Source organism: Erythrolamprus reginae, chromosome 5 (assembly GCF_031021105.1).
Source record: "Erythrolamprus reginae isolate rEryReg1 chromosome 5, rEryReg1.hap1, whole genome shotgun sequence".
Classification (NCBI taxonomy): domain Eukaryota; kingdom Metazoa; phylum Chordata; class Lepidosauria; order Squamata; family Dipsadidae; genus Erythrolamprus; species Erythrolamprus reginae.
Window position 1 is genome coordinate 11485007 of NC_091954.1, and position 130000 is coordinate 11615006.

Here is a 130000-nt window from a genome sequence, read left to right on the forward strand (position 1 = left end):
GGTGGAAAGGAATCCAGAGACAGTACAAACGACAGAGTTGCACCCTCCCTTTCGCCCACCTCTGCAAACAGGGGGAGCGTGGATCAGCTGCAGCCGAAGCGTTTTGACGAGAGCTCGGATGGTGGCCTTGCAAACTGTTTTTGACAGAGGCCCCAGCTATTTCTCCCATCTTGCAGAACTGATGTTTTGTGGCATTCGAGCGCCCTCTGCTGGAAAACTCTCGAAGGAGCATCACGGAAACTGGACGAACACTGAAACAAACTCCCAGGAAAGAACCTCAGTTCCTGCGCTTCTCCTTAGCTTTACAGATTGACAGGGTTGGAAGAGGCCTTGTAGGGCATCCATTCCGACCCCTTGCCCAGGTAGGAGACCCTATACCAGGGATGGCGAACCTTTTTTCCCTCGGGTGCTGAAAGGGCCTGTGTGAGTGCCCACACCCAGGGGTTTGCAGCAGGCAGGACAGTGTGGAATACAGTTCCACTGGCGGAAATAGAAACATAGAAAATTGACGGCAGAAAAAGACCTCATGATTCAAGTTTTTATTGAGCAGCCTGAGAGAGAATAAATACTAAATAATAATAATAATAATAATTGAAGGCTTTTGACTCATAGAAACATAGAAACATAGAAGACTGACGGCAGAAAAAGACCTCATGGTCCATCTAGTCTGCCCTTATACTATTTCCTGTATTTCATCTTAGGATGGATATATGTTTATCCCAGGCATGTTTAAATTCGGAAGTTTGTTCAAAGGATCTACTACTCTTTCATCAAAATAATATTTTCTCACGTTGCTTTTGATCTTTCCCCCAACTAACTTCAGATTGTGTCCCCTTGTTCTTGTGTTCACTTTCCTGTTAAAAACACTTCCCTCCTGGACCTTATTTAACCCTTTAACATATTTAAATGTTTCGATCATGTCCCCCCTTTTCCTTCTGTCCTCCAGACTATACAGATGGAGTTCATTAAGTCTTTCCTGATAGGTTTTATGCTTAAGACCTTCCACCATTCTTGTAACCTTGTTCAGTTTCCATCCATTATTCCTTATCTGGCCTTCAGGTGCTTTGGAAAATAGCTTGACCCCTTCCTCTTTCTCTGGGTGCCGCCTCAAGGTCCCTCTTTTTTTAAAAAAGCCTTAAAGTTTTGGATTTTTTTAAATTCCCCTCACCTTCTTCCTTCAGCAGTGATTGAACTCTTCCTCTTCTTCTTCCTCCTCCTCCCTCCCAAATTCTGAACTTTTATTTCTTTCCTAATGGGTTTGCACCCATTATTTGCTTTTACATTGATTCCTATGGGAAAAATTGCTCCTACTTACAAACTTTTCTACTTAAGAACTTGTTCACGGAACGAATTCAGTTCTTAAGTAGAGGTACCACTGTGTTATAAATCATGTGTAAGACCAGATTCGCCCTGAATTAAGAGGTTCAAGATTCAAATAGTGGAGGTCCTTGGCGCTCTCTGAGCTTGGTGATATTCTTGCCGACATTTCTTCACCCAACTAGGCAAACTGAAAACTCCAGGCCCTTCTAATTCTGATGATGTTGCAACAATGAGCCGAGGTGCGCAGTGGGTAGAGTACAGTGCTGCAGGCCACTAAAGCTGACTGCTAGATCTGCAAGTCAGCAGTTCAAATCTCACCACCGGCTCAAGGTTGACTCAGCCTTCCATCCTTCCGAGGTGGGTAAAATGAGGACCCAGATTTTATTTTATTTATTTATTTATTTATTTTGTCCAATACCCAATGAGGGTTTTAGTGGGTATATATCTATATACACATAGTAAAACACATGATGAAGGTTATAGAGGAGATACTCATAGTAAAATATATCTAAGAAATAATAGAAAAGAAGATATAGGAATAGAACATATCAATGAAAGAATAGAAGAAGAGATATAGGAATAGAAGAAAGGTATAGGAGATATAGGAGAGCAATAGGACAGGGGACGGAAGGCACGCTAGTGCACTTGTACTCGCCCCTTACTGACCTCTTAGGAATCTGGATAGGTCAACCATAGATAATCTAAGGGTAAAGTGTTGGGGGTTTGGGGATGACACTATGGAGTCCGGTAATGAGTTCCACACTTCAACAACTCGGTTACTGAAGTCATATTTTTACAGTCAAGTTTGGAGCGGTTAATATTAAGTTTAAATCTGTTGTGTGCTCTTGTGTTGTTGTGGTTGAAGCTGAAGTAGTCGCTGACAGGCAGGACGTTGCAGCATATGATCTTGTGGGCAGTACTTAGATCTTGTTTAAGGCGTCTTAGTTCTAAACTTTCTAGGCCCAGGATTGAAAGTCTAGTCTCGTAGGGTATTCTGTTTCGAGTGGAGGAGTGAAGGGCTCTTCTGGTGAAGTATCTTTGGACATTTTCAAGGGTGTTAATGTCTGAGATGCGACATGGGTTCCAAACAGATGAGCTGTATTCAAGGATGGGTCTGGCAAAAGTTTTGTAAGCTCTGGTAAGTAGTGTGAGATTGCCAGAGCAGAAGCTACGTAGGATTAGGTTTACAACTCTTGAAGCCTTCTTGGCTATATTGTTGCAGTGGGCTTTGGCACTTAAATCTTTTGTCATTAGTATACCGAGGTCTTTAACGGAGTGGGGATTATCTGTGATAATTTGATTATTTAGTTCGTATTTAGAGTATGCTGGCTCTGTTAGAAAGTGCTATTGCTAACATGTTGTAAGCCGCCCTGAGTCTAAGGAGAAGGGTGGCAAAAATAAACATTGAATAAATAAATGAATTCAGACAATATGGAAAGGAATGTGTTGGGAAGCGTCTTCTTGGCTAACTTTGCAGGGTTATCATAGCTAACTGCATGAAGAACAGTGGTTCTCCAACCTTGGCAACTTTTAAGACCTGTGGACTTCGACTACCAGAATTCTGGGATTCGAACTCCACAAGCATTAACGTCGCCAAGGTTGGAGACCCTTGGTATATAGAAGATGGAATCAATCCGATTTCTTGAGAATAAACCGAATTCCCCTGGACTCTCATTTTACAGTGCAGTTTCCCACTGATCACACTAGGTGGCAGCAGATCCATTCGAAACACAGGACTCATTTCAAGTTTCTCTTAAAGTTTGCCCAGCGAAAACACACAGAAAAGCACTTGGAATTAGGAAGTTTATTCACTAAAGCAACACTGAGGAAAGTCTTTACATACAAGCTTTTAAAATTATCTTTACAAGCAGGTTCCAATATACAGTATTTCTCTCTTTTTCTTCTTCTTTAGGCAAAAGGCTACTTCGTTTATTTTTTTTGCAGCTAGTACTGAGTTAGCACAAAGACTAACACCGTGGTTAATCGCGATTAATCATGGTGCTATTGAGAATCACACAGGCAGTGAGCAGCTTTACCACAGCAGTGATCAAAGACCCAACTAGCCCTCTTCTAACCGTGATCGCGTTGCAACAAGGCACTACTCACTGACACGATCACCCAATATCCCCAGCGGCTGAACCAGAGAAAGAAAGGGCAGTCCAAATGGAATTGTCAGTCTGGTGCAAGGATACTTCTGGTGGTAGCAGGCGGGTCTACCAAAAGCAAAAATACAGTGGTACCTCATCATACGAACTTAATTGGTTCCAGGAGGAGGTTCGTAAGGTGAAAAGTTCGTAAGACGAAACAATGTTTCCCATAGGAATCAATGTAAAAGCAAATAATGCGTGCAAATCCTTCAGGAAAATCCCAAACTTTAGAAGGGAGGCGAAGAGAGGGCAGGGAGGAGCAGCTAAAGGGGTGGGTGGGTGGAAGAAGCAAGGCTAGGCTAAAGGGTGAGTGGGAAGGAAGAAAGGCAAGGGGGGCGCCCCTCCCTTTTCTTTCTTAAAAAGACACCCTTTCAGTTCCTTTGCAAGCACGCTGTTCTCTGCAAAAATTTTCCTCCCCCAAGCTGCCCCTCCCTCCTCCCTTTTCTTTCTTAAAAAGACACCCTTTCAGTTCCTTTGCAAGCACGTTGTTCTCTGCAAAAAATTTCCTCCCCCAAGCTGCCCCTCCCTCCTCCCTTTTCTTTCTTAAAAAGACACCCTTTCAGTTCCTTTGCAAGCACCTTGTTCTCTGCAAAATGTTTCCTACTCCAAGCAGCCCCTCCCTTTTCTTTCTTCAAAAAAAAGGGGGGGAAAGAAACCCCTTCATCCCAGCAGCAGCTGCTTGGGTTTGTAAGGTGAAAATAGTTCGGAAGAAGAGGCAAAAAAATCTTAAACACCGGGTTCGTATCTTGAAAAGTTCGTTAGAAGAGGCGCTCGTAAGATGAGGTACCACTGTAATGCCAAACGAAGAGATGGAGAAAAAAAAAACCCCAACCCTAGGCTGCTTAATGCAGTGTCACACAAAAAGCATCATGCACACAAACAGTGTTGTGGCAAGGAAACCCCAGTGGCCTCCAAGCACAGCATTTGAGAACGAGAACTCACTTAGACGGTTTGCGAGTTCCCTATAACCGGATTCCAAACTCTTGAAATATTTAATGCCCCTCGTTTGCACAAGGCAGGTGGTATTTATTCCAGAGTAATTTTTTTTTAAAAAAAATCAACCAATTAAATCAAGCAATTCTAAAGGCAAGCCTTAGCGTTGGCAAATGTCTTAGGAATTTTCTCGTTAGGGTGTGAAGGACGTGAAAAGTTCAGAAAGGAGATGCTTAACAAGGCAAAAAGGTTTGCCAGGCCAGATTGAGTAGGCATGCAAGCCACCGAATATTTTGGGATAATGAAGAGGCGGAGATACGTTTTATGGGCTGAATCCTCCATGGGAAGCTTATGTTTACAAATCCTGAAATACGAACATCAATATACGCTCTGAAAAACTATTTCGCTGCTTCAGCCATGGATCTTTAAATTTAGGCACAACTCCAAGCTCATCAAGGGCAAATCTGTTTTGTTCCATTTCCACTTCATTGTACACACTGGAGTGGGTTTAATACCTTAGGAATTATTGCACAATGCAGTAGAATCCAAGGGACACGATGCATGTTAACAAAAAGTAAAAGTTAATAAAATCCCAGACTTTTTTTCCCTTCTTCTTCTTTTCACTTTAAAAGAACTCATTAAAGCCAATGGGAATCTGGCTGCCTCTCTGGGACTCCTCTCAAATTGAATGAGCCTTCCAAGTCATGATGTACGCTGGCTTTGAAAATACAGTGGTACCTCTAGCTAAAAACGCCTCTACTTACGAACTTTTCTAGATAAGAAATGGGTGTTCAAGATTTTTTTTTGCCTCTTCTCAAGAACCTTTTTCCACTTACAAACCCGAGCCTCCGAAACTAATTGGAAAAGGCGGAGGGAAGCCTCTGTGGGGCTTCTCTAGTAATCTCCTGGGAGGAAACAGGGCCGGAAAAGGCGGGGAGAAGGCTCTGAGGGGCTTCTCTAGGAATCTCCTGGGAGGAAACAGGGCCGGAAAAGGTGGGGAGAAGCCTCCGTGGGGCCTCTCTAGTAATCTCCTGGGAGGAAACAGGGCCGGAAAAGGCAGGGAGAAGCCTCTGTGGGGCCTCTCTAGGAATCTCCTGGGAGGAAACAGGGCCAGAAAAGGGGGGGAAGCCTCCCTGGGGCCTCTCTAGGAATCTCCTAGGAGAAAACAGGGCCTCCACCCTCCCTCTGGTTTCCCCAATCACACGCATTATTTGCTTTTACATTGATTCCTATGGGAAAAATCGCTTCTTCTTACAAACTTTTCTACTTAAGAACCTGGTCACGGAACGAATTAGGTTCGTAAGTAGAGGTACCACTGTAAGAAATGCCTTCCATCCGCTGGACAGCCTAAACATACGTGAGTTCTCCATCACAACTGCATTCAAAAAGGTTGTCCCTCTCAGTTGTGTACAGGGAGACTCACAATGGTTAAAAACCCACCTTTGCTTTGCCCAATCAGTGCCCAAAATGACGACTCAGGGCAGCTCAGTCAAACCCCTTCTGGACGAGGGATTTCCAAGTTGTCTCAAGACACAGATTAGATGTTGAACGTCAGCCTGACATGCTGCTTATCTGCCACCATCAGCTTGTTTTCACTGGTCAGTCTGACAGTGGAATTGGGAGCAAAAGGCTACTGGAATTGGGAGCAAAAGGCTGTTATCTTCCTGAAGCAAACAGGCCAACTCCAAGGGTTACTTCCCATTAAGTGCTTAAACAAATGCCGGAAACATGAATTTTAAAATGCTAGAAGGCCTCCTAATGCAGAGGTCTTCAAACTTGGCAACTTTTAAGACTTGTGGACAGGGGCAGATTCACATTAGCACCGCTAACAGTGCACTGTGCATGCAGCAAATTCTTGCAAGGGGATATATGCACATGAGATTTCAGCTCTCTCTTTTTTTTTGCTTTGGCACATGAGCCAAAGCAAACACAAACCGCAAAAATCTCGCACATGCGCATGTCCCCTCACAAGATTTTGTTTCTGGGCAGGCGCACAGAGCAAAAACACAGTGGGACAGGCGCACATGCAAGAGAACCAAAGCTGTGCGCATGATGCACTGTTCATTTGTGGTGCGCTGTCCTCTCCCATACCGATAGCAACCCACTACTGCGTGTGGACTTTAACACAAAGCTGGCTAGAGAATTCTGGGAGTTGAAGTCCACAAGTCTTAAATTTGCCAAGTCTGCACTAACGTATACCAAAATACTGATACCAATGTAGAAGTTCAACCCGGTGCAAATCAACCCTTTGATAAGCCGGATTGCGGTTTATCAGTTGCCCCTGAGAAACTCTCTCCAATGTTTTTCATCTGTCTAAACTCTACAGGTACCCGTTGGTGGTTTTGGCATCTTCTGTTGACGTGGTACATTCACATCCTGATAGGGACAAGAAGATGGCGTGAAATATTGGGGAAAGGACAGCTCGAGTCTGTTCAAGGTGTCAAAAACAGCAAGATAGTGCTTGTAGATGTTGTTGTTGTTTTTTAAATCCCCTCTGCACTGCCGAGGCTTGTGCGACTACCTAGCATCCCGTTGTATTTTTAGTGCCAAAAGTAGGGAGACCCTTGGGTCCCCACTGGATCAGTCAGTTTGCTTGGAGAACTGCTCACTTGACAGGCTTCATCTGTTCCCGACACGGGGCCAGACTGATTAGCCAGGGGTTCAGCTGCAACCTGGGCTGATGTGCTTGTCGACCAAGATGCGATCTACGTTGAGGTTCGTGGGGCTAACTAACAACAGAAAATCCCTGTCCATTTTAAACACAATCCTCTTTCAAATACTATCCCGTCATCAAGAACATTTCACCACACACCTTCAAGGTTGACAAGTGACACAAACACAGCTAACGGGGTCTTGGTCAGTCTTTTGTTGATCAATTTAAGTTGGCTGCATATATTTCTTGCTTATCCTTCTTAAGAAAACCAAAGCTACTTTCTCCTGGCTTAATTAAGCCTATCTGGCGCCCTCCAAATAGACCAGGGTTTCTGGCTAACATATTCACAAGCTCAGGTTATTTGAGGACGATGAAGGTTTATTGAGTCTTACATAGTTGGAGGGTGACAAAATTGAAAAGGTTATTTTGATTATTATTACTATTTTTATTAAAGGATGTGGGGTTTTTTTCTAGAAGATACATTCGATAAGTCATATTTAGCAGAGCTCAAAATCAATGCTGTGGTATGTTTTTCAAGTTTTGTTTAACACTTTTAGGTGTTTTTTTAAAAAAATGCCATTTCACACAAGTGTTCTCAGATTGATACTGGAATAAGATTTCAAGACAATGTTTACAAGTTTTGTTTCTCTGGCTCTGGTTAAAGTTTTCCTCCACTGATGGCCTATCTGACAGAATTTCTCTGTCTCCAGTGACTGTCTATCACTTTCCCCAAAGTTTAAAACTTTTTGTTCTTTTATGACTTCCCAAGATTTCCCCCAAGTGTGTAGGTGTAGATAAATGCATTTGGCATTTTAAAAATAGGGTTTAAAAAACATAAGCTTTATTATGAAAAATAATTTTTGAATTCTTCCATATATGGCAAAAATTCTGTGCAACATTCCAAATTGGCTCCTTGAGATTTTTAGTTGTAACAGAACTCAATAAATAATGTTACCATTAAGCAAGCCTTGAAATGAAAATTTACAAGCTGGCGGTCATGGACTCATTATTTCCCAGAGTCACTTCACATGCCATTTGAAAACCGTCAGTATAAATCGAAGCCTGGGATATATATTAAATACTGTTTTTCAGTTACGGCATGATGATTGATTAACTCTTACATTATTCTACAGCTTATCTACAAGGAACAGGTACGACTTTAAATATAAATATATCTATTTCACCCTGTGAAATTTTGTGGCCACTTGTGAACCATGACTACGGACCCCAAAAACACAAGAAAACAATTTGGGATCTTCCTTGCAGCCTCCGTTAAATATTAAATATACATCTTTTACAAAGTTTGGGGCTATAAATAGAGACAATTTGCATAGGCCTCTTGACATACAGAGACAGACTTATGGCTGAAGAGTAACGTGAAAAGAAGAAGACAATAACAAGAACCAAGGAGATCCAACAGTATCATTTTGTCCATCGCTTGTAATTATTTCCCAGAACCAGAAGATAGCCTCGGTGATCTATTCTTCAGGGAACCATTTAAAGCAGGGTTCTCCAACCTTGGCAACTTTAAGACTTGTGGACTTCAACTCCTGATGAACACTGGAATTGAAGTCCACAAGTCTTAAAGTTGCCAAGGTTGGAGATCCCTAATCTAAAGGATACAATTTCCGTCAGCAATTTTTCCAGACAGAGGAGACTAAAGGCGCCATCAAGAGAGGTCACAGGCTCATGCAGATCAAGGCTTGAAGAAGCAACACCCTTTTTTTTAAAGAGGGTAAAACTGAGAATAGAAGCAGCAGTAGCGGAAGATGTACCGCATTTGGTGCCTCCAGGCTCTCGCCAGGGCCTCCTGGCCAGGAAGAGAGCGGGAAAGCAGCGTCATGGGACCGGAACCACGGCAACGGCATGGGAGAATCCCACTCGGGCTATGTTTTTGGTTTAGGGAGTCGGGAGTGATGACACGGAGTCAGGGCCTCCCCGGGGCGAAGGGTTGGATCTCGGTTCTGCGCGGCATTTTTTGCTGGCATCAGGAGCTTTGAGGGGCCGGCCTGAAATCTCTGCTGGTCAGGAGCTAGCATGGTTTGGGGGGCTGTCCTCTGTTTGGGATGGAAGGAAATGGCCGGAGGGCGAAGTTTGGAGGCCCTCTGGGTCCTGCTGCCCGGAATGGAGAAGTTGGACGCTGACTGGGGTTGCGCCTGGCCGCTCGGTGGAGGCACGAGGGGGTCTCTCAAAGAAGTTGCTGACAAGATCTGCTTTGGGGCTCGGAGACCTCTGGATATCTTTGGTGGTAAAGCCTGGTTTGGCCTGGAGCTGTGGCTTTTTAGAGCTGTCCTGGCCTGTCCATCCTGCGCATTCATCTGGGCCAAGGGGGCAAGGGGCTGCGGGGTATTCAATTTCCGAACAGTGATGTCTTTTGCTTTTTCTCGGGCTGTTTCGTTCTTGGTGGAATGTGCGTTCACCAGGGAGCTGTCATCGTTCCGCTGTGTGTTTAAAGTGCTTGGTTCACGCCTGCTGTTAGTGCCGGAGCCGAAGGCAGCGTTGTCATCTTTGTGGCCAACACGTTCCGGTTGGTCCTGAGGAGGGGGTTCACTGCGAGCCACGGTGGGTGATGCCTTTGCTAGTTTTCCCTGGCTGAGGTCTGCGGAACAGGGAAGGTGGCTGGAAGGCTGTAGTACTTGAGGCTACGGAGGAAACATGGCATACCAATGGATTAGGAAAAGGAAGAATGGAAGTCTTACTTAATTAACTTCTGTGCTTAAGGCTAATGAGCAAGGGGCAAAGGAACCAACATTTTCCATGCCTGTGAAAGGACACCAAAGGAATAAGCTGTTGGGAGTTAAAATTCATCGTTATATTTAGGTAATCTATACAATGCCAACACCTAACTAAACTATTATTGTTGTTCCTTATTCACCTGCATTTTTTGCCTTCTAGCCCAGAGGTCACTCAAAGGGACTAATACTAAGACATGAAACTATATCAGTTAAAAACAGTTAAAGTCAACTAGTTTTCAAACTGGAAAAGGCATGGTGGTGAAAAGGAGGAGCTGGGCTCTTTTCCTAAATGCAGTTAAAGGTAATAGTTGAAGGCAACTCCCAAACTAATTATCACCCATAGTTGGGGAGCAATGCAACAACTCTATTAGTAAACAAATAAACAAATGTCCTCGGAAAATGAGGCCATTATCTTCATTTGACAGGGTCTTGACTGGTATAGAGGAATTGGGCAACTTCTCCAAATATTTCATCCATTATTGCAGGGATCTCCAACCTTGACAACTTTAAAGACTTGTGGACTTCAACCCCCAGAATTCCCTAGGTTGGAGATCCCTACATTAGAGCAGAAAACCTGGCCTATTCCTATTGTTTTGTCGCAATAGTAGATGTAACTGTGCTACAATTAAATACAGTGATACCTCGTCTTACAAACGCCTCGTCATACAAACTTTTCGAGATACAAACCTGGGGTTTAAGATTTTTTCCCCCTCTTCTTACAAACTATTTTCACCTTACAAACCAATCGCCGACGCTGGGAAACCCCACCTTCGGACTTCTGTGTTTTTGTGATGCTGCAGAGGAATCCCAGCAGGGAAATCCCAGCAGCACAAAAATGGGCACTTCGCTGGCAACGGAAGTCCAAAGGTGGGGTTTCCCAGTGAGGGGAGCCTCAGTGAAATCGCAGCATCGCAAAATCACAGAGGTCGGGAGGTGGGGTTTCGAGGACTTCGGTGTTTTTGCGATGCTGCGATTTCACTGATGCTCCCTTCGCTGAGAAACCCCACCACCGGACTTCCGTTGCCAGCGAAGCATTTGTTTTTGCGATGCTGGGATTCCCCTGCTGGGATTCCCCTGCAGCATCGCAAAAACACAGAAGTCCGGAGGTGGGGTTTCCCATGGAGGGGAGCCTCAGGAGAATCCCAGCTGTGCAAAAATGGGCGCTTCGGCTGGCAAAAGGGGTGAATTTTGGGCTTGCACGCATTAATCACTTTTCCATTGATTCCTATGGGAAACATTGTTTTATCTTACAAACTTTTCACATTAAGAACCTTGTCCCGGAACCAATTATTTTGTAAGACAAGGTATCACTGTACTGTATAAGCAAATTTAGTCACATGAGCACTGTCTTTCCAAGATCCGTTGGCTAAAGCTTATTACTTGCAAGAGTATGTTGATTTATTAGATTAATTGGACTTTCAACTCTCCATAATGTAGGATAAAATAGAATAAGAATTAGAAATAGAATAATAATGGAATGGGATGGAATAGAACTCTTTATTGACCAAATGTGATTGGACACAAAGGAAATGTGTCTTGGGTGTCCATGCTCTCAGTGTACATAAGGAGAATAAAATACCTTCATCAAGAATAGAAAGATACTATACTTAGTAATAAGATACTGTACTTAGTGATACTATACAGTAGTACCTCTAGATATGAGTTTAATTCGTTCCAGAACGGAGCTCATATGTCGATCAACTCGTATCTGGAACAAATGGCTTTAGACTTTGTTTTTCCTTGCCGAGATAACCAGAAGCAAGGATTCTTGCGCCACCTAGTGGAAGCTCAGCTCGTATCCCGAATTTGAGCTCGGGTGTCGAACAGAAATTTCGCTCCCGTCGTGACTCGTATCTAGAGGTGCTACTGTATTTAGTGGGTTCTTCAGTTGTTAATAAATGGAAGGCTTATTAGAAGGTTATGTAGGCTGGATTAATGAGCTATGTTTTAATGCGCAGTTTGCAACCTGGCATTACTACAGTAGTTCTGTTGCATGGTCATTCTCTCTCAGAAACAATAATAAATGTTTCCATAATGTTGTGGTTAGCTCTGGCCCAGCTCCTGCCCCAAGGAATGTGCAGGTGGATGTGGTGGAAACATCCACATGCCGAAGGCCTGTTTTGCTCCCGATGGAATCTGCCAACGAAGCCTCCTCTGACCAAGGAAGCGTGAGGGACAGGGAAGAGGGGAGTTTGGCAGACAGCCCAGGAGGAGATCAATCATCTGTATCATCCCTGGATTCCGAACAAGAATTAATGACACATCCACGCATGCGTAGAGTGATGCATAGGAGACAACAACTGAAGGACTATTACAAGAGAAAATGAGGCCACCTGTGGTTGGGTGGGGCTGCTGTAATTAGTGCTACAGATAAAAGTGCAGCTTGGTGTTTTAGCCTCATGGCAGTTTATTTGATTGATTGTTTCATCAAGATCGTAGTTTTTGTGCTGTTCAAGATTGTGTGGGGACTCTCTGGACTTTAGAATTGGACTCAATTTCCCAGTTATTGGGTGAGCAATTGGATTGCATTTAACCTGTGCCTTGTGTGTACCAGAAAATCCCTTTGACATTTAAAAAGGGAGCTGTTTCTGTTTTTCTGTTTATAAAAACTTTTGGGTTTTCCTTTTATCGTGTGGTGTGTGTCTTCCTGGACTAATTACCCTGTAATTACGGGCGGTTGAAACATGCCGGCAGAATACCTAACTTGATGGATGACTAAATAGGGTACAGCCAGAGAAAAATCTCTGAGAAAGATAAAACACAGCAAGATACACCATACGTTCCCTGTATTTTAATCTCATTTTAATTACTGTGGCCTTATTTTATCAGATATATTTTACCGTTTTTATACACTAAGTACCCACCTGAATAGTTATATTAGAAAACATGCAACTGTTGCAGATGGCAAATACAGACAAGAATAATTTGTAGACAGAAAACATACAACACATAAAACACAAACTGCCCTCAGCATACAATAATCCCGCACAATCCCCCTGTTTATATCAAAGCCTGAAGGCTTTGGGGGGATAGAGGATAATAAAATAGTTGTTCAACCCCTCTGCCTGATCATGGATGAGGAAGTGTCACACACAAATACAAAATGATTTATTTTCCTACAGAAAACCCTTTCTTACCATATATATTTACTGAAGGCTACTTTCCTCTTTATATAATAAAATATCAGCACCAAGGTATGACAAAATGGAATTTAATCAGTACAAGGAAGAAAATTATGTACAGTGATACCTCGTCTTACAAATGCCTTGTCATACGAACTTTTCGAGATACAAACCCGGGGTTTAAGATTTTTTTGCCTCTTCTTACAAACTATTTTCACCTTACAAACCCACTGCCGCCACTGAGATGCCCCACCTCCAGACCTCCGTTGCCAGTGAAGCACCCGTTTTTGCAATGCTGGGATTACCCTGAGGCTCCCCTCCATGGGAAACCCCACCTCTGGACTTCCGTGTTTTTGTGATGCTACAGGGGAATCCCAGCAGGGAAATCCCAGTAGTGCAAAAACAGGCGCTTCGCTGGCAGTCCGGAGGTGGGGTTTCCCAGCGAGAGGAGCCTCAGTGAAATCGCAGCATTGCAAAAACACAGAAGTCCGGAGGTGGGATTTCCCATGGAGGGGAGCCTCAGGGAAATCCCAGCAGCGTAAAAACGGGCGCTTTGTCTGGCAAAAGGGGTGAATTTTGGGCTTGCACGTATTAATCGCTTTTCCATTGATTTCTATGGGAAACATTGTTTCGTCTTACAAACTTTTCACCTTAAGAACCTCGTCCCAGAACCAATTAATTTTGTAAGACAAGGTATCACTGTACTTGCATTTGACAATAAATGGGACAGAATAAAACAATTATTAAAACTGAGGTTTGATTGCAGCAAACAGAATTTATCAAAAATTCCCCCCAAAAAGAGAACACATAAGAATGCATTAAAATTCTGCAAAGTAAATGCTATATGTTGAAAAACAAAATGAAATGTAACGTATGTCTCATGACTCATGGTATTAAAAAAAAATATGTGAGTTAGATCCACAGATACTGTTCTGTTCCTAAAGTTTCGCTTGTTTAGGAAAAAGTGTGCCTAACACAACTAAAATGAAACTAGTTATTAGTGCAAGGTGACTTCAGATCAAAAGGAATTCTAAGCCTCAACAAAGTTAGAACAAACTTTTGCATAGTGAAATCTAATTTTGGCAGACGAGGGAGGAGAGGTCAGATGCAAAATTTTGACCGACCCAACAGCCAGTGCAATAATTTAAATGCAAATTATTAAATTAAGCAGCCTTCATCTGTAAATAAAAATGGACAGGTTTACACTTAGTTTCACAGATTATTCAAATAAAAATCTATTTGGATTTTTCTCCTCTCTCTTCTACTTTATTTACAAAACATTTAGAAACATAGAAACATAGAAGACTGACGGCAGAAAAAGACCTCATGGTCCATCTAGTCTGCCCTTATACTATTTCCTGTATTTTATCTTACAATGGATATATGTTTATCCCAGGCATGTTTAAATTCGGTTACTGTGGATTTACCAACCACGTCTGCTGGAAGTTTGTTCCAAGGATCTACTACTCTTTCAGTAAAATAATATTTTCTCATGTTGCCTTTGATCATTCCCCCAACTAACTTCAGATTGTGTCCCCTTGTTCTTGTGTTCACTTTCCTATTTCTTCTTGAAAGAGAAAAAAGTTAGAGACAAAACTAGTTGACTCACATTTATGTTTGTTTATTTATTTAGATTTGTATGCCGCCCCTCTCCGCAGACTCGGCATACAAATCTAAATAAACAAACAAACATTTATAGAGTTTATCTTGGAGGGAGAATTAAATAAGGGGGGAAAAAACATAACCAGATCAATTTTCTCTTAATAGTGGGTTGGCGGCAGGACAGCAGATGAAAAGAAAGAAAGAAATAGATAAAATGGTGTATATAAAGAGGAGTAGCCCTAGCTATCTCCTACTCACCCAGTTCTGAAAGCAATGGGGTAGGGGTGGGACCAGAAAATATAGCCTCAATTTTTACAACTCCTCCTTTATTTAAATTACTGCTATGAGTTACTTTCTACTTCTCTAGAAATTCAAAGAAGTTACTGCAAGTTTATGTAGAGCAGATAATGAAACTGCTCACAGCCACTCATGCCCTCATCACCTCGAGGCTCAACTACTGTAATGCTCTCTACATGGGGCTACCTTTGAAGAGTGTTCGGAAACTTCAGATCGTGCAGAATGCAGCTGCGAGAGCTATCATGGGCTTCCCTAAATACGCCCATGTCACACCAACACTCCGCAGTCTGCATTGGTTGCCGATCAGTTTCCGGTCACAATTCAAAGTGTTGGTTATGACCTATAAAGCCCTTCATGGCACCGGACCAGGATATCTCCGGGACCGCCTTCAGCCGCACGAATCCCAGCGACCAGTTAGGTCCCACAGAGTTGCCCTTCTCCGAGTCCCGTCGACTAAACAATGTTGTTTGGCGGGATCCAGGGGAAGAGCCTTCTCTGTGGCGGCCCCGGCCCTTTGGAACCAACTCCCCCTGGATATCAGAGTTGCCCCCACCCTCCTAGCCTTTTGTAAGCTCCTTAAAACCCACCTCTGTCATCAGGCATGGGGGAATTGATACTTTCCCTCCCCCTAGGCTTATAACATTTATGCATGGTATGCTAGCATGTATGATTGGTTTTTAAATTGGGGTTTTAAATTAACTTAAACTTAAATATTAGATTTGTTTACATTGTACTATTACTGCTGTAAACCGCCCCGAGTCTGCGGAGAGGGGCGGCATACAAATCTGATTAATAAATAAATAAATAAGTAAATAAATAATAAAACTTGCTTTCTGAGTATGGTGGAAAATCTGTTTTTCACCTCCTGTCCGGTTAAAGCAGATCCTGTTTCATGCCAGGAAAGAACAGACACATCCTTTCAGCAAATCCTCGCTGTCCAGCTGGTCAAATTACTATCCCAAATGCAGAAATGTGCACCTTCTTCGTGTGACTGCAGAATCTGCAAACGCTATTTTTAATCCAGTGATTAAATTCACAACCCTGGTCAAAAATATCCAGGGAAAACTTAAGTCTCTCCTGGTGGGTTGAAGGCAAGAGCTGTCAATTCTGATGGCAGCAAGACAGTTGAATCAACACTTGCATCTCCGTATTCAAAGTCCCCGTCTTCTATTCTACCTCTCAACTGGGCATGGTTTGGTTGAGCGGGGAGAATAACCCCCCAGAATTCCACTGGCTAGGAAAATAAGATTTGTTCTAATGTGTTTCTTAGATCCTTTTATGTCTATTAGGTCCCACAGAGTTGGCCTTCTCCGGGTCCCATCGACCAAACAATGTCGGCTGGCGGGACCCAGGAGAAGAGCCTTCTCTGTGGTGGCGCCAGCCCTATGGAATCAACTCCCTCCATAGATTCGAATAGCCCCCACCCTCCTCGCCTTCCATAAAATGCTGAAGACCCACTTTTGTCGCCAGGCGTGGGGATAATTACCATCTTTCCTCCTTTTTATTATGTTTTTGGCCTTACAGTATGATAGATTAGGTTGAATGTGTATGACTGCATAGTTAGGGGTTTTATTATGTTATTAATGCCTTCTTAAATGGATTTAATTTTTTTTTACTATTAGATTTGTAATGTATTGTATTACTGTTATGCTGTGAGCCGCCCTGAGTCTTTGGAGAGGAACGCCATACAAATCTAATAAACTAAACTAAACTAAACTAAACTAAACTAATCGTGGTTGTCCTAAGGCCGCTTTATCCAAAAGGTATTTTGTAATTCCTTGGGGTTGCTATCACCCCCCCACCCCCCCGGAAACATTTTGCTTTTCATTCAAGAAGCCCCTTCAATTCTAATTTCACTTAAAGTAGACCTTCTTTTCATAGTCACGGTTCTCGACGGAAAGCCTTTGATTTAAACAATTAGCCAGTTAAGCTGCCTATCTAGCCCTTGTCCCAACTTGAAAACAGCAAACTGGTTTTGGTTGGGCCCAAATGTGGTAAAATGGTTGGAAGAGCTGAATGACAATTTAGCACACTAAGGGAATGTGTCCGTTTTTCCCCCTATCATATTTGTTCTTGCCTTTTGAAGCTAAGTAAACATTATATGAATAGGAATGAATCCAATTCAGGACAACACCTAAGAAACTAGGGAACAATCTTTATTGAGATCACTGTATATATGTGTATGTGTGTGTATATATATCTATAGATAGATAGATAGATAGATGGATGGATGGATGGATGGATGGATGGATGGATGTGTGTGAGAGAGAGAGAAAGAGAAAGAAAGAGAGAAAGAGAGAGGGAGAAAGAGAGAGAAAGAGAAAGAGAGAGAGAAAGAGAGAGAGAAAGAAAGAGAGAGAGAGAGAAAGAGAGAGAGAGAGACAAAGAGAGAGAGAGAGAGGTAGAAAGAGAGAAAGAAAGAGAGAAAGAGAGAGAGAGAGAGAGAAAGAGAAAGAGAGAGAGAAAGAAAGAAAGAGTGAGTCTAACGTATTTTTGCCGATGATGAAACTGAAGGGAGACTAGATTTATTTCAAGCTATTTAGCTCTCATCAACTAACCACACCCTTACTGGGATTTGAATCTGGGCGGCCTGCCTATAAGGCAGTAGCTTTAATCTCTAAGCCAGGCTCTCCTCCTGTATCAGCTTGTACCAGGGAAGAGTTATATATGTGGGTTTTTTAAAATAATCTGTTACACTCATAGAAAATAGTTTGTCGGCTATAAAATTAACTGCCTGGATGTCCCCTGGAAGGACTGAGAGGCAAAAAGGAAGCAGAATGTTTCATCCCATGTTTTGGTATACCAGGGTGATTTGAGAGGGGGAAAAAAACATATATAACTCTTTCCTGGTACAAGCTGATACAGGATACTGGTTCATACTTACGACGGTTGCTGTGCCCCAGGATTACGTGATCCCCTTCTGTAACCTTCTGACAAGCAAAGTCAACTGGGAAGCCAGATTCTGTTAACTAACTTATCAACTGCAGTGCTTCATTTCACAACTGGGGCAAGAAAAGTTGTAAAATGAGTCAAATCTCCCTTAACAAATGTCTCCCTTAACAACGGAAATGTTGGGCTCAATTGTGGTCGTAAGTTGATTATCTTCAGGACCGCCTTCTGCTGCACAAATCCCAGCGACCAGTTAGGTCCCACAGAGTGGGTCTTCTCCGGGTCCCGTCAACTAAACAATGCCGCTTGGTGGGACCCAGGAGAAGAGCCTTCTCTGTGGCGGCCCCGGCCCTCTGGAACCAACTGCCCCCAGAGATTAGAATTGCCCCCACCCTCCTTGCCTTTCGTAAGCTGCTTAAAACCCACCTCTGCCGCCAGGCATGGGGGAACTGAGACACTCTTTTCCCCTAGGCCGTTACAATTTTATGCATGGTATGTCTGTATGTTTGTTTGGTTTTTATTATAATGGGTCTTTAATTGTTTTTAGTATTGGATTATTATTATATGCTGTCTTATTATTGCTGTTAGCTGCCCCAAGTCTTCGGAGAGGGGCGGCATACAAATCCAATAAACAAATAAGTCAAGGAATTATGGTAGTTTTACTACGTAAAACTAGCAATTGATCCTTTGGATTGTTTGACTCTTTGGCCCACTGTTTTGACAATGTTAGTGAGCTTCGTGTAGATCTATTTAATACAAGTAGTCCTTGGATTATGGCCCCTTGTTCAGCATCCATACAAGTTTAAGACGGTGCTAAATGAGCGTTACTTTAACAGAGGTTTAACAGATTAACAGAGTTGGAGGGGACCTTGCAGATCATCTAGTCCAACTCCCTGCCCAAGCAGGAGATCCTACATCTGCCTCTACCTAGGATCAAACTCACAACCTCTGGATTAGGAGTCAAGAGCTCCACCTCTAGGCCACAGCATGAAGTTACTTACTTACTGACTTATTTATTTACTTATTTACTTACTTACTTATTTATTAAATTTTTATGCCGCCCTTCTCCTTAGACTCACGGCGGCTTACAACATGTTAGCAATAGCACTTTTTAACACAGCCAGCATATTGCCCCCACAATCCGGGTCCTCATTTTACCCACCTCGGAAGGATGGAAGGATAGTCAACCTTGAGCCGGTGGTAAGATCTGAACCGCTGACCTACAGATCTACAGTCAGCTTCAGTGACCTGCAGTACTGCACTCTACCTGCTGCGCCACCCCGGCTCTACTTAGGACTGGTCCTTGGAGTTCTGCCCATTGCAGCATGTCTCCGGTCACGTGACCACGGTTTCTGATATTCCCTGCCAGCTTTCCACAGTCCAAATCGACGGAGAGGCTGCAAGAAGTCAGAAGTGTGGTCCCTGCTTAATCATTATCACTGGAGTTGCCAGATCTGCTGTATTGATTGTGACGATGTCAAACTATGTCTTCAACATTAATACTCTGACAAAGTTAGTAGAGGACTAACAAAAACTAAGTAATTTTAGTAGTTTTAAATAAATTTTTAAACGTTCCGGAGATCGTGATGGCTGTTGCCTCTTCATTTGAATTCAGGAGATGCAAGAACTGATTAGTTAAGAGAATGAGAAAGAGCCAGGGTGGCGCAGCAGGTAGAGCGCTGTACTGCAGGCCACTGAAGCTGACTGTAGATCTGCAGGTCAGCGGTTCAAATCTCATCACCGGCTCAAGGTTGACTCAGCCATCCATCCTTCCAAAGTGGGTAAAATGAGGACCCGGATTGTGGGGGGCAATATTTGTATTTGTATTTATTAGATTTGTATGCCGCCCCTCTCCGAAGACTCGGGGCGGCTAACAACAATAAAAAAGACAATGTAAACAAATCTAATTTTAAAAATAATCTAAAAAAACCCCAATTTAAAGAACCAATCATACATACAAGCATACCATGTATAAATTCTATAAGCCTAGGGGGAAGGGAAAATTTCAATTCCCCCATGCCTGACAACAGAGGTGGGTTTTAAGGAGCTTGCGAAAGGCAAGGAGGGTGGGGGCAACTCTGATATCTGGGGGGAGCTGGTTCCAGAGGGCCGGGGCCGCCACAGAGAAGGCTCTTCTCCTGGGTCCCGCCAAACGACATTGTTTAGTCGACGGGACCCGGAGAAGGCCAACTCCCAGGGACCTAACCAGTCGCTGGGATTTGTGCAGCAGAAGGCGGTCCCGGAGATATGCTGGTTCTGTTAAAAAGTGCTATTGCTAACATGTTGTAAGCCACCCTGAGTCTAAGGAGAAGGGCGGCATAGAAATCAAATAAATAAATAATTTAAAAATGAGTCTCTTTCCCACCAAAATTGTATTTGCCGGAATTAAACAAGTAAGTCTAGGTTTTCTGCTTCCATAGCAGGGAGACAATCCCAGGCTTCCTTTAACGTAAGAAAACACAATGAAAGAAAACACAAGCGGCCTATTTGAAGCACTGGAATATTCCCGTGGAGTTACTGCAGATTAAAATTCAACTTAGGTGCAGCCAAAGAAGTCATACATCATTTGAAAAATAAACAGTACAGTGATAGCATCTTTGGGAACATTTGTTACTGACACTAGGGGAAAAACAGGAGGTTTTCTCAGAAAGCATCATACCCATTTCTCTCGAGATGAACTACTATTTTAAAAAAAAAACATACACAAAGAAACATGGTCGTATCCTGTGATGACTGGTTCCACATTAAGATGCTCCGTAACTAAACATTTATGAACAGATTCACCAGTTGAACACCTTAACCTGGGAACTACTTCAAAACTTGTGTAGGTTCACATAAAGTGGAGTGTATGTTTGTATATACAGTAGTACCTCTAGATACGAGCTGCTCCACATGCGAGTATTCCAAGTTACGAGCCACGACGGGAGCGAAATTTCTTTTCGACACCCGAGCTCAAATTCAGGACACGAGCCGAGCTTCCACTAGGTGGCGCAAGAATCCTTGCTTCTGGTTATCTCGGAGGGGAAAAACAAAGTCTAAAGCCATTTGTTCCAGATACGAGTAGTTCCACATACAAGCTCCGTTCTGGAACGAATTAAACTCATATCTAGAGGTACTACTGTAATATATTCAAAACACACGAGCTTAAAATGTGCACAACATATAAGCTTGTCAAGGATAAACTCACCAGGAATCTGGTGGCACTGTTTCTGGTTAATAAACAATTATTCAAAGACTTTTGAGTGAAATTGGTGAGCTGTATAACATGCCATTAGAATTCGTTTTGAGTCTGGCAATATGTGCATGGTAAAATACTAACAGCTCTCGACCTAAAATGTTTGTGTGTGTGTGTTTGTGTGAAAAACAAGACAAGAGCATGCACAATTATGGTCTGCATGCACCATGCAAAAAAGCAAGCACAACGGTGAAGACACAAAAGGAGAGGTCGGGGGAAAAAATCTAAAGTTGTACTGTACCACGCTGTATCACAGAAGTAATGGACTAACTCCTCAACTCCTTGTCAATAGCACAATAGGAAGCAGAGACAAAAAAAACACAAAAAAGACAAGGACAATGATATCAGAGGGCCAAGACAAATTAATGAGCCACAGCGGTGATTAAGAACATCCTTTTTACACATTACGATAGGCATAACGAAGATTTCTCCCCAATGTCAAAATAAGACAAACGGAGGGCATCTTTTCAATGCAACCATACCCACTCACCTTTATCCAGGTCTCACAATGCAACTATATCTGGTTATCACACCTTGCTCTCAGGGGCCATCACATAATTTTATTATGTCCACCAGGTCACAAAAGATCAATGTGTTATCCTACAAATCCATATCCCCCCCCCCCAAAAAAAATTGGCTTTTCCCACCGAAGACAGACTTATTTCTGTGTTTTTGTAATTTTCTAAACTGTAAGCATATCACTTGGTCTCAAAATTGACTTGGGATAACTTCCTCATTTTTTGAGCTCAACATCTGCTATGCTGGAAATATTCTTGAACTACAACCTCAGATAAAGTCAAAATGGGGGGTTGGTTTTTGTAATTCTCACGGAGTTACACTCTGCCTTTAAAGTTATGCAAGTTGAAAAGCAGCTTAAATGGATAAGCTCTCTCTGCAACTGTTACATAAAAGAGCTAAGAATCTCTAATTAAAAGAGCTAAGAATCTCTAATTAAAAGCTGTAAGTTCTCCTGATGTTCTATTTTATTGGAATCAATTTTGCATGGAAGCGTTGCTCTCCCTGGTAAATTTTAATAATATTCACAATAAATTACAGCGAATAAAATTAGGAGATAAGGGCATCAAAGCACCAATAGAAACATAGAAACATAGAAGACTGACGGCAGAAAAAGACCTCATGGTCCATCTAGTCTGCCCTTATACTATTTCCTGTATTTTATCTTACAATGGATTATATTTATCCCAGGCATGTTTAAATTCAGTTACTGTGGATTTACCAACCACGTCTGCTGGAAGTTTGTTCCAAGGATCTACTACTTTCAGTAAAATAATATTTTCTCATGTTGCTTTTGATCTTTCCCCCAACTAACTTCAGATTGTGTCCCCTTGTTCTTGTGTTCACTTTCCTATTAAAAACACTTCCCTCCTGGACCTTATTTAACCCTTTAACATATTTAAATGTTTCGATCATGTCCCCCCTTTTCCTTCTGTCCTCCAATAGATCCACAGAGGTCCTCTTTTCTAACTTTTGAAAAATGTTTTTAAAGATTCCCTTTTTAATGAAAATATTGGAAATTTTAGCTTACCGTTTTTAAGAAATAAAATTAAAATAGTGGGCAGCTCCTTCAAACAAGGAGACAGCGATCTGGAATTTTCCTGCCTTCCTTTTCTCTCTGTCACTATCTTGTCACTGGATATGTTTCTAATTGAGTAAACGTCAAGAATATTACTGTGTCGCCTGAAATGAAAATTGAGTGGGCTAAATATTAAGTGTACGGTTAGGTGGCAAATCCCAGCCAACCTTGTCTGTTTCCCTCAAATTTAAACAGGATCAGACCCGGCTGGGCATTTGATGAAGGTCTACCAGAAAATCTCAAGAGCTGCACATGAGTTTGGGATGTTGGAAAAACATATGAGAACAGCAGAGTCAGGCAATGAGAAATCTCTGTTGCCAACAAATTGTAGATATATTTTTTAAAAAAGAACAGCTTTATATTACTTTATTGTGGAAGGAGTATCATTCTAGCGACATTAATAGCAGTCTTTCTGTTTGTTTTTGCAGATGTCTTTGTAAGTCGATATCATATACAGTGATACCTCATCTTACAAACGCCTCGTCATACAAACTTTTCGAGATACAAACCCGGGGTTTAAGATTTTTTTGCCTCTTTTTACAAACTATTTTCACCTTACAAACCCACCGCTGCCACTGGGATGCCCCGCCTCCGGACTTCCGTTGCCAGCGAAGCACCCGTTTTTCCGCTGCTGGGATTCCCCTGAGGCTCCCCTCCATGGGAAACACCACCTCTGGACTCCTGTGTTTTTGTGATGCTGCAGGAGAATCGCAGCAGTGCAAAAACGGGCGCTTCGCTGGCAATGGAAGCCTGGAGGTGGGGTTTCCCAGCGAGGGGAGCCTCAGTGAAATTGCAGCATCGCAAAAACAAAGAGGTCCGGAGATGGGGTTTCGAGGACTTCGATGTTTTGCGATGCTGTGATTTCACTGATGCTCCCTTCGCTGGGAAACCCCACCCCCGGACTTCCGTTGCCAGCAAAGCACTCGTTTTTGCGATGCTGGGATTCTCCTGCTGGGATTCTCCTGCTGGGATTCCCCTGCAGCATCGCAAAAACACAGATGTCCAGAGGTGGGGTTTCCTATGGAGGGGAGCCTCAGGGGAATCCCAGCAGCGCAAAAACAGGCGCTTCGGCTGGCAAAAGGGGTGAATTGCACGCATTAATCGCTTTTCCATTGATTCATATGGAAAATACTGTTTCGTCTTACAAACTTTTCACCTTAAGAACCTCATCCCAGAACCAATTAAGTTTGTAAGACAAGGTATCACTGTATCATGTTTCTTTTGCTGTATGTATTTTTTTGTTCATTTGTTCCAGTGCAGAAGCACTGACAGTAAAATAAAGAACGATTATCAGGCTAATTGCTGATACAAAAGATTTCAAACTGTTGCTTTTAGTCCAATAAAACCTAATTAGAATCAGGATATGGCTTCAGCTAACCGGAACCCTTTGGAGACTCTCATATAGCTATTTAATCCTTCATATGGTCAGATCCAAATATAATCTAATGGCCACCTTGTCAGTTTTGTTCCCAGGTTTGGCTTTTACCGCAAGGCATCAAAGCTCAGGAACGAACTGTGAAAGGGTCACCACTACAATTATCACCCCTCTGTAGAACTTCAAAGATTTGTACTTCGGGCAGTTTTTGCCAATTCCCAGATTTTTAATCGTTAAGCCAGGCTAGCTACTTAGTTCATTCATTCATTCATTCATTCATTCATTCGATTTTTATGCCGTCCTTCTCCTTAAGACTCAGGGTGGCTTACAACATGTTAGCAATAGCACTTTCTAACAGAGCCCGCATGTTGCCCCCACAATCCGGGTCCTCATTTGACCCACCTCGGAAGGATGGAAGGCTGAGTCAATCTTGAGCCGGTGATGAGATTTGAACCGCTGACCTACAGATCTACAGTCAGCTTCAGTGGCCTGCAGTACAGCACTCTACCTGCTGCGCCACCCCGGTTCTTATTAGTTAATGCTTTCTTGGAAATATCTTAACCAAATTCTATCAGCTAGATCTGAAAACCCAACCATCAGGATTTGTAATGCATAGCTGTTTCTAGTTAGACTAAATCAGGGGTGTCAAATTCAAGACCCGAGGCTGGATTCGGACTGCGGGGTGCGTAGATCTGGACCACGGGCTGTCCTGGAAATAGGAAAGGAACTGCCGGCATTGCCACTGCAACTCCGTTTTTGCTGGCAGAGATCTGCAGGAGGCCATTGCAGCCAAAAATAGAGCTCAGGAGCCTGTTTTCATTGGTTCAGCAGTTGGCCAACCTCAGGCGCGCCCAACACCAGTGATGTTGAGTTGACCATGTCCACCCTAGGCATGCCCACCTCGGTTTCCCAAGATCAGACAAAGCACTGATGAGTCCGTCAATGAAATTGAGTTTGACACCCCTGGTCTAAATCCATCTGTAGGGTATCTACGAGACCGCCTTCTGCCGCACGAATCCCAGTGACCGGTTAGGTCCCAAAGAGTTGGTCTCCTCCGGGTCCCGTCAACTAAAACAATGTCGTTGGGCGGGACCCAGGGGAAGAGCCTTCTCTGTGGCGGCTCCGATCCTCTGGAATCAACTCCCTCCAGAGATTAGAACTGCCCCCACCCTCCTTGCCTTTCGTAAACTCCTTAAAACCCACCTCTGCCGTCAAGCGTGGGGGAACTGAAACATTTAGTTGTTTTTTATTATTGGATTGTACATGTTGTGTTTATTATTGTTCTTAGCCGCCCCGAGTCTGCGGAGAGGGGCGGCATACAAATCCAATAAATTATTATTAATTATTATTATTATCTCCCCCTGCCTATGTAGTTTTTTGTGTATGATGACTGTATGTATGTTTTTATATATTGGGGTTTCTTGTTCTTTTAGACTTTTTAAATGTATTATTGTTATTTTAGATTCTAACTATTAGATTTGTTATTATATATTGTTTTTATCATTGCTGTAAGCCGCCCCGAGTCTACGGAGAGGGGCGGCATACAAATCTAATTAATAATAGTAATAGTAATAATAATAATAATAGCAGATCAGGAAATGGATGACTCTCCATTTGAAACCATGGTAAGGCTGATCTGTAAGGCTTTGGCTTGCTTTTAATTAGAGAACAAACAGAATCTTGCCAATTGATAGAAATGAAGGCCAAGGGAAGCCAAAAATGCATTTTAAAAGCCTTTACAGACTTTGTTGATTCCACATTCTTCATGTTGATCTTCTGCTCCCTAAACTAGGTGGGGAAATTAACCTCCCAGATCCAATCCAAATCTATACTCTCTCAATCCTGCTTTCCAAAAGGGCAAACACATAAAACTTAGGCAAAAGCAAAACATTAATCCAGAAACAAAACACATCCCGCTGGAAATCTCAATTTCAACCTCTCTCTGTGTGTGTGTGCAAAACTCCACTTTGTTCAACAAATTGTGGTTAAAATAAACATTAGCTTAAGCATGACATATTAACTAATTTCTCCCCATTTTCTGTACAGTGGTACCTTGACATACGAGTTTAATTCGTTCCAGACCCGAGCTCGTAAGTCGATCAACTCGCATCTCGAACGAATGCCTTTAGACTTTGTTTTTCGCGCCGAGATAACCGGAAGCAAGGAGATTCTTGCGCCACCTAGCGGAAGCTCGGCTCGTATCCCGAATTTGAGCTCGGGTGTCGAACAGAACTTTCGCTCGCGTCGCAGCTTGTAACTTGGAATACTCGCATGTGGAGCAGTTCGTATCTAGAGGTACCACTGTATTTAATTATGACAAACAAGTTCCCCAACATTGCACACAATATTGCTGACAGTTGTCATGGGTGCCCCACAATACCATGGGTGCCCCGCAATGAGTTAACATGGTCCAATATAAAACCCTGAAATAATGAAGGGGTGACTCGAGGAATAGGAAGTTGTTAAACTACAAAAGGACAATTTTTCTTGGTTTTCACATTTTAAGCCTTCTGACTTTGTCATAAGTCTGTCATAAAGTTTTGGTTTTCAGGTTTTGCCCATCTGCTGTGTTGCTTTTAAATCTCCCCTTGTAATAATTCTAACAATCCACAAAAAATTATATTCTCTATATCAGAACACTACAAATCAGCAAAAATGTTGCTTCTATTGTGCATTAAGAGCAAGAATTCAATATATATACAGTGATACCTCTTCTTACAAACCCCTCGTCATACAAACTTTTCGAGATACAAACCCGGGGTTTAAGATTTTTTTGCCTCTCTTCTTCCAAACTATTTTCACCTTACAAACCCAAGCCGATGCGCCTCCGGACTCCTATTGCCAGTGAAGCGCCCGTTTTTGCGCTGCTGGGATTCCCCTGAGGCTCCCCTCCATGGGAAATACCACCTCCGGACTTCCGTGTTTTTGCGATGCTGCAGGGAAATCCCAGCAGGGGAATCCCAGCAGCTCAAAAATGGGCACTTCGGCTGGCAAAATGAGTGAGTTTTGGGCTTGCAGGCATTAATCGCTTTTCCATTGATTCCTATGGGAAACATTGTTTCATCTTACAAACTTTTCACCTTACAAACCTCGTCCCGGAACCAATTAAGTTCGTAAGATGAGGTATCACTGTACTGTATATACTGTGTGTATGTATGTGTGTGTATGTATGTATATGTGTATGTGTATGTATATGTATATATACCAGGGTGATTTGACACAAAAAAATGTAACCCTTCCCTGGTACAGAGCTGAAAGGATTGGATACTGTAGCCTAGAGGTTAATTCTCTGCCTTACAAGGCAAAGGTTGCAGGTTCAAGTCCCAGTGAGGGTATGGCTAGCTGAAGAGGCCAAAATAAGGCCGAAATAGATCTATCCTAGTCTCCCTTAATTTTCAAATTCAGCAAAAAAAACATGTGACACATACAGATAGAATTGTCGGCTATCAATAAAATTAACTGCCTTGGAAATGGCCCTGGGTTGGGCCGGGGGGGGGGGGGGCAAATAAGGAGCTGTGATGTTCCTTCAATACACCAGGGTGATTCGACACAAAAATATGTAACCCTTCCCTGGTGCAGAGCTGAAGGGATTGGATACTGTAGCCTAGAGGATAATTCTCTGCCTTACAAGGCAAAGGTTGCAGGTTCAAGTCCCAGTGGGTATGGCTAGCTGATGAGGCCAAAATAAGGCTGAAATAGATCTATCCTAGTCTCCATTAATTTTCAAATTCAGCAAAAAAAACCATGTGACATACATACATACACACACACACACACACACACACATATATATATATCCCATTTTAGTTCAAGCAGTTACAAGTTAATAAGTAATATTAATACAACATGCAGAATTGAAAAAGCTTCTTCTTAGCTTGTTACGTGCTCATTTTTTGAAGAAAGACCCCCATGGAGAAACATACACACGTAGCTAGAAGCAAAGTTGAATTCTCCAAAGAAAGCAACGCGTCACGTATTATTAAAATACGGCTTGCCATGAATGCATCTACAGAAATATTTTGCAAGGAAATCGGGGTGGGTCGGTGGGAGGGGTGTTACGCATGCCAAGAACGTGGACAAACACAGCCACACATTTCAAAAAGCCACGGGGAAGGGCAGGAGGGCAAGCAAATTAGAGTTTGCAGGAGAAAGAAAGAAAACTTCCAGACCGATTCAAGGCCCGTTACAAAAAAACGTTTTCCATCCGGTCATCGAAGGTGGTTTTATAGCAAGTGATGGAGGCAGAAGGGATTGTCCGGTTGTTCTTTCAAGGGAGAGCAGAGAGACAGAGAAAGACAGAGCTGAGCGACGGGGAGCGTGCAAGGGGGAAACTGCTACTGGGGCAAGGGGGGGGGAGGATGGGGAGGGGGTGAGTGAGGAGTACAGACTCACTCTGTCTGCGCTGCGGTGGAAGAATCCGAGGGATGCCCTGGAATGAGCTCTGCCAGGGAGAGAAGGTAGGAGCAGAAAACCCACTCTGTGCGGAGAAAGACGGAGGGGGGGGGGAATAAAATAAATAAATAAAACAAGAGAACCAGAGGGGGGAAGAAAACAGTACCAAAAGCTACATTGTTCCTCTTCTTTTCTCGAGAAATAGCTGCAATTCTAACCATCGCAAATGAGTCGTCGGCTTTGCCAAGCGTCCTTCGACTGCTCTCTGAATTCCAGACAGAGACCCGGTTCTATTAGCGCACGATAAGGAGAGTTCTGCGGTGGTGGTGGGGGAAATAAAAGTATTCACTGCCTTCCAGATTTCAATTTCTGCTTTATTTATTTGCTTCTGAACGTTATCGAGAGCCTCGCGAGGGTCCTACGAATGCATTAAAAGTTGAAAGGGAAGCAATGGAATTAAAATTTGGGTCCGGCTGCGTATATTTTATCAGCAAAGACATTCAACGGTAACAAGTGGCGCTCAGGTTAGGACCCGCAGAGACTGGAAAATTTGTCCTTTAAGAGGCGTAGTTGTTAAATGGGGCATCACGGGATTCGGACCTGATTTCCATAGAAACCTAGAAGACTGACGGCAGAAAAAGACCTCATGGTCCATCTAGTCTGCCTTTATACTATTTCCCGGATTTTATCTCAGGATGGATCTATGTTTATCCCAGGCATGTTTAAATTCAGTTGCTGTGGATTTACCAACCACAAGGAGGGTGGGGGCCGTTCTAATCTCCGGGGGGAGCTGATTCCAAAGGGCCGGGGCCGCCACAGAGAAGGCTCTTCCCCTGGAGCCTGCCAAACGACATTGTTTGGTCAACAGGACCCGGAGAAGGCCAACTCTGTGGGACCTTATCGGCCGCTTAACTTCCCAAATTCCCCAGCCAGCTGAATCTCGAGCAGAACAGAATTAATATTTTTTTTAATGTTAATAAATTAAAAATGCTTGTTATTCGAAGTGATGCTCTGGTTGCCAAACCCCCATCCACTGCAACATCCATCAATTCCCAGCATTTGGGATAAGACATTCCTCAGACATGATGACCTTTTTTTCAACCCTCCACCTTGCAGGAATGTAAATATTTACTATTACTACAACTATTAGAAGGGAGGGATGTTCAAAACTTTTCCAAGTTGAAATGCAAATTAAACTATTCAGGGCACAGGGATAGAAACATAGAAACATAGAAGACTGACGGCAGAAAAAGACCTCATGGTCCATCTAGTCTGCCCTTATACTATTTCCTGTATTTTATCTTACAATGGATATATGTTTATCCCAGGCATGTTTAAATTCAGTTACTGTGGATTTACCAACCACGTCTGCGTGGAAGTTTGTCCCAAGCATCTACTACTCTTTCAGTAAAATAATATTTTCTCACGTTGCTTTTGATCTTTCCCCCAACTAACTTCAGATTGTGCCCCCTTGTTCTTGGGTTCACTTTCCTATTAAAAACACTTCCCTCCTGAACCTTATTGAACCCTTTAACATATTTAAATGTTTCCCAACCGCTTTTGCTGGGTCGTTAAACAGAACTTTACCTGATCATGGCTTGTTGAAAGCTATGTTGGGAAGGTTGCAAATAGTGACTGGTGGCCACGAGGCACTGTGAGTGTCAAAAAAATGAATGAGGGTTGCTAAGGACCCAAACCACAATTGTGTGACTGTGAGGATTCTGCCAAGGTCTGTGTAACGGCCAGTTGCAAGTTACTTTTTACTGCAACTTCAAATAAGTCACTAACAATGGCTGTAAGTCAGGGATTAACCTTTGTATTTTAATATGTCACACAACCAACTTGTTAAAAATTTCTAGGACTTTTTTTTCAAATTATTTCCAAAAATTGTTAGCTCAATGCAGACACTAAAAATAGGGATTATTTTTTTTAAAAAATGGGCAAGGAATTGCAGAGATTTTAGTTATTTTGAACAAAACTAATAATTACATGGAGGAATAAATGGTTCACCCACTAGAAAGATCCCAAGGAAAAGTACAGTGGTACCTCGACATACGAGTCTAATTCGTTCCAGACCTGAGCTCGTATGTTGATCAACTCGCATCTCGAACGAATGCCTTTAGACTTTGTTTTTCGCGCAGAGATAACTTGAAGCAAGGAATTCTTGCGCCACCTAGTGGAAGCTCGGCTCGTATCTCGAATTTGAGCTCGGGTGTCGAACAGAAATTTTGCTCGCGTCTCGGCTCGTAACTTGCAATACTCGCATGTGGAGCAGCTCGTATCTAGAGGTACTACTGTATGTGAAATATTTCAGTAAATCATTTAATATACAAGATAAAAACAATGTATCCAAGCAAACTTTATAAGTTTCAGAAATCTGGAAAACCCAAACAAATAATTTTCGCAGATAAAAGTTCTATCAGCAAGGACCCAGGACTAAGAATGGACCCATCCTGGTCATCCCTCATTTCTGATAAGGGACCCAAAGTAGAGTAAAGGAGGCAGGACAAGTCCTCTTAATATAAATCAGAGGGTCAAATTCAAAAATTTGTCCCTACTGGTTCTGTGGGTGTGGCTTGATCGGTGTGGCAGGGGAAGGATACTGCAAAATTTCCATTCCCACCCCACTCCAGGGGAAGGATACTGCAACATCCCCATTCCTTCCCCACTCTGGGGCCAGCCAGAGGTGGTATTTGCCGGTTGTCCGAACTACTCAAAATGTCCGCTACAGTTCTCCAGAACCTGCTGAATTTTACCACTGATATAAACCCACAGAGTTGGCCTTCTCTGGGTCCCGTCGACTAAACAATGTCGTCTGGCGGGACCCAGGGGAAGAGCCTTCTCTGTGGCGGCTCCAACCCTCAGGAACCAGCTCCCCCCTGAGATTAGGATTGCCTCCACCCTCCTTGCCTTTCGCAAACTCCTTAAAACCCACCTCTGCCATCAGGCATGGGGGAACTGAAACATCTCCCCCTTGCCCATGTTGTTTTGGTGTTAGATTGATTGTGTGCTTGTTTTTTAATATTCTGGGGTTGTTTTTTTAGCTTAAAATTGTAATTGGATTGGTGGGTATTGGATTTGTTATTATGTACTGTTTTTTATTATTGTTGTGAGCCGCCCCGAGTTTGCGGAGAGGGGCGGCATATAAATCCAATAAATCTAATCTAAATCTAATCTTTCAAAGAAGGCCTTCACAGTAAGCAGTCCCTTTATTTGGATTATTAAAGCAGCTGTATCTTTGTCCAGGCCTGAATAGCTACTCTGTAAGCTGCTTCTAAGAGAGACTCAGAAGCGGTTATTTGTTTCTGCTTATTCTGGTTTCGGGTTATTCGTTTCTGCATCCAGGCTAACGTCCACCTGTCTCTCCTTGTAAGACTTAAATTCCTGGAGCTGACTCTCTGGGTTGCATCCCTTCCTGTTTATTTAAATTCTTCTTCCAGTGAACTGGATGCAGCACTTAAGAAGTCTGACTTGTACAGGAACTATTTTTTCCTACTTTAAAAAATATAATTTAGTAATTATATTGGGGAATATACCGGATTCTGCTGCACGAATCCCAGCGACCAGCTAGGTCCCACAGAGTGGGTCTTCTCCAGGTCCCGTCAACTAAACAATGTCACTTGGCGGGACCCAGGGGAAGAGCCTTCTCTGTGGCGGCCCCGGCCCTCTGGAACCAACTCCCCCCAGAGATTAGAATTGCCCCCACCCTCCTTGCCTTTCGTAAGCTACTTAAAACCCACCTCTGCCGCCAGGCATGGGGGAATTGAGATATAGTATTAATATAGTAATTTTTTTAAATTCCAGAACTGCAAAGAAAACTTAATACTAGAAGCAGTGTTTTCTAAATGATCAAGAAATTAATGTTGTCAAAGGAAATTATGTTAACAGGTTCTCAGAGTTGGAAGGGACCTTGTAGGTCATCTAGTCCAACCCCACCTGCCCAAGGAAGTTGGTAAACTGTTCCCATTACTTTAGAAAAAAGTGTGTTAAATCTGATTGGGTTATAAGCTATATTTGGAGATATTTTTTTTTCTGCTATTTGCCATATCTGCATTGGACCAGATTACCTCCGGAACCGCCTGCTACCGCACGAATCCCAGCGACCAATAAGGTCCCACAGAGTTGGCCTTCTCCGGGTCCCGTCGACTAAACAATGTCGTTTGGCGGGCCCCAGGGGAAGAGCCTTCTCTGTGGTGGCCCCAGCCCTCGGGAACCAACTCCCCCCAGAGATTAAAGCTGCCCCCACCCTCCCTGTCTTTCGCAAACTACTCAAGACTCACTTATGCCGCCAGGCATGGGGGAGTTAAGATATTCCTTCCCCCTAGGCCATTACAAGTTATGCATGATATGTTTGTGTGTATGTTTGGTTTTATAATAAGGGTTTTTAGTTGTTTTATTAATTGGATTGTTACATGCTGTTTTTATCATTGTTGTTAGCCACCCCGAGTCTACGGAGAGGGGCGGCATACAAATCCAATAAATAAGTAAGTAAGTAAGTAAGTAAGTAAGTAAGTAAGTAAACAAATAAATAAATAATGAACAAAATCCAGCAGTATTAATGAATCTAGGAGTTACAATACCCGCTTTTTGAATGCATACCTAAAATATGAATGTGGCAAGCCTAGAATTCTAAGCCTGGAAGACTATAATGTTTTTTTGAATGATTATATATATATGAAAGAAGTGATAGTGAAAATGTCGGTAGAAAATACAGTGTTCCCTCGCTTTTCGCGGGGGATGCGTTTCGAGACCACCCGCAAGTCGAATTTCCGCCAAGTCGAGATGCGGAAGTAAATACACTATTTTTGGCTATGAACAGTATCACAAGCCTAAATTGCAATTTTCCCATTCCCTTAGAAACCATTTAGATTATTACTCACAAAGTTTATTTATTAAAGTTTATTAAAAAACATATTCATTAAAAGCCGATGAAAGTTTGGCGATGACATATGACGTCATCGGGTGGGGAAAACCGTGGTCTAGGGGGGAAAACCCGCAAAGTATTTTTTAATTAATATTTTTGAAAAACCGTGGTATAGACTTTTCGCAAAGTTCGAACCCGCAAAAATCGAGGGGACACTGTATACACACTAGAGCAGGGGTATCAAATTTGTTCTTTAAGGGTCAGATCAGCATTGTGCAAAATGCAGCTGCGAGAGCAGTCATGGGCCTACCTAGGTATGCCCATGTTTCACCAACACTCCGCAGTCTGCATTGGTTGCTGATCAATTTCCGGTCACAATTCAAAGTGTTGGTTATGACCTTTAAAGCCCTTCATGGCACTGGACCAGAATATCTCCGAGACCGCCTGCTGCCGCACGAATCCCAGCGACCGATTAGGTCCCACAGAGTGGGCCTTCTCCGGGTCCCGTCAATTAAACAATGTCGGTTGGCGGGCCCCAGGGGAACAGCCTTCTCTGTGGCGGCCCCGGCTCTCTGGAACCAACTCCCCCCAGAGATTAGAACTGCCCCTACTCTCCTTGCCTTTCGTAAGCTCCTTAAGACCCACCTGTGTCATCAGGCATGGGGGAACTGAGGCATCTCCCCCGGGCATATACAATTTATGAATGGTATGTGTGTATGTATGTCAGTTTAGAAAATGGGATTTTTTAAAAATGTTTTTAGTAGAAATTTAGATTTGTTGTAAACTGTTTTTCACTTTGTTGTGAGCTGCCCCGAGTCTGCGGAGAGGGGCGGCATACAAATCTAAATAAACAAACATAAACATTGTAGGTGGAGTGGATACGGATGGTGGGAAGCAGGAGGGAGATGGGACGGACACCTCCTGCAGCACCCTGCTGGCGAAAACGTCCCCCTGCCGCACCTCGTTTTCGCCCTCCATGTCCTCCTGTAGCATTCTGCTGGGCCAAAAGGTGGCCCAAAAATGGGAACAGTCACTCATGCCCTCATCACCTCGAAGTTCGACTACTGTAATGCTCTCTACATGGGGCTACCTTTGAAAAGTGTTCGGAAACTTCAGATCATGCAGAATGCAGCTGCGAGAGCAATCATGGGCTTTCCAAGATATGCCCATGTCACACCAACACTCTGCAGTCTGCATTGGTTGCCGATCAATTTCCAGGCATAATTCAAAGTGTTGGTTATGACCTATAAAGCCCTTCATGGCATTGGACCAGAATACCTCCGGGACCGCCTTCTGCTGCACGAATCCCAGCGACCGGTTAGGTCCCGCAGAGTTGGCCTTCTCCAGGTCCTGTCTACTAAACAATGTCGTTTGGCGGGACCCAGAAGAGCCTTCTCTGTGGCGGCCCCCGACCCTCTGGAACCAGCTCCCCCCGGAGATTAGAACTGCCCCCACCCTCCTTGCCTTTCGTAAAGTTCTTAAGACCCATCTCTGCCGTCAGGCATGGGGGAACTGACACATCTCCCCCGGGCCTATACAGTTTATACATGGAATGTTTGTGTGTGTGTTTGCTTTTAATAATGGGGTTTTTAGTGTTTTTTAAATTATTAGATTTGTTTTTTACATTGTTCTTGTTATTGTTGTGAGCCGCCCCGAGTCTACGGAGAGGGGCGGCATACAAATCTAATAAATAATAATAAAAATAATAACTTGAGTTGTCCATTTCGGCCTCCCCGGCCTCCAACTACACTCTGCTGGCTAAAAACCGGCAGAGGCACAGCAGGGTCATCGTTCGATATTTCCAGGCGGGCCCCGTGGGCCAGATTTAAGCACCCTGCAGGCCTTGAGCTTGACACCCCTGCACTGGGGCAGACAGTTGTCGACTTACGACCACAATTGAAACCAAAGTGTTCATGTCAACCTCCCCTTTGCCTGCTTTCTCGGACTGTCAAAGAAACAGGAGGTGGGTTTGGTATTTTTGGGGAGGGGGCGGAATGCTGGAGGTTGCTCCCCTTGTATTTGATTACAATGCTAGGGAGGAAAGTTCTCATCGCGGACTGCTAGGCACTGCCAGGCTGCATGGACATGTTTATAGCCTGCTCAAGGTCAACGGTTTCTTCGCTGGACCACATGTGGAAGACCAAACGGCTGGCGCACCCACCTGATGTCTTGGGACACGGGGATTGGGTGAATCGCCCATATATGCATTTTTTGTGTCTTTTGACTCAGATCTTGCTTTCCTTTTGTTGCTATCACTTCTTGTCTAATAAAAGTTCAGATCGTGCAGAATGCAGCTGCAAGAGCAATCATGGGCTTTCCCAAATATGCCTATGTTACACCAACACTCCGCAGTCTGCATTGGTTGCCAATCAGTTTCCGGTCACAATTCAAAGTGTTGGTTATGACCTATAAAGCCCTTCATGGCACCGGACCAGATTATCTCCGGGACCGCCTTCTGCTGCACGAATCCCAGCGACCAGTTAGGTCCCACAGAGTGGGTCTTCTCCGGGTCCCGTCAACTAAACTGGTTGGTAATCGTCTCTAAAAATCCCATCACTAATCCAGGGAGGAGATAATGAACAAGATATAATGATTAATAAAAACTTCTGCTTAGTACAATGTGTATTTCCTGAAGATGAGGCATGTATTTTACGGTTTTATTCCCATTGTAGATTTATAAAAAAATAAATTCAGAAAATCTCACTTGCATACTGTTATATTGATTATCTCAGGGACCGCCTTCTGCTGCACGAATCCCAGCGACCAGTTAGGTCCCACAGAGTGGGTCTTCTCCGGGTCCCGTCAACTAAACAATGTCGCTTGGCGGGACCCGGGGAAGAGCCTTCTCTGTGGCAGCCCCGGCCCTCTGGAACCAACTCCCCCCAGAGATTAGAATTGCCCCCACTCTCCTTGCCTTTCGTAAGCTACTTAAAACCCACCTCTGCCATCAGGCTTAGGGGAATTGAGATCCTCTTTCCCCCTAGGCCTTTACAATTCTATGCATGGTATGTCTGTCTGTATGTATGTTTGGTTTTTATATTAATGGGTTTTTAATCGTTTTTAGTATTGGATTACTATTGTACACTGTTTTATTGTTGCTGTTAGCCGCCCCGAGTCTCCGGAGAGGGGTGGCATACAAATCAAATCAAATCAAATCAATCAATAAATAAAAATAAATATAAATAAATAAAAAAATGAATAAATAAATAAATAAAAATAAATAAATAAATAAATAAATAAAAATGAATAAATAAATAAAAATAAATAAAAATAAATAAAATATATATAAATAAATAAATAAATAAATAAATAAATAAATAAATAAATAAATGTACCCATCTCTATCAACACGGAGCTCGGTTTTTTCTTTCCTGGACTTTGAATGGGAGCACGCCTGATAGCCCATTTCTAAGCAAGGTGGGTGTTAATTGAATCCTATCCAAACTTTGCAGGGCTTTTGCCAAGCAAATCCCTGGAATTGTTAGGTGCATTAGACAACTGTTGAGCAAAACTGGCTGCCCTGCTGACCGTGATATTGTTTGTGACCTCAGAAACCTGCTGAGGTCACACACAGTGTTTGTATGATCCAGGGACGCTACAACTGTCATAAATAATAATTCATTTGGGATTGGGCAGCATAGAAGTTGAATGAATAAATAATAATAATAAATGACAATAATAAAAAGACAGGCCAGTGGTCAGGTGTCCTCAGTTTGATCATGAGGCCATGGGGGATGCTGCGATAGCCACAAGCATTGGGGACCAACTGGTCGGCCATAAGTTACTTTTTTTTCCCCAGTGCTGTTGCAACTTTGAGCAGTCATTAAATGAATAGTTTTAAGTTGAGGACTAACCCTATATTGAAGCATGATACCCAATAATACAACTGAAAGTAAAACACCAAGACAATATTGTATATAGCAGTGTTTCCCAACCTTGGCAACTTGAAGATATCTAGACTTCAACTCCCAGAAGTCCCCAGCCACCATTTGCTGGCTGGGGACTTCTGGGAGTTGAAGTCCAAATACAGTGTTCCCTCGATTTTCGCGGGTTCAAACTTCGCGGAAAGTCTATACCACGGTTTTTCAAAAATATTAATTAAAAAATACTTTGCGGGTTTTTTCCCCAATGCCATGGTTTTTCCCACCCGATGATGTCATATGTCATCGCCAAACTTTCGTCTGCCTTTAATATTTTTTTTAATAAACTTTAATAGATAAACATGGTGAGTAATAATCTGAATGGTTGCTAAGGGAATGGAAAATTGCAATTTAGGGGTTTAATGTGTTAAGGGAAGGCTTGTGATACTTTCATAGCCAAAAATAGTGTATTTACTTCCGCATCTCTACTTCGCGGAAATTCAACTTTTGCGGGCGGTCTCGGAACACGTCCCCGGCGAAAAGTGAGGGAACACTGTATCTTCAAGTTGCCAAGGTTGAGAAACACTGGTATGTGGCATAAGGAAGCAATCTCTAGGCAAGGAGCATCTTCTCCAGGAAATGACTCACCGCATTTCTTCTCCAGGTGGTCTGGGTGAATTTGTCAGCAAAACCGCATGCGATCGCTTCAGGCATCTTGCTGCCTTTGTGGCAGTCACACCTAACAGCCTTGACGTGGAGAGAAGAGAGAAAACCTGGTGAGAACCAAGAACAGCCACACAGAGGCTACCTTGCAGGGGGATAACAAAGCCAGCTTCAGTCAAGAGGCAGTGCAGATACAAATATGCTGCAACGTCCTACCGGTCAATGACTACTTCAGCTTCAACCGCAACAACACAAGAGCACGCAACAGATTCAAACTCAATACGAACCGCTCCAAACTTGACTGTAAAAAATATGATTTCAACAATCGAGTTATCGAAGCGTGGAACTCATTATCGGACTCAGTAGTGTCAACCCCTAACCCCCAACACTTCTCCCTTAGTTTCTCCACGATTGACCTCTCCAGGTTCCTAAGAGGCCAGTAAGGGGCATACATAAGTGCACTGGTGTGCCTTTCGTCCCCTGTCCAATTGTCTTTCCTTTCTTTCACCTATCATATATATTCTCTTCCTTTCATATATCCTCTCCTCTAAGTTCACTTTTACCCTTATATATATTACCACATGTCTATTTTTCTTCCTATGTATTTGTGTATTGGACAAATGAATGAATGAATGAATGAATGAATGAATGAATGAATGAATGAATGAATGAATGAATGAATAAATAAATAAATTCAAATTAACAGATCCACCAAGAGTAGACCAAAACTGCCACACAGCACGGGCCTTCCCGTGAAAAAATGTAGTGTATTTTTTGCTCCATAAGACACTCCTGGCGAGAAGATGCACATTAGCTTTAGAGGACCCAAACAATTAAAAAGAATCTGCCCCTGCCTCCCAGCATCCATCCCATATTCATTTGGCTATCGTCCTTGCTGCAAACAGCAAACAGTCTGGTTAGCTTCAGCACGTTATCGCAGCCCCAGCATGTGGTTCATCAGGGCTCTGCTCGGTTGCACTCACTCCCAATTAGCTGAGCGATGGTTGGATCCCGGCCTCCTGTAACCCCACTGATCAGTGGGCTGGCTGACCGGAAATGCCACCATCACTGCCTCCTCTATGTCTGCTGCCTCTGCTGGAGAACTTGGAGCCTTTGCTGCTGAGCAGCTGATCAGCGGAATACCACCAATCAGCTGTTCCAGGCAGCGAGGATTGCTGCCAACGTTCACCGCTGCTGCCTGTTGCCCATATTCACTGCATAAGACACATAAACATTTCCACCCACTTTTGGGAGGAGGAAAAAAGTGTATCTTTTTTAAAAAAATAATCCTTATTAGATATTTACATTAAAAAGGTAAGAAAAAAAGGAATGTAGTTCATGGTATAACGGTATAACAATAGTATCAAGTATGGAAAAGAAAAGGGGAAGGAGAAAAGAAAAGAAAGAAAAAATGAGGGGGAAAAGAATGAATTGAAGATAGGGGGATATGGGAAAGGGGGAAGGAAAAAAATAAAAGAAAGAAAGAGGGGTGTCAGCTAAAGGCTGGCACATCAGTATTATAAGACCAGTGGTTTCAAATAAGTAGTAGGTGTAGATATTCTCTCAGTTAAATTTGTTAGGATAATAGTATACAGTGGTTTTTTTAAAAATTGCCATAACGATAACAAGAGCAGTAACAATTAAATACTATAATTATTTTATGTTTATATTCAGTAATATACCAATGATTAAAGTTGGTGCATCAATACTAAAGCCCACTGCAACAATATCGCCAAAAAAGTTTCTAGAGTTGTTAACCTGATCCTACACAGCTTCTGCTCAGGCAATCTCACACTACTCACCAGAGCCTACAAAACTTTTGCCAGACCCATCCTTGAACACAGTTCATCTGTCTGGAACCCATACCACATCTCAGACATCAACACCCTTGAAAATGTCCGAAGATATTTCACCAGAAGAGCCCTTCACTCCTCCACTCGAAACAGAATATCCTACGAAAATAGACTAACAATCCTGGGCCTAGAAAGCCTAGAACTATGGCGCCTAAAACACGATTTGAGTATTGCCCACAAGATCATATGCTGCAACGTCCTACCGGTCAATGACTACTTCAGCTTCAACCGCAACAACACAAGAGCACGCAACAGATTCAAACTTAATACGAACCGCTCCAAACTTGAGTGTAAAAAATATGATTTCAACAATCGAGTTATCGAAGCGTGGAACTCATTACCGGACTCAATAGTGTCAACCCCTAACCCCCAACACTTCTCCCTTAGACTCTCCACGATTGACCTCTCCAGGTTCCTAAGAGGCCAGTAAGGGGCATACATAGGTGCACTGGAGTGCCTTTCGTCCCCAGTCCAATTGTCTTCCCTTTCTCTCACTTATCATATATATTTTCTTTCTTTCATATATCCTCTCCTCTAAGTTCACTTTACCCTTATATATATTACTACATGTCTATTTTTCTTCCTATGTATTTGTGTATTGGACAAATGAATAAATTAAAAAAAAAACAATGTTCAAACCGGAAGTGTGTTTTCCCGAATTTAACTGTTATTCATAAAATCATACATCACAATGTACTCCCTGTTAGAGACTACTTCACCGTTAACAACGACAACACAAGAGCACGCAATAGATACAAACTAAATGTAAATCACTTCAAACTAGACTGCAGAAAATACGATTTCAGCAATAGAGTGGTCAACGCCTAGAATTCACTACCAGACTCTGTTGTTTCTTCCCCCAACCCCAAAATCTTCAACCTTACATTATCTACGATAGACCTCTCCCCTTTTCTAAGAGGTCTGTAAGGGGTGTGCTTAAATGCACCCTTGTGTCTACCGTTCCTGTCCTAATGTCTTTTTTATCTTTTTCTATCTCTACTTTATACTTATATTATGTTAAATATACAATACAATACTATATTTGTATGACAAATTAAATAAATAAATAATAAAATAAAAATACCATAAAATAAAATAAAAAATTGGACAAATGAATAAATGAATAAATGAATAAATAAATAAATAAAAATACCAATTTGTTATTTTACAAACAAAAAAAGTTTGTCTTATGCAGCAAAAAATACGGTAAGTGCTTCTTTCCTAAAACCCTCCATGCAGCTTAGAGGCACAACCATTTTCTGCCATTATTATGATCTCATTTCTTTTCATGCGCATCATGATTACTTACAAGACAACGTTCAAGCTCCTGGATGGTCTCGTCTTTCTTTTTTAAATCGTCTTTCAGCCGTGTGATCTCGCTCAGTAATTCGTCAGTCTGGCATAAAAAAACCCCCCCACAAATTAAGGCATTAATGTGTTTTGGGAAATATTTTAATGTCTAATTATCTGCTGCGGAAGGGAAGAGTATGGCTTTCAAACCAGGACTGTATAATGGATTTCACATTACCAAATATTTAAGAATGATACAAATTGCAGGTATTATCGGTATCTATATCCTCATGTTTCTCTTATTTATAAAATTTGTTTGCCATCCATCTCGCTGGGAGATCTCAGCAATTACATCAGTGAATACATCCAATAAATAAATAGCATTTACCTAAGACACATATGTGTAGTTTTGTACCCAGACACAGGTATTTGCGTAAGAGGAGAAATAAATATTAAAAGATTGGAAACATTATTTTTCTGATACTTGCCATTCACAAAAAAACCTGGTATGTATAGTGAACATCTACCAATGCTACCATCATCCAGACAATTCGTATATTACCAGATTTAAAAGTTTTGCCATTTTTGTAGATGGCACTTTTATAACTACACATAGAAACATAGAAGACTGACGGCAGAAAAAGACCTCATGGTCCATCTAGTCTGCCTTTATACTATTTCCTGTATTTTATCTTACAATGGATATATGTTTATCACAGGCATGTTTAAATTCAGTTACTGTGGATTTACCAACCACGTCTGCTGGAAGTTTGTTCCAAGGATCTACTACTCTTTCAGTAAAATAATATTTTCTCACCTTGCTTTTGATCTTTCCCCCAACTAACTTCAGATTGTGTCCCCTTGTTCTTGTGTTCACTTTCCTATTAAAAACACTTCCCTCCTGAACATTATTTAACCTTTTAACATATTTAAATGTTTCGATCATGTTCCCCCTTTTCCTTCTGTCCTCCAGACTATACAGATTGAGTTCATTAAGTCTTTCCTGATACGTTTTATGCTTAAGACCTTCCACCCTTTTTGCAGCCCGTCTTTGGACCCGTTTAATTTTGTCATTATCTTTTTGTAGGTGAGGTCTCCAGAACTAAGCACAGTATTATTCCAAATGTGGTCTCACCAGCGCTCTATATAGCGGGATCACAATATCCCTCTTCCTGCTTGTTATACCTTTAGCTATGCAGCCAAGCAACCTACTTGCTTTTCCTACTGACTGCTCACCCATTTTGAGACTGTCAGAAATCACTACCCCTAAATCCACATTAACACATTATACACATTAAATATGATCATTTACACTGCACATCCAAATATGTAGGAAGTGTAACTCAATTTATTTTGAAAAACTGGATTATGTAATACATTCCAAAATGGAATATTTCATACATAAGGGACTACTTATGTATAATATCATTACATCATAGCTCAGACATTTACATTTTTATTATTAATTAAATAATTGGACATTTTCCCTACTCAGGGCTATTAAATTACTTGTTTGTGAAGGGTTTTTTATATTCATGTTTTAATCTAATTTTTAAATGCCTTCTGGTGTTTTTATTTCTTCCCCTTTCACATGTTTGGAAGTATCCATTTAGAGAGCCCTGTTCTATTATACATTGTCCGGTTTTTAAATAAGTTTGTATGCCCATTTATTTTAATTAGCTTCTGTTCCTGGAAACATAGAAACATAGAAGATTGACAGCAGAAAAAGATCTCATGGTCCATCTAGTCTGCCCTTGTACTATTTCCTGTATTTTATCTTAGGATGGACATATGTTTATCCCAGGCATGTTTAAATTCAGTTACTGTGGATTTGCCCACTACGTCTGCTGGAAGTTTGTTCCAGGGATCTACTACTCTTTCAGTAAAATAATATTTTATGATGTTGCTTCTGACCTTTCCCCCAACTAACCTCAGATTGTGCCCCCTTGTTCTTGTGTACAATTTCCTTCCCTCCAGAAACTTATTTAACCCTTTAACATATTTAAATGTTTCAATCATGTCCCCCCTTTTCCTTTTGTCTTCCAGACTATACAGATTGAGTTCATGAAGTCTTTCCTGATAAGTTTTATGCTTCAGACCTTCCACCATTCTTGTAGCCCGTCTTTGGACCCGTTCAATTCCGTCAATATCTTTTTGTAGGTGAGGTCTCCAGAACTGAGCACGGTATTCCAAATGTGGTCTCACCAGCGCTCTATATAGTGGGATCACAATCTCTCTCTTCCTGCTTGTTATACCTCTAGCTATGCAGCCAAGCATCCTACTTGCTTTTCCTACTGCCCGACCACACGGTTCACCCATTTTGAGACTGTCAGAAATCACTACCCCTAAATCCTTTTCTTCTGAAGTTTTTGCTAACACAGAACTGCCAATGCAATACTCAGATTGAGGATTCCCCAAGTGCATTATTTTACATATGGAAATATTAAACTGCAGTTTCCATTGCTTTGACCATTTATTCTATATTACTTCCTTTAATCCTACGTCTCTACACAGCTCCTTTTAAAATAGTTTTATTTTAAGTGCTTAATCTATTTTGGGGACTTAAGATGATAGTACAAGCATCCCAACGCTGAGAAAGACATGCTGCTTGGGATTATTTAAAAGACATATAAATAGTTTAGAACAGATACTAGACTCTCTCTATATCTGTGATCTGTCTGGTGTGATTTTCCTAACAGAATCAAACATCTTCAATATCCTGGGCGATTCCACTCTATGGTCTCATCTCCAATTACCTTATACAGTGGTTCAGGTTCCAGCTCTTCTGCACTCGATGGCCCTGGGAGTGTGATGTTTTGTAGTGACGTGTTTTCATCATTCTGCAATAGAGCAACATTTTTGGGTTGTTTTCAGCATCTAACTCTTACGAAGATATCCAGATTTTGGAAATTAAGGCTTAAATTTTTTTAAACCCTAGTTGAACAATCTACCATAAACAAAAGGAAGGGGAGCAAGTGGATACTTCCATGAAGAATGACCCAGGGATTCCATTTTTTTCAATTAAAATCAGTAAACCTTTATCGGTTGCCTTCTTTCCCCAGCGCTGGGTGAGATCATCCAGGGGCATGGGGTGAGGTATCATCAGTATGCGGATGATACCCAGTTATACATCTGTACCCCATGTCCAGTCAACGAAGCAGTGGAAGTGATGTGCCGGTGCCTGGAGGCTGTTGGGGTCTGGATGGGTGTCAACAGACTCAAACTCAACCCGGATAAGACGGAGTGGCTGTGGGTCCTGCCTCCCAAGGACAATTCTATATGTCCATCCATAACCCTGGATGGGGGGAATTATTGACCCCCTCAGAGAGGGTCCACAACTTGGGCGTCCTCCTCGATCCACAGCTCACATTAGAGAAACATCTTTCAGCTGTGACGAGGGGGGCGTTTGCCCAGGTTCGCCTGGTGCACCAGTTGCGGCCCTATCTAGACCAGGACTCACTACTCACAGTCACTCATGCCCTCATCACCTTGAGGTTCGACTACTGTAATGCTCTCTACATGGGGCTACCTTTGAAGAGTGTTCGGAAACTTCAGATCGTGCAGAATGCAGCTGCGAGAGCAATCATGGGATTTTCCAAATACGCCCATGTTACACCAACACTCCACAGTCTGCATTGGTTGCCGATCAATTTCCGGTCACAATTCAAAGTGTTGGTTATGACCTATAAAGCCCTTCATGGCACCGGACCAGAATATCTCCGGGACCGCCTTCTGCCGCACGAATCCCAGTCTTCGGAGAGGGGCGGCAAACAAATCTAATAAATACAAATACAAATTCTCCCATGAGAGACAGATGTAATGGAATGGAATAGAATTATTTATTGGCCAGGTGTGATTGGGCACACTAGAAATTTCTCTTTGGTGCATGTACATATGCACAGTGTACATAAAGAAAACATAAAACATATCCATTAAAAATCATAAGATACAACACTTAGTGATAGTCATAGCATACTAATGAGCAATCAAACCAGGAAACAATAAAACAATATATAGTGGTACCTCGTGATACGAACATCTCGAATTGCGAACCCGGGGTTCAGAAATTTTTTGCCTCTTGTTACAAACTTCTTCCGGCTTACGAACCCACCGCAGATCGCAAAATGGCGCTCTGCTGGGTGGCGGCGCCCGGCTGTCACCTTCTGAAACAGCCGGGGGGCTTCTCGGCGTTCTCCCGAACCCCGAACCCGGAAGTTCGGCAAAAGTTCGGGTTCGGGTAGCCGCCAAGAAGCGCCCGGCTGTTTCAGAAGGTTACAGCTAGGTGGCGGCGCCCGGCGGAGCACCGTTTTTACAATCAGCAGTGGCGTTTTCGGCCGATCTGGAGGCTGAAACGGAGGTGGGGAATCCCAATAGGGAATTCCATGGGTGGAGCTTTGACGTCACGAAGACCAGCGCTCTTCTCTCGGGGTGGGGAGAACAGAGCTCCAAGCGCTGTCTTTAAGCTCCGTGCAAGGCAGCCACCGGCGCTTCCGGCAATCTTCGGCCCGGTCAAAGTCGTGGCGGCGGGGGTTCTCAGGCTGTTTTGGGGTATGTGTGCGTGATCCCCTTCTATGACTTTTAGCAACACAATGGTTGGAGGGGGTGGAGATTCTATTTCTGCCCATTTTTAACATGTACACAGATAAGGCAAAAGGCAAAGGGGACGGCAGAAACGGAATGGTTAATGTTCAGTTAGCAGTGAATTTGAGTTTGAGCAGAGGATGGGTTGGGGTCTGATCCATATCACGAGCGTTGGGATACAATTTAGTGACTGAACAACAACAACACACAAACATTCTAAACAGAGCTTTTTCTTAAAAAAAAGGAAAGGAAATATCCTCAGCGTTGCATTGTATTGTATTGTATTTCTTAGATTTGTATGCCGCCCCAGGGGAAGAGCCTTCTATGTGGCGGCTCCGGCCCTCTGGAATCAACTCCCCCCAGAGATTAGAACTGCCCCCACCCTCCTTGTCTTTTGTAAATTGCTTAAGACGCACCTATACCGCAAGGCATGGGGGAATTGAAACATTTCCCCCAGGCTTATATAGTTTTATGTATGGTACGCTTGTGTTGTATGGTTTTATATAACGGGTTTTTAGATATCTTGTTTTAAATATTAGATTTATTTACTGTATATTGTTTATTTGTATGACGTCCCCTCTCCGAAGAGCGTTATCCCAAGGGAGGAAAATGCCAGGTCGGATCTGGAACAAGGTACTTGTCTTTCAGGGTCTATAAAAAGCAGCCCTTGAAGTCACTTCCTACTAAAAGGTTGTTGGCCGTGAGTAGACCGATCAGGTCTTAGTTCAGAGGTCTGGAGAATTCTGGGAGTTGAAGTCCACAGGTCTTAAAGTTGCCAAGTTTGGGGATCCCTCTCTTAGCCCAATAAGCCAAGGTGGAGGAAATATTTTCCTCCAACCTTTATTCTTTTTTCTTTTATAACAAGAGAATATCAGCTTCTCAATCTGTACGAAAAACAAGATGAGACAATTGGGTTTTTAAAAAGGATAGGTTTAAAACCACCCCATATTGCAGAGGTCTTCAAACTTGGCATCTTTCAGACTTGTGGACTTCAACTCCCAGAATTCTCCAGGCAGCTTACTGTAATTCAACTCAATTCAATTTACTAGATTTGTATGCCGCCCCTCTCCGAAGACTCGGGGCGGCTCACAACAATAATAAAAACAATATTCCAGTGAAAACAAATCTAATATTAAAAAGCACATAAAACCCTATCATATTTTTAAAAGCAAACAACATATACATACCCAAACATAAATATAAAAAAGCCTGAGGGAAAGGTGTCTCAACTCCCCCATGTCTGGCGGTATAGATGGGTCTTGAGTAATTTACGAAAGACAAGGAGTGTGGGGGCAGTTCTAATCTCCGGGGGGAGTTGATTCCAGAGGGCTGGGGCTGCCACAGAGAAGGCTCTTCCCCTGGGGCCCGCCAAAAGACATTGTTTGGTTGACGGGACCCAGAGAAGGCCAACTCTGTGGGACCTTATCGGTCGCTGGGATTCGTGCGGTAGAGGTACTCTGGTCCAATGCCATGCAGAGCTTTAAAGGTCATAACCAACCCTTTGAATTGTGACCGGAAACTTATCGGCAGCCAATGCAGGCCACGGACTTTTGCAGAAACGTGGGCGAATCTACGAAGCCCCACGATGGCTCTCGCGGCCGCGTTCTGCACGATCTGAAGTTTCCGAACACTTTTCAGAGGTAGCCCCATGTAAATACCTGTGGTATTGACAGCAACCCAATTTTACTGACTATTTTTCCTCTATCCGATCGGATCTATACCTCTTTGTCTATTTTCTACAATAACTCGAAAAAGCAGTCTTGGAGTGGCATTTGGGAACAAAAACACTGACCTTTGGTATTCAAACAGATTGCGTCACTGTTGACATCACAACAGGCCACATTCCTCTCCTGGCTGGGACTACAATGTGAGTCATGAATGGGTTTAATAAGTTTTTATGTTCCAACTCCAATTAGCATAATCAGCAAGTGGCAACATTAGCACTGGAGGAACCCAGCGGATTTATATTGCTATGATACTTTAATCCTCTTTTCCCAGGCCAAAAGCATTTGTGACTGCGAGGAGCCAAAATGAGCCCCTTACGGCTCCCTGTCACGGCTACTTTGCAAAGAGAAGACAGTCAGACTGCCTTGCTTTAGATCAGAGCTGTTCAAACATAGCAAGTTTAACACCTGGGGACTTAGAAACATAGAAACATAGAAGACTGACGGCAGAAAAAGACCTCATGGTCCATCTAGTCTGCCCTTATACTATTTTCTGTATTTTATCTTAGGATGGATATATGTTTATCCCAGGCATGTTTAAATTCAGTCACTGTGGATTTACCAACCACGTCTGCTGGAAGTTTGTTCCAAGGATCTACTACTCTTTCAGTAAAATAATATTTGTTGCCTTTGATCTTTCCCCCAACTAACTTCAGATTGTGTCCCCTCGTTCTTGTGTTCACTTTCCTATTAAAAACACTTCCCTCCTGAACCTTATTTAACCCTTAACATATTTAAATGTTTCGATCATGTCCCCCCTTTTCCTTCTGTCCTTTAGACTATACAGATTGAGTTCATCATTAAGTCTTTCGTGATACGTTTTATGCTTAAGACCTTCCACCATTCTTGTAGCCCGTCTCAACTTATTTATTGGATTTGTATGCCGCCCCTCTCCGCAGACTCGGGGCGGCTAACAACAATGATAAAAAAACAGCATGTAACAATCCAATTAATAAAACAACTAAAAACTCTTATTATAAAACCAAACATACACACAAACATACCATGCATCACTTGTAATGGCCTAGGGGGAAGGAATATCTTAACTCCCCCATGCCTGGCAATAAAGGTGGGTCTTGAGTAATTTGCGAAAGACAAGGACGGTGGGGGCCGTTCTAATCTCTGGGGGGAGTTGATTCCAGAGGGCCGGGGCCGCCACACAGAAGGCTCTTCCCCTGGAGCCCGCCAAATGACATTGTTTGGTCGACGGGACCCGGAGAAGGCCAACTCTGTGGGACCTCATCGGCCGCTTAACTTCCCAAATTCCCCAGGCAGCTGAATCTCAAGCAGAACAGAATTATTATTTTTTTAATGTTAATAAATTAAAAATGCTTGTTATTCAAAGTGATGCTCTGGTTGCCAAACCCCCATCCACTGCAACATCCATCAATTGCCAGCATTTGGGAAAAGACATTCCTCAGACATGATGACCTTTTTTTCAACCCTCCACCTTGTAGGAATGTAAATATTTACTGTTACTACAACTATTAGAAGGGAGGGATGTTCAAAACTTTTACAACAAGTTGAAATGCAAACTAAACTATTCAGGGCACAGGGATAGAAACATAGAAACATAGAAGACTGACGGCAGAAAAAGACCTCATGATCCATCTAGTGTGCCCTTATACTATTTTCTGTATTTTATCTTAGGATGGATACCGTATTTTTCGCTCCATAACACGCAGTTTTTTTCCTCCCAAAGTAGGATGAAAAATCAGCCACGTCTTATAGAGCGAAGATGCAGGCAGGGAGGGGGGGGGAGGCGCTGGAGCAGAGGGGGGGGCGGCGATATACTCATCTGGAGACCGCCGCCTCTGTCGCCGCCTCTCCTCTTCCCAACCCCGAAGAGAGCCGTGCCTTTCGGCCTCCGGAAGTGCTGGGCCGGGGGACGCCTCCACCCCGCAGGTTTAGGAGGCGGAGCGGCACCGGAGGAGCGTTGGCGGTTCCGAGCCTTTGGGAAGGCTACGGGAATCGCTTCAGGAGGCGGGGAGGTCTCGAAGACCCAAAACCCAGCTAGTCGCTCGCAGCCGGCCGCCGCCTGTGCAAAGTTTGGCTGCGAACTCGGCTGGCTAGCTGCTGCCTGGCCCCCTCCCTCCCGGAGGAGGGTCTCCCTTCGCACCACCAGCGGCGCTCCCCCCACCAGCCAGCCAGCCAAGCCCCGCGCCCGCCGGAGCCGGCTCCTCGCTCTCCCCCCACCGCCCGCCGCGTTTGCAGGAGGTGGGGAGGGTCGGGCGGCCCGCCAAGGCCAGGAGGAACGCCGCTGCCCCCCCTTCCCTCTCTCCGCCCGCCGCTGCGCCTCCTGCTGAGACCCCTCGGCCCCGCGCGGCGCCTGTCAGAGGAAGCTGCCCTGTCCCGGCCAGGATCCGGGAGCGAGGTCGTCGGGGTTTGTGGGGCCCTAAACCGCCCACAGCAGAAAAACAGAAAAAATAAGGGAGAAAGAAAGAGAGAGAAAGGAAGAGGAGAGATAGAAAGGGGGAGAGACAAAGAGGGAGAGATAGAGAAGGAGAGAGAGAAAGAGAGAGATACAAAGAGAGTGAGTGAGAGAAGGAGAGATAAGAGAGAGAAAGAAAGAGGGACAGAGAGAAAGAAAGAGAGGGACAGAGAGAAAGAGAGGGACAGAGAGAAAAAAAGAGGGACAGAGAGAAAGAGAGGGACAGAGAGAAAGAAAGAGAGGGACAGAGAGAAAAAAAGAGGGACAGAGAGAAAGAAAGAGAGGGACAGAGAGAAAGAAAGAGAGGGACAGAGAGAAAGAAAGAGAGGGACAGAGAGAAAGAAAGAGGGACAGAGAGAAAGAAAGAAGAACAGAGAGAAAGAAATAGAGGGACAGAGAAAGGGAGAGGAGAGATAGAAAGGGGGAGAGAGAAAGAGGGAGAGATAGAGAAGGAGAGAGAGAAAGAGAGAGATACAAAGAGAGTGAGTGAGAGAAGGAGAGAGAAGAGAGAGAAAGAAAGAGGGACAGAGAAAGAAAGGGACAGAGAGAAAGAAAGAGAGGGACAGAGAGAAAGAAAGAGGAACAGAGAGAAAGAAAGAGGGACAGAGAGAAAGAAAGAGGGACAGAGAGAAAGAGAGGGACAGAGAGAAAGAAAGAGAGGGACAGAGAGAAAGAAAGAGAGGGACAGAGAGAGAGAAAGAAAGAGGGACAGAGAGAAAGAAAGAGAGGGACAGAGAGAAAGAGAGGGACAGAGAAAGGGAGAGAGAGAAAGAGAAAGAAAGGTAGAGAGAAAGAGGGAGAGATAGAAAGAAAGAGAGAGGGGGGCTTGTTTGTATATTTTCCCAATTCCCCTAGGGCAGTGTTATTGTAATAAATATTTTAGCCTACTTTTTGGCTCAAAATATTTTTTTTCTATTTTCCTCCTCTAAAAACTATGTGCGTCTTATCAGCAGGTGCGTCTTATAGAGCGAAAAATACGGTATATGTTTATCCCAGGCATGTTTAAATTCAGCTACTGTGGATTTACCAACCACGTCTGCTGGAAGTTTGTTCCAAGGATCTACTACTCTTTCAGTAAAATAATATTTTCTCATGTTGCTTTTGATCTTTCCCCCAACTAACTTCAGATTGTGTCCCCTTGTTCTTGTGTTCACTTTCCTATTAAAAACACTTCCCTCCTGGACCTTATTTAACCCTTTAACATATTTAAATGTTTCGATCCTGTCCCCCCTTTTCCTTCTGTCCTCCAGACTATACAGATTGAGGTCATTAAGTCTTTCCTGATACGTTTTATGCTTAAGACCTTCCACCATTCTTGTAGCCCGTCTTTGGACCCGTTCAATTTTGTCAATATCTTTTTGTAGGTGAGGTCTCCAGAACTGAACACAGTATTCCAAATGTGGTCTCACCAGCATTCTATATAGCGGGATCATAATCTCCCTCTCCTTGCTTGTTATACCTCTAACTGTGCAGCCAAGCATCCTACTTGCTTTCCCTACCACCTGACTGCACTGTTCACCCATTTTGAGACTGTCAGAAATCACTGCCCCTAAATCCTTCCTGTATAGTGTATACAGGACCTATATACTGCACAAATCAAAAAGAGGGCTGTGAGATAAAATATTTACAGACCCCACACATCCTGGACACAAACTGCTTCCACTCCTACCCTCAAAACAAGGCTATATAGCACTGCACACCAGAACAACTGAGCACAGGAATATTTTTTTCCCAAACACCATCATTTTGCTAAACAAATAATTCCCTCAACACTGTCAAACAATTTACTAAGTCTGCACTACTATTAATCTTCTCGTAGTTCCTCTCATCCATCTCCTCCCATAAATGACTGTATGACTGTAACTTTGTTGCTTGTATCCTTATAATATATATTGGCTGGTTCCTAATATGATTTGATCGCTTATTTGTACTCGGATTATCATTGTGTTGTACCTTATGAACTTTTCGGGACCCAGGGGAAGAGCCTTCTCTGTGATGGCCTCGGCCCTTTGGAACCAACTCCCCCCAGAGATTAGAATAGCCCCCACCTTCCTCACCTTTCGTAAACTTGTTAAAACCCACCTCTGCCGTCAGCCATGGGGGAACTGAAATATTCTTTCCCCCTAGGCCTTTACAATGTACGCATGGTATGTTTGTATGTATGTTTGGTTTTATAATAAGGGTTTTTTTAGTTGTTTAATATTGGGTTGGATTGTCACATGCTGTTTTTATCATTGTTGTTAGCCGCCTTGAGTCTACGGAGAGGGGCGGCATTCAAATCAAATCAAATCAAATCAATCAATAAATAAATATAAATAAATATAAATATATAAAAATAAATAAATAAATAATGAAATGTACCCTGAGAGCATATGTACTAAGACAAATTTCTTGTGTGTCCAATCACACTTGGCCAATAAAAATTCTATTCTATTCATGATGTCCTTTCTCCCAACCCTCCATCTTACAGGAATGGAAATATTTACTATTACCACTACAGTGATCCCCCGATTATCGCGAGGGTTCCGTTCCAAGACCCCTCGCGATAATCGATAACTCGCGATGTAGCGGCACGGAAGTAAAAACACCATCTGCACATGCGCGCCCTTTTTCCATGGCCGCACATGCGCAGATGGTGGAGTTTGCGTGTGGGCGGCGGGGAAGACCCCTTCGGCCGCCCAACAGCTGATCTGCTCCGCAGCGCGGCAGCAGCGAGGAGCCGAAGATGGGGTCTTCCCGCCGCCCAGGGAAAAGGGAAACCCCAAGATCGCTTGCCGCTTGCCGGTCACCCACTTGCCCGGCCGCTTGCTTGCCGCTTGCCCGTTCGCCCGCCCACCCACCCGCCCGGCTGCTCGCTTGCCGCTTGCCCGTTCGCCCGCCCGCCCGGCTGCTCGCTTGCTGCTTGCCCGTTCGCCCGCCCGCCCGGCTGCTCGCTTGCCCATTCACCCGCCCGCCCGGCCACTCCGCTTGCCCGTTCACCCACCCGCCCGGCTGCTCGCTTGCCGCTCGAGAGCAAGAGGGGGAGAGATAGAGAAAGAGAGAGAAGGAAAGAAAGAGATGAGAGAGGGAGGAAGAGAGTGTGAGAGAGGAAGAAGCAAGATAGAGAAAGAGAGAGAGAAAGAAAGATGAGAAAGGAAGGGAGTGACATCATCGGGTGGAAAAATCGCGATATAGCGATTCGCAATGATCGGGATCGCGAAACTCGGGGGATCACTGTACTACTAGAAGGTAGGGATGTTCAAAACATTTCCAAACCTGAAATGCAAATTAGACTCTTCGGGGCACAGGGATTAAGGTTTTAACACAATATTTTTTTATTGTGCACAACAGTGCTTGTAAACTTGGCACTCTTCCAAATCTTGCTCAAAAAAGCAACATTGCTCAATGACAGCACCCTGTACACCCAAAACAAGAGATTTCCTATTCAAGATACAGTGGTCCCTCGATTTTCGTGGGTTCAAACTTTGCGAAACAGCTATACCACGGTTTTTCAAAAATATAAATTAAAAAATACTTCGCTGTTTTTTTCCCCATACCATGGTTTTTCCCACCCGATACGTCATACGTCATCGCCAAACTTTCGTCCACCTTTAATAAATATTTTTTAATAAACTTTAATAAATAAACATGGTGAGTAATAATCTAAATGGTTGCTAAGGGAATGAGAAATTGCAGTTTAGGGGTTTAAAGTCTTAAGGGAAGGCTTGTGATACTGTTCATAGCCAAAAACAGTGTATTTACTTCCGCATCTCTACTTCGCGGAAATTCGACTTTCGCGGGCGGTCACGGAACGCATCCCCCGCGAAAATCGAGAGAACACTGTACTACAATCTAGGATGTTCGGTTTTATTACCATTTCATCAGCCAACTTCAGCATCTTTAAATATTAAATTGTAAGCCGCCAAAGTCCTTCGGGAGTTGGGCGGCATATAATTTAAATTAAATTAAAAAAAATAAATATTTAGTTTCATAATAGGAAAATAATGACAGGTTTACCTTTTCTCCCCACTAACCTGATGGAGTATTCTTTTCATTTTTAAGAGCTGTGTTTTCACCGCTGTGCACTCCTGAACCATATGCCGAAGGGTCATTTCGTCCAATACCACAGTATTTGCTGGCAAACTTCTCAGCGGTGGATAGAAGCCTGATGCCCCATAGCCTTCGAGATGACTGACAGGGGGAGAATCGACATAGTTGCAACTCCTGAAACCGAGTTTGGAGGATGTTAGTAAAGAGGCTTTGTTTATTAAGTCTCTGCAGGAGAAGTGAACTTCTTTATTGAATTAAGAGCAAGATCTATCTACATGCTCAAGATCAGATGGATGTTCTCTGCTCTGAATTCCAGCCAGAAAACCTGTTTGGCTGTGGCAGTGGAGACAATCTCCTTAATAAAAACATAGCAACATGGAAGACTGACGGCAGAAAAAGACCTCATGGTCCATCTAGTCTGCCCTTATACTATTTTTTTCTATTTTATCTTAGGATGGATATACAGCGGTACCTCAAGATACGAACCCCTCGTCTTACGAACAACTCGTGATACGAACCCGGGGTTCAGAAAATTTTTGCCTCTTCTTACGAACTTTTTTCGAGTTACGAACCGGCGTTCGGAGACTGCTGGGAAGCCGCGCGGCTGTTTTAAAAGGTGACAGCCGGGTGGCGGGGCTTCCCAGAAGCCTCCCGAACGCCGGTTCGTAACTCGAACAAAGTTCGTAGGAAGAGGCAAAAATTTTCTGAACCCCCGGTTCGGGAGGTTGCTGGGAAGCCCCCCAACCCGGCTGTCACCTTTTAAAACAGCCGCGCCGCTTCCCAGCTGTCTCCCGAAGCCGAACGCGGAAGTTCGGCTTTGGCGTTCGGCTTCAGTAGACAGCTGGGAAGCGGCGCGGCTGTTTTAAAAGGTCGCAGCCGGCCTGGGGGGCATCCCAGCACCCCCCCCGAACCCGGAACCCGTTCAATTTTGTCAATATCTTTTTGTAGGTGAGGTCTCCAGAACTTCTTTACTGAATTAAGAGCAAGGCAGTACAGTGGTACCTCGGTTCTTGAACGCCTTGGTTTTCGTACATTTCGGATACCGAACAAAATTTTCAGCAAAAATTTGCTTTGGTATCCGAACAAAAATTCGGATACCGAACAGCCACAGAAAATTTTGTTTATTATCCGAAATGGCCAATGTTTATGCCTCCTGCATGTTACACCCCCTCTCTGCAACATGGGCTGCTTTGCCAAGGTCACTTGGCAAAGCAGCTGCCACAAGATCTATGGGGAAGGGGTGAGACGGAATGGGAGTCGGAATCCGACACGCCCATTCTGGCCGCCCGCTTAACAACCTCCCAGTCTCTATAATCTAACCGTTCCAAGCTGCAGGAAGGGTGGGTGCGGCTGCAATACCGGCAGCTTCGGGGGATTCCTTTCCTCAGTGCTTCGTCTTGTTACCTGCAGGCAGCTGCACCAACTTTCTCCTTCCCGGCGGCAGCGGCGGCTTCCCTTCGAGGAGCAGCAGCGCCGGGAACGTCACGTGCTGAAGGGAAGCCGCCGGAGCGATCTCAGCAGATGCCGCCGCTCCAGAGGCTTCCCTTCATTACGTGACGTTCCCGGCGCTGCTGCTCCTCGAAGGGAAGCCACCGCCGCTGCCGCCGAGAAGGAGAAAGTTGGTGCAGCTGCCTACAGGTAACAAGACGAAGCGCTGAGGAAAGGAACCCCCCGAAGCTGCCGGTATTGCAGCCGCCCCCGCCCTTCCTACAGCTTGGAGCGGTAGAGCTCCTCAGATGTTTATCCCATAGGAAATAAAGAAAATAGATTTAATTGGCTCCCAGCGAGTCGACAGGGGCTGGAAACCAATTAAATCCATTTCCATTATTTCCTATGGGATAAATTAATTCGGTACTCGACCAAATCGGTTCTCGACCACACTTCTGGAACGAATTGTGGTCGAGAACCGAGGTACCACTGTATTCGATCTAGCTGCTCAAGATCAGATGGATGTTCTCTGCTCTGAATTCCAGCCAGAAAACCTGTTTGGCTGTGGCAGGGGAGACAATCTCCTTACTGATGGCTTTGCAACTTTCAAGGGTTTCCCTCAAGAGTTTAACTTGCACCAGGATTCCTGGTATTTCACCCTCCGATCAAGCCCTATTTTCTCAGGCACAGAAAAATACATGTAGAAACATAGAAACATAGAACACTGACGGCAGAAAAAGACCTCATGGTCCATCTAGTCTGTCCTTATACTATTTCCTGTATTTTATCTTACAATGGATATATGTTTATCCCAGGCATGTTTAAATTCAGTTACTGTGGATTTACCAACCACGTCTGCTGGAAGTTTGTTCCAAGGATCTACTACTCTTTCAGTAAAATAATATTTTCTCAGGTTGCCTTTGATCTTTCCCCCAACTAACTTCAGATTGTGTCCCCTTGTTCTTGTGTTCACTTTCCTATTAAAAACACTTCCCTCCTGAACCTTATTTAACCCTTTAACATATTTAAATGTTTCGATCATGTCCCCCCTTTTCCTTCTGTCCTCCAGACTATACAGATTGAGTTCATGAAGTCTTTCCTGATACGTTTTATACTTAAGACCTTCCACCATTCTTGTAGCCCGACTCTGGACCCGTTAAATTTTGTCAATATCTTTTTGTAGGTGAGGTCTCCAGAGCTGAACACAGTATTTCAAATGTGGTCTCACCAGCGCTCTATATAATGGGATCACAATCTCCCTCTTCCTGCTTGTACTTTTTAAAATTTATTCCGTTACATTTGTTCCATCCTATTCCCATTTTGTTGTTTTGCTTTCATATGCAAAACAACTTGTAGGTTGTTTTGCAAATAAATTTGCCTTGTAGGCCCTCCAGTTATCTTCACACAAACTGCCATCTTAAAATATTAGCACATGTCGACTGATAAATGATACATATAACTCACTCCCATAGAAAGAGACTCATTTTTGTTTTGGCTATTGGGTGTACATATCAAATGTGAAGCTATCTGGACCGGGAGTCACTGCTCACAGTCACTCATGCCCTCATCACCTCGAGGTTCGACTATTGTAACGCTCTCTACATGGGGCTACCTTTGAAAACTGTTCGGAAACTTCAGATCGTGCAGAATGCAGCTGCGAGAGCAGTCATGGGCTTCCCCAAATATGCCCATGTTACACCAACACTCCGCAGTCTGCATTGGTTGCCGATCAGTTTCCGGTCACAATTCAAAGTGTTGGTTATGACCTATAAAGCCCTTCATGGCACCGGACCAGGTTATCTGCGAGACCGCCTTCTGCCGCACGAATCCCAGCGGCCGGTTAGGTCCCACAGAGTTGGTCTTCTCTGGGTCCCATCGACTAAACAATGTCGTCTGGCGGGACCCAGGGGAAAAGCCTTCTCTGTGGCAGCTCCGACCCTCTGGAATCAACTCCCCCCAGAGATTATGACTGCCCCCACCCTTCTTGCCTTTCATAAACTCCTTAAAACCCACCTCTGTTGTCAGGCTTGGGGGAACTGAGACATCCCCCCTATTGCCTATGTAACTTTGTGCATGATATGACTGTGTGTATGTATTTTATCTATTGGTTTTTTGTAATGTAAAACTGTTATTTTAGATTTTAATTATTAGATTTGTTACCATGTATTGTTTTTATCACTGCTGTGAGCCGCCCCGAGTCTACGAAGAGGGGCGGCATGCAAATCTAATAAATAATAATAATAAAAAGAATAATAAACACTTCGGTAGGGTCACAATCACTCTGGAGAAGCTTTCGGAGACAAATAGCCTCATTTCAACTAGTTTGCCCTGAGTTTGAAGTCTTTTCAGAAAGCTTAAAGCCCATCAGGAATAGAAAACAACCATTTCAAGTCTCAAGGTAGGGTGTTGATGTTGTCTGAGTTAGGGACATTTGAAAACTCTATGGACTGGTGTCTTTTTCTAAGAATCACCCTGTCCAACTGTAGATTTTTAACTCATTCATTCATTCATTCATTCGTTCGTTCATTTATTTATTAGATTTGTATGCCGCCCCTCTCCATAGACTCGGGGCGGCTAACAACAGTAAAAAGACAATATGAACAAATCTAATATTAAAAGTAATATAAAAAACCCCAATTTAAGAAACCAATCATACATACAGACATACCATTCATAAATTTTATAAGCCTAGGGGGAAGGGAATATCTCAGTTCCCCCATGCCTGACGACAGAGGTGGGTTTTAAGGAGCTTACGAAAGGCAAGGAGGGTGGGGGCAACTCTGATATCTGGGGGGAGTTGGTTCCAGAGGGTCGGGGCCGCCACAGAGAATGCTCTTCCCCTGGGTCCCACCAACAACATTGTTTAGTTGACGGGACCCGGAGAAGGCCAACTCTGGGGGACCTAACTGGTTGCTGGGATTCGTGCAGCAGAAGACGGTCCCGGAAATATTCTGGTCTGATGCCATGAAGGGCTTTATAGGTCATAACCAACACTTTGAATTGTGACCGGAAACCGATCGGCAACCAGTGCAGACTGCAGAGTGTTGGTGTGACATGGGCATATTTAGGAAGGGCCATGATAGCTCTCGCAGCTGCATTTTGCACGATCTGAAGTTTCCGAACAGTTGTCAGAGAGCATTACAGTAGTCGAGCCTCGAGGTGATGAGGGCATGAGTGACTGTGAGCAGTGACTTCCGGTCCAAACAGGGCCGCAACTGGTGCACCAGGCGAACCTGGGCAAACGCCCCCCTCGCCACAGCTGAAAGATGTTTCTCTAATGTGAGCTGTGGATCGAGGAGGACGCCCAAGTTGCGAACCCTCTCTGAGGGGGTTAATGATTCTCCCCCCAGGGTAATGGACGGACAGATGGAATTGTCCTTGGGAGGCAAGACCCACAGCCACTCCGTCTTGTCTGGGTTGAATTTGAGTCTGTTGACACCCATCCAGACCCCAACAGCCTCCAGACACCGGCACATCTCTTAATGATTAATTGCTGCTGGAGTGATCCCAAACCTCAACATTCAACCCTTTCTTCCTCTGAGAATCACACCTGTTCAGATCATTTCGGATGTGGGAATAGTGCTCAGTGGGACTAAGATGATAATGATCCTGAGTATTCCATCTCTGGGGTGTTCTCTTCCAGAGTCCTTCAGCTTTCTGCTGTCGAATATTTCTGTCCGGTCGCTCATAACGATTCATATTGTCATATTCCTCTGTAGCAACAGAAGAAAACAGAGCAGCATTGATTTAAGCAGAACTGGTATCAACACGAAAACCAAAACACGCATCAGATGGCACTCTTCATTAACTCACAGTTGGCCATAATGAAGTCAAGGAGTTGTACGTCAATTACCCTGTTTCCCCGAAAATAAGACGTACCCCGAAGGTAAGGCATGTCAGAGGTTTTGCAGAATTTGCTAATATAAGGCACCCAAAAAAAATAAGGCATAGTCAAGTTTACATACGGTACGGTGGAAAAACATATGGTACGATTCAAAGCTGTTCACAGCGGTACCGTAATAATGTGGCGTCCCCTGCTGGCCCCTTCCATCGCTTTGTACCGTCCAGTACAGCAGACACAGTCTGCTGCTGTCTCACCGCCATTACAGTCTCCACTACAGTGCGTAGACTGTAGCTCCTCTGGTGGCCTGAAGCTGCAATAGCGGGAGTATACTGTTGTACCATGTAAGTGCCGTCGTTTGTGTGTGTGGGTGCCATACTGACAGGTAACGTACCGTACCGTATGGTACACTTTCTTTGGGGGGGGGTCGGCTTTTCTGCCTGTGAATTTGTCTTATTTGAGAAATATAAGGCACCCTCCGAAAATAAGACGTAGCACAACTTTTGGAGCAAAAATTAATATAAGACAGTGTCTTATTTTCAGGGAAACACAGTAGGTCTGAGCATAGAAAAGGAAATTTTATTTCACAATATTATGACGATCAGAAGCAAGATATAAATGTAAAACTCAAGTTTTCTTCTCTGTAAGACATCAAACAGCAGAAATACGATACTAGTTGTGCTGAAATTAACGGGTTTTCAGTATAGTAAAGCTGTTACTGCGGTTCAATAATTTAAATTCTTTCTTTAGCCACATGAGGAATAAAGCATCAAGCCATTCCTTTGCTATCTGCCCGAACACAACTTAAAACAGACAAAACATAGAAACATAGAAACATATAAGTCTGACGGCAGAAAAAGACCTCATGGTCCATCTAGTCTGCCCTTATACTATTTTCTGTATTTTATCTTAGGATGGATATATGTTTATCCCAGGCATGTTTAAATTCAGTTACTGTGGATTTATCTACCACGTCTGCTGGAAGTTTGTTCCAAGGATCTACTACTCTTTCAGTAAAATAATATTTTCTCACGTTGCTTTTGATCTTTCCCCCAACTAACCTCAGATTGTGTCCCCTTGTTCTTGTGTTCACTTTCCTATTAAAAACACTTCCCTCCTGGACCTTATTGAACCCTTTAACATATTTAAATGTTTCGATCATGTCCCCCCTTTTCCTTCTGTCCTCCAGACTATACATATTGAGTTCATGAAGTCTTTCCTGATACGTTTTATGCTTAAGACCTTCCACCATTCTTGTAGCTCGTCTTTGGACTCGTTCAATTTTGTCAATATCTTTTTGTAGGTGAGGTCTCCAGAACTGAAAGCAGTATTCCAAATGTGGTCTCACCAGCGCTCTATATAAGGGGATCACAATCTCCCTCTTCCTGCTTGTTATACCTCTAGCTATGCAGCCAAGCATCCTACTTGCTTTTCCTACTGCCCAACCACACTGCTCACCCATTTTGAGACTGTCAGAAAACACAACTTAAAACAGACAAAACAGCCCTTATTCTTCACAAGGATTTTCCTGCACTTATATAATCAATGATGAAACACGATCTCGGGAGAGTTTTATTAATTAAGGAAAGGGTTTTAGAACACTTGTTTTACCATGCAACATGAAACTTCTAAAAAAAAACCCACATTTTTCAGTGCCTCCCAAAACAACAGCCTGGTTTCTGACAACTGGATGAGGCAATTAGAAACATAGAAACATAGAAGACTGACGGCAGAAAAAGACCTCATGGTCCATCTAGTCTGCCCTTATACTATTTCCTGTATTTTATCTTACAATGGATATATGTTTATCCCAGGCATGTTTAAATTCAGTTACTGTGGATTTACCAACCACGTCTGCTGGAAGTTTGTTCCAAGGATCTACTACTCTTTCAGCAAAATAATATTTTCTCATGTTGCCTTTGATCTTTCCCCCAACTAACTTCAGATTGTGTCCCCTTGTTCTTGTGTTCACTTTCCTATTTGGAAATCTTAAAAGTCAAACCAAGGCACCAAGAAGTGGAGCCGCAGAAAGAAAAGTTTGAAGCGACCCGTTCAGCTTTCCACTTACCTAAAACTGTTTTTCTTCTCATGGCTAAGTCTTTGGCTGCGTGGCCTTTTTCCTAGCTGTTGCTCGGCTGCCTACTCATAGAGACAAACAGCCCTTCCTTCCTGACTGCTCCCAGCTTGCGTAGCTTTGGGAAAGCAGCCCAGTTTGACCCTGTGACTTACAACTCCCGTCCTCCAAGTTGCATACTTCTTGCCACAGAACAATTGCTATAAATAGAGGGCAAATTCCATCACAGACTCCCGAAAGAAGAGCCAGAAAATTATAAACCTACGAATTACTGTACTTTAGCACTTGCTGGAGACAATGAGTTTTTGGAAAAGATGCGGTTAACTGTTGAATTCAGGAATAAACACGATCTTGGGAGTTGAAAGCATCCACTGAATCCAAGTCCTGTTTTCTGGACCCCCATTAAAGCAAGACTTGAATGCATCCGGTAAATAAGAAACCCGTCCTACACCTACAGTCAACTCTGGTTCTCTTTGGATTTTTCCTAACCTTCCGCTGGAATTCTAGTCACTCTGCTCTGGGTGTGTTGTGGTTAGCTCTGGCCCAGCTCCTGCCCCAAGGACTGTGGATGTGGGGGAGACATCCACATGCAGCAGACCTGTTTTGCCTCCGGTGGAATCTGCTGATGAAGGCTCCTCTGACCAAGAAGACATGAGAGACAGTAAGGCACTTGGGGAAAAGGAATCCTCAATCTGAGTATTGCATTGGCAGTTCTGTGTTAGCAAAAACTTCAGAAGAGAAGGATTTAGGGGTAGTGATTTCTGACAGTCTCAAAATGGGTGAGCAGTGTGGTCGGGCGGTAGGAAAAGCAAGTAGGATGCTTGGCTGCATAGCTAGAGGTATAACAAGCAGGAAGAGGGAGATTATGATCCCGCTATATAGAGCGCTGGTGAGACCACATTTGGAATACTGTGTTCAGGTCTGGAGACCTCACCTACAAAAAGATATTGACAAAATTGAACAGGTCCAAAGAAGGGCTACAAGAATGGTGGAAGGTCTTAAGCATAAATCGTATCAGGAAAGACTTCATGAACTCAATCTGTATAGTCTGGAAGACAGAAGGAAAAGGGGGGACATGATCAAAACATTGAAATATGTTAATTTAATAAGGTTCAGGAGGGAAGTGTTTTTAATAGGAAAGTGAACACAAGAACAAGGGGACACAATCTGAAGTTAGTTGGGGGAAAGATCAAAGGCCACATGAGAAAATATTATTTTACTGAAAGAGTAGTACAGTGGAACCCCGACATAAGAGCTGCTCTACTTAAGAGCAACTCGAGATAAGAGCTGGGAGGGGAGATATATTTTTGTTCTACTTACAAGCCCAAATTCGAGATACAAGCGCCAAATTCGAGATACAAGCTGTCTCCTGAAGCCAAACGCTAACTTCCGCGTTCGGCTTCAGGAGACAGCTGCGAAGCGGCGCGCGTGTTTTAAAAGGTTGCAGCCGGCCTGGGGGGCTCGGGGGGGTGCTTGCAGCTTTCTTTCTTGCTCTTTTTCTTTCTCTCTTTTACCTTCCCTTCCTCTATTTCTTCTTTTCTTTCTCCTTCCCACCTTCTTCCCTCCCTCCCTCCCTTCACTCATTCCTCTCTTACTCTCCCCTTTCATAAGTTTCCTTGCTTCCTTCCTCTGTTCCTGTCCCTTCCCCCTTTCTTTCTTTCTTTCTTTCTTTCTTTCTTTCTTGCTCTTTTTCTTTCTCTCTTTTACCTTCCCTTCCTCTATTTCTTCTTTTCTTTCTCCTTCCCACCTTCTTCCCTCCCTCCCTCCCTTCACTCATTCCTCTCTTACTCTCCCCTTTCATAAGTTTCCTTGCTTCCTTCCTCTGTTCCTGTCCCTTCCCTCTTTCCTTCCTTCCTTCCCACCCTCCGTCCATTCATTCACCCATTCCTCTCTTGATCGCTTAAAGCCGGTCCCTGGTGCAAAAAGGGTTGGGGACCTCTGTCCTACAGGATTGGGTGGCAGAGAAGTTGAACATATGTAAATTTAAAAGTTTAAGAAAGTTTACAAGTTAAGTGAAAGAAACTTCATTATTCATTTATATGTACATGTACATTTCTTCATTAAAAACATGTCTTTCTGCATAATTTAGACTAACTTTGTGAGTTTTTTGAGGGCTGGAACCAATTAAAATTATTTACATTAATTCCTATGGGGAAAAGTCGTTCGAGATAAGAGCTGCTCGACTTAAGAGCCCAGGTCCGGAACGAATTAAACTCGTATCTCGAGGTACCACTGTAGATCCTTGGAACAAACTTCCAGCAGACGTGGTTGGTAAATCCACAGTAACTGAATTTAAACATGCCTGGGATAAACATATATCCATTGTAAGATAAAATACAGGAAATAGTATAAGGGCAGACTAGATGGACCATGAGGTCTTTTTCTGCCGTCAGACTTCTATGTTTCTATGACAGGGAGGAGGAGAGTGTGGCAGACAGCTCAGAAGGAGATCAATTATCTAGCTCCTCCTTGGATTCGGAACACGAGTTAATGATACAGCCATGCATGCGGAGAGCGATGCATAGGCAGCAACAACTGAGAGATTATTATCAAAGAAAATGAGGCCACCTGTGGTTGGGTGGGGCTGTGGTCATTAGTGAGGCTGCTATAAATAGCAGCCTGTGGGTTTGGCCATTGTGGAGGATTATCTGATCGTTGTGTTTCATGACTGCTTTACTGATTTTGACCTTTTGTGTGCTGATTTTTCCCCGCTTTGAAACTAAAGCAGAGCAAAGTGTGTGTCACTTTGGGAAAGAAGAAGGACTGTGAATTGCCTCACAGCTGCATGCTAAGTATCTCAGAACTGATAAGGGACTTGTACAAATTACCAGTTTGTTTGGAGACCAGTGCTCTGTGCTATACCAAAAGAGGGCTTAGGTTAAGTGAATTTTCATTATAAAGAGCATTGTTTTGAATTTTCAAACGTGTGTGTGTGTGAAATTTGTACCTGTGAATTTTTGGGAGGATTCTACAGAGAGCCCGACAGAACAGGGTGTAAACTTAAGGGTTACTTAATTCCCAGACATCTGAAAGGTTTCTGTGTACTTATCTAGCTAGTTGATTTTGATGTTGGTTTTGTTTTTTAACGAAAGGATACACTGTAATTTAAACCCTATTAAAGCAAAAGCATCAGTGAGAACTATTTTTTTTAAAAAAAACTCAAGCTGAAAATATTGTCAGGAAAAAACAGAAACTGAGAAACCTCTGAACTGGCTTTCAAAAGTAATTGCTCTGTTAGGAAAATTCAGAAAAGTTAAAAATAGGAGGAGGGGCATTATTCATTGTATTCCTTGAGCAAAAAAAGTGAAGTGGTACGGGAGGGCTGTTCATCTTTGCCAACTTTTTAAGACTTGTAGACTTGCCCTTCCAGAATTCCTCAGCCACCTTTCTGGTTAGATGTGTTATATTTTCCCAATACAAAACCAAGGATTTGGAAAGTAATAAATCTGATTCGCATTTATTTGATCACTGGCCTTAAAGAAATGTCCCAGTAGTGTCAATAGAACTATGTCCATAAGACTAGTCCCAAGTATTGGGACAAAAGGCCTTTATGAAAACTTTTAATAAGTTTTTTTAAGTGTTTGTGGTTTCCCAGGTGATACATTCTCTGAAGGCTGCTATTATTTGTTTGTTTGTTTGACTTCTATGCCAGTGTTTCCCAACCTTGGCAACTTGAAGATATTTGGACTTCAACTCCCAGAATCTTGTCCACAAATCTTATCCCAAAGGTGCTTTTTTTAAAGAGGCAGCTGAACTTTCCGGTTTTTCTTTGAAGATGTCTCGCTTTTCATCTAAGGAGAAGCTATAAATTGTTGGTCCTCTTGGCTTAGTAGAAATTAAAGGTGAGATCAAAGTAGCAGCAGTAGTGTAGAAACGAGACCAATGATGGCGAACTTCTTTTATTTTTTGGCTTGGGGGCCAAAGGGGCATGCACGCCTGCTATCGCACATGTGTGCATGCCCACAGCCATAAGGCAATGCCTTCCCCCCACTCATGCGCATATAACACTCCACAAACACACATGAGTGCAAGCCTCCAGACTTCGGGCAGACCCACTGGGCCCATTTTTTGCCCTCCCTAGTGTTGTGGTTAGTTCTGGCCCTGCTCCTGCCCCAAGGACTGCTCCACATGCTGCAGGCCTGTTTTGCCCCCGGTGGAATCTGCTGATGAAGGCTCCTCTGACCAAGAAGACATGAGTGACAGGGAGGAGGAGAGTGTGGCAGACAGCTCAGAAGGAGATCAATTATCTAGCTCCTCCTTGGATTCAGAACAAGAGTTAATGACACAGCCATGCATGCGGAGAGCGATGCATAGGCAGCAACAACTGAGAGATGATTATCAAAGAAAATGAGGCCACCTGTGGTTGGGTGGGGCTGTGGTAATTAGTGAGGCTGCTATAAAGAGCAGCCTGTGGGTTTGGCCATTGTGGAGGATTATCTAATCGTTGTGTTTCGTGCCTGCTTTACTGACTTGGACTTTTTGTGTGCTGATTTTTCACTGCTCTGAAACTAAACCAGGGCAAAAGGGCATGCACGCTTGCTATCGCACATGTGTGCATCCCCACAGCCATAATTCAATGCCTTCCCCCCACTCATGCGCACATAACACTCCACAAACACACATGAGTGCAAGCCTCCAGACTTCGGGTAGACCCACTGGGCCCATTTTTTGCCCTCCCTAGGCTCCGGAGCCTTTCCTTTAAGCCTGGGGAGGGCAAAAACAGTCTCCCCCCAACCTTTGGAAGGCCAAAACTCAACTAGCCAATGTGCATATGCACATTGGAGCTGACATAGGGCAACACCTTACGTGACTTCAGATATGACTTCGCATGCCACCTGTGGCACACATAGAAGACTGACGGCAGAAAAAGACCTCATGGTCCATCTAGTCTGCCCTTATATTATTTCCTGTATTTTATCTTAGGATGGATCTATGTTTATCCCAGGCATGTTTAAATTCAGTTACTGTGGATTTACCAACCACGTCTGCTGGAAGTTTGTTGCAAGGATCTACTACACTTTCAGTGAAATAATATTTTCTCACATTGCCTTTGATCTTTCCCCCAACTAACTTCAGATTGTGTCCCCTTGTTCTTGTGTTCACTTTCCTATTAAAAACACTTCCCTCCTGAACCTTATTTAACCCTTTAAGATATTTAAATGTTTCTATCATGTCCCCCCTTTTCCTTCTGTCCTCCAGACTATACAGCTCTAGGCCAGTGATGGAGAACCTATGGCATGGGTGCCACACGGAGCCATATCTGCTGGCATGCAAGCTGTTGCCCTAGCTCAGCTCCAACGTGCATGTGTGTGCGGGCCAGCTGATTTTTAGCTCGCACAGAGGCTCTGGGTGGTCATTTTTGGCATCCAGAGAGCCTCCTGAGGGATGGGGGAGGGCGTTTTTACCATCCCCGATCTCCAGGGATGCCTTTGGAGCCTGGAGAGGGTGAAACACAAGCCTACTGGGCCCACCAGAAGTTCGGAAACAGGCTGTTTGCTGCCTCCAGAGGGCCGGGGAAGCTGTTTTCGGCCTCCCCAGGCATTGTGGGCACGATAGCACACGCCCACGCTCTTTTCGGCACCCAAGGGGGGAAAAAGGTTCGCCATTGCAGAATTGCAGAAAAAACAATTGCTGCCAATCTGCCTTCCATTGAGGACCTGTATACTGCACGAGTCAAAAAGAGGGCGGGTAAAATATTTACTGACCCCTCACACCCTGGACACAAATTGTTTCAACTCCTACCCTCAAAACGTCGCTACAGAGCACTGCACACCAAGACAACTAGACACAAGAACAGTTTTTTCCCGAACGCCATCACTCTACTAAACAAATAATTCCCTCAACACTGTCAGACTTTCTACTAAATCTGCACTTCTATTCTACTAGTTTTCCTCATCATTCCTATCACCCATTTCCTCCCATGTTGACTGTATGACTGTAACTTGTTGCGTATATCCTAAGATTTTTATTAATATTGCTTCTTCATTGCTTATTTGACCCCTATGACAATCATTAAGTGTTGTACCACATGATTCTTGACAAATGTATATTTTATTTTATGTACGTTGAGAGCATATGCACCAAGACAAATTCCTTGTGTGTCCAATCACACTTGGCCAATAAAATTCTATTCTATTCTATTCTATTCCATCACTGCTCTAGGCATTCAGAAGGATCCTTTCACTAACCATTATCACAGGGTTTGTCCTCTGGTAAGTCGACATCAAGCATAAGATCGTCATCTTCAAGATCACAGGACTCGAGGTTGTTCAAGATATCCTGCAAGGAAGGAGAAATGGCTTCAGGCTGAGCTCAACAGTGTTTTCTTTTCTTTTCAAATCTTTTTATTGTTTTATAGATACATATATCACAAGTTGTTTATTCAATTTACAGATCTTATCCAGCTTTTTTTTTTTTAACCTGTTACAGTTGTTATATAAATAATATTGTCTTAATACTATGCAATATCAAACAAGATAAGAACATTCAGATGGTATTTTTAATTTTGGGGGGTTTGTACTGCTATTTTGTAAAAAGTTACATAAATATTTTCTTTTGAATCCATTCGTGCCAATTGCTCCACATATGTTTGGATTCGTTAATTCTGTTTCCCTTAAGTAGATTTGTCATCTTGTCCATTTCTGCACATGTATATATCTTGTCTATTATTAAATTTACATTGGGAGTCTGATCATTCCTCCATGTTTGCGCTATGGCGATTCTTGTCGCTGTGTTTATGTGAGTCAATAAGAACAAAGTTTGTTTAGAGTATGATCTTTTCCAAATTCCGAGAAGCATGCCCTCGGGAGAGTATTCTTTTTTCCTCCTTTGTAATTTCCTTTAACCATTTGTGAATTGTTTCCCAGGATTTTTGAATTTTAGGGCAGGACCACCACATATGGAAGAAAGTACCTTTTTCTTTATTACATTTCCAGCATATGTTTTGTAGTGCTGGGTAAATTTTGGCTAATCTCGCCGGTGGTAAATACCACCTGTAAAACAATTTGTAATAGTTTTCTTTATAGGCTGATGATAAAGTGTTTTCTCTTAGTAACACAAACACACACAGTTTGAAATAAACTCCTTACTGACGTTTCTGCAACTACCAAAGAGTACTTTATCATGGCCAATGACCGGAGCAGCTCCCAACTATCCAGCACAGCTAGCATTGAAATGAGTAGTAATAATCAACACACACACACGCACACACACACACAAAGACAGACAGACAGACAACTTCTTCAAATACGTGCTATGGGTTCAGGTTAAAACAGATCTTCATTTCAGCCATAGACCACTGTAAACTACAAGGAGGAAAAATTCTTATTTATTCAGTTTTAAAAAACAAAGAGGCAGAAAAAACCCAGAATAAATAGCAGGCAAATATGAAACTAAATGGGTACGGAAACAGAGGTTAAGCTACTCTCAATCAACGTAAATGGTTTAAATTCATATGTTAAAAGAAAACGTATATTTAGTAAATTACAAGAACAAAATTTGAATATTATCTGTTTACATCAATGGCTCACACCCATATTCAATGCCCCCCATGCTCCCCGCTACCACTTTCTGACTTGATGGGCCCGGTAATCCAATTTTTTCACTCTCCCCAGGCTCCAGAGACTTTCTTGGAGCTTGGGGAGGGCAAAAACACCCTCCCTTGTCCCCCCTGGAGGCCCTCTGGAAGCCAAAAATGCCCTCCCAGAGCATCTGTGCGAGCGTCCACATGCACACTAGAGCTGAACTAGGGCCACGGCTCATGTGCCGGCAGATACGGCTCCGCGTGCCACCTGTGGCATGCGTGCCGTAGGTTTGCCATAACGGTTCTAGCATATTGTAGACGTCAAGGTCTTTGTAGTAAATAGGTGGAGCAGCAGCAGATAAAGCTGTACCTTCCCCACTAACTTACAAACCTCTTTTTTTTAAAAAAAAGAATGACGGTCAAAATGGCAATACAGTGGTACCTCGTGATACGAACCCCTCGCCATACGAACAATCCGAGATACGAACCCGGGGTTCGGAAATTTTTTGCCTCTTCTTCCGAACTTTTTCCGTCTTACGAACCCGCCGCCCGAACGCCAAACCCGGAAGTTCGGGTTCCGGTGGTCACCGAGAAGCCCCGCCGCCCGGCTGTCGCTTTTTGAAACAGCTGGGGAGCTTCTCGGCGTCCTCCAGAACCCGAATGCCAAACCCGAACTTTTGCCGAATTTCCGGGTTCGGTGCTCGGGAGGCCGCCGAGAAGCCCTGCTGTCGCCTTTTGAAACAGCTGGGGGGCTTCTCGGCGTTCTCCCGAACGCTGAACCCAGAAGTTCGGCAAATGTTCGGGGTCGGCATTCGGGTTCAGGAAGACGCTCAGAAGCCCCGCCGTGGAGCTGTCGGGCCGGTGGGGAGGCTGGAAAAGAGGTGGGGAATCCCAATAGGGAATTCCATGGGCGGAGCTTTGACGTCACAAAGATGTCCTTCCTGGCCGGCCACTTTTGCCGAACTTCCGGGTTCGGCATTGGGAGAACGCTGAGAAGCGCCCAGCTGTTTCAAAAGGTGACAGCCGGGCGGCGGCGTCTTTTTTTCTTGCCTGCATTAATTCCTTTTACATTGTTTCCCATGGGAAACAATGTTTCGTCTTACGAACTTTTCGCCTTACGAACCACCTTCCGGCACCAATTAAGTTCGTAAGACGAGGTATTACTGTATTTCTTTTTTTTTAAAAAAAGAACCCCAGTCGACCTATTTTAAGTTTATAAAAATCTACATTACGTCACAGCTGAAAGCTGAAGAAGGCCCCCATACCTTTAGGAAAGAAAATAAAGATGGCAAATCATTTAAAATAAAATACTTCCCCAAGAAGGAAGAGCAGGGGACAAGAGGCAGAGAGGCTGGGTTTAGGCTTATTACTGCTGTTGCCGTAGCAACCCTGGGAGGGGATTCAAGAAGACCTCCCAGCCTGTATCCAATCAGAGAGATGCAACCACTGGCTGCCACCCCATCTCCAGTCTGCCTGAGGCTAGCCAAACAATCACATGGACCGGGATGTCGGTTGCCATGGTGAGAAACAAACCCTACTAGAAGGATCAGGAAAAACCATCAGCTCTTTTATATCCTCTTAGTGACTCTAGGAAGCCAAAAAAAAATGTACAATGACTTTTACTAAATTACAGTTCTGGAAATCGTCCAAGCTTTGGCGAGTTTCCCATCACTTGATTTGGGAATCATTGCCCAAATGGTCATTTTAAATTAGTTTTTTTGAATTTTTTAACATTAGATTTGTACTTATATTGCATTGCTGTTATGTTGCGAGCCGCCCCGAGTCTTTGGAGAGGGGCGGCATACAAATCTAATAAAGTATTATTATTATTATTATTATTATTATTATTATTATTATTATTATTATTATCCTCTGGAAAATAAGGCACGTAGCTCTCGCAGGGAAAAGGCAGGGAGAAGCCTCCGTGGGGCTTCTGTAGGAATCTCCTGGGAGGAAACAGCGCCTCCACCCCTCCCTGTGGTTTCCCCAATCGCACGCATTATTTGCTTTTACATTGATTCCTATGGAAAAAATTTCTTCTTCTTACAAACTTTTCTACTTAAGAACCTGGTCACGGAATGAATTAAGTTTGTAAGTAGATTTATTTATTTATTTATTTATTTATTTGTTTGTTTGTTTACTTACTTACTTATTTATTTATTAGATTTGTATGCCGCCCCTCTCCGTAGAGAATACAGGTACCACTGTACAGTGATACCTTGTCTTACAAACTTAATTGGTTCCAGGACGAGGTTCTTAAGGTGAAAAGTTTGTAAGACAAAGCAATGTTTCCCATAGGAATCAATGAAAAAGCGATTAATGCGTGCAAGCCCAAAATTCACCCCTTTTGCCAGCTGAAGTGCCCGTTTTTGCGCTGCTGGGATTCCCCTGAGGCTCCCCTCCATGAAAAACCCCACCTCTGGACTTCCTTTGCCAGCGAAACGCCCCTTTTCGTGCTGCTGAATTCCCATACTGGGATTCCCTTGCAGCATCACAAAAACACGGAAGTCCGGAGGTGGGGCATCCCAGCGGCGGCGGTGGGTTTGTAAGGTGAAAATAGTTTGTAAGAAGAGGCAAAAAAATCTTAAACCCCGGGTTTGTATCTCATAGAAACATAGAAACATAGAAGTCTGACGGCAGAAAAAGACCTCATGGTCCATCTAGTCTGCCCTTATACTATTTTCTGTATTTTATCTTAGGATGGATATATGTTTATCCCAGGCATGTTTAAATTCAGTTACTGTGGATTTATCTACCACGTCCGCTGGAAGTTTGTTCCAAGGATCTACTACTCTTTCAGTAAAATAATATTTTCTCATGTTGCTTTTGATCTTTCCCCCAACTAACTTCAGATTGTGTCCCCTTGTTCTTGTGTTCACTTTCCTATTAAAAAAGTTTGTATGACGAGGCGTTTGTAAGATGAGGTATCACTGTATTTCGAATTATAAACAAGTCCATTAATATATTCTTGACTTTAAAATAGAGATTCTTCATTAGGGCCTCTTACACTTGATAAATAAAAACTATATCTTCTCTTCTTTCTTCTCTGCTAACTTTTCAGGGGGGTGCTTCTAAAAACACATTAATTGATTTACTCTGAATAAAACTGACCCTCACTGCCTGTGATTCCAGCCACATTCTTTTTAATAGGCTTGCTTTCGCTCAGCGTGACACAGAATGACCTGCAAGTTGCTTACTGCAAAAGGTCATCCTCAAACAATAAGAAAAATGTACAGCTTTGACCAGTTGAAAGCAAAAATGTTGACAGGTTTCTAGGTGGAAAAGTAGCGGAGCAATTTATTTATTTATTTATTTATTTATTTATCAGATTTGTATGCCGACCCTCTCCGCAGACTCGGGGCGGCTCACAGCAATAATAATACACTGTAAACAAATCTAATATTTAAGTTAATTTTAAAAAACCACAATTTAGAAACCAATCATACATACTAGCATACCATACATAAATTTTATAAGCCTAGGGGGAGGGAAAATGTCAATTCCCCCATGCCTGACGACAGAGGTGGGTTTTAAGGAGCTTACGAAAGGCTAGGAGGGTGGGAGCAACTCTGATATCTGGGGGGAGTTGGTTCCAAAGGGTTGGGGCCGCCACAGAGAAGGCTCTTCCCCTCGGTCCCGCCAAACGACATTGTTTAGTTGACGGCACCCGGAGAAGGCCAACCGGTCGCTGGGACCTAACCGGTCGCTGGGATTCGTGCGGCAGAAGGCAGTCCCGGAGATATTCTGGTCCGGTGCCATGAAGGACTTTATAGGTCATAACCAACACATTGAATTGTGACCGGAAATTGATCGTTTCTTTAACAAACAAACAAAACCACAACCAAAACCTCCAAACAACCATCTCAAGCCTTGCTCTAGGCCTTACATCTGATGGATAATTAAGATATGCAACAGGATTTAATCCTACGGTATTCAAATGTTTGTGTATGCTTTTAAAATTAAGTTGAAAAAAAGGTGGGGTCCATATTTTATAAGGTAGAACTCATAATTAAATCTGGGGTTTGTATTCAAGTTTTTATTGAGCAGCCTGAGAGTGAATAAATACTAAATAATAATAATAATAATAATTGAAGGCTTTTGACTCATAGAAACATAGAAGACTGACGGCAGAAAAAGACCTCATGGTCCATCTAGTCTGCCCTTATACTATTTCCTGTATTTTATCTTACAATGGATATATGTTTATCCCAGGCATGTTTAAATTCGGTTACTGTGGATTTACCAACCACGTCTGCTGGAAGTTTGTTCCAAGGATCTACTACTCTTTCAGTAAAATAATATTTTCTCATGTTGCTTTTGATCTTTCCCCCAACTAACTTCAGATTGTGTCCCCTTGTTCTTGTGTCCACTTTCCTATTAAAAACACTTCCCTCCTGGACCCTATTTAACCCTTTAACATATTTAAATGTTTCGATCATGTCCCCCCTTTTCCTTCTGTCCTCCAGACTATACAGATTGAGTTCATGAAGTCTTTCCTGATACGTTTTACGCTTAAGACCTTCCACCATTCTTGTGGCCCGTCTTTGGACCCGTTCAATTTTGTCAATATCTTTTTGTAGGTGAGGTCTCCAGAACTGAACACAGTACTCCAAATGTGGTCTCACCAGCGCTCTATATAAGGGGATCACAATCTCCCTCTTCCTGCTTGTTATACCTCTAGCTATGCAGCCAAGCATCCTACTTGCTTTTCCTACCGCCCGACCACACTGCTCACCCATTTTGAGACTGTCAGAAATCACTACCCCTAAATCCTTCTCAGTTTAACTACTACTGTATTTTTCAGCAACAGGCTGTCTCACAAAGTTAGGTCTATAGAAATGCCTTGTACTGAGATTATTACTACTGTCAGATAGATGGATGGATTTCGGCTTTCTGCAATTGGGATTCCCATGATCTGGCAATAAAACGGGGATTAAAAAGTAAGAGAAGCCATGTTTCTTACTACCTGACCTGTCTCCCTGGCTGCTTGTAATGATGATGTAAGGACAAGGACATTCATTTTTTCAGGTATACGCCCTTACATCATCACTCAGGCAACAATTAATTGAATAACAAGCCAAAGCTCTCTTTGTTCTGAGCCGCCCAGAGTCCTTTGGGAGTTGGGTGGCATCTAAATTAAAGCAATAAATAAATAACAATAAATAATAAATAAAATAAGGAAGATTATGCCAACTCCCCTTGCTCCTTTATAATTACACGTTGTTGCCCTCTGTTTCTGCTCCCTTGGGGTCCTCCTCGATCCACAGCTCACATTAGAGAAACATCTTTCAGCTGTGGCAAGGGGGGCGTTCGCCCAGGTTCGCCTGATGCACCAGTTGCAGCTCTATTTGGACCGGGAGTCCCTGCTCACAGTCACTCATGCCCTCATCACCTCGAGGCTCGACTACTGTAATGCTCTCTACATGGGGCTACCTTTGAAAAGTGTTCGGAAACTTCAAATCGTGCAGAATGTAGCTGCGAGAGCAATCATGGGCTTCCCTAAATATGCCCATGTCACACCAACACTCCGCAGTCTGCATTGGTTGCCGATCAGTTTCCGGTCACAATTCAAAGTGTTGGTTATGACCTATAAAGCCCTTCATGGCATCAGACCAGATTATCTCTGGGACCGCCTTCTGCCGCACGAATCCCAGCAACCGGTTAGGTCCCACAGAGTTGGCCTTCTCCAGGTCCCGTCAATTAAACAATGTGGGGAAGAGCTTTCTCTGTGGTGACTCCGAACCTCTGGAACCAGCTCCCCCCGGAGATTAGGATTGCCCCCACCCTCTTGCCTTTCGGAAACTCCTTAAAACCCACCTCTGCCGTCAGGCCTGTGAGAATTGAAACATCTCCCCCTTGCCCATGTAATTTCTGTGTATGATTCGACTGTGTGCTTGTTTTTTTATATACAGTATTGGGGTTTCTTTTGGATTTTTTAACTGAAAACTATAATTTAGATTGCTAAATATTAGATTTGTTACTATGTATTGTTTACCATTGTTGTGAGCTGCCCCGAGTCTACGGAAAGGGGCGGCATATAAATCCAATAAATCTAATCTAATCTAATCTTACAAATTTTGCCACATCAAAATTAACCCCCTTCCCTTATTCTTTTAACACACAAAGCACTAATAGAAACATAGAAGACTGACGGCAGAAAAAGACCTCATGGTCCATCTAGTCTGCCCTTATACTATTTCCTGTATTTTATTTTATAATGGATATATGTTTATCCCAGGCATGTTTAAATTCAGTTACTGTAGATTATGTTCACTTTCCTATTAAAAACACTTCCCTCCTGAACCTTATTTAATCCTTTAACATATTTAAATGTTTCGATCATGTCCCCCCTTTTCCTTCTGTCCTCCAGACTCTACAGATTAAGTTCATTAAGTCTTCCCTGATACGTTTTATGCTTAAGACCTTCCACCATTCTTGTAGCCTGTCTTTGGACCCATTCAATTTTGTCAATATCTTTTTGTAGGTGAGATCTCCAGAACTGAACACAGTATTCCAAATGTGGTCTCACCAGCGCTCTATACAGCGGGATGACAATCTCCCTCTTACTGCTTGTTATACCTCTAGCTATGCAGCCAAGCATCCTACTTGCTTTTCCTACCGCCCAACCACACTGCTCACCCATTTTGAGACTGTCAGAAATCACTGCCCCTAAATCCTTCTCTTCTGAAGTTTTTGCTAACACAGAACTGCCAATGCAATTCCTTTTCCCCAAGTGCATTATTTTACATTTGGAAACATTAAACTGCAGTTTCCAGTGCTTTGACAATTTATCTAGTAAAGCTAAATCATTTACTAGATAAATGGTCAAAGCAATGGAAACTGCAGTTTAATATCTTCAGGGGAATTACTACAGCGTTGAATGCCTCTTTATATAAATTTGCACTGAAAGAATATTTTAAAATGTGTATTCTTTATCTGCATTGTAGATTGAAAAGTAAAATTAAACAGAGAACACTCTACTTTTTCAGGCAGAGGCTAAAGTATTTATTTCATGCCCACAGTATGTTTCTACGTTTTAATATCATGAACACACAGGGCCACTTTGAATGAATCAAATGTAAAGTGTGACAAAGTAGAATACACTGGCAAATACGGATAATGACATTTTCATTTTCTTAGAAGACACAGCAGTTAAGACATCTTAAAACAATGCCGTCTGGCGGGACCCAGGGGAAGAGCCTTTTCTGTGGCGGCCCCGGCCCTCTGGAATCAGCTCCTCCCCCCGGAGATTAGGACTGCCCCCACCCTCCTTGCCTTTCGAAAACTTTTGAAAATTCATCTATGTCGCCAGGCACGGAGGAATTGATACTATATCCTTAGCTGCCTTTGACTTTATTGATGGTGTGTTTGGGCTGTATGACTGTTTTAATAGGGGATTTTTAAAGACTGTTTTAACATTGGATTTGTATATGATGTTTTATTGTTGTGAGCCACTCCAAGTCCTAAGAGAGGGGGCGGCATACAAATCTAATATATTATTATTATTATTATTATTATTATTATTATTATTATTATTATTATTATCTGCTTAATTACAAAAACGTATATATTTCTCAATATATGTGTGCATCTCTGCTATTTATGTGAAAATAGTATTCATATTACTGTGGATTAACAACATATACTTCTCAAAAAAAAGGGGGAACACTCAAATAACACATCCTAGATCTGGATGAATGAAATATTCTCATTGAATACTTTGTTCTGTACAAAGTTGAATGTGTACAACAGCATGTGAAATTGATTGTCAATCAGTGTTGCTTCCTAAGTGGACAGTTTGATTTCACAGAACTTTGATTTACTGGAGTTATATTGTGTTGTTTAAGTATTCCCTTTATTTTTTTTTGAGCAGTGTAGATTGCTTTCTAGCTGGAACAAAACGGCAGGAATGGGTTTTTTTGGATCTACTGTCAGAATTCTACAAATGAGGCCATTTTAATCTGGGTATAATTTAGACAGATAGACAAGTGGAAACAGAATTTTATAAAACTTGGCAAAAGGTTTATCGTTGGTGGAATAAAAGGAATGTTTAAAGATGATGAAGTATAGAGTTTAATAGTTAAATTTATTAGATATAGAATAGATTATATAAAGATATTTTACAGTTTAATAATAATAATAATAATTTATTAGATTTGTATGCTTTTCTGCATTGATCTAAATTATAATTAATTACTTTCTGTACTAAGATGACTTCAATACTCAGCTGAACAATTGTAGCTCCTTTTTATGTTTTGTCTATTTTATGTTTGTCTGTCTTGTTATGTCTTTTTATTTTGAAAATAATTTTAAAAAAATTTTTTTTAAAAAAAGAAAGAGTCATGCAAAGTATGCTAAATTCTAGGCAACTTGATATTTGGCACAAGCTGCAGCACAGGTGAACCATACAGTTAACTTCATTTGTTTCAGGAACAAATGAATAAATACAGTTGTGGAATATTGGTACTTACCTTTCGTAAGCTCCTTAAAACCCACCTCTGTCGTCAGGCATGGGGGAATTGACATGTTCCTTCCCCCTAGGCTTATAAAATTTGTGTATGGTATGCTAGTGTGTATGATTGGTTTTTAACTTGTGGTGTTCTTAAAATTAATTTAATATTGGATTTGTCTTATATTGCTGTTGCTGTGAGCCGCCCCGAGTCTGCGGAGAGGGGCGGCATACAAATCTGATTAAACTAAACTAAACTAAACTAAACTACTGTTGCCAAGTTAATTACATAATCAGAAAGAGGAAATATGACATCAGTCTGACATGCAATGTTTACACGGGTTATTGCACACTGCGGTGCTGCCCTCTAGCCTCTATTTACAACATTTCTAAAGAACTGCTTAAAACAGAAGTCTTCAAACTTGGCAATTTTAAGACTTGTGGACATCAACTCCCAGAATTCTCCAGCCAGTATAGCTGGCTAGAGAATTCTGGGAGTTGAAGTCCACAAGTCTTAAACTTGCCAAGTTTGGGGACCCCTGGCTTAAAATGTTCAAGATCATACAGTCTCAACTGAATATAAATTTGAGAAGGAGAGGTAAAGTTGTGCCAAAAAACCTAGACTTTTTCAAACAGCTTAACACACCATGTTTTCAAATACAGGACAGGGTTTACATCAGGGGGTCCAGGGAGAAAGCATTTTGAAATTCCCTGATACAGTATTTCCCTGTAACTTGCGATGGTAGATGACGTCATACCAAACGGCTAAGCTGTGAAGAAATATTGGAAGCAAATTGTCACCGTTATGTTCATTTTTTGCCAGGCAGCGCAATCCGGTTTTTTTACAATGTTTTTTTCCCTTGACTTTTAAACATTTTAATAGTTTTTTAAAATTTATTTATTAAAATAAATAAACAAACAAACAAACAAACAAACAAACAAACAAATATAGTATCAGCATTCTTTATCAAATGAAGTATTAAAGTTTTCAAATTTTCTACATTTTCCACAAGGTATCAGTCCAAAAGTTTCTGCTTAACAGCAAGCTTTCACAAACTTTTTAGTGCACCCTCAATTTCCATAGGCCACTGGTCAAAGACGAAAATATACAACCCTGAATATCCTGGATACCTTGGATAGCTGCAGCCTGCACATCATCCTAAACCACTGTCATTCAAAAAAGACTGACCACTCTTGGTTTTTCAAAAAATTATTAATTAAAAAATACTTTGCGGGGGTTTTTTTTTCTACGCTAGGGATTTTCCCACCCGTGACATCATACATCATTGCCAAATTATTGTTAATAAATAATTATGTTAATAAATATCAGGATCATTAAGTATCTTCTACTGGTGAGTACCAGTAATAATGGTGAGTAATAATCTAAAGGTTGTTAAGGTAATGGGAAATTGTAATTTAGGGGTTTAAAGTGTTAGGGGATGTCCTGCGATACTGTTCATAGCCAAAAATAGTGTATTTACTTCTGCATCGCGGAAATTTGACTTTCGTGGGTGGTCTTGGAACCCTCCCCTGTGAAAGTCAAGGGAACACTGTATATCGGCCCAGGCCCTCTGGAACCAACGCCCCCCAGAGATTAGAATTGCCCCCACCCTCCTTGCCTTTTGTAAGCTTCTTAAAACCCACCTCTGCCATCAGGCAGGGGGAACTGAGATATCTCCCCTTGCCTATGCAGTTTTATGTATGGTATGTTTTATGTATGATTTTTAAACAATGGGGTTTTTTAGACTTTTAATGTTAGATTTATTATTATAGACTTTTAATATTATATTTGTCATTGTATGCTGTTTTTATTACTGTTGTGAGCCGCCCCGAGTCTACGGAGAGGGGCGGCATACAAATCTAATAAATAATAATCATAATAATGATGATGATGATGATGATGATGATGATGATGATGATGATAATAATGATGATGATGATGATGATGATGATGAAAGAAAACACTTATTACTGTTGTTAGCCGCCCCGAGTCTACAGAGAGGGGAGGCATACAAATCCAATAAATAAATAAATAAATAAATAAATAAATAAATAAAATAAATATCAATGTGTATGTATAAGTGTATCAGTCTGTGTCTGTCTCTCTCTCTCTTTCTGTGTGTGTGTGTACACAGAGAATACATACAACGCTGTTCATATATAAAAACAAAGAATACATACGATACTGTTCATTTCTGAAGAATCGTAACTGCCGCACGGATGGACACTCCCGATGGGCTCCAACCCTTCTTCATCCCACATATAGGTCCCATCTGAACTGTCGGAGGGGGAAAGCTCAAAAGAGGAGCCGGCTCTGTAATCCATTTCCGAAGAAATTTCATTGTTCCCCGTGGGAAGTTTGGCGGTTTCACTCTTGTCATCTATTTCTTGAATTTAAAACAAAACAAAAAAAACCAAAAACCTAAATAAAACACAGTATGCAGATTCTCATTTTTAATTTTTTTTTTAAATTTTCTTTATTGAAGAAAGAACACTACTACAATATACACTGCTCAAAAATATAAAGGGAACACTTAAACAACACAATATACAGTGGTACCTCGACATACGAGTTTAATTCGTTCCAGACCCGAGCTCGTAAGTCGATCAACTCGGATCTCGAACGAATGCCTTTAGACTTTGCTTTTCGCGCCGAGATAACCAGAAGCAAGGAGATTCTTGCGCCACCTAGTGGCAGCTCGGCTCCTATCCCGAATTTGAGCTCGGGTGTCGAATAGAAATTTCGCGGCTCGTAACTTGGAATACTCGCATGTGGAGCAGCTCGTGTCTAGAGGTACTACTGTAACTCCAAGTAAATCAAACTTCTGTGAAATCAAACTGTCCACTTAGGAAGCAACACTGATGGGCAATCAATTCCGCATGCTGTTGTGCACATTCAACTTTATACAGAACAAATTATTCAATGAGAATATTTCATTCATTCAGATCTAGGGTGTGTTATTTGAGTGTTCCCTTCATTTTTTTGAGCAGCATATATGTGTCCACATGTACAAATCACAAGAGAGAAATTTGAGCATGAGTAATGTAAAAACAAACACAAATATATAATTTTCGCACTAAACCTCTATCGTAATAAGTAGTTAATGTCTTAATTGAATAAAAAGGACACGCAATAAAGTCCAGTTCTATTTCAAGAAAATTCAGACTGAGAATCTCCATAGACATTAAGCACATCTTAAATTGACAAAATTAGCTTTTAGGTATTCAAGTTGCACGATTGAATCAAATATAATCTGAATTTTAACATACACTACTATTAACTGCATTGGCTACCGATCAGTTTCCGGGCACAATTCAAAGTGTTTTTTATGACCTATAAAGCCCTTCATGGCACAGGACCAGATTATCTCCGAGACCGCCTTCTGCCGCATGAATCCCAGTGACCGGTAAGGTCCCACAGAGTTGGCCTCCTTAGGGTCCCGTCAACCAAACAATGTTGGCTGGCGGGACCTAGGGGAAGAGCCTTCTCTGTGGGAGCCCCGACCCTCTGGAATCAGCTCCCCCCAGAGATTCGTACTGCCCCCACCCTCCTTGCCTTCTGAAAGAGCTTAAAAACTCATCTTTGCTGCCAGGCTTGGGACTTTTAGATCTTCCCCTGACCATTGAATGCTTAAGTATGATTTTTGAATGATTGGCCGATACGTTTTTCTTTGAATTGTTTTTAAATGTAGCATTAATTGGATTTATATTATCGTTCTGTTTTTTTATATATGCTGTGAGTCACCCTGAGTCCTCGGAACGAGATGGCATACAAATCCAATTAAATAAGTAAGTAAGTAAGTAAGTAAGTAAGTAAGTAAGTAAGTAAGTAAGTAAGCAAGCAAGCAAGCAAGCAAGCAAGCAAATAAATAATTGAAAAGCTCTATCTATCTATCTATCTATCTATCTATCTATCTATCTATCTATCTATCTATCTATCTATCTATCTATCTATCTAACCAGCTATCTATCTATCTAACCAGCTATCTATCTATCTACCTTTCTTTCTATCTATCTATCCTACCTACCTTTCTATCTATCTATCTACCAATCTACCTTTCTATCTATCTATCTATCCTACCTACCTACCTACATACCTACATACCTACCTTTCTATCTATCTATCTATCTATCTATCTATCTAAGCAACTCACTGTTAGATTTGCTCTGCAGTTTTCTGCATGTTCTTTACTGTAGTTATGTATTGTAGCTAAAATGTGTATAAGCTCGATATCTTTGTTTGCTGATTATGACAAAGACAACTGGTAAGAAATACATTGTACTTGGTAACATTTGGATTGTTATTCTGACTTCTTATGTGCATGACTTTAGACTGTTTATCTCAATATGTTACTTCTCAAAGGAAACTTTAATTCAAGTTAGTATATCTGTGTGTGGCTGAGTAGTTATTCACAACTAATCTCAATCTAAATGCTTCTGTGTAGGATCACTCCGCTCTTACATTAGCAATGGAAATTGTAACCCCCAATCGAAGGGTTGGGGAAGACGACTGGGGCTGGGGACCATAAGCGGAGGATCGACTTCCCTCCCTCTGTCTCTTTTCTTTCCTTAGCAAGAAAAAAAATCTACAGTGGAATGGTTATTTGAGAAGTGGCAACAATTAGAAGTGGTAACAAAAACAGAGAGTTATTGTTAACGGCGAGTATTCTGAGCAGAGTCAGGTTACAAGCGGTGTGCCACAAGGGTCTGTTCTGGGTCCTATTTTTTTTTAATATGTTTGTGAGTGACATAGGGGAAGGTTTGCCTATTTGCCGATGACTCTAAAGTGTGCAATAGGGTTGATATTCCTGGAGGCGTCTGTAATATGGTAAATGATTTAGCTTCACTAGATAAATGGTCAAAGCAATGGAAACTGTAGTTTAATGTTTCCAAATGTAAAATAATGCACTTGGGGAAAAGGAATCCTCAATCTGAGTATTGTATCGGCAGTTCTGTGTTAGCAAATACTTCAGAAGAAAAGGATTTAGGGGTAGTGATTTCTGACAGTCTCAAAATGGGTGAACAGTGCAGTCAGGCGGTAAGGAAAGCAAGTAGGATGCTTGGCTGCATAGCTAGAGGTATAACAAGCAGGAAGAGGGAGATTATGATCCCGCTACATAGAATGCTGGTGAGACCACATTTGGAATACTGTGTTCAGTTCTGGAGACCTCACCTACAAAAAGATATTGACAAAATTGAACGGGTCCAAAGACGGGCTACAAGAATGGTGGAAGGTCTTAAGCATAAAACGTATCAGGAAAGACTTAATGAACTCAATCTGTATAGTCTGGAGGACAGAAGGAAAAGGGGGGACATGATCGAAACATTTAAATATATTAAAGGGTTAAACAAGGTCCAGGAGGGAAGTGTTTTTAATAGGAAAGTGAACACAAGGACAAGGGGACACAATCTGAAGTTAGTTGGGGGAAAGATCAAAGGCAACATGAGAAAATATTATTTTACTGAAAGAGTAGTAGATCCTTGGAACAAACTTCCAGCAGACATGGTTGGTAAATCCACAGTAACTGAATTGAAACATGCCTGGGATAAACATAGATCCATCCTAAGATATAATACAGGAAATAGTATAAGGGCAGACTAGATGGATCATGAGGTCTTTTTCTGCCGTCAGTCTTCTATGTTTCTATGTTTCTAAACAGTGGAATGGTTATTTGAGAAGTGGTAACAATACCGTATGGGTTCCATCACCTTCTAAACAAGAGGTCTTCAAACTTGGCAACTTTAAGACATGTGGACTTCAACTCCTAGAACTCTGTAAGTTGAAATCTACAAGTCTTAAAAGATGCCAAGTTTGGGGAACCCTGTTATAAACCGTGAACTGAAAAGCAACACCTTGCATATTTACCTGACACATGGACATGCAGCCACTCCTCATTGTTGTAGTTCAACTTCTCATTTTCCTGAAAAGATAGCAGCTGACCAGGTGGTAATCCATTTCTATCCTCCAGCTTTTCCGCCGGCCCTTTCTCTTCTTGAATCAGCACGGTTCGGCTGGGGTCTTCTAAATCTATAAAATCATCGCTAAAATCTTCGCTGAGGTCATTTTTCTCCGAAGAGGACAAGGAAGATATTGAAATCTCATCCACGTCGGCATCCGTGCACATTTTATAGCTGCTCTCTACAAAATCGTTGCTCTGGGTTTCTACTGCATCGGCATCTCTTTTAACCTCCACGGAAACCAAATCTTCCATGAAGCTACTAGTGGCGTCTTTCCCGGCGTTGCCATCCACGGGGATCTTTTTACCGAAAGGGTGGCTCGCGGGCTTCAGCAACGAAGGGCGGCCTGATCTGAACCTCAGAGGTGACGCATCCCCCGAACCGTTTAAGAGGGGCTGTTTTTTGACGTGGGAGGCAGGCAATTCGTACCTCGAAGGTTCGTTCCCGTTGGGCACGTCCAACTGGCGCGCACTTCTCGACAGGAGGCTTGACCGCTGCGGTGGCCTAAGACCTAGGGGTGGATTCTGGAAGGGCCTGGTCAGATCCACCGCTCTGTTGAACGAGTGAGATCGGGTAAGAGACGTGGGAGATAAAAGAGAGCTTTGAAGGGAATGGGAGAAGCTTTGCGAGCGGACCATTTTTTCACAAGCGGGGGGAACGTGGTCCGTGGATCGCGCCAGGCTCTCCCCCGAGCTACTCCGCATGACAAAGTGGTTGCCCCTAATCCTGTGCAAGCCGAGCATCGACTGGCTCCCGGAAATCCCATTCATCTGGGGCTTCGATGCGTTCAATCCAGAGTAGGAAGTCCTGCTTAACAAGGAACTTTTGCAGTACTTAGAACTGTACACCCCAGATAAAGATTTCTGCTTGAATTCTTCCGCAGGCAATGCAAACGCGTTGTCTTGCTTCGCTGTTTTGGAAAACGCGGTCTTTGAACTGTTCCTAAGCTCTTCCTGATTGGCTGATCCTTTGGACTGAGGACACCTCTCTGATCCGGTCACTCGTTCACTGGGATCCTGCCCGGAGTTATATTCATTACCCGTCCGATCTCCCAGAGGGTATTTGCTAGACTTTCTCCAGTTGAAAGCAAAGGAAGACAGGCGAGTGGTGCCATTGTGCTTGCTGGAATTTTTGTCAATGAGCCTTGTATTCCCTGAATGGTGTGGAGCCGTCCCGTTCGGAGCAGGCGATAAGGTACTTCCAGCAGGTTTTGTGCCATATTTTGGTAACCTGGAAACCAAAGGCGCCCTGGTATGTGCCTTTTCTTCCATGTGCTATATTCCTTCCATGCGATATAGCCTTCCAACATTTACTCTGAAGGGGCAAAAAAACAGGGAGATATTAATGTTAAGGTCGTGCAACTGAACAGAAATACAGTGATACCTCGTCTTACCAACGCCTCGTCATACAAACTTTTCGAGATACAAACCTGGGGTTTAAGATTTTTTTGCCTCTTCTTACAAACTATTTTCACCTTACAAACCCACCACCGCCGCTGGGATGCCCCGCCTCCGGACTTCGGTTGCCAGCGAAGCACACGTTTTTGCGCTGCTGGGATTCTCCTGAGGCTCCCCTCCATGGGAAACCCCACCTCCGGACTTCCATGTTTTTGTGATGCTGCAGGGAAATCCCAGCAGGGGAATCCCAGCAGCGCAAAAATGGGTGCTTCGCTGGCAACAGAAGTCTGGAGGTGGGGTTTCCCATAAAGGGGAGCCTAAGGGGAATCCCAACAGCGCAAAAACGGGCACTTCGGCTGGCAAAAGGGGTGAATTTTGGGCTTGCACGCATTAATCACTTTTCCATTGATTCCTATGGGAAACATTGTTTTGTCTTACAAACTTTTCACCTTAAGAACCTCGTCCCGGAACCAATTAAGTTTGTAAGACAAGGTATCACTGTACATGGTATGTTATATAGCCGTGATAGCAAACCTATGGCACGCGTGCCATAGATCAGTGTTTTTCCACCAATGTGCCGCGGCACACTAGTGTGCCGTGAGACATGGTCAGGTGTGCCGCGAAGCTCAGAGAGAGAAAGAAAGCAAGAGAAAGAGAAAGAAAGAGAAAGAAAGCAAGAGAGAGAAAGAGCGAGCGAGAGAGAAAGAGAACAAGAGAGAAAGAAAGCAAGAGAGAAAGAGAACAAGAGAAAGAAAGAGAGAGAGAGAGCAAGAGAGAAAGAAAGCAAGAGAGAGAGAGAAAGAGAGGGAGGGAAGGAGAGAGAGAGAGAACGACTTAGAGGGAGGTAGGGAGAAAGAGAGAAAGAGCAAAAAAGAGAGGAAGGAAGGAAGAGAAAGAAAGAGGGATGGAGAGAAAGAGGAAGGGAGAGAAAGAGGGAGAGAGAAATATAGCGAAAGGGAGGAAGAGAGAATTTTTTGTCCAAACTTTTTTTAGCGCCCCCCCTGCCCCGCTCAATGTGCCCCATGGTTTCGTAAATGTAAAAAATGTGCCGCGGCTCAAAAAAGGTTGAAAATCACTGCCATAGATGACACAGAGAGCCCTTTCTATGGGCACATGAGCCGTCATCCCAGCTTAACTCCAAGCACGTGTGTGCCTCTCACTGGCCAGCTGGTTTTAGGATCTCTGTTGTACGTGCATAGGGGCGGGGTAGATGCGGAAGACGCAGGCGCATGTGAGTGAGGCACATGCAGAGGGGTTGTGTGCGCATGCGCAGAGTAGGGGCGCACGCAGGGTGTGCATGTGCAAGGGGGGAGTGGGGCCAAAGCAGGGAGAGCCATACATGCATTGCATCAACTAAAAAGGTTAGCCATCACAGCTATGTTGGCCTTCTCCGGGTCCCGTCGGTCAGACAATGTCGTCTGGCAGGGCCCAGGGGAAGAGCCTTCTCTGTGGCGGCCCCGGCCCTCTGGAATCATCTCCCTCCAGAGATTCACGCTGCCCTCACCCTCCTCGCCTTCCGCAAGAGCCTCAAGACTCATTTCCGTCGCCAGGCATGGGGCAATTAGATCAAGCCCCCTTCCCCTATTTATGACATGTAATATGTGGTTGTGAATGAGCTGGCTGACTGATTTTAATATATACGGGATTTCAATAGTAATTTTAATTAATTAGATTTGTTGTCACGCTTTTTTTGTATTCTGTGAGCTGCCCTGACCCTGAGTCTTCGGAGAAGGGCGGCATACAAATATTATTATTATTATTATTATTATTATTATTATTATTATTATTATTATTATTATTATTGCTGTTGCTATTATTAATAATAATAATTATTATTAATTATTAAGATAAATTATTAATAATAATACAGAATAAAACTGAAGCTTAAACAAGTGAAATATCTTCTCATTAGGTAGGATGTATCTACATGGGGGGAAAAGAGACCGGCTAAATCAGTGTTTCCCAACCTTGGCAACTTGAAGATATCTGGACTTCAACTGCCAGAATTCCCCAGCCAGCATTGTTGGCTGGGGAATTCTGGGAGTTGAAGTCCAAATATCTTCAAGCTGCCAAGGTTGGGAAACACTGGGCTAAATAATAACAAGATACAGTATCCCGATAATGCTCTTTGAGGAGGATATTTATTAGACTTTCTCCTGTTTAAAAAAAGACAGAAGACAATGTGCAGTCAGTTCCATTGTGCTCACATAAAGGTTTGACAGCCATCTGTATTTTTCTCTGCAAAATTAGGAAGGGATTGGGAATAAAGAAGAATTTAGGATCTATCTATCTATCTATCTATCTATCTATCTATCTATCTATCTATCAGATTTGGATGCCGCCCCTCTCTGTAGACTCGGGACGGCGAACAACAATAATGAAACAACATATAACAAATCTAATATTTAAAATAATTAAAATTACTCTTAATGACTCAAGGTCTTAGGTCTACTCACCTAAGGAGCCTATTCAAATTAGGTGAGAATTGAAAACCTGCTTGGAGGACATACATCAGGGGCCTACAACCATGGTAACTTTAAGTATTTGTGGACTTAAGTATTTGTGGACTTCAACTCCCAGAATTCTGGGAGTTGAAGTCCAAAAGTCTTAAAAGTTGCCAAGGATGGAGACCCGTGACATCTATCACCCCTGCCCCACCCTCACCAATCAACTTGTTCAGACAGAAGAAGCTACTTGGATAAATAGAAAAACATTTCAAATTAAAAATAAAAAGTTTACTTTCCCTGGCTCAGCTTCCAGACAACTCTACCTGGATGCCTGAGAACCTTCATTGATAACAAATTAGAAAGTTTCAAGAATTAAGTTTTCTTCTATTTATTTATTTATTTATTAGATTTGTATGCCGCCCCTCTCCGTAAACTCGGGGCGGCTAACAACAGTAATAAACAGCATGTAACAAATCTAATGTTTAAAATAATTTAAAAAACCCTTATTAAAGCCAAACATACACACAAACATACCATGCATAAATTGTATAGGCCTAGGGGGAAAAGGATAATTCAGTTCCCCCATGCCTGACGACAGAGGAGCTTACGAAAGACAAGGAGGGTGGGGGCAATTCTGATCTCCGGGGGGAATTGGTTCCAGAGGGTCGGGGCCACCACAGAGAAGGCTCTTCTCCTGGGTCCCGCCAGACGACATTGTTTAGTTGAAGAAGAAGAAGACCGACTCTGTGGGACCTAACCAGTCGCTGGGATTCGTACGGCAGAAGGTGGACCCGGATGTATTCTGGTCCGATGCCATGAAGGGCTTTATAGGTCATAACCAACACTCTAGTAAGCTGCAAACCAAAGACGTCCATTAATACGTTTCCTCTGACGTATCCTGTCATGCTTCCATGTGACATAAGATTCAAATACTGCCGGCATTTTTCGATCTGCTTCAACCTCACATGTCAACAATGCCAGAAATGAAACTGTTGTTCAATTTCTTTATGCGCTGAGAGATCAAGGAATGCTCCTTATATCTTCCAGTAACCAGCTGATGTCTGGAAGTTTGGCATTCTGACAAATCAGCCATCCTCAGAAACAGAGAGGTAAAAACTACCTACGCATTTAAAAATCCAGGGAGGAAACAACTAATTAGGGTGTATCTTCCCCAGCAGCCAACACCCAGAGAAGAAGGAACAAGCATAAGAGAAACAATCAGATCGTGCAGAATGCAGCTGCAAGAGCAATCATGGGTTTCCCCAAATATGCCCATGTTACACCAACACTCCGCAGTCTGCATTGGTTGCCGATCAGTTTCCGGTCACAATTCAAAGTGTTGGTTATGACCTATAAAGCCCTTCATGGCACCGGACCAGATTATCTCAGGGACTGCCTTCTGCTGCACGAATCCCAGCGACCAGTTAGATTCACAGAGTGGGCCTTCTCCGGGTCCCGTCAATTAAACAATGTCGTTTGGCGGGACCCAGGGGAAGAGCCTTCTCTGTGGCGGCCCCAGCCCTTTGGAACCAACTCCCCCCAGAGATTAGAATTGCCCCCACCCTCCTTGCCTTTCGTAAACTTCTTAAAACCCACCTCTGCCTCCAGGCATGGGGGAATTGAGATACTCTTTCCCCTAGGCCTTTACAATTTACGCATGGTATGTCTGTATGTATGTTTGGTTTTTATAATAAGGTTTTTTTTAGTTATTTTAGTATTGGATTGGATTGTTACATGCTGTTTTTATCATTGTTGTTAGCCGCCCCGAGTCTACGGAGAGGGGCGGCATACAAATCCAATAGATAGATAGATAGATAGATAGATAGATAGATAGATAGATAGATAGATAGATAGATAGATAGATAGATAGGTAGATAGGTAGATAGGTAGATAGGTAGATAGGTAGATAGGTAGATAGGTAGATAGGTAGATAGGTAGATAGGTAGATAGGTAGATAGGTAGATAGGTAGATAGGTAGATAGGTAGATAGGTAGATAGGTAGATAGGTAGATAGGTAGATAGGTAGATAGGTAGATAAGATAGATAGATTAGATAGATAGATTAGATAGATAGATAGATAGATAGATAGATAGATAGATAGATAGATTAGATAGATGATAGATAGATAGATAGATAGATAGATAGATAGATAGATAGATAGATAGATGATAGATAGATAGATAGATAGATAGATAGATAGATAGATAGATAGATAGATAGATAAATCAGGAAAGAAAGCAACATCCTAACCAAGGAGCCATCAAGGAAGAAATGATGTCCAACCAAGATGGTGGTGGCAACTATAGTAAGCAAACCACCAGCAAACTTCACTCTCCAATATTCACTGATGGTCCATAGTGTGGCGATGAGAAGGGTCTGCAGAAAAACGATCTCATTCAGAGGACACAAACAACCCAACTTTCCAATAATAATATTTTATAATTGCAATATTATTTGGTTGTTTTACCTCTACCTAAGAAGGCCTCCACTTGCGAACCTTTCTAGATAAGAACCGGGTGTTCAACATTTTTTTGCCTCTTCTTCAAGAATCATTCTCCACTTACAAACCCGAGCCTCTGAAACTGTAACTGGAAAAGACAGGGAGAAGCCTCCGTGGGACCCCTCTAGTAATCTCCTGGGGGAAAACAGGGCCGGAAAGGGTGGGGAGAAGCCTTTGTGGGGCCTCTTTAGGAATCTCCTGGGAGGAAACAGGGCCGGAAAAGGTGCGGAGAAGCCTCTGTGGGGCCTCTCTAGGAATCTCCTGGGAGGAAACAGGGCCGGAAAAGGTGGGGAGAAGCCTCCGTGGGGCCTCTCTAGGAAAATCCTGGGAGGAAACAGGGCCGGAAAAGGTGGGGAGAAGCCTCTATGGGGCCTCTCTAGGAATCTCCTGGGAGGAAACAGGGTCTCCACCCTCCCTATGGTTTCCCCAATCGCACACATTATTTGCTTTTACGTTGATTTCTGTGAGAAAAATGGCTTCTTCTTATAAACTTTTCTACTCAAGAACCTGGTCACAGAACGAATTAAGTTCATAAGTAGAGGTACCACTGTATTATTAAATATGCTGGTAAGTCATTTTAAGCACTCTATAGTAGACAAAACTGACAATACAATTTTTGTGATTACACAGTTTAAATAACTAAGAATTAACATACAGAGATGATGGAGCGGCCCTGGAAATTAATAGCATTGTATATTCACAAGTTTTTACTCAGGTATCCAATAACACAGCCACTGGTTTCTCCAACATGGGCAACCCAGCCTGCTTGGTCAAAGCTGGAAATGTAACCTCTTTAAAATACAGGTAGTCCTTGACTTACAAACAAATTCGTTTAGTGACTGGCATTATACCAGCATTGAAACAACTTACGAATTATGACCATCATAGCATCCCAACCCTATGATCAAAATTCGACCAACCATTTTCTCTTGCTAAATTTAATTGGCCAACTTTTCATTATGTTTTGGTGAACATTTATTTATTTTCTTTCTTTCTTTCTTACTTTCTTTTTGTTATTGTTAGGGTTGAAGGTATATTTCTGCTTTGTTTCATTTTTTTTAAAATACTATTTGACCCACTGAATAAATGTTGTTTGGTAGGAAACCTTTCGTTTCCTTAGTTTTGGGGGACGAAATTGGGGGGGGTGTTGTGATTCCGTCTGAGGCCCCTCAGGGAACGGCTGATCCTCTGCTGGCTTCCTGCTCAGAGGGGGAGGATGAGGAACAGGAGGTTCAGGCAGACGGGGAGGAGGAATCTCAGGCTGAGGGAGAGGGAGGACAGCCAGAGTCCCCCGAGAGGGAGCTCTCCCCAGCAAACAGCCTGGATTCCTTAGATGAAAATGCACAAGCAATCATCGATCTCCGGCAGAGAAGAGCAACACAACGAAGGGGACAATTAGCCAGGTACTTTCAGCACTAAAGAGGCAACAGCTGGGTTTGGGTGTGGTGCTCTCTGGAAAGGCTGAAAAGGCAGACCCACCCTTCCTGGCTTGTGGAGTATTATCTTTGGGAGTCCTGGGACCTGGCTGTGATCTTTGGCGTCTTGGAATTCTGGTTTGTGAATTTGAATACTGAAACCTTGGGGGGGAAAGGTGTGGGTCTTCTTCTCTACAGTGGTGGGTGTGCCAGCAAGAAGTCTGCTGTATTGTCTGGCCATCAGGACTCTGCTGTGAAGTCTCATAGCCTGCCTGTTGGGAAGAACAGGTTTTTCTCTGTGTTTATTTTTCAAACTATAAAGTGCTTTTGCTTTTACCAGCGTGTCTGGCTGCTTTTTCCAGTTGGTGTTGAAGTCTGGGGGCACCCAGACAGAACAGGGGGGGATCATCTGCCTACTAGTCTTTATTCTGGTCAGCTCCAGTACATTAGTTTGCTGGTTTTGATCCCCCTGACTGGGGATAAAAAAACAGTTTGTAAAACACTTCTCTCTCTCTCCAGAGAGAGAAACAATGAGAGAATCAGCCAAAGGGACAATGGCTTTGCTAGCAAAGCACAAATCGCTTCACTGTTATTACCTCGTTTGTACTTAGTAAAAGCTACATTCTAAGACGCACCCAAATTTTGAGCCTCTTTGGGGAGAGAGGGGAAGGTACGTCTCATGTCAACAGACTCAACCTCAGCCCTGATAAGACGGAGTGGCTGTGGGTTTTGCCTCCCAAGGACAATTCCATCTGTCCGTCCATCACCCTGGGGGGGGGGGAATTATTGACACCCTCGGAGAGGGTCCGCAACTTGGGCGTCCTCCTCGATCCACAGCTCACATTAGAGAAACATCTTTCAGCTGTGGCGAGGGGGGCGTTTGCCCAGGTTCACCTGGTGCACCAATTGCGGCCCTATTTGGATCGGGAGTCACTGCTCACAGTCACTCATGCCCCCATCACCTTGAGACTCGACTACTGTAATACTCTCTACATGGGGCCACCTTTGAAAAGTGTTCGGAAACTTTAGATCGTGCAGAATGCAGCTGCGAGAGCAATCATGGGCTTTCCCAAAAATGCCCATGCAACACCAACACTCCGCAGTCTGCATTGGTTGCCGATCAATTTCCGGTCACAATTCAAAGTGTTGGTCATCACCTATAAAGCCTTTCATGGCACCGGACCAGGGTATCTACGAGACCGCCTTCTGCCGCACGAATCCCAGCGACCGGTTAGGTCCCACAGAGTGGGCCTTCTCCGGGTCCCATCAACAAAACAATGTCATTTGGCAGGGCCCAGGGGAAGAGCCTTCTCTGTGGCAGCCCCGACCCTCTGGAACCAACTCCCCCCGGAGATTAGAATTGCCCCCACCCTCCTCGCCTTCATAAGTTCCTGAAAACCCACCTCTGCCGTCAGGCATGAGGGAACTGAGATATTCTTTCCCCCTAAGCCTTTACAATTTATGCATGGTATGCTTGTTTGTATGTATGTTTGGTTTTACAAATAAGGGTTTTTTAGATGTTTTAGGATTGGATTTACATGCTGTTTTTGTTACTGTTGTTAGCCGCCCCGAGTCTGTGGAGAGGGGCGGCATACAAATCCAATAAATAAATAAATATCCCCCCCCCCAAAAAAAAATACAGTATTTTATTTTCTATGATAAAACATAAAAAAAAAATTGGGCACATGGCAACAGGTACATATTTATGACAGGAGTGACTATCCCCAGGTTGATGTGATCGCCATCTCTAAACTTCCGGGCTGCTTCCACGACTTAATAACTACAAAAAATTACTTAAATTAAATTAAATAAATACTTTATTGTCAGTGTATGTATTATACTCATGCAACGAAATTCATATGGCGCCAAAGACCAATCTATGTTATCGATTAATATTTATGCCCCAAAAAATTTGTAAAATGAAACGCAACTCACTTTAACAACTGCCCGTGGTTCTAAGTCGAGGACCAACTGTACTGCTCCAACCAAGGTGTAACATTGGCTGGTATTATTCCCCCAAAAGACAGTTTACTCATCATTCTGTATTCCTGTCCAGAAAGAGAACCTCTGATTAAATAAAAACTATCCATCCGATGGCCTCATTCTGGATTTCAAAGTAATGACAACTAAGCCATCCCCTAGATCAGTGATGGTGAACCTATGGCATAGGTGCCACAGGTGGCATGCAGAGCCATATCTGCTGGCATGCGAGCTGTTGTCCTAGCTCAGCTCCAACATGCATGTGTGCCAGCCAGATGATTTTTGGCTTGCATAGAGCTCTGGAAAGGTGATTTTGGCTTCTAGAGAGCCTCTGGGGAGATGGGGAGGGCGTTTTTACCCTCCTCTGGATCCAGGGAAGCCTTTGGAGCCTGGGGAGGGCAAAACACGAGCCTACTGGGTCCACCAGAACTTGGGAAACAGGCTGTCTACAGAGTGTTGTGGTTAACTCTGGCCCTGCTCTTGCCCCAAGGACTGTGGATGTGGGGGAGACATCCATATGCTGCAGGCCTGTTTCGCCCCCCGGTGGAATCTGCTGATGAAGGCTCCTCTGACCAAGAAGACATGAGTGACAGGGAGGAGGAGAGTGTGGCAGACAGCTCAGAAGGAGATCAATTATCTAGCTCCTCCTTGGATTCAGAACAAGAGTTAATGATACAGCCACGCATGCGGAGAGCGATGCATAGGCAGCAACAACTGAGAGATTGTTATCAAAGAAAATGAGGCCACCTGTGGTTGGGTGGGGCTGTGGTCATTAGTGAGGCTGCTATAAATAGCAGCCTGTGGGTTTGGCCATTGTGGAGGATTATCTGATCATTGTGTTTGGTGACTGCTTTGCTGACTTTGACCTTTCGTGTGCAGATTTTTCCCCGCTTTGAAACTAAACCAGAGCAAAGTGTGTTTCACTTTGTGAAAGAAGAAGGACTGTGAATTACCTCACAGCTGCAAGCTAAGTATCACAGAACTGATAAGGGACTTGTACCAATTACCAGTTTGTTTGGAGACGAGCACTCTTTGCTATACCAAAAGAGGGCTTGGTTTAAGTGAATTTTCATTATAAAGAACATTGTTTTGAATTTTCAAACGTGTGTGTGTCTGAAATTTGTACCTGTGAAATTTTGCTAGGAGTCTACTAGAGAGCCCGACAGAACACAGAGAGGCTCCAAGGGGGGGGGGGGGGGGCAAGGGAAGCTGTTTTCGCCCTCTCCAGGCATTGAATTATGGGTGTGGGCACTCACGCATGTGGAATATCGCATGCACACACTCTTTCGGCACCCAAGGGAAAAAAAGATTCATTATCACTGCCCTAGTTATACTGGAAGAATCTCCAAAGCACAAGGAAACATTAATCAGAAATCAGCCTCCATTCCTTGCTCACTAAAACCTAGGCTCTTTTCCCAAGAGCAGTCTGTAGGACAGGCAAGTAAGTTTAACAAATTCCTTGTGCCATGAACTGTGCCATTCATACTCCACTGCAATGCTGACCTACCTTTCTCTGCTGAAAGATGTTCCACAATGACATAGCTGCTTTAAAGAGCTGCAGAAAAAGAGCAGCATTCACATTCCCAGCCAGCTAGATCTTCTTCTCAAATTAACTTCTTCCCTTGCCTGGCGTTAATCATTATTTAGAAAGATTTTCGGCTATTAAGCTTGAGCACGAGAAGAAATTATTTTGGGAAGAGGAAAAAAATGTTTAAAAAACAATATTTAATCCTCTTAAAGATCTTCTATATCTAGTAGAGGGATTAGCTGGCCCTGCGATAAGAGCTGACATCTGCTCTCACCTTTTCCCACCTTTCTATGCTATCCTGGAAATCTTCCCACTTGTCTATTGATTTAGGGCAGTGATAGAAACATAGAAACATAGAAGACTGACGGAAGAAAAAGACCTCATGGTCCATCTAGTCTGCCCTTATACTATTTCCTGTATTTTATCTTACAATGGATATATGTTTATCCCAGGCATGTTTAAATTCGGTTACTGTGGATTTACCAAGCACTTCTGCTGGAAGTTTGTTCCAAGGATCTACTACTCTTTCAGTAAAATAATATTTTCTCATGTTGCCTTTGATCTTTCCCCCAACTAACTTCAGATTGTGTCCCCTTGTTCTTGTGTTCACTTTCCTATTAAAAACACTTCCCTCCTGAACCCTATTTAACCCTTTAATATATTTAAATGTTTCGATCATGTCCCCCTTTTTCCTTCTGTCTTCCAGACTATACAGATTGAGTTCATTAAGTCTTTCCTGATACATTTTATGCTTAAGACCTTCCACCATTCTTGTAGCCCGTCTTTGGACCCATTCAATTTTGTCAATATCTTTTTGTAGGTGAGGTCTCCAGAACTGAACACAGTACTCCAAATGTGGTCTCACCAGCGCTCTATATAAGGGGATCAGAATCTCCCTCTTCCTGCTTGTTATACTTCTAGCTATGCAGCCAAGCATCCTACTTGCTTTTCCTACCACCCGACCACACTGCTCACCCATTTTGAGACTGCCAGAAATCACTACCCCTAAATCCTTCTCTTCTGAAGTTTTTGCTAACACAGAACTGCCAATACAATACTCAGATTGAGGATTCCTTTTCCCCAAGTGCATTATTTTACATTTGGAAACATTAAACTGCAGTTTCCATTGCTTTGACCATTTATCTAGTAAAGCTAAATCATTTACCATATTACAGACGCCTCCAGGAATATCAACCCTATTGCACACTTTAGAGTCATCGGCAAATAGGCAAACCTTCCCTACCAAACCTTCCCCTATGTCACTCACAAACATATTAAAAAGAATATAGGACCCAGAACAGACCCTTGTGGCACACCGCTTGTAACCTGTCTCTGCTCAGAATACTCGCCATACCTTTGATGGCAAACCTTTTTTTCCTCAGGTGCCAAAAGAGCACATGTGCGTGCTATCGCGCATGTGGAGTGCCCACCACCCATAATTCAATGCCTGGGGAGGGTGAAAATAGCTTTCCCCACCCCTAGAGGCTCTCTGGAGGCCGGAAATGGCCTGTTTCAAAATTTCTGGTGGGCCCAGTAGGCTCGTGTTTTGCCCTGCCCAGGCTCCAAAGGCTTCCCTGGCGCCGGGAGAGGGTAAAACACCTTCCCCGTCCCCCTGGAAAGTCTCTGGAAGCCAAAAACGCCCTCCCAGAGCCTCTGCGTGAGCCAAAAATCAGCTGGCCGGCACACACATGCACGTTGGAGCTGAGCTAGGGCAACGGCTCGCGTGCCAGCAGATATGACTCCGCGTGCCACCTGTGGCACCCATGCCATAGGTTCGCCATCACTGATTTAGAGAGACTTGTGGCATGGAAAAGTTTCGTGTCTGCTTCCCATTCACATTTTGTTAATCATTATACCTTGTCACAGAACAGCCATCTACTGATCCGTGAGTAAAATGTGGATTTTGCTCTCGGGCTTAACAACTTGGATCCTAGGTTAGGGAACCGATGGAGGATTTAATTCCTGACCGTGCATTTTCTGAAAAACTGGGGGGAAACCTGATGATGTGTCTCCCCCATGATTTAGAAAGTCTCTTTGGATCCTGGGCGTTCCTGAGTCTCTAAAGGCTTTTAATGGCAAGAAGCCGAGATAAGAAAGGCAGTGGAAGTAAAATAAATGTTTTTCATCTATTGTCTATGGATCCTCTAGGTCATGGTTGTGCCAAACTGCTTTTTCCAAAAGGCAGATAATAATAATAATAATAATAATAATAATAATAATAATAATATTTATTAGATTTGTATGGCATTGGACCAGAGTACCTCCGGAACCGCCTGCTACCGCACGAATCCCAGCGACCGATAAGGTCCCATAGAGTTGGCCTTCTCTGGGTCCCGTCGACTAAACAATGTCGTTTGGCGGGCCCCAGGGGAAGGGCCTTCTCTGTGGTGGCTCCGGCCCTCTGGAACCAACTCCCCCCCAAAGATTAGAACTGCCCCCACCCTCCTTGTCTTTCGTAAACTACTCAAGACTCACTTATACCGCCAGGCATGGGGGAATTGAGACACCTTTCTCCCAGGCTTTTTAATACTTTGTTTTATGTTTGGTATGAATGTGCTGTTTGGTTTTTTAAATAATGATAGGGTTTTATATGTTTTTTAATATTTTATTTATTTATTTATTTATTTATTAGATTTGTATGCCACCCCTTTCCGTAGACTCGGGGCGGCTCACAACACAATAAAAACAGTTTATAACAAATCTAATAATTTACAATTTAAAATATTTAAAAAAAACAGTAGATTTGTTCCATTTGTTTTTATTACTGTTGGGAGCCGTCCCGAGTCTTCGGGGAGGGGCGGCATACAAATCTAATAAATAATAATAATGCCGCCCCTCTCCGAAGACTCTTTCTTGGTTTGTTTGTTTGTTTTTTGCTTGGAACTGAAGAAGCTTCTTGGATGAGAAGCGAAAAGTTTTCAAAGGAAAAAAGGAAGAAAACCCCTAGAAAGTCCCGTTGCCTTTTGCAAAAAGTACCTCTGGGGTTTTTCAGCTAAATTTCCAAACAGAGTTGGTTAAAACAGGGGACGCTGCCTGCACGTTTTAGGAAATAAACAATAACAACGCAGCTTAACACTGCCGAAGACGTTAAAACTCCTATTTAGCCATCACCACGCAGGAAGACAAAGTCCTTCCGTGGCTACTCAACTATTCTTCCCATTTCGGCAAAGGGTTCCTGCTGGCTTTCATTTCATCCCACCCTTTCTCGAGCGATGCACATCCTTCTTCCCCTCGTTTTTTTTATTCTTCCTGGTGACCTGGGGAAGAAGGCAGGGAGGAGCTGGAGTGACTGGCCAGAATTGAGCTCCGAGGTCATCCACAATTGAAAGGTTGTTTTTAATTAGAAGGAGAAGCCTTTTGTGCTGGGCGGGCGCTGCTCTACTCCACCTCCTTCCCCAGCCATGCAGAGGAGACCCTCAGGGTGCCTTGGGGAGAGAGACCCACTTGGCAGACAATCCCACCCCCCACAAGCCTGCCTATCCCAGCAGGCTTCCTTTCTGCAGGGATGGAGGGGGAAGGGGGAAGAGGCAGCATTTCTGTGAGTCATGGGAGCCAGAAAGCAAAGCCCCAGTAAGACTAGGAGGGCCTCCTTCTTTCTCTCCTAAAAAAAATGGTCCCTTTCATGCATTTGTCTGAGGGATCATATGAGCAGTTAAACATTAGAACAAGAAACACATGGATAGAGAGAAAGGGAGGGGGGCAATGGGTAGGTAGATGATAGAGAGTGTGGGGGGGAGAGAGAGGATAGAAAGATGATAATAGAGAGTGAGCGATAGATAGGTATATAGATACATAGAGGATAATAAACAGATGGTGATAAAGAAAGAGAGAGAGAGAGATACATACAGGATAATAGACATATAATGATACAGAGAGAGGTAGATTCAAAGGATAATAGAAAGATGATGATGATGACAGAGATAGATAGATAGATAGATAGATAGATAGATAGATAGATAGATAGATAGATAGATAGATAGATAGTAGAGACAGGCAGATAGGAAGATACATAGAGGATAATAGACAGATGATGAGAGAGAGAGAGAGAGATACAGGATAATAGACAGATAATGATAGAGACAGATAGGTAGATTCATAGAGAATAGAGATGAAGTCTAGGTAGGTAGGTCGATGATAGATAGATAGATAGATAGATAGATAGATAGATAGATAGATAGATAGATAGATAGTAGAGAGGGAGATGTGAAGATAGGAAGATACATAGAGGATAATAGACAAATGACGATATAGATAGGTAGGCAGGAAGGTAGGTAGATGGATAGATGAGAGATAGGTAGAAAGATAGATAAAGGATAATAAACATAGGTTGATATAGATGGGTAGGTAGGCAGTTAATGGATGGAGAGGTAGGTAGGTAGGTAGATAGATACATACATAGAGGATAATAGACATATCACGATGATAAGATAGATATTCACAAGGCATTTTTGAATATTTCAGGCAACTCGAGGTCTAAGCAAGGGACAGAGAATAGGGAGAAAAAGAGAGAGAAGGGTAAATAAAGGACGCACTCCTGGTTGCAAGCACTCCAACCATTGGGAAATAGGGTCTTTCGGGGGGGGGGGTTTCCTTCTTTCCCAGGGTTGGGGGTTCCGGAGTGGTTGCCTTTAATTCCCCCACCCCACACCCACTCACCGCAAGAGCTGAGCAGGCGAGGCGAGGCGAGCCGGCGAGCGTCTTCAGAGGAGGAGGAGGAGCCCGCTCGCCCGTCCGTCCGTCCCTCGGCTGGGCCGTCTTGGCCCGTCCCCGGAACTGGCCGCCGGCTTTGGCCCCACCCTGCTGACAGCTGATGTGGCGTCACCCCCCGCGCACGCGCACTGACGCTTGGCCGCCGCCGTCTCCCCCCACACACTTCCCGCCCGCCCAGTGGACGATTCATTGGCCCCGCCCCCTCGCCCTAACGGCTTTTCCCGCTCGCATTCAAATCGAGAATGCTGTGGGAGGGGGTCCGGGGGTGGGGAGGAGAGAAGGAATTAAATAAAATAGTCCCTAATTGGTTAAAATTGCCGCCCTGTGAAAATTAAATAGGGAGGCATAACGGCAGATGTCTGCCAGGTCCTTGATAGGGGCGAGTACAAGTGCACTGGAGTGCCTTCCGTCCCCTGGCCTATTGCTCTCCTATATCTCCTATACTGTACCAGTGTTTCCCAACCTTTTTTGAGCCGCGGCACATTATTCATATTTTCAAAATCTTGGGAAACACTGAAGGGGGGGGCGGGGCGGGGGGGGCGGGCTAAAGAAAAGTTTGGACAAAAAAACCCTCTCTCTTCCTCCCTTTCGCTCTATTTCTCCCTCTTTCTCTCTTTTCCTTCCTTCCCTTCTTTCTCTCTCCATCCCTTTCTTTCTTCCTCTCTTTTTTTCTCTCTTTCTCTCTTCCTCCTTCCCTTCCTCTATGTCTTTCTCTCTCCCTTGCTCTCTCTCTCTGTCTCTCTTGCTATCTCTTGCTTTTCTCTCTCTCTCTTGCTCTCTCTCTCTTTCACTGTCTTGCTATATGTCTCTTTCTTTCTCTTTGCCTCTCTTGCTATCTCTCTTTCTCTCTCTCTGTCTCGCTTGCTATGTCTCTCTTACTTTCTCTCTCTGCCTCTCTTGCTAAGTCTCTCTTTTTCTCTTGCTATGTCTCTCTTTCTTTCTCTCTCTCTCTGCCTCTCTTGCTATGTCTCTCTTTCTCTCTCTCTTTCTCTACCTCTCTTTCTCTGCCTCTCTTGCTCTGTGTCTCTTTCTCTGCCTCTCTTGCTATGTCTCTCTTTCTTTCTCTCTCTCTCTCAGCTGACTGCAAGCGGGAGCCCTGACGGCGGCAGCTGGACATGCTGCTGGACACCGTATATGCCAGGCCCGCAGCGCCAGCAGCACGTCCAACCGCCACCGTCAGGGCTCCCGCTTGCAGTCAGCTGAGAGAGAGAGAGAGCTCCCTCTCGCCGCCGCCATCTCCCTGCGACTGCCTGCGGCCGCTGCGCACCCGCTCCCATCGCCAGTGCCCTCCCGCCAGGCCACAAAGGACACTTGCCGCACGTCCAACCGCCACCGTCAGGGCTCCCGCTTGCAGTCAGCTGAGAGAGAGAGAGCGCTCCCTCTCGCCGCCGACATCTCCCCGCGACTGCCTGCAGCCGCTGCGGGCCCCCCCGCTCCCATCGCCAGTGCCCTCCCGCCGGGCCACAAAGGACACTTGCCGCACGTCCAACCGCCACCGTCAGGGCTCCCGCTTGCAGTCAGCTGAGAGAGAGAGAGCGCTCCCTCTCGCCGCCGACATCTCCCCGCGACTGCCTGCAGCCGCTGCGGGCCCCCCCGCTCCCATCGCCAGTGCCCTCCCGCCGGGCCACAAAGGACACTTGCCGCACGTCCAACCGCCACCGTCAGGGCTCCCGCTTGCAGTCAGCTGAGAGAGAGAGAGCGCTCCCTCTCGCCGCCGACATCTCCCCGCGACTGCCTGCGGCCGCTGCGGCCACCCCCCCCCCACTCCCAACGCCAATGCCCTCCCGCCGGGCCACAAAGGACACTTGCCGTGGACGCCAGAGAAGCTCCAGCTGGGCGGGGCGCTGCCGGTATTTCCGTCCTGGGGCTCCCGCTCGCAGCTGTCTCCCGGCTCCTGCTCGATGCCGTGGTTTTCGGCGCTCTCCTGCTGGGCTCCAAAGAAGGAAGGCGGGAAAAAGGCTCCTTTTTCCCGCCTTCCTTCTTTGGGGCCCAGCAGGAGAGCGCCGAAAACTGCGGCATCGAGCAGGAGCCGGGGGACAGCTGCGAGCGGGAGCCCCAGGACGGAAGTACCGGCAGCGCCCCGTCCAGCCGGAGCTTGGCGGCACACATGGCCATGTCTCGCGGCACACTAGTGTGCCGCGGCACACTGGTTGGGAAACGCTGTCCTATACCTTTATTCTATTCCTATACTGTATTATTTTTTTTATTCATTTGTCCAATACACAATACATATGGAAGAGAATAGACATGAAGTAATATATATAACGATAATATGTAAAAAAGAGAAGATATATGAAAGGAAGAAAATATATATGATATATGAGATAAAGGAAAGACAATTGGACAGAGGACGAAAGGCACACTAGTGCACTTATGTACGCCCCTTACTGACCTCTTAGGAACCTGGAGAGGTCAATCGTGGATAGTCTAAGGGAGAAATGTTGGGCGTTAGGGGTTGACACTATTGAGTTCCATGCTTCGACAACTCAATTGTTAAAGTCATATTTGTCAAGAATCATGTGGTACAACACTTAATGATTGTCATAGGGGTCAAATAAGCAATGAATAAGCAATATTAATAAAAATCTTAGGATATAAGCAACAAGTTTACAGTCATACAGTCAACATGGGAGGAAATGGGTGAAAGGAATACAGTAATGAGAAAAACTAGTAGAATAGAAGTGCAGATTTAGTAGAAAGTCTGACAGTGTTGAGGGAATTATTTGTTTAGTAGAGTGATGGCGTTCGGGAAAAAAACTTCTTGTGTCTAGTTGTCTTGGTGTGCAGTGCTCTGTAGCGACGTTTTGAGGGTAGGAGTTGAAGCAATTTGTGTCCAGGATGTGAGGGGTCAGTAAATATTTTCCCCGCCCTCTTTTTGACTCGTGCAGTATAAAGGTCCTCAATGGAAGGCAGGATGGCAGCAATTGTTTTTTCTGCAGTTCTGATTCTCCTCTGAAGTCTGTGTTGGTCCTGTTGGGTTGCAGCACCAATCCAGACAGTTATAGAGGTGCAGATGACAGACTCAATGATTCCTCTGTAGAACTGTATCAGCAGCTCCTTGGGCAGTTTGAGCTTCCTGAGCTGGCGCAGAAAGACCATTCTTTGTTGTGCTTTTTTGATGATGTTTTTGATGTTAGGTGACCATTTTAGGTCTTGAGATATGATAGAACCTAGAAATTTGAAGGTCTCTACTGTTGATACTGTGTTGTCTAGTATTGTGAGAGGTGGAAGGGTGGAAGGGTTTCTCTTAAAGTCTACCACCATTTCTACGGTTTTGAGTGTGTTCATCCATCCGTAATTCCTCCTCATAAGACATTGGGAGTCTGTCAAAGAATATGACTGCTTTAAAGAATAATTCCATTTTCAAACATCCATTTTAGAGTTGGCCAAATCAATGCTGGGTAGAACCAGTCAAGTGCTACCAAAATTTTTACTACTACGCTTATGCAGGACGCCCTGCATTTTCTTTCAACATCTTTCAATGCAAATTGGATGGTCTGGGATGGAGCTCTATTTTCGCTACCCCATTGTATCCCCACACCCCCTGTCCGGGCAGTAGTCTACCTCTGGGTAGAACCTATGGTAATGCTAGCACTTTACAATGCTTGAGAAGTAAATATTCGCTTTCATGGCTTTTGAAAAGAATTATCATATCAAACCAAATATGACTGGGGGCACTGTGCTCAGCCATTCTTCATGCATACCTAAATCCAGTGTATAAAGCAAGAAATTGAGCTTACTCACAGCTTGAACACCAGTAGCAAAAAAAAATACTATTTTGTTAAAAAGACAAAAACCGCATTCCAAATTTAGTTAGACCCATTCGGAGCTTTTACTGCAGAAGTACTGGTAGTCCTTGACTTATAACAGTTTGTTTAAGTGACAGTTCAAAGTTACAACAGCACTAAAAATGTGACTTACGACTGTTTTTCACATTTAATGACCTTTGTATTGTCTCCATGATCACGAGATAAAAATTCAGAAACTTGGCATCTGGTTCATGTTTATGACAGTTGCAGTGTCATGTGATCCTAGAAACATAGAAGTCTGACAGCAGAAAAAGACCTCATGACCCATCTAGTCTGCCCTTATACTATTTTCTGTATTTTATCTTAGGATGGATATATGTTTATCCCAGGCATGTTTAAATTCAGTTACTGTGGATTTATCTACCACCTCTGCTGGAAGTTTGTTCCAAGGATCTACTACTCTTTCAGTAAAATAATATTTTCTCATGTTGCTTTTGATCTTTCCCCCAACTAACTTCAGATTGTGTCCCCTTGTTCTTGTGTTCACTTTCCTATGAAAAACACTTCCCTCCTGGACCTTATTTAACCCTTTAACATATTTAAATGTTTCAATCATGTCACACCTTTTCCTTCTGTCCTCCAGACTATACAGATTGAGGTCATTAAGTCTTTCCTGATACATTTTATGCTTAAGACCTTCCACCATTCTTGTAGCCCTTCTTTGGACCCGTTCAATTTTGTCAATATCTTTTTGTAGGTGAGGTCTCCAGAACTGAACACAGTATACCAAATGTGGTCTCACCAGCACTCTATATAGCGGGATCATAATCTCCCTCTTCCTGCTTGTTATGCCTCTAGCTATGCAGCCAAGCATCCTACTTGCTTTCCCTACCGCCTGACTGCACTGTTCACCCATTTTGAGACTGTCGGAAATCACTACCCCTAAATCCTTTTCTTCTGAAGTTTTTGCTAACACAGAACTGCCAATACAATACTCAGATTGAGGATTCCTTTTCCCCAAGTGCATTATTTTACATTTGGAAACATTAAACTGCAGTTTCCATTGCTTTGACCATTTATCTAGTAAAGCTAAATCATTTACCATATTACAGAGGCCTCCAGGAATATCAACCCTATTGCACATAGGCAAACCTTCCCTACCAAACCTTCCCCTATGTCACTCACAAACATATTAAAAAGAATAGGACCCAGAACAGACCCTTGTGGCACACCGCTTGTAACCTGTCCCTGCTCAGAATACTCGCCATTAACAATAACTCTCTGATGTCTATGCTTCAGCCAGCTGCAAATCCATTAAACTATCCAGGGGTTAAGTCCAATCTTCACTAATTTATCTATCAGCTCTTTATGTGGAAACGTATCAAAGGCTTTGCTGAAGTCCAGATAGGCCTTGCAACCTCGCTTAAAACTCACTTAACAAAAGCCTCACTTAAGAACAGAAATGTTGTGGTCATAAGGTGAGAACTACTAGGATTCTTTATTTTTATTATCTTTGTTTTTCTCTCAGATGTAAATACCAGCTTTTCGCCTGCAAACCCAACAAGCATGCAAATCTTATCAAGTGCTAGAAACAAGAAAGTAAAGAGGTATTAGCTGGAGTAACAGCCAGCAAATGAATAAGGAGGAGTAGGATGTGAAAGGGATTACAATCCAATTTGTCTACAAATTGGATAACAATAACTCAATTAGAACAATCTTCAACGAGTGATTGTTGCGTAAAGTATTTGTGAAACCAGATTTTAACCTGGTTGGTAATCGTCTCTAAAACTCCCATCACTAATCCAGGGAGGAGATAATGAACAAGATATAATGATTAATAAAACTTCTGCTTAGTACAATGTGTATTTTCTGAAGGTGAGGCATGTTTTTTACAGTTTTAATCCCATTGTAGATTTATAAAAAAATAAATTCAGAAAATCTCACTTGCATACTGTTATATTCTTAAACCACCTCATACTGTAACATTTCAATACAATATATATACAGTACAGTACTGTGTTTCCATGAAAATCAGACCCTGTCTTATACTGTATAGGCTGATGCAAGTATGTATGTTTTTTCTATTATGGTTGTTATTGATTTTTATTATTAGATTTTAACTGTTTTTATTATCAGAGATGGTGAGATGGTCTTTATTCCTTACTGCCCACTTGTATACACTGAAATACTGCCTGCGCAGGCCCATGGGTAATGCCAATGCATTGAGGCACTGTCCCTTGCCGGACTTGGTGGACAACCCCACTCCAGGTGTCCCGATACTTTTAATCAACATTGTGGGGCCTGAGCTAATCATAGCGGTGGACATTGCAGCCAAAACAACAAAAGAGACTGAATTCTGTACTATTTTGAGCTGGGTGATGAGGGGGTGACCACAAGTGCTAGTAAAGCCTGACTCCAACCTTTTTGCAAAAAGCAAGATGAAATAGTGGTACAGAGGGGGGGGTGTCTACTATGGGGTGATCCTCTGTTGCTATGAGAGGATATTGTCTGCATTGGTTGCCGATAAGTTTCCGGTCACAATTCAAAGTGTTGGTTATGATCTAAAAAGCCCTTCATGGCACCGGACCAGATTATCTCAGGGACCGCCTTCTGCTGCACGAATCCCAGCGACCAGTTAGGTCCCACAGAGTGGGCCTTCTCCGGGTCCCATCAACTAAACAATGTCGCTTGGCGGGATCCAGGGGAAGAGCCTTCTCTGTGGCGGCCCCGGCCCTCTGGAACCAGCTCCCCCCAGAGATTAGAATTGCTCCCACCCTCCTTGCCTTTCGTAAGCTGCTTAAAACCCACCTCTGCCGCCAGGCATGGGGGAATTGAGATACTCTTTCCCCCTAGGCCTTTACAATTTTATGCATGGTATGTCTGTATGTATGTTTGGTTTTTTATTATAATGGGTTTTAAATTGTTTTTAGTATTGGATTATTGTTATACGCAGTCTTATTATTGCTGTTAGCCCCCCCGAGTCTCCGGAGAGGGGCGGCATACAAATCCAATCAATCAATCAATCAATCAATCAATAAATATTCTAAGGGCTCTACATGCAGGGCATCCAGAGGTCATCAAGATGAAGGCACTGCCATGGAGATATGTGTGGTGGCCCGGCATGGACAAACACATAGAGGACTGGGTCGCAGGATTCCATGCAAGGAATCTTGAGCACTCCCCCAAGGTCCCCTGTGTACAAATTGGAACAATCCAGGCGCCCTTGGTCACGCATACATTTGGATTTCACGGGTCCATTTCGCGGGCAAACATTTCTAATAATAGTCTAGTAATGATAGTTTTTGTATACTGCTGGCTGGAAGTTACTCCTTGTAACCTAATAAAGAGTTGAAGTCACTCCGCTACTATCCTGTCTCTTCAGTATCGGAACAAAAAACTACTTGAGGTTTATTTAATTGTGAAAAGCTTTCAACATATTTCAGCATAATTGAAGCAGCCTATTTCCTGCAGGATTTCTTCCCGCTGATAGCTCACGGCAGGATGGACTGCTGCCGCCGCACAGGACTCAGCCCCCTGGCTGCTGGCAAAGGCGTCCCGTTTAGTCCCAGATTTCTTCCTTCTGGCAGCTCCCAGGTGGAGGGGGCTTTGCGAGCAGCCAAGGGGCTGGGTCCTGCATGGCAGCGGCGGTGCTACATCCTACCCAGGAGCTGCCAGCAGGAAGAAATCCTTTCCTCCTTGCAGGATTTCTTCCCGCTGGTAGCTCCCAGGCAAGCTGGACCACCACCGCACAGGACCCAATCCCGTGGCTGCCGGCAAAGGCAGAGGTGCCCCGTTTAGTCCCAGATTTCCTCATCCTGGCAGCTCACCTGCGGGACTAAATGGAGCGCCTTTGCCAGGAGCCACGGGGCTGGGTTCCTGCACGTTCCTGGCATCATTCCTGGCATCCCACCCGGGATGGCATCCTGCGCGTTCCTGGCATCAGTCTACGGAGTCTAAGGAGAGGGCGGCATACAAATCCAACAAATTATTATTATTATTATTATCACACCCAGGAGCTGCCAGTGGGAAGAAATCCCGTGCAGAACACCTTCGGCCATGACTGTGTATTTGCAGGAAATTGAAGGGTGGGCACGCATGCACGCGTCCCCGCCCTTCCCTGTGCCCCCCTCCCGAGAGTTCCAGTAGGGCCGCGAATGGCTGCCCTTTACTGGCTGTCACCATCTACTAGTCTTGCTCAAGAGGTCAATAATCAGTGAAGGTCTGCAAAAAATTTTACTACCACACTGAGGGCGTGGCTTAGTGTGTGGGTGTAGCTTGATGGTTATATGACTGGTTAGGAGTGGCTTGCCAGCCATTTGACCAGGTGGGAGTGGCTTGACTTTCATGTGACCAGGGGTGGCTTAAAGGTCAAATGACTGGGTGGGAGTGGCTTACCGACCAAGATAAGTTTTCAAATAGGTGCTTGGACTCTTTTTCAGTTAACTAAGTCCCATTATTTGAATAGCCACAAAAAGGACAAATGATAGACAGCATTATTTGTTGAGGAGCACAGTAACATTTTAAGGTTTTCTACTGAACCCACAAGGTTCAGTATGATAACAGATTAGGCAAGTAGGTCAATTTTCTTTAATTGCTATAAAAGTTCAGTTCTAGAGAAAAATGATGAAAGCATCTATTTTAAAAGTAATTAAGGATCATACTGAGGTACTAGAAAAGGAAGGACAATTAAAAAAACCTATTAAGTATTCAATAAATAGTGCATAAACTTACTACCCCAGTGCGCCTCTCCCCTGCCCCTTGGGGGAAGCGGCCCATTACTGTCAAAAATGCTGCACCAGAAACAACCTTGTGAGTCAAGAATTGATCCAGAAATACGGGTTCAACTGTTGGCATGGGGTAGATGAAGAGAGATTATTCCACAATAACTAAATACCAATTAAATAGCTGTAAATTTGATGGGCAGCCCTACCTTCTTCTGACTTGTAAAGACGGAGAGAGAAAGAGAGAGGGAGGGAGGGAGAGAGCGAGGGAAGGAAAAAGAGAAAGGAGGGGGGGAGGGAGGAAGGAAGGGAGGAAGGACCAAGATCACTATAAGGATAAAATCTAAACTCAACTTAATAATAATAATAATAATAATAATAATAATAATAATAATAATAATAATAATTTATTAGATTTTTATGCCGCCCCTCTCCAAAGACTCGGGGCGGCTCACAACAGTAATAAAAAGGCAATAGAATAATAGAACAAATGTAATAATAAAAAAATATATATAAAACCCCAACAATTAAAAAACCATACAACACATACATACCAAACATAAAATATAACAGCCTGGGGGAGATGTCTTAGTTCCCCCATGCCTGGTGATAAAGGTGGGTCTTGAGTAATTTGCGAAAGACAAGGAGGGTGGGGGCTGTTCTAATCTCCGGGGGGAGTTGATTCCAGAGGGCCGGGGCTGCCACAGAGAAGGCTCTTCCCCTGAGGCCCGCCAAGCGACATTGTTTGGTCAACGGGACCCGGAGAAGGCCAACTCTGTGGGACCTTATCGGCCGCTGGGATTCGTGCGGTAGAAGGCGGCTCCGGAGGTATTCTGGTCCAATGCCATGTAGGGCTTTAAAGGTCATTACCAACACTTTGAACTGTGACCGGAAACTGATCGGCAGACATGTGCAGGCCACAGAGTGTTGTAGAAACGTGGGCGAATCTGGGAAGCCCCACGATAGCTCTCGCGGCCGCATTCTGCACGATCTGAAGTTTCCGAACACTTTTCAAAGGTAGCCCCATGTAGAGAGCGTTGCAGTAATCGAACCTCGAGGTGATAAGGGCATGAACCCTCAAAGGACCAACAGACAAAAAATAAAAAGGATTTCTGCTTTATTTACTTAATTCTACCATTTATTTTCTGAAGATGCTTAGTTGTTTCTTGAAAAGTTCTGCCCCATAAGTCAGACCAGCGATTTTCAGTACTTCCTGCATATTTACAAATAATGAGATGACAGCAATGGATGGGATTCTAGGCAAGTTCCCGTGATCCTTTATTGGACACTTGCCCAAAAACCAATTACTGCACGTAAGACAGGGAGGAACAAAGCAGACAAGCATGACAAGCAGAAACAGAGAGATGTCAAAGGGAGGGGAGGAGAGAGAGAGAGAGATCAAATTCAGATAGCAGCAGATATCAAATAAACGTACAGAGCATTGCTTTTCAGGGGCAGTTTCCAATTATGGAAACCAAATCGTCTATTAGGAATATGTCACCTGTAATCCTAGACAAAACACCCCAGTTAAAAGCCATGGCAGGGATGGTATTATGGCCACCTTCCATTCCTAAATTGCACCCTGTTACAAGTTTATTTATTTTTATTTATTTATTTTGTCCAATACACAACAATACACAATAAAGGTTATAGAGGTTATACTCGAGTAAAATATATTAGAGAAAGAATAGAAGTGAAAATTTAGGAATAGAATATATCAATTAGAGAATAGAAGGATATTATGATAGTAGTATAAGATTAGAATAGAAGAATAGTAGATATGAGATATGAGATATGGGAGAGACAATAGGACAGGGGACGGGAGGCACTCTAGTGCACTTATGCACGCCCCTTACTGTCCTCTTAGGAATCTGGAGCCAGGGTGGTGCAGCAGGTAGAGTGCTGTACTGCAGGCCACTGAAGCTGACTTGTAGATCTGAAGGTCAGCGGTTCAAATCTCATCACCGGCTCAAGGTTGACTCAGCCTTCCATCTTTCCAAGGTGGGTAAAATGAGGACCCGAATTGTGGGGGCAATAGCCTAGCTCTGTTAAAAAAAGTGCTATTGCTAACATGTTGTAAGCCGCCCTGAGTCTAAGGAGAAGGGCGGCATAAAAATTGAATGAATGAATGAATGAATGATAAATAAATAAACAAACAAACTGTGAATAGTCTAAGGGTAAAATGTTGTGGGTTAGGGGAAGATACTACGGCATCGGGTAATGAGTTCCATGCTTCGACAACTCGATTACTAAAGTCGTATTTTTTACAGTCCAATTTGGAGCGGTTAATATTAAGCTTGTATCTGTTGTGTGCTCTTGTGTTGTTGTGGTTGAAGCTGAAGTACTCGTTGACAGGCAGGACGTTGCAGCATATGATCTTGTGGGCAATACTTAGATCATGTTTAAGGCGTCATAGTTAGAAACATAGAAACATAGAAGTCTGACGGCAGAAAAAGACCTCATGGTCCATCTAGTCTGCCCTTATACTATTTTCTGTATTTTATCTTAGGATGGATATATGTTTATCCCAGGCATGTTTAAATTCAGTTACTGTGGATTTATCTACCACGTCTGCTGGAAGTTTGTTCCAAGGATCTACTACTCTTTCAGTAAAATAATATTTTCTCATGTTGCTTTTGATCTATCCTGGGTCTAGAAAGTTTTAAGCTTTCTAGACCCAGGATAGTGAGTCTAGTTTCGTAGGCGTGGGGTATTCTGTTTCGGGTGGAGGAGTTAAAGAGTTAAAGTTAAAGAGAAGCGTTTTGAGACCCAGAAGGTAAAAGCTAATTCAATTCAATTCAATTTATTAGATTTGTATGCCGCCTCTCTCCAGAGACTCAGGGCGGCTCTCTACATAGGGCCACCTTTGAAAAGTGTTCGGAAACTTCAGATCGTGCAGAATGCAGCTGCGAGAGCAGTCATGGGCTTCCCCAGGTATGCCCATGTTACACCAACGCTCAGCAGTCTGCATTGGTTGCCGATCAGTTTCCGGTCACAATTCAAAGTGTTGGTTATGGCCTATAAAGCCCTTCATGGCATCGGACCAGAATATCTCCGAGACCGCCTTCTGCTGCACGAATCCCAGCGACCGATTAGGTCCCACAGAGTGGGCCTTCTCCGGGTCCCGTCAACTAAACAATGTCGGTTGGCGGGCCCCAGGGGAAGAGCCTTCTCTGTGGCGGCCCTGACTCTCTGGAACCAGCTCCCCCCAGAGATTAGAACTGCGCCCACCCTCCTTGCCTTTTGTAAACTTCTCAAAACCCACCTTTGTCGTCAGGCATGGGGGAACTGAGATATCTCCCCCGGGCCTATATAATTTATGCATGGTATGTTTGTATTTATGTCTTTTTAATAATGGGGTTTTTAAATATTTTAAATTGTAAATTATTAGATTTGTCATGAACTGTTTTATTGTATTGTGAGCCGCCCCGAGTCTACGGAGAGGGGTGGCATACAAATCTAATAAATAAAATAAAATAAATTAAAAAAAACAATATTCCAGCGAAAACAAATCTAATATTAAAAAGCACATAAAACCTTATCATATTTTTAAAAAGCAAACAACATATACATACCCAAACATAGATATATAAAAAAGAAAAAATCCAAGTTTGACTTATGTTTTTATTACCACCAGCCTCCTATTATTTCCAGAGGTAATAGAGTAGATGGGAACCCAGTCGCTGCAGACAGTCTCCTGGGAATGCTGGTTAATTATGCATGGACAACAACTCGGAGAAGCCAGCGGCATCTGGGAAAAGAGATCAATGACAAGAAACAATAAAAGCTTGCTTTTTCCCGATCCTTAACAGAGAGCAGAGCCCGGATCCTTTTACAACATTAGAAACGCTCCAACATTTTGAATCAGACACAGTTTTTAACAATATCACAAAAGGTCCTATGCCTGGGACCGTAGAAACTGCATTTGTTCTTACTTTAAAAAAAATAAATATATTTTATTAAATTTTCATAAAAATTGACATACACACTGTTCTGTCTGGGTCACTCCAGAAGCCAATACCAACCCAAAAAGAGAAGCCAGACACACTGGTAAAAGGCAAAGGCAGTTTATATAATTCAAGGAAAACACAGGTAACAGAAAACGTCCTTACAAACAGGAAAAACGCTGGAACTTCAAATATATACACGAACGGAATAGTCCATGAAGCAATACCAGAGTCTTGCTGCCAAGACGAAGCTGTAGATAGCAAACATACGCCTCCCACGAGTCTTCCAGATTGCTAGGCCACAAGCCAAGATCAGAGACGCTGAGAATCAAAACAGGTCACCCCAACTCCAATTGATAACACTCCACATGGCTTCAAGGCCTTGCCTGCCTTTTAAACCCTGCTGATGAGGACCACACCCAAACCCAGTTGTTTCTAATTCAATGGTGATAATATTTCTTTAACTGCTCCTTTCCTTGCTCTGAACATCTCTGTCTCATGTCAATGACAGCTTGTGCATCATCACCTAATGACTCCAAGCTACTGGCTGGGGAGAGCCCCCCCCCCCCTCTGGGGCTCTCATTCTGTTCTTCTTCATCCCATTCCTGACTCTCCTCTCCCCCGTCTGACTGTTCAGCCCCCTCCTCTGCGCTGTCATCCTCCTCCGGGCATGGAGCCAGCAGAGACGCAGCCGGTCCCTGAGCAGCCTCAGGCTGAACCACAACACACACAAACACACATTTAACATAAAATTGGGGTTGTAATTACCCCTCTTGTTCTAGAAGTCAAATCACATTACAGAAAGAAGAATACATTATTAATACCTTAAATCAACATATTAGTTTGAGTGAAAAGAAGAAATTTTGTTTAACCTTGTATAAAAAACCTTCATATATAGACAAAATAACAACTCAAAATTTAAATCATAACAATACTTCTACAATTCTCACCTAGTTTAACTTTAACTTTTTCTTCTTATCTAGCCATATATACTTGTTCCAAATCTCATAAAATTCTGATTCTTCTTGGTTATTTAACCGTCTTGTCATCATATCCATTTCAGCGCAATCTAATATTTTCTTAATAAGTTCTTCCTTTTTGGAAATACCTTCCCCTTTCCAATTTTGCGCATATACTATCCTGGCCGCTGTCGTTATATGAATAACTAAATGTAAAATATCTTTCTTATATTTCTGTTTAGTTATACCCAGTAAGTAAAATTCCGGAATTTTTCTATCTCTTGCATTACTATTTCTGTTATTATTCTTTCTATCATTTTCCAATATATCTTGACTTTACAACAACTCCACCACTGATGATAATATGAACCTATTTCTTTCTTACACTTCCTACATAATGGGGACATATTTGGGAACATTTTTGCTATTCTACTTGGTGGGAGGTGCCACCTATAGAACATCTTAATTTGATTTTCCTTTAGCGATACCGACTTTGTCATTTTCCAATTAGAAATCCAGACATTTTCCCATGTGTCTATGTCAATTTCTCTACCTATATTTTTACACCAACTTGTCATATTACTTACTTTTTACTGAAGGTTAACGTCCCGTCTTTTGCAAAGAGCACAGATCTATTGCCATAGGAAAATCATGGTGCTATTAGATTTTTAAACAACAAACAAACCCTTCAGAAGCCACATTAAGAGTAAAACATTAGGCAATGTTGGAAGAAATATCTAAACTAAGCATAGCCCATAAAATAATCTACTACAGTGTCCTTCCTGTCAATGACTACTTCAGCTTCAACCACCACAGCACACGAGCGCACGACAGATACAAACATAAAGTAAACTACTCCAAACTCGACTGCAGGAAATATGACTTTAGTAACTGAGTAGTTGATGCTTGAAACTCACTACCTGGCTCTGTAGTATCATCACCAACCCCCCACACCCCCAAAAAATCCTTTACCCTTACATTATCCACTATTGACCTCACCCATTTCTTAAGAGGTCAGTAAAGGGCGTGCATAAGTGCACCGGTGTGCCTACCATCCCCTGTCCTAATGTTTTGCTCTTTTGGGTTCAGTTCCAAGTAGGGAAGAAACATGGTGACCATGAGTCTGTCATCTGCACCTCTATAACTGTCTGGTTTGGTGCTGCAACCCAACAGGACCGACACAGACTTCAGAGGAGAATCAGAACTGCAGAAAAAACAATTGCTGCCAATCTGCCTTCCATTGAGGACCTGTATACTGCACGAGTCAAAAAGAGGGTGGGGAAAATATTTACTGATCCCTCACATCCTGGACACAAATTGTTTCAACTCCTACCCTCAAAACGTCGCTACAGAGCACTGCACACCAAGACAACTAGACACAAGAACAGTTTTTTCCCGAACGCCATCACTCTACTAAACAAATAATCCCCTCAACACTGTCAGACTTTCTACTAAATCTGCACTTCTATTCTACTAGTTTTCCTCATCATTCCTATCACCCATTTCCTCCCATGTTGACTGTATGACTGTAACTTGTTGCGTATATCCTAAGATTTTTATTAATATTGCTTCTTCATTACTTATTTGACCCCTATGACAATCATTAAGTGTTGTACCACATGATTCTTGACAAATGTATATTTTATTTTATGTATGTTGAGAGCATCTGCACAAAGACAAATTCCTTGTGTGTCCAATCACACTTGGCCAATAAAAATTCTATTCTATTCTATTCTATTTGTAATTATGGTTTTAATGGCTTAAGGTCTTGGCAGAAGAGGGTCGAGATGCTGTGAATGCCCTGATTTTATGCCTTCAGTGTTCAGTTCTGGAGACCTCACCTACAAAAAGATATTGACAAAATTGAACGGGTCCAAAGACGGGCTACAAGAATGGTGGAAGGTCTTAAGCATAAAACGTATCAGGAAAGACTTAATGAACTCAATCTGTATAGTCTGGAGGACAGAAGGAAAAGGGGGGACATGATCGAAACATTTAAATATATTAAAGGGTTAAATAAGGTTCAGGAGGGAAGTGTTTTTATTAGGAAAGTGAACACAAGAACAAGGGGACACAATCTGAAGTTAGTTGGGGGAAAGATCAAAAGCAACATGAGAAAATATTATTTTACTGAAAGAGTAGTAGATCCTTGGAACAAACTTCCAGCAGACGTGGTAGATAAATCCACAGTAACTGAATTTAAACATGCCTGGGATAAACATATATCCATCCTAAGATAAAATACAGAAAATAGTATAAGGGCAGACTAGGTGGACCATGAGGTCTTTTTCTGCCGTCAGACTTCTATGTTTCTATGTTTCTATGTTTCTCTTGGTCTCACCCTAGAGCTTCCTGTTCCTATGTATTTATTATTTATTTATTTATTTATTAGATTTGTATGCCGCCCCTCTCCGTATTTTATTTTATTTTATTTATTTTATTTTATGACGATAAAATAGTGTGACCCCCTCCTCTCTGTGGCAACCCCTCAAGTACCTGTAGACTGCTATCATGTCTCCCCTGGCCCTTTTTTTTCTCTAAGCTATCCATGCCCAGTACAGTAGTCCCTCACCTATCGCTGGTGTTACGTTCCAGACCTGGCCGCGATAGGTGAAATCCACGATGGGGAGTTTATCGACTGATAGTACTTATTTAAGTATTTATATTGTAATTGTGTGGTAAGTTTTAATTGTTTTAAGTGTTTATAAAACCTTCCCACACAGTATTTATTTTAGATACAGTATTTAAATACAGTATTTACAATTTTAGATATATTTTTTTTTTAAAAAAAACCTGCCGATCGAGTTCGGCGGGCTGTTTAAATCTGCCGATCGGCTTCCTCAGAAACCCGCGATGAAGTGAAGCCGCAGTAGGTGAAGCGCGTTATAGCGAGGGACTACTGTACTAGCAATGTCTCTTTGTAAGTCTTGGTTTCTAGTCCCCTAATCATTTTGGTAGCTCTTTTCTGTTTTGGTTGTCTAATCTCTTCTTAAAACCTCCATTGTTGGAGCATTCACAACCTCTGGAGGCAAGTTGTTCCACTTATTAATTGTTCTATCAGGAAATATATCCTTAATTCTAGCTTATTTCTCTCCTTGATCTCCACCCATTGCTTTTTCCCGCCTTCGGGTGCTTTATTTAACTCCCTCTTCTTTGTGGCAACTCCTCAAATATTGGAACACTGCTATCATGTCTCCTCTGGTCCTTATTCTCAATTAATGGATGCTCCATGGTACACTCAAGTAGCACAACTATTATGAGTCTTACTTCTTCTTCTTCTTCTTCTTCTTCTTCTTCTTCTTCTTATTATTATTATTATTATTATTATTATTATTATTATTATTATTATGCGTAGAAGAGACCAAGTAAAAACATATTACAGGAAATAAGGGAGGCCACCTGTGTTTGGGTGGGGCTCCAGTAATTAGGGCTGCTGCTATAAATAGCAGCATGTAGGTTTGGCCGTTGTGGAAGAATATCTGATCGGAGTTCGTCAGGAATCCTGTGGTGTCTGGACTTTGTTGCTTTTTCACGCCTTGGAAAACAAAGCAGAGCAACATGTGTGTGTGTGTGTCTCATTTCATTGGAAGAAGAAGGGGTGTGAAGTTTCTTCACAGCTGCTAGCTAAGTACATAATGACTGCTTAAGGGAAATTGTACAGACTACCCGGTTGTTTTGGGACGAGTGCTCTTTGCAATGCAAAAAGAGTGCTTTAGTTTATTTTGAATTTTGGGATAAAGAACATTGTGTTGAATTTGCAAACGTGTATGTGTCTGAAATTTGTACCCTTGAATTTTTGGGAGGCTCCTATCAGAGAGCCCGGCAGAACATGTGCTATATATATATATATATATATATATATATATATATATATATATGTCACATGTTTAAGCTGAATTTGAAAATTAAGGGAGACTAGGATAGATCTATTTCGGCCTTATTTGGCCTCATCAGCTAGCCATACCCAATGGGACTTGAACCTGCAACCTTTGCCTTGTAAGGCAGAGAATTATCCTCTAGGCTACAGTATCCAATCCCTTCAGCTCTGTACCAGGGAAGGGTTACATTTTGTGTCGAATCACCCTGGTATATTAAAAATGGTATTAATAGTTAATTATAAGATAGAATGAATTAATATATAGTATAACTAACTTAAAAGTGTATATTCCTTCGTTTTTCTTTTTTTTCTGTATTACTAATAACTTCTCTTTTTTGTTTAAATATAGAATATCTTAAAATATAAAGAAATTTGAATAATAAGTTTAATATTATAAAAATAGAGTTGAATTTAATAAGAATGTAACTTACATGTGTGGTATTTCTGCTTTGATCTGACTATAGTTAGGTTTTTTATATTTCTGTAATAGTTAGACTGCTATGATAAGCGGAGCAATGGTAGCTCCTTAAATGTTTAATGTTGTATGTCTTTGTCTGTCTTTTTTGAAAATCAATAAAAATATTTTTTTAAAAATAAAAAAAAATAAGAATTGAGTAGGTTTTAGATTAAGTAAATCACTTCAAGTGCATAAATCAAAAAGCAGATAATAGACTTAATCAGTGCAAAGTGAGGGCTTTGGGGGGAAAAATCTGGTTCAAAATGCACATTTTATGGAGATGATTGACATTAAAAAGCCTTTTTCTCCACTCTAATACTTTTGACCTTCACTCCCCATGCCTAGCTCAGGGCAAAAATTTTAATGTCCAGCTTATTTTGTTGAGAGTGACATCAGCTCATGTTCCACTTTTGCTCTGTCTGGAATCAGTGAGGCTTAGAAATATTTGCGGGGAGAGGGGGGAACCATCATCCCCTAAATAAATTATTTGTATAGGGACAAGGAAGAAATGCCTAGCCTGTCTCTGAGACCAATTCAAAAGCTCCCATCTGTCAGACAAAGAGAAGTTGATCAAATCATACAAATCTTCCACCCTCTTTAGTATAAATAAATACTGTTGTAATCTTCAGGATTTATCCATCTGGCATGGCTGTATAATGGAACCTCTGTATTAAGCAAACATTAGTTAATTGACTCGCCGTGGTACTGTATCTTCAGACATTTTTGTGAGATATTTTAAAGAATGTTTGTCTTAGAAACATAGAAACATAGAAGTCTGACGGCAGAAAAAGACCTCATGGTCCATCTAGTCTGCCCTTATACTATTTTCTGTATTTTATCTTAGGATGGATATATGTTTATCCCAGGCATGTTTAAATTCAGTTACTGTGGATTTATCTACCACATCTGCTGGAAGTTTGTTCCAAGGATCTACTACTCTTTCAGTAAAATAATATTTTCTCATGTTGCTTTTGATCTTACCCCCAACTAACTTCAGATTGTGTCCCCTTGTTCTTGTGTTCACTTTCCTATTAAAAACACTTCCCTCTTGGACCTTATTTAACCCTTTAATATATTTAAATGTTTCGATCATGTCCCCCCTTTTCCTTCTGTCCTCCAGACTATACAGATTGAGTTCATTAAGTCTTTCCTGATATGTTTTATGCTTAAGACCTTCGACCATTCTTGTAGCCCGTCTTTGGACCCGTTCAATTTTGTCAATATCTTTTTGTAGGTGAGGTCTCCAGAACTGAACACAGTATTCCAAATGTGGTCTCACCAGCATTCTATATAGCGGGATCATAATCTCCCTCTTCCTGCTTGTTATACCTCTAGCTATGCAGCCAAGCATCCTACTTGCTTTCCCTACCGCCTGAATGCACTGTTCACTGTCTTCTTTCGTATGATCAAGTTGTCCTTTGTGTCCTGATGTTTTTGGCAACATCTTTGGCCTGTAAAAACGATTTCTTCGTCTTAACGGCATGCATTCACAACATCGGACCAGAATATCTCCGGGACCGCCTTCTGCCGCATGAATCCCAGCGACCGGTTAGGTCCCACAGAGTTGGCCTTCTCTGGGTCCCGTCGACTAAACAATGTCATTTGGTGGGACCCAGGAGAAGAGCCTTCTCTGTGGCGGCCCCGACCCTCTGGAACCAGCTCCCCCCAGATATCAGAGTTGCCCCCACCCTCCTTGCCTTTCGCAAGCTCCTTAAACCCCACCTCTGTCGTCAGGCATGGGGGAATTGAAATTTTTTCCCTTCCCCCTAGGCTCATAGAATTTATACATGGTATGCTTGTTTGTATGATTGGTCTCTTAAATTGGGGTTTTTTAGATTATTTTTTAATATTAGATTTGTTACATTGTCTTTTTTATTGTTGTTAGCCGCCCCGAGTCTTCGGAGAGGGGCGGCATACAAATCTAATTAAGTAAGTAAGTAAGTAAGTAAGTAAGTAAGTAAGTAAGTAAGTAAGTAAGTAAATAAATAAAATCCCAAAACCTTGGTTATTGGGATTTGTTTTTTAGAGCTTACATTCAATTTCTTTTTTATTGCTGTATCTTTTTGTATTGTTATTATGTTATAAGCCGCCCTGACTCCTTTGGGATTGGGTGGGTGGAAGTTGATTCCGTAGAGATGGGGAGGCAACAAAGAAGGCCCTTCCCCATGGCTCCGCCAACTTGCATTGCTTAGTCCATGGGACCCAGAGAAGGCCAACTCTGTGCGCTCTTATAGGTCTCTGGGAGGTATGTGGCAAGAAACAGTCCCATAAATAGTCTGACTCTGAGCTATATAGGGCTTTATAGGTAATAGAGCATAGAGGACTATGCAAATGAGAAAATGCATAGTGTTGATGACAAAGACGGGTACTGTATAGGTGTTCCCTGACTTACAACAGTTTGTTTAGTGACCTTTCAAAGTTAAAACATGGAAAAAGTGACCAGAGTACATGTGGCAGTGGTGGTTGTTTAGTCAATAATTCAAGACCAACATATAGTAAAGGTATTATTTACAAGATATACAATATCTCCATAATATTAGACAGTAATTATCATCCAGGGGCATTGGGTGAGGTATCATCAGTATGCGGATGATACCCAGTTATACATCTCCACCCCATGCCCAGTCAACGAAGCAGTGGAAGTGATGTTCCAGTGTCTGGAGGCTGTTGGGGTCTGGATGGGTGTCAACAGACTCAAACTGAACCCGGATAAGACGGAGTGGCTGTGGGTTCTGCCTCCCAGGGACAATTTCATCTGTCCGTCCATAACCCTGGGGGGGAGGGCGATTATTGACCCCCTCAGAGAGGGTCCACAACTTGGGCGTCCTCGATCCACAGCTCACATTAGAGAAACATCTTTCAGCTGTGGCGAGGGGGGCGTTTGCCCAGGTTCGCTTGGTGCACCAGTTGCAGCCCTATCTGGACCGGGACTTACTGCTCACAGTCACTCATGCCCTCATCACCTCGAGGTTCGACTACTGTAATGCTCTCTACATGGGGCTACCTATGAAAAGTTTTCAGAAACTTCAGATCGTGCAGAATGCAGGTGCGAGAGCAATCATGGGCTTCCCAAGGTATGCCCATGTTACACCAACACTCCACAGTCTGCATTGGTTGCCGATCAATTTCCGGTCACAATTCAAAGAGTTGGTTATGACCTATAAAGCCCTTCATGGCATTGGACCAGAATATCTCAGGGACCGCCTTCTGCTGCACGAATCCCAGCGACTGGTTAGGTCCCACAGAGTTGGCCTTCTCTGGGTCCCGTCGAGTAAACAATGTCGTTTGGCGGGACCCAGGAGAAGAGCCTTCTCTGTGACGGCCCCGACCCTCTGGAAACAGCTCCCCCCGGAGATCAGAACTGCCCCCACCCTCCTTGCCTTTCGTAAAGTTCTTAAGACCCATCTCTGCCGTCAGGCATGGGGGAACTGAGACATCTCCCCTGGGCCTATACAGTTTATACATGGTATGTTTGTGTGTATGCTTGCTTTTAATAATGGGGTTTTTAGTGTTTTTTAAATTATTAGATTTGTCCTTACATTGTCTTTGTTATTGTTGTGAGCCGCCCCGTGTCTATGGAGAGAGGCGGCATACAAATCTAATAAATAATAATAATAATAATAAATAATTATAATACAGTCCATAATACATCTCTTCTTCGCACACAGCAAGTATATATAGTATCACATATATTCTCTTATTCGCACACAGCAGATATAATATTCCATTTAGTAATTTAGCACACAGCTTATTCTCTTATTAATACAATAAGATTGTACGTCTAGTTGTGTAGGGTATTCCGTTGCGAGTGGAGGAGCGGAGGTCTCTTCTAGTAAAATATCCCTGGACGTTTTCTAGAGTGTTTATGTCCGTAATAGCAGAAGCTGGAGTAAGTAATGGGAGATCATAGGAGTTCATGACAAATGAACGCTGTACGGATGAATTTATTTAATTACATCCTTTGCCTTCCTTTGCTTCTTTGAATAGATAATTGCAGTGCATGTTTTCAAGGAATCAGTGATACCCTTGACACTTCCTCCATTAGGCAGGGCTTAAAATAAAACGGAGGAGGGGTATTTGACTGATGTAAATTGCCGGTATCCAAATGTCTGGGAAAACTATCATCAGATAGTTATACCAAAAAAGGACGGAAATGCAACAATGGGAAACCTTGCTCCAATGATTCTTCAAAGGATTGGACTCTTTCATTTATACGTTTGTAAAATATTGCATGGTTTGTAAAACTAAGCAAGTATTAAATTAGCCTTTAAAATCTATACTGTGGGGCAACTACAGAGTAACTGATTGCAGTACTGTATTTTTTGGAGTATAAGACACACCTTAATTTGGGGGGAGTAAAATAGGGAAAAGAATCTGTTTACCAGGTATTCCACTGGCTAGCGTCCTTAGTCTTGTCAGCTTCAGCACATAATTTTATCCCCTGGTTAGGGCTTTTAAAAAGAACTTTATTTGGAGAGAGTAACAATGAAAGAGCTTTTGCGATTGGGGAAACCACAGGGAGGGTGGAGACCCTGTTTCCTCCCAGGAGATTCCTAGAGAGGCCCCACGGAGGCTTCTCCCTGCCTTTTCCGGCCCTGTTTCCTCCCAGGAGATTCCTAGAGAGACCCCACGGAGGCTTCTCCCTGCTTTTTCCAGCCTTGTTTCCTCCCAGGAGATTCCTAGAGAGGCCCCACGGAGGCTTCTCCCTGCCTTTTCCGGCCCTGTTTCCTCCCAGGAGATTCCTAGAGAGACCCCACGGAGGCTTCTCCCTGCTTTTTCCAGCCTTGTTTCCTCCCAGGAGATTCCTAGAGAGGCCCCACGGAGGCTTCTCCCTGCCTTTTCCGGCCCTGTTTCCTCCCAGGAGATTCCTAGAGAGACCCCACAGAATCTTCTCCCTGCCTTTTCCGGCCATGTTTCCTCCCAGGAGATTCCTAGAGAGACCCCACGGAGGCTTCTCCCTGCCTTTTCCGGCCCCTTTTCCTTCCAGGAGATTCCCAGAGAGACCCCACAGAATCTTCTCCCTGCCTTTTCCGGCCCTGTTTCCTCCCAGGAGATTCCCAGAGAGACCCCACGGAGGCTTCTCCCTGCCTTTTCCGGCCCTGTTTCCTCCCAGGAGATTCCTAGAGAGACCCCACAGAAGCTTCTCCCTGCCCTTTCCAGTTACAGTTTCGGAGCCTCTGGGTTGTAAGTAGAAAATGCTTCTTGAGAAGAGGCAAAAAAATCTTGAACACCCAGTTCTTGTCTAGAAAAGTTCATAAGTAGAGGCGTTTTTAGGTAGAGGTACCACTGTCCATGTTCCACCTCTACACGGCCTCTATTTTTTTCCTTTTATGCGAATATAATATGCGGAAGGAGGGGAGCAAAAACTAGAATTTCAGCTGGAGCAGCATGTCAGTAACCCCTAATCGCAATATAAAATTCCTTAGTGTTCCTTGAGATATGGTTGGGAATTGCCTCCGGATCACTGTAAAAATAATTGCTCATTTATGCTAAATCTCTGTAATTAGGCTCGAGAGAAAAAGGAAAGGGAGGGGTTGATGGGAAAGTTACCTTCAGTTCCAAATAAATTAATTGGCTATCTTGCAAAAAAAAAAAAATAGCAATGCAGATTAATAGATTAACGGAGTTGGGAAGGACCTTGTAGGTCATCTACTTCAACGAATCCCAGCGACCAGTTAGGTCCCACAGAGTTGGCCTTCTCCGGGTCCCGTCAACTAAACAATGTCGTTTGGTGGGACCCAGGGGAAGAGCCTTCTCTGTGGCGGCCCCGACCCTTTGGAATCAACTCCCCCCAGATATCAGAGTTGCCCCCACCCTCCTAGCCTTTCGTAAGCTCCTTAAAACCCACCTCTGTCGTCAGGCATGGGGGAATTGACATGTTCCTTCCCCCTAGGCTTATAAAATTTATGTATGGTATGCTAGTGTGTATGATTGGTTTTAACTTGTGGTGTTTTAAAATTAATTTAAATATTGGATTTGTTTACATTGTATGGCGATTGCTGTGAGCCGCCCCGAGTCTGCGGAGAGGGGCGGCATACAAATCTGATTAATAAATAAATAATAAATAATAAACTTCCCGCCCAAGAAGGAGACCCTACACCATTTCCAACAAATCTTCAAGTCCTCAGAAAGCGGGGGCATATCAATCAATCAATCCCATACCACATCTCAGACATCAACACCCTTGAAAATGTCCAAAGATATTTCACCAGAAGAGCCCTTCACTCCTCCACTCGAAACAGAATATCCTACGAAAACAGACTAACAATCCTGGTCCTAGAAAGCCTAGAACTACGGCGCCTAAAACATGATTTGAGTACTGTATTGCCCACAAGATCATATGCTGCAACGTCCTACCGGTCAATGACTACTTCAGCTTCAACCAAAACAACACAAGAGCACGTAACAGATTCAAACTCAATACGAACCGCTCCAAACTTGACTGTAAAAAATATGATTTCAACAATCGAGTTATCGAAGCGTGGAACTCATTACCGGACTAAATTGTGTCAACCCCTAACCCCCAACATTTCTCCCTTAGACTCTCCACGATTGACCTCTCCAGGTTCCTAAGAGGCCAGTAAGGGGCGTATATAAGTACACTGGTGTGCCTTTCGTCCCCTGTCCAATTGTCTTTCCTTTCTTCCACCTATCTTATATATTATCTCCCTTTCATATATCCTCTCCTCTAAGTTCACTCTCACCCTCATTTATATTATCACATGTCTATCTTTCTTCCTATATATTTGTGTTTTGGAAAAATGAATAAATAAATAAAATAAATAAACAAACAAACAGCAATAAAGTCTCCAATGATGAAGCTCCTACAACTTCCAAAGGCAACTTCTGTTCTATTGGTTGTTTGTTCTCACTGTCAGAAAATTTCTCCTTATTTCCAGGATGAATCTCTCTTTGTTCAGTTTCCATCCATTATTCCTTGTCTGCACTTCGGGTGCTTTGGAGAATAATTTAACCTCCTCCTCTCTGTGACAGCCCCTCAAATATTGGAAGACTGCTATCATGTCTTCCCCTGGTCCTCCTCTTCACTAGACTAGCTAGGCCCAGTCCTTATAACTGTTCATCGTATGTTTTAGTCTCCAGTCCCCTAATTATCCTAGTTTCTCTTCAATGAAGGTGGTGCCGTGGATATTGCCTACCTGGACTTCAGCAAAGCCTTTGATACGGTTCCACATAAAGAGCTGATAGATAAATTAGTGAAGATTGGACTTAATCCCTGGATAGTTCAATGGATTTGCAGCTGGGTGAAGCGTAGACATCAGAGAGTTATTGTTAATGGCGAGTATTCTGAGCAGAGTCAGGTTACAAGCGGTGTGCCACAAGGATCTGTTCTGGGTCCTATTTTTAATATATTTGTGAGTGACATAGGGGAAGGTTTGGTAGGGAAGGTTTGCCTATTTGCCGGTGACTCTAAAGTGTGCAATAGGGTTGATATTCCTGGAGGCGTCTGTAATATGGTAAATGATTTAGCTTTACTAGATAAATGGTCTAAGCAATGGAAACTGCAGTTTAATGTTTCCAAATGTAAAATAATGCACTTGGGGAAAAGGAATCCTCAATCTGAGTATTGTATTGGCAGTTCAGTGTTGGCAAATACTTCAAAAGAAAAGGATTTAGGGGTAGTGATTTCTGACAGTCTCAAAATGGGTGAACAGTGCAGTCAGGCGGTAGGGAAAGCAAGTAGGATGCTTGGCTGCATAGCTAGAGGTATAACAAGCAGGAAGAGGGAGATTATGATCCCACTATATAGAATGCTGGTGAGACCACATTTGGAATACTGTGTTCAGTTCTGGAGACCTCACCTACAAAAAGATATTGACAAAATTGAACGGGTCCAAAGACGGGCTACAAGAATGGTGGAAGGTCTTAAGCATAAAACGTATCAGGAAAGACTTAATGAACTCAATCTGTATAGTCTGGAGGACAGAAGGAAAAGGGGGGACATGATCGAAACATTTAAATATATTAAAGGGTTAAATAAGGTCCAGGAGGGAAGTGTTTTTAATAGGAAAGTGAACACAAGAACAAGGGGACACAATCTGAAGTTAGTTGGGGGAAAGATCAAAAGCAACATGAGAAAATATTATTTTACTGAAAGAGTAGTAGATCCTTGGAACAAACTTCCAGCAGACGTGGTAGATAAATCCACAGTAACTGAATTTAAACATGCCTGGGATAAACATATATCCATCCTAAGATAAAATACAGAAAATAGTATAAGGGCAGACTAGATGGACCATGAGGTCTTTTTCTGCCGTCAGACTTCTATGTTTCTATGCATACCCCTCTTTCTATAGAACAGAATGCATGATGTTGTTGATGTAATGAAGGAAAATATTTGTAGCTTAGGTTCTTGGTGCTCTTCCAATCAATATTATCAGAATAGAGTTGGACGGTACCTTGAAGGGGGTTCTATCCCAGCGCCAAGTCCCCAGAAATCAGATGCACACCACCAGATTAACTAACAAAGGATTTTACTATGCAAAGAAGTATTTGCACAAGGGCTTTGCCGTACTGATTATAAATACCCTAGAAGATAGGCTCAAATTACAGAAAGACCTAGACAGACTAACACAGTGGGCCCACACCAACAAAATGATGTTTAACATCGACAAGAGCCAAGTCCTTCACCTAGGCAGAAAAAACCCTGGACACACATACAACCTGGGAGAAACCCCTCTTAGCAGTAGCGACTGCGAAAGAGATCTCGGAGTCTTGGTGGATAATCAACTAAACATGAGCCAACAATGTGCAGCAGCAGCTAAAAAAGCCAACCCAATCGTAAGCTACATCAACAGGGCAATACACTTCAAGACCAGGGAAGTCTTAATACCACTCTACTACGCCCTGGTCTGACCACACCTGGAGTAATGTATTCAGTTCAGGTCACCACACTTCAAAAGAGACATTGAAACTCTGGAGAAGGTGCAAAAAAGAGCAACCAAGATGATTAAGGGATTGGAAACCAAGACTTACGAAGAGAGACTGAGGGAACTGGGCATGGATAGCCTAGAGAAAAGGAGGGCCAGAGCGGACATGATAGCAGTCTACAAGTATACGAGGAGATGTCACAGAGAGGAGGGGATCACTTTACTCTTCAGGGCACCAGAGGGCCAGACAAGGAACAACGGCTGGAAGCTGACCAAGGAGAGATTCAACATGGAGATAAGGAGGAACTTCCTGACGGTCAGAGCGATCAACCAATGGAACAACCTACCAGCGGACGTTGTGAACTCCAACACTCTGGACATTTTAAAGAGAAGATTGAACTGCCACTTGACCGGTGTACTATAGGGTTCCTGCTTGGGCAGGGGGTTGAACTCAATGGCCTTCATGGTACCTTTCAACTCTAACAATAAATAAATAAATAAATAAATAAATAAATAGATAGATAGATAGATAGATAGATAGATAGATAGATAGATAGATAAATAAATAAATAAATAAATAAACAAACAAACAAACAAACAAACAAACAAACAAATAAATAAAGTCTTATAAAGCACCCCAGAAAGAGATAAACACAACAATAATTACCAAGATTCGGAAGCAGGGGCATTCAGAAATTGACTGGAAGCCCAGAAAGCTCTCAGAAAGCCAACAATGTGTTTCTTTAAATCACAAGCTGAAAAACAAGAGCTAGAAACTAGATGCTAGATTGAAATATATTGTTCTCTGCACTGAAGAATATCATGATTCATCCTGAAACACCCTGAGGGTGTGGCCCAGTAGTCAACAGTGCTACTCACAAGTAAACCTCCTCCTGCGTAACCACTCACGCCTACTAGAGGCCCTGCAAATCCTAGCATCAATAAGAGACTCTTCCTCTTCTCCTGAGTCAATCATCTCAGGGGGTGCAGAAGGCCCTAGTTGTTCTTCAGTCTCTGACACCATGTCTTCTTTGCTGTCAGTCTTGGGTGCCAGGAACACAGTACGCCTGTACTGCGCCTCCACTGTCTCTGTGTCCTGTGGGTCCATCACTTATTGTGCACATCACGAGCGGGCCACAACAAAGGTCTTCTAGTCCATCCCCCTGCTCAAGCAGGAAAGCCTATACCAGTGATGGTGAAACTTTTTTCCCTCGGGTGCTGAAAGAGCGTGGGCATGTGCTATCGCACATACGTGAATGCCCATACCCATAATTCAATGCCTCTTGGAGGCCCTCTGGAGGCTGGAAACCAAGTAGGATGCTTGGCTGCATAGCTAGAGGTATAACAAGCAGGAAGAGGGAGATTGTGATCCCCTTATATAGAGCGCTGGTGAGACCACATTTGGAATACTGTGTTCAGTTCTGGAGACCTCACCTACAAAAAGATATTGACAAAATTGAACGGGTCCAAAGACGGACTACAAGAATGGTGGAAGGTCTGAAGCATAAAACGTATCAGGAAAGACTTCATGAACTCAATCTGTATAGTCTGGAGGACAGAAGGAAAAGGGGGGACATGATCGAAACATTTAAATATGTTAAAGGGTTAAATAAGGTCCAGGAGGGAAGTGTTTTTAATAGGAAAGTGAACACAAGAACAAGGGGACACAATCTGAAGTTAGTTGGGGGAAAGATCAAAAGCAACATGAGAAAATATTATTTTACTGAAAGAGTAGTAAATCCTTGGAACAAACTTCCAGCAGACGTGGTAAATAAATCCACAGTAACTGAATTTAAACATGCCTGGGATAAACATATATCCAGAAGATAAGATAAAATACAGAAAATAGTATAAGAGCAGATTAGATGGACCATGAGGTCTTTTTCTGCCGTCAGACTTCTTTGTTTCTATGTTTCTATGGAAAGAGCCTGTTTCCCAACTTCTGGTGGGCCCAGTAGGCTCATGTTTCACCCTCCCTAGGCTCCAAAGGCTTCCCTGAAGCCAGGGGAGGATTAAAATGCCCTTCCCCATCCCCCGGGAGGCTCTCTGGAAGGCAAAAACGCCTTCCCAGAGCCTCTGTACAAGCCAAAAACCAGCTGGTTGGTACACACATGCACATTGGAGCTGAGCTAGGGTAACAGCTCGCGTGCCAGCAGATATGGTTCCGCTTGCCATCTGTTGCACCTGTGCCATAGGTTCACCATCACTGGCCTATATCATTTCAGACAAGTGACTGTCAATTCTCTTCTTTAAAACCTCCTGTGATGGACTACCAGGATTAGGACCCTCAAAATTACTGGCTGGAATGGTACCCCACAAGGCAAGATAATATTTGGATGAGAACGTAACAGGAGTGTACGGAGAGGGGCGGCATACAAATCTAAATAATAATAATAATAATAATAATAATAATAATAATAATAATAATAACCAGAGTACCTCCGGAACCGCCTGCTACCGGACGAATCCCAGCGACCAATAAGGTCCCACAGAGTTGGCCTTCTCCGGGTCCCGTCGACTAAACAATGTCGTTTGGCGGGCCCCAGGGGAAGAGCCTTCTCTGTGGCGGCCCCGGCCCTCTGGAACCACCTCCCCCTGCCCCCACCCTCCCTGTCTTTCGTAAACTACTCAAGACTCACTTATACCGTCAGGCATGGGGGAGTTGAGACACCTTTCCCCCAGGCTTTTTTTTATACTTTGTCTTATGTTTGGTATGAATGTGCTGTTTGGGTTTTTTAAATAATGATAGGGGTTTTATATGTTTTTTAATATTAGATTTGTTCCACTGCTATATTGTTTTTATTACTGTTGTGAGCAGCCCCGAGTCTTCGGAGAGGGGCGTCATACAAATCTAATAAATAGATCCCCTTCTTCAGTTAAAAATTAACTGCCCTGAGTCCTTATGGATTGGGCGGCATAGAAGTCAGATAGATAGATAGATAGATAGATAGATAGATAGATAGATAGATAGATAGATAGATAGATAGATAGATAGATAGATAGATGATAGATAGATAGATAGATAGATAGATAGATAGATAGATAGATAGATATTAGGTAGGTGGGTGGGTGGGTGGGTGGGTGGGTGGGTGTGTAGGTAGGTAGATAGATAGATAGATAGATAGATAGATAGATAGATAGATAGATAGATAGATATTAGGTAGGTGGGTGGGTGGGTAGGTAGATAGATAGATAGATAGATAGATAGATAGATAGATAGATAGATAGATGATAGATGATAGAGATAGATAGATAGATAGATAGATAGATAGATAGATGATAGATGATAGAGATAGATAGATAGATAGATAGATAGATAGATATTAGGTAGGTGGGTGGGTGGGTGGGTAGGTAGGTAGATAGATTTATAGATAGATAGATAGATAGATGATAGATGATAGAGATAGATAGATAGATAGATAGATAGATAGATAGATAGATAGATAGATAGATAGATAGATATTAGGTAGGTGGGTGGGTGGGTGGGTGGGTGGGTGTGTAGGTAGGTAGATAGATAGATAGATAGATAGATAGATAGATAGATATTAGGTAGGTGGGTAGGTGGGTAGGTCGGTAGATAGATAGATAGATAGATAGATAGATAGATAGATAGATAGATAGATAGATAGATAGATAGATGATAGATGATAGAGATAGATAGATAGATAGATAGATAGATGATAGATGATAGAGATAGATAGATAGATAGATAGATAGATAGATATTAGGTAGGTGGGTGGGTGGGTGGGTAGGTAGGTAGATAGATTTATAGATAGATAGATAGATAGATAGATAGATAGATAGATAGATTATATATATATATATATATGTGTGTGTGTGTGTGTGTGTGTGTGTGTGTGTGTGTGTGTGTGTATTAGGTAGGTGGGTGGGTGGATAGGTAGGTAGGTAGGTAGGTAGATAGATAGATAGATAGATAGATAGATAGATAGATAGATAGATAGATAGATATAATAATAATAATAATAATAATAATAATAATAATAATAATAATAATAATATTCCAGTGCTGTAGGCTAGACTGGGAAGCAAAAGAAAAAAGTATTTTGCAAACCACTTCTGCTCTGTGGTCCCAGGAACTACAAAGGTGAACTTCTCAAAGGGAGAAACTTAGAAGACTGAACTCCAGTCTATTGCAATTGTTTATTGTAATAAAGGATAAATGGCTTCTTTGATCCGCAGAACTGCAGTGGGTTGGGTGCGTTTGTGCTGCAGGAAGGCCAAAGAAAACAGACTGCACTAGAGGCCAAATCCGTTTCGTCTTGTGATCAGGGGACCTTTCAAACCACATGGGTAGTTAATGCATTTGTTTCCTGCTCGAAATGGATCTTTTTTCTTTGCATCTGAGCTTGCAGTCCCTCCGCTAACAGCTTTCCACTCTAAGATAATTAGAGTTTATTTGGATTTATGCTGAGTGCAGCCCACAGCCAGCAAGATTCAATGTGCCAGAGTCATTCTCTTCTCAGTGCTCCATTCCCAACTGATTAGGGAACAACAAACTCAAACATTTGCAAAAAAAAAAAAAAAAGGCACCAAGGGTTTTAAA

General features: G+C 42.9%; 1 protein-coding gene across 3 annotated transcripts; it reads right to left on the minus strand.

The window, feature by feature from the left end:
• Positions 1–7872: 7872 nt before the first annotated feature.
• Positions 7873–99014, minus strand: CCSER2 (coiled-coil serine rich protein 2). 3 transcript variants are annotated; one of them, XM_070752059.1, is made up of 11 exons: positions 98785–98922; positions 82770–84175; positions 79085–79290; positions 67121–67211; positions 58568–58730; positions 53574–53763; positions 43581–43664; positions 40844–40930; positions 37667–37765; positions 28295–28379; positions 7873–9695 (listed from the first exon to the last, which is right to left on the minus strand). In XM_070752059.1, exons 2-11 carry the CDS (start codon positions 84130–84132, stop codon positions 9601–9603), a joined length of 2463 nt encoding a protein of 820 aa, XP_070608160.1. In that variant the 5' UTR covers positions 84133–84175; positions 98785–98922; the 3' UTR covers positions 7873–9600. The 3 variants fall into 3 exon arrangements, with proteins under 3 accessions (XP_070608160.1, XP_070608158.1, XP_070608159.1); XM_070752057.1 differs by lacking the exon at positions 28295–28379 and having other exon boundaries at positions 98785–99014; XM_070752058.1 differs by lacking the exons at positions 28295–28379; positions 98785–98922 and adding an exon at positions 92556–92635.
• Positions 99015–130000: the final 30986 nt, after the last annotated feature.

Coding starts and splice junctions, on each gene's coding strand:
- CCSER2 (XM_070752057.1), bottom strand. CDS start 84,132: ATGGAAGAAAAGGCACATACCAGGGCGCCTTTGGTTTCCAGGTTACCA. Junction 43,665..53,573: donor TGAAAAGAATACTCCATCAG/GTTAGTGGGGAG, acceptor GCTCTATTGCAG/AATGATGAAAACACGTCACT. Junction 40,931..43,580: donor AACCTGAACCACTGTATAAG/GTAATTGGAGAT, acceptor TTTTTATGCCAG/ACTGACGAATTACTGAGCGA.